We start from the raw sequence: 144179 nt of genomic DNA on the forward strand, positions 1-144179 counted from the left end.
TAGATGTTGGTTGGTGAGTGGTGAGTATGAGATGAGATATGGGCGGTGTTAGTGGTGACGTCTGCCTCGAAGGGAAGTCCTGGGGGTAGTTCGAGAGAGGAACCCGGGCACCGTAGATCGTTTGCATCGTTTAAGGCCGATCATCGGGGTAGTTGGCTTTAGCACTTACCTTACTCACCACATACCGATCTAATGGTAAGGCGAGCCAAATACCTTCGTAGATGTGGCTTTGTGGGCCTGAACATTGACGGTGTGAGCGGACGGACTTGTAAGCGGTACTAGTTTGCTCCAGGAGTAGTTCTAGTACCACCGCGCCTAGTGATGCACGATCCACAAGGTTGGGGCTGGTTGGGAAAGGTTGTCATGAGTACCCCCTTGTGTGCACTTCAGTGGGTGGCACAAGTCGTATGATCCTCGTGTCATGTGGGTCCAGGAGTATTCCCCTGCAGGGTGTATAAACAGTTCGAACTGCCGAGCTCTCGGTCAGAGCATGCTATTGTTTCATTTGCACACGGTCGTAGAGTTCTCGTATGTGGTTGATGGTTCAGATATGTGGTTGATGGTTTGATTATTATGGTGATGGATGAGTTGGTTCAGTTTTCTTATATGTTCAAATACTTATATTACATTTATGTTACAGTTTTATTTATGTTCGGTTGGTTATTGCAGGGTAGAATGGCATGTTTGGTTAAGTATTGGTGCTCACACATAAATGTCTAGGTTGTTTACCGCATATGTTTTACTTACCCTTATGGCCTGTCCTTGCTAACAGCTCAATTATAATCCTTAGAGTTGGAATATTATATACCCATATTGTGTAAGTCTTGCGAGTACCTTCGTACTCAGGGTGCTACCCTTTAAGTTGATACAGGTATTGCTACTGCCGAGAAAGAGGCTATCTTTGGCTACTTCGTGCCTGCCGATCAGGGTGGCGGGCAAGAGTGGTTCATCCTACTCTAGGAGGTTGTGCTTTTGGGGTGGTGCCTAAGGGCATGTGGCACCGCTCTCTCTTTTGTTGTATAGGTTTCTTCCTCTGCGTAGTTATTGTTTCTATTTTGCTGTAAATTGTTGGAAATCGTTGCATGTTTAAAGAACTTGTAATATAATGTTAATTACTCACTCTTTATTAAGCTATGTTGTGATTTATTATGTTGGAAGGCATGTGTTCCGATCTTAGGCACAAAACATGTGTCGGGACTACCGGAGCGGTATTCGGGTTAATCGTTGAAGTCATGATTAAGTAAATGATCGACTTAATCATTAATTCAAATACTGTTTGGACAGTTCCTCACATACGACTAAAGGGACTCTTCTTTTTCCTCCCTAAACTCTCATCTTCTTTTCTGTCACGTCTCAAATTCTTAATCACGCATTTAAACAAGATCATGCTTCTTAAGCATTATGCTTAATTTTGTGTAATGATAATTTGGAGCGCTAATGCACTTCGTTAAAAATCATTTGGGTGAGAGAAGAAAATTGAGGAGAAAAGAATAGAAATTGCATTGGAAATACCCATCGTCTCTAACATGTGGGCCCCACATGTGGCCCCACACCTCACCCACTCCCTCTCTCAAGTGGGCAGCACCCCACCTGCCCTCTCTCTCTCCTCCCTCACTCCACCACGCCCTCTCCCAGCTGCAGCAACAACAGCTCCTCCCCTCTCTCCCTCTCTCACTCAAGCACTATCTCTTTTCTTCCAAAATCCGAGCTCAAATGGAGGATTCAAGGTATGGATGTGGTACCATTGCATTCTGTAGCTCATGAGCTACTCATCTGTCCAATCTATATCCGTTTTCGTGGAGGAATCGAGTAGTTCTTGAAGTTCTTGAGCTTTTTGGAGCGAAAATTGAGTTTTGGTCAAAAATGAGCTCTAGAGTCATGTTGGTAGTTGATTAGTGAGTTCTAGTACCCTTGGACTGTCACACCCGGTTTTAACGACCAAAACTAGATGTGGCTTATGTGTGCCCAGGATGTTCAACACACATAAGGACATCACAGGTGAAGTAACAAAAGCAATACTTCTATTAAATAAATGTTAAACTCTTACAGCAATTGACATATATTGTCTTCTATGAAGATATCTGCAGCGGAACAGAAGCACTGGTACCCAACAACACCGCATGCAATCGACCGGGAGACACACGCTTAGAACGTCACAACCTCATCTTGATAATCTTCAACATCTTCACTTACTGAGCAGCAGCATACATGTCTCATGGTATAGGGAAAATAGCAAGTGTGAGCACATAGAGTACTCAGTAAGTGGGGGAAAGTAATGATATGCAGGCTTATACCAAGAATAGGCTAACACATGGTATTTTTGCGTAAATGCAAGTAATGAAAACATATTTTGACTCAAAAGCATTAAGCAATTATTAAGTGAATGTAAACCAAACAATCGAACACGCAGCATACAAGGCTCCCCACCTTGCATACCATAACCTTCTAGTACTCCCTGTACTATAACCAAAACCATCTAGTACTCCCTGTACCAGAACCATAACCACAATCATCTAGTACTCCCCATACTAGAACCATAACCACAACCAAACTCATAACCACAACCCATAATCACAACCCACTAATCATGTGAGGATCCAAGTCTCTCATATCCGTGAGCACAGCTGTTATAACAGTTTTACACTCTGCAGAGGTTGTCTAGCTTTCCCCACGAGTTAGTGAATTCCATGTTGTCGTGTTCGTGAAACACTTAACACACGCCAGTGGTGTGCCGCCAAGAATCACTGTATGACACTTTCCACTAACCAGAGGCTAATCCAGTATGTGTTTGCCTACTAGGTTTCACCGCCAAGCTTTACGCAAGCTAAGCTCCTACCCAGAAGCCCCCTTTTGTGCTGACCCAACACACACTGGATAGACTCTAATCAGTATGTCACGCCTTACCCATATTAGCCTCGTGGTTGGTATGTTACTTCTTGGGTTGTCGCTCCACGAACCGGTCCTTACTTAGGTTACTTGAGCAAACACTAAACCAACATCATAACCATGACAGCCATCAAAACTACTTTGCTCAAGGCCTAACATTCCATGTTGCTAGACCATTAAACAGTTAACCAACATTGTTGCATATGTTCATTAGTCAAGATTATGACACTTCTCAACATCCCAAAAGCATGGCTAAGCAATCTACCCACAAAGGACACCTAACCATAAACCATCTAGGTTCCAAGGGATGATAAGGGAAAATCTAGGGAAAACCCTAACATAGGTGACTACCCATCATATTGACAAACATCGCATGCAATTTTGTAAAACAAAACCTTTAAAAACATAGGTTCAATATGATCAAGGACACTTGCCTTTTTCCCAATGCTGCTCAATGTTGTCGAAATCTTGGTCTTGGAGTCCCTCAAACTGCTCCGGAACGTTATCGACTAATCGCGAGAACTACCGACAAACAACACAAAGGAAAACACTAAGAACAACATACCAAACATCATTAAAACACTTTAAAAACACTATGGTTGGATAGGAATGATTTTATAAATATTTAGATGCAAGAATTGCCTAAATCGGAGTTAAGATGAAAAGAGAATAGCTTTCGGGAGATGGATTAGACTGAAAAGGAAAGACTAATTTGCTGGAGTTATCTTTCTATAGGAAAAGAGTTTATTGTGCAATCATTGCGCTAGGCTTGACAACGTCATTGCGCAAGATTCAAGAAGTGTAGGGCAGACTAGACTTCACTGGCTAGGCTAAGGAGAATGATGTGGCGCTGACTTGGCATGCTATGCAAGTACCATCTTAGATTAAAAAAGGAATACACTGAGATCTAGTATCGACCACCTATGATGGATCAAAAATGCCGAAGGTTGCGCTTCTAGGTTTAGGATATTACTGGTGACTCTATGTAGCGGTGATGGTTCGGGTTTCATCGGAGATGGCGGTCGGGCACGTGGCCACAGACATCGATGTCGGCTTCAGTGGTGTTTTAGTGAAACGAGGGAAGCATGGCATAGAACGCAGAAAGACTAACTCAACGGTATGGTTGGTTTTGGAAGGGGTCATTCGAGGTAGCGGCAAAACAACGATGACTGCTGCTAGGTTTGGTGGTGACCGCGAACAGATTCAAGAACAAAGACGCTAGCGTTCCCAGATATTGGCTATGAAATTTATGAAAGCGTTTGAAAAAAGATGTTTATATAACCCGGGAACACAATGCTATGGCATGGGTTTTGGTAGATCATCCATAGAGAGGAAGAACGATCAACGGAGATGAGACGGGTGATGGCTGCGACATGCTGTTGTTGACAATGGCGTCCTGGTCGTGTCGCTGCACAAACGGGGATGGGCTCCTAGGGTAACGTAGAAGACTCCATGGGACATGCCGTGACTTGGTTGGTGCATCCATACGGCTTTCGGATTGACGGGGAACGCGAATGCAAATCCGGTGCACGCGCAGAACGCGTCTAGAAACCGGACAGCGGGTATGTCGACCTTGATTTCGATAGTTTGGCTAATCTACTGGCCGACCTGGTTGGTGAGGGCGTGGGGAACATCCTGGGACATGCACCGGTGAAAGGGCTTGGTGATTTGACCTCTGGTCGGTCGGGAACATCGATGCCAATCGGCTACAGCGTGGCTGTCTCGTGGCTGTCCGCGACGGCGGCGACCGTGGCGGCGTAGATCGGTCTTTGGCCGGGGCTAGGGCTTGGCTAGAGACTTAGTATGATGCTAAAACAGTAGTAAGGGAGGAGAAGAAGGGGTCCTCACCTTGCTTTGATGGTCGAGAAAGGAGGATTCATGGAGAAGACGACGTAGCGCATCACGGGCGGTGGCGGCGGCTCCGGCGAACGGCGTCGCTCCGGTGATGCACGGACAGGGCAGTAGCGACTTCTAGGGCTTGGGGACATGGAATAGAGGTAGGAGAGGGCGTGCAACTCATATATATAGGGCTAGGGGCGGCTGGATGAGGTGGAATCCAAATCGAACACGAATCGGATTCGAGTTCGAGTCGGTTACGATTTCCTTTTTCACAGCTCTGTATTCCGAGGATGATATCTCCATTGTCCGGACTCCAAATTGGATGTTTCTTGATTCTAAATTATAATACTCGAAAAGATCTTGATTTCCAAAAATGCATCATAAGATAAACTGTTTGAACTTGGACTTCTCTGCGCAGTACTGATTTCGGGGGCCATAACTCCTAGCTCCATTATCCAAAAGAGGACTTCTATAGGTTCAAATTGAAGCTCTCGACGAGACCTACAACTTTGGTATTGTCAAGATTTGCATTTGAGGCTATTTTGAACTCCGAAACGTCATGAGAAGATGAGGCTATCCAGGACTCCGCGAAAATTTGCAGATTTCGTGGATCCTTTGTTGGACCATCTAGAAGACTTGGCTAAGGGTTTGGACTTGAGCAAGATTGAGCCCAAATACACTTTAGGTATATCTAGGGTTTAGAAAAGAAACTTTTGCAGAGAAATTTGAATAGGGTTTGAATTTGAATTGAGCCTGGAGTGAATTTAAGAGAAACAAAAAAGATGAGGTTGAACAAGAATAGGGGTAGATAAGGAAATTTGAATTTGGATTTGGGTAGAATTTGAGAAAGATGAGTGATTGGCTTTAAACAAGGATTTGGATAAGATTTGAATTGACCTCGAGAAGGATCCGGTATGATAAATGATTGAATAGATGATGAATTCAAGGACTTTGAATTCCAACCATTAACATCCTTAACTTATTCACTACTGAGTTTTGTAAAAACCTTTTCAAAATCTTTTTCACTCAAAACACCAAAGAGAAAGAAAAGGAAAAAGAACTCTAATACATTTACCTAGCTCCTAACAAAACTCAGCATGCAATGCACAGAAAATAATAACCTATATTGATTGATTGATTAAGAAAATAGGTTTTAAACCTATACTACTAGTGAAGCTATTCAATACTCTTGGAAAATTTTAGAAATTTGAGAAATCTGAAAATCAGGGTGTTACATGGACTATCCCTAACATGTTCCCTTTAGGCTTGGAAAAGATCACAACTCGAATCAACCAAAAATCCACTCGAGAACAGTTTTTCTGGGCTGACTCGGATACTCCGGACTCACGCGGATACTCCGGGTTCAGCAGAAATAGTCCGTTGAATTGTGTTCAAAATTGGTTAGGGTTTACGGTGCGAGTTTGGTTTAGAACCTTTTGGTTAGGGCATATGCACGTCTGTGTAGCACAGATTTGTAAAGTGAGTCAAATCACCCGAGGAGGGAAAAATCTTGAAGAACCCAAGTCTGTATCACTCGGATTATCTGGTCAAACCCGGAGACTCCGAGTAGTTATGTGGTCATGTAGCCGAGAGCTTCGTTTGGAACCTCACTTGGAGTGTTTGGTATATCCCGAATAGTCCGGACCAACCCAAAGGTTCCGAGTCAAGTTAGAATAGTGCTAACCAAGAGCCTTCACTGGAGGATGGCCCGGATACTCCGAAACTCGGATATTCTGGATTCACCCGAATGCTCCGGGCCAGTCAAATAAAAAGCAGTAACCGAGCACCTCTTCCGGAGGGTCACCCGGAGGGTCCGAGCCCGGATACTCCGAACCATTCTGGATACTCCAGATGGCAGTTAATTTCCGGATTTCGTTTAGATCGTTTAGTATTGCGTTGATTCGCATATCTTATACTTCTAGCATGTGTTAAGCTTTGTGGCATACCTTTCTGCACTTCATTCATACTCATTTGCACTGCACGCATTGATCCTTTTTTAGAGATCGCCGATCCGTCGATCCTGGAGGCCGAGGGCGATCCCGAGGCGCCCCACCTATTTGCCGGTGCATCCAGGCAAGCAACTAAGCATATTGATCCCTCTTGTGTAATTGGATAAGTCTAAAATTGATGAAATATGCTTATGTATGTGTGCATGTTTAGTGAGTCAGTGTCGGGTAACAATGGGTAGAACCCATGCCGATTGCATTCTTCTACCTTGAATACCTGTGTATTTACATTCCTCGTAGCCTTGAAATGTTGTCAATGTCTAGGTATGAGTTCGACTTACATGTTTAGCCATGCTTAGGTCATTCAGTAGAAGTCGAACGACGGCGCATCCTGTTTTTCGTGAGCATAGGATCTTCTTATGATTACATACACCTGTTGAGGTTGAGATGGTTGTATGAGTGGTGAGTATGAGACGAGGTGTGGGCGGTGCTAGGATGGTGTTTTGTCCTGTCCGGATGTGGAGTTCCCCTGGGTAGGTCGGTAGAGGAAAACCGGACACCGTAGACCACTTTGCGCCGGTTAAGCACCGATTATCGGTGTTGTTGGCTTTAGCACTTACCTTACTCATCACATGCTAATCTAATAGTAAGGCGAGCCGAATACCTTCGCAGCTGTGGCTTTTTGGGCTTGGATATCGACAGTGTGAGCAGGCGGGCTTGTAGCGGTACTAGTTTGCTCTAGGAATAGTTCTAGTACCGCCGCGCCGAGCGATGCATGATCTAAACGGTTGGGGCTGGTTGGGAAAGGTTGTCACGAGTATCCCCTTGTGTGCACTTTGGCCGGTGGCACAAGCTTTATGGTCCTTGTGTCGTGTGGGTCCAGGAGTATCCCCCTGCAGGGTGTATAAACAGTTCGAACTACCGCGCTCTCGGTCATGAGCATGCTTCTGTCCATCTGCATCGGTCGTAGAGTTCTGAGTATGGTTTGTGGTTCAATATGTGGGAGATGGTGATGTTGGTTCTTGTTACTTTGATATACATGTTGTTTACAGTTATTTTTGTTCAGTTGTTAGTTGCAGGGTAGTTTTCATATATTTTGGTAAAGTTTTCAGTCGCTCACACATATGTCTAGGATGCTTAGTGCTTACGTTTTACCTAACATGTGGTTCATCCTTGCTAATGATCAATGCATAATCCTTGGATTCGAGCTATGTATATGTGGTCTATATAGTTTAAGTCTTGCGAGTACCTTCGTACTCATGCTTGCGCTTTGAGGTACTCCTGTTGTTGGGGAAGAGGCTGTTTTTGGCTACTTCGTGCCTGCTGATCTGGGTGGTGTGCAAAAGTAGTGCATCCTACTCTGAAGGTGGCATGTTGAGACGGTGCATAAGGGCACGTGTCGTCGTTCTCTTTTGTTGTTCATAAGTTTAACTTTCCGCTATGTAGTTCTTTTGTGGTTAGGAGTTGAGGGGTTTTGTTTCCTCCTAGCTCGCTTTTGTTGTAAATTGTTGAAATCAGTTGCGTGCTTAATACTTGTAATATAAATATTTATTACTCGCTCTTTATTAAGCTATGTTGCGATGTACATGTTGGAAGGTATGTGTTCCGATCCTTAGGCACAAAATCCATGCCGGGACTACCGGGATGATATTCTGGTTAATTATCGAGGTTGTGATTATGAATAATGATCCTCCTGGTGATTAATTAGAATATTATTTGGACGATTCTTCACATTTTCCCTCCTATCTCTCATTCATCAACATAGAGCACACGTGGGTAGGAGGGCTTAAGGCCCCCAGCCCCTGCTAGATTCGTGGCATAAATGTGAGAGTTTGGATTTTGCACTTGTTCCTGCATATGTTTAACAAAGATTCCAGATTATAAGTAAAAACGATGGGAGCGAAAAGAAACAAGTCAACCAAACTTATATCCTTTCAGCTGCATGGATCTGCTATTGCTTTTTTCTATTACAAAGGATGATACATGCACACACAAACCATCACATATGCACAATACACTCACATATTCACAAGTGTGCATCTTATCATAGCATACAAATAAAACTATTAAAAATACTTATAAATAAATCATGGACACTAGAATTTAAATACCATTAAGTGAAGTCATGCACTCTTATCTTCACCATCACACCATAAGGTGATTCACCCCAACCGGCTATTAGCATGACCAAGCTGTTGAGTATTGTTCTTTTTTCTCTACTTGGGACCAAAGCTATCAGAATCTGGAGGACTGGAATTAACCAAGCTCGAGTTCATGCATCAACATCACCAGTCATTCATTCATCTACTGCTAAACGAACGAACCTAATTTGCTGGATTTTTCTCATCGTTCCAACCAAGTGCCTAGCAATCCATTCCCTCCTATCGTCGAACTACTACACTACATGCATGTACGCCAATAACTCCAACCGTGTTACTCAAATTATTTTGTGTCATCTTTGTTTTTTCGTGTATGAGATCCGTAAGAACCTGACAAAATGTGATAAATTATTCTGTGTCATCTATGTGTTTTCGTGTTCGTGCTCCATGTGAAACTGACAAAATGCAACGGGAAGTATCCTTTAGACAAACTAGTAAGCATTATTCCACGTGCTACGACAACATAAAAGGATAGCTATAGTTCTATACAAGAAATCTTTTCCAAAGTTAACTTAATTAAAAAATGTTGTAAAAAATAACAATTGACTTTTCTCTACACAAATTTGGAATCAATACATCAATTTTTTATTTGAAAAAGGAACTGAGAGACAACCATCAATGTGTTTAGATATCTCTTTCTCTTTAGATGGCTAACCTTGCTGTTAGTTCTTTTCGAGATGGCTAGCCTTAACTCTACTGCTGTTAGTTTGAACTCAGTACCAGATAAATAGAATGTGGTACCCTACGAAATACACTTTGGATAATGCAATCACATAGAATCAACCATATACATCCATTTGTTTTCTTGATATCAACACTTACATTCATAAGCATGTAACACTCCACCTTGTAACGGTATGATTACCTTGATTCACCACTAGCAGAAAAGTTTGAGCAATAAATCCATTTATTTGCTGCTGTTGAACCAAAGGGAAAAAATGAGGTTAATTGGCTATGCATAGACAAGTTAAATCTATAGTTTGGCTACTGTATTCATATTGAACATCAAAGAAGTAGAAATAAATGTCAAATCATGCCTTGCATCATAGCAGTCTAACATAGCATTGGCGACGGTGATCAAATGACAACAACACATCCTCGTTGTAAAATTATCACGTATCAAATTAAGAGAAATCAACTCGAGCACCTTTTTACATATTCTCATAACTCCATAATTTTCTAAATGCTATTTTAGATGTAAAACTTATCTGCCCTTATGCCTTCATCCTAACCATTGTTTCAGTGATGTTGTGCGGCTTCATTGCATATAGAAATCCTTGATCCATCAAGGCATCAACAATCAGAGCATATAACAAATCCACCAACCATGAACTTAGTAAAGGACGAACATTGATTTCTTGGAAGCTTCATATTTGTTATATATGATGTCTGGAGCTTAATAGGGCTATGATGGCATAATTCCAAAATTAGGTGGTGATAATGCAAGTGCAACAAGAATACATAAAGTACCTTTTTATGTATTTCTATAATTTGTAAGCGGTCTAAACCATTGAGACCATAATTGTCACAAAGAACCACAAGCACAAACACATCAAGAATTGCAATCACGGAACTTACCAAAGCCATGGATGTGAGATTACTCTTAGCAATGTTATTTGTAACAATACATGGCAGTTCATATTGCAAAAAATATAACATATTCTTTTTGTCGAGATAGTAAACAATTGTGTTTTAAATGGGCAGCAATCTAATGGCTAGATTGTCTTTAAGTAAAGGATTGGTCAAAATCATTACCGATTGTTTCTTTAGCATTTAGAGAGATCAATATGTCTTTCACTCTTGGGATAAAAAGAAAAATAGTGAGCTAAATTACAAAGCATGGTAAACAAAAACAAATATAGTCAAATTTGTTTATACGAGAACCCATGATAGCAAGAGCACCAACCAAAATAGTTGAGTCTGCATAAATACCTATGACAACACTAGCAAGAAGAACACGTACTATGGATTCATAGAGGAGGTTTGGAGCTCGACTATAGATCATTGAAGGTCCCTCTGTCTCGGTATAATTTGTAATGGGTCAAACTACAAAGGAGTGTGAATATTGACAAGTACGGTATACCTACTATGGACCTCAAACAAGTCAGATACGGAGACGAATCACTCATACTTGCTAATATTGTGGCACAAGTCTTCTATGTAACGTATGAGGCTGACAAGGAGCGCCACATGGTTCTTCATGAGAAACGAAGGATCGTCGGAGTTGAGAATGTTGTCGATAAGGAAGAGTAGAATCAATTTGACGAGATGACTCCTTTCGGTGATGACATCGACATAAGTCTAATCAAAGATGGTGGCGAAGCTACTTATATATGATGCGATCATCAGAAAGGGCTAATTGTGAAAACAAAGTAGCTCTATTTGTGAGAACAATGTTCGGGTAGCCTTCTATGTAAATCGGATAAAGATTGTAAGTTAAAATAGCTTAATTTGTATTAATTTAGGATATGCTTTCTTTAGTAGCTCAATTACATAAGGATAGGCTTTATAACCGGCATGGATATTATCATTTCTAGTTGGTAATGCTACCCGACCGTGATAGTCCCTCCTCCTTTCGACACAAGCCAAGAAGTTCATACACCGACGTGCTGCCCATTCGACCCTTTCCGGTAGTTCCTACACTGAAGCACTACCACCCCTCATCCTTACCTCACCGCCATCTCACCGATGCTGACACCCTCCTTGAAGCGCCTCCTCTTCACCGTGACACCACCTCCCTGATGTTGATGCCATCTCTAAAGTGCCTCCTCGTCACCGCATCACCACCTCCTCGACACCGATGCCCTCCTCGACGCGCCTCTTGCTCACCATGTTGCCACCTCCCTAACATCGACGCCCTCCCCAAAGCGCCTCCTCCTTACCCCACCTCGATGGTTAGTCTCATTTTTGGCTAGCCTCTAGATCTATATCGACCTATACGCTTGTCTATCAAACTACATACACTTCTTAATTGAAAATTTTTAGGGATGTGACAACCATGTCCTCGCTGTCCATGGACTCACTAGCATCTAGAAGGCACCTTCAAGGAGCTAGATGGAGATGCGACCTCCAGCCAGAGCCATAGCGCGAGCTGCTACCACAACATGAACCAACCTGACAACGAGCACCAACAAAGACGGGTAGTTAACTAAGGATCAAATAAGAAGCCTACAGGGCAATATATCATCATGGGTATCTCGTGTACTGGGGCTCCTCTTGCACCTATGATAGCCATTGCTAAGTACAAGACATGATGCATGTATATTGCTAGTGATCGAGTGACCATCTCCTATAAGAGTTGGACTGGAAAGCAACAAGACCAGACCTTGGTCCCCATAGAGCTCAAGAATGTCATGTGGGACGAGTTGAAACAAATATTCAAGTTCCCAAAGGACAACAAACCCCTGGCGAAGAAGGCTGCGATTTTTGCCATGGACATCTCGTTTAAGAATTGGAAGATGAAGTTGAACAAAGAGTTTGTGAACAAGGGGCTTACGTCGAACTTTGATAAGTTTGCGAAATTGCAACCATATTGGGAAGACTTTGTCTAGTACAAGATTTTGAAATAAGCTTTAAAGTCAAGTAACATAAACAAGGCCAACTCAGAGAAGAACATTTACCCCCAAAGACTCAGCACGGTGGGTACATACTTGAAGAAGATACCACTATGAGAGAGGTAAGAAGAAGAACTCATTAGAAGTGGTGTCACACCTATGATGATTGGGTGGGCCCAATGATCAAAGAACTGGTTGTTTGGGAGGGGGCTACTCTCTCGTTGGATGGTAGATTCCACTTAGCAAGCCCCTGAGAAGAAGAGGTGCCAAAGGATTATAGAGCTCTATATCTAGTCTTCTCAAGGCTCTTTCCAGCCCGATAGGGACAATGACAAACTAATCATCGCCCTAGGAATGAAGGAGCACCCTTGTCACATGCAAGGCATTGGTGTGGTTCCATGGAAAGCCAAATCTACAGAGCATGCTGACTTTTAAAGGAGACGAAAGAGAAGAAAGGCCGAACAAGAAGTACTGATGAGACAAATGGATGCCCACATGAAGGATGTGGTACAACCCTTGGTGAAACAGGTAGAAGCGATGCAGTCATCATGAGCAAAATGCAAGCTGATCAGACTGCTATAATCACCAGCCTTGTTGCTCGTTGGAGTAGTTGCGCATCCATGGCACTTCCCGAAGGGGACATTATCTTGTGGATGTCATCACAGAACGGACACCATGCAAGCTACACATGCCCTTGAAGAACGTTTCCATCGAGGTGGTTGTGGCATGGCTTCGCCATGCAAGGAAGGATAGGTTTTGCACAACTGCCCGATACCGCCAGGCTACACAAAGGTGGAAGTGGAAAAGGTACATCGTAGATACATGGGCATCGAACTGGACATCCCCAGAGAGGAAGGGGTAAAGGCTCTAAGAGATGTCATCCACGATTTCATCACACGGTGCAAACATTACATAATCTTTGACGAAGAGGGTATTGGCAATTCACCCTCTTCGCTTAAAGAGCTCTCGTCGCCACCACCTCCTCCACCAGCAACTGAAAGGAATGCACTCCTACCACCATCTCAGAAGAAAGCACCACCACCATCTGAAAATTCAATACCACCTCAGAAGTCTGCACCACCACCATCTCATAAACAAGCACAACCTCAAAAGTCCACAAAGGAAGTGACTAGTGGTGTAGCATCATTCTTGAATCCAGATGACAGTCATGATAGGAGTGTAGTCTCACCTGACAAGCAGCAGTTTTTCATTGGCCAAGCCAAAAAGACTAATCCTAAGCAAGTGTCAAACTACACGCATGTGACAAGACAGTGCATCAAGAGGGCCACTATGGAGGTGTTACAGGCAGAATCTTACAGAGATGGTAAAAAGAGACAAGTAGATAGTGGTGCATTCTTTAGATGACCATACACTATAGGGAACATGTTGATTGACCCAAATCAGATAGTCCACCTATTAGGTTAATTGTGTTGCTTACATGACTGGTACATGTTGAAGTCCAACTAGGACATACTACCAAAGATGCTCGCCGTCAGATTCAAATAGGAGGATTTTTCGTAGAACAAACGACGTAAGTGTCTTATGTTTAGTTCATGGAATACATTCTTGCACCATGAAATTGCATGGCTAACTTCTTTCTTATGCAGAATGGAGATACATACATTTAGAGCAAAAGACATTAACACAGTCCAACATAGATTGAGGCTATGCTAAAGCTACAATACAAGATATTTATATTTTTACCGTATAAATTTGAGTATGTCTTTCCCTACTTGCTCATTCTACTCAATATGAACAACATTATATCATGACTAATTGGCTATGGTTACATATACGTATAGTTTTCACTAGATCCTCCTTATCATCCAACTAAAGCTTAGCATGATCATTGTCTTTGACTCGCTAAGGAAAATACATAAAAATTCAAAGATGTAATAGAAATGCTAAACAGGTAAACTCAATCATTTGTTACTGCTCTAGTAATCTTCCATTTGATTGTATCAAAGTTTAATTACTATTCATAAGCACACACAGGGCATTCGTGCTATATTGTAAAAAGAGTACTTGATACTTGCCATTCAAGAAGGATTTCAGTGTTTGAACAGACTTCCCATGTGCAAGGTAGGACCAGGTAATAATTTATGCGCATATGATGTATGAAACTTCATGCAAGAATTCTGCGGTGACAAAAATAGTGTCGAGTTAAATGATGCTAAGGTTTACAATTTTACATACCAATTTTCAATTTATGTGCATACTTATCAATTTCTAAACCTATTCACGGATTCATTTTTCTATATTTCTTAATGACAAAGCTTGAAGCTAAGTATAAATCAGCTACCATCGCACGAGATCATAGACGTTCAAGAATACCTAACTGGGATCGTCAATAACCATGTCATCTCTCCAAAGAGTGAGTTCCATGACACTCAAAGCTTTGATGTAGAATACTATAAACATCTTAGTTGTCTGCCTCCTCATACGACACTTTCATGTAAGTAGAAATTTTTATGGAACTTGAACTATTTTGCACCGGTAGAGCGATGAACTTGTTGAAAATGTTAGATGTATATGTGTATTTGTATTTTCCCCATTGTATAAGGGGTTTTCTGCATATTTGCCCCCACCTGTACATGTATATATTTGGACCTAGAGCCCCTATGTTGAATACAAGTGCTATTCATAACATGGTATTAGAGCTAAAAACTAGGGTTAGGGTTCGTTCTCTCTCTCCCTAGCCGATTTTGTTTCCACCGCACGTTGCACTTGCGTGCCTACTGTTCTGCTACTGTTCCGCTACTGGATCCGCTACTGTTCCGCCGGATCCGCTCGCCGTCGTTCCAGCCGTTCGCCGTCGGCGTCCGTCCCGCCGCCACCGAAATCGCGCCGCCGCCGGACTCTACAGTCCCGCCGCCGCCCGATTTGCGCCGCTGCTGGACCTCGCCCCGCCGACAGGGTCCCCCGCCGCCGACATCGCCTCGCCCCGTCCCGCCGCCACCGAAATCGCGTCGCCGCCGGACTCTATAGTCCCGCCGCTGCTGGACCTCCCCCCACCGACGGTGTCCCCCGCCGCCAACCTCGCCTCGCCCCCGTTGGGACCCGCTGCGTCGGGGTCCGTCGGGCTTCAGGTTCCACAGTCGGGGACTCGCCCTCCGCCACTAGGTCGCCGGAATCCATCTCCACCGCCGTCGGGACCGCGCTGGGACCCGCCTCCCCTGTCGACGGGACCGCGCCGTGCCTCTGCTCCTCTCTCTCTCTCTCTCTCTCTCTCTCTCTCTCTCTCTCTCTCTCTCTCTCTCTCTCTCTCTCGCGGTGCCTCTGTTTTACTCTGTTCAACAGAGCTATGAGCACCCAGCACTTCTGGAAGAGCTAGAGTAAAAAAAACAAAAAACAAAAAAAAAGAAAAAAGTGCCGCCGCCGCCGCTTCTATTCTGCTCACTTGCCGTCGACCGCCGCTTTTCACTTGCGCTCTTGCCGTCGACAGGTGTTTTGCTTCAGGATGTCGTCCTCAACTCCTTCGTCAGGTGGTCTCCAGGTTCCGCGATGTCCGGTGCTTTTCAATGGCACTAATTATCGCGACTGGGTGCCACGGATGACGTGGCACATGAAGGGTCTTCGTCTTTGGGATTTTCTTACTGGTGATCTGCCATGTCCACCCAAGCTTGTATGCCCTATTCAGCCAGTGATTCCCGAGAATGTTTCAGAGGATGACAAGGCGAAGCGGCTTGCCTCTTATGATGATAATTTGTCAGCTTATGATACAGATTTTGTTGCATACAGGACTTGGTTGGATGAGGATGCTCGTGCTGCCTCTATTCTTGTTGCTAGTATGGAAGAGCGTCTTGCTGCAGACATTGTTTACTTTGACTTTTCACATCAGATGTGGACTTCTCTTCGTGATCTTTATGAGCCATCTGGTCAGTCATTGTATATTGATGCTTTACGCCAGGAGCAGCTGTTACAGCAGGGTGATGCCACAGTTGAGGAGTTCTATGCACAGATGTCTGCTATATGGCGTCAGCTTGATTCTCTTAGTCCTCAGTTGTCAATTGCCACTTGTGAGTCCTGCAGGGGTCAGAAGAATGCTTTGTTGGTACGGCGTACATATGACTTCTTGACCCGTCTTCGTGCTGAGTTTGAGCCGCTTCGTGCTCAGCTGCTTGCTCGTCAGCCTTGTGTGTCTCTGATGGATGCTCTTGCTGCTATTCGTAATGAAGAGACAAGTCTTCGTACTGCAGGCCTGCTACAGTCTCCTTCTGCCTTGGTTGTTCATTCACCTCCTCCTCCGCCCGCGGTGCCTTCTTCAGTGGCGCCCTCTTCTTGGGCTGGAGGGAGTGGCAGTCTTCATTGCAAGTATTGTGATAAGGATGGACATGTGGAGGATTATTGTTACAGGAAGAAGAAGGCTCAGGATCGTCGTGGTGGTCATACTTCACAGGGTGGGAGTAGTGCTCGTAGTCCTGGTACTGGAGGTTCTCAGAGGGGTTCTGCTAGTTCTGAGACACAGGAGATTCTCATGTTGCTTCGTCGCCTTGCTACCTCTGCACCTCCTGGAGCTGCTGGTTCTGTTACTCCGGCCTCTGCACCGTCAAATCCTGCTGCTGCTACTTCTCAGCCTTCCACTGAGGAACCACTTTCCACTTCCGCTCCAGGTACTTTTCCATGGATTCTTGATTCTGGTGCATCTTTTCATATGACTCATGATCGTACCAATCTTTCTTCCATTAGTACTCCATCTATCCCTATCACTGTTCATACCGCAGATGGATCACCCCTTTTTGTTGCAGGATGAGGCACTCTTTTGTCTGACTCTTTTCATGTTCTTGCTGTTTCTTATGTTCCCAAACTGACCATGCAGCTTATCTCAGCTGGCCAACTCACTGATCATGGTTGTCGTGTCATTCTCGACTCTAACTCTTGTTGTGTTCAGGATCGCAGCACGGGTCTCCTGGTTGGTACTGGCCCTCGTTGACGTGATTCTCAGCGCCTTTGGGAGCTTGACTGGCTTTGTCTTCCTTCCGCTGCCTCTGCCAGTCTCGTGGGCTCTGCTTCTGCTGTTTCGTCTTCATCGTCCTTTGCTCAGTGGCATCATCGTTTGGGCCATCTTTGTGGTTCGCGTCTGTCTACATTAGTTCGTCATGGTCTTTTGGGATCCGTCTCTGGTGATGTATCGTTGGATCAGTGTCAGGGATGTAGGCTAGGTAAGCAGATTCAGCTTCCCTATCATTCTAGTGAGTTAGTGTCAAAGCGTCCTTTTGATCTTGTTCATTCTGATGTATGGGCTCCGGCTCCCTTCGTTTCGAAAGGGGGCCATCGATATTATATATTTTTTATAGATGATTTTTCTCGCCACACATGGGTTTATTTCATGACACATCGTAGGGAGGCTTTATCTATCTATAAGGCTTTTGCCACCATGATTCGTACTCAGTTTGACACTGCCATTAGGATTTTTCGTGCTGACTCTGCTGGGGAGTACCTTTCTGGAGCCCTTCACCAGTTTCTTTCGGAGCAGGGCACTCTTACCCAATTCTCTTGTCCCGGTGCGCATGCTCAGAATGGTGTTGCTGAGCGCAAGCATCGTCATCTACTTGAGACTGCTCGTGCTCTTATGATTGCCTCTTCTGTTCCACCTTATTTTTGGGCTGATGTTGTCTCTACTGCCACTTATTTGACTAACACCCAGCCTTCATCAGCTCTTCATGGTGGGATTCCATATGAGCGTCTTTGTGGGAAGACGCCTGACTACTCCAGCCTTCGTCTTTTTGGTTGTGTGTGCTATGTGCTCCTTGCACCTCGAGAGTGCACCAAGCTGACCGCTCAGTCTGTTGAGCGTGTCTTTCTCGGATATAGTGCTGAACATAAGGGGTATCGTTGTTGGGATCCTATTGGACGTCGGATTAGGATCTCTCGGGATGTTACCTTTGATGAGTCTCGTCCTTTCTATCCTCGTCCTTCTTCAGATGCTTCTCATGCATCTGTAGTTGAGCCACTTTCTTTCCTGACTTTTCCTGATACTCCTATTGTCACTGCTCAGTCCTCACGCTTGGTGCCCTCTTCTTCTGATCCTTCTGTGGTGTCGTCTTTGGAGCCTTCTTCTCAGGCTCCAGTTGGTACTATCTATGATCATAAGCCGCCTGTGACACAGTTCTACACACGTGACCGACGTGTTGCAGATCCATCTTCTGCCATGCCTTCCTCTAATGTGCCACCTTCTCCCAATGCATCTTTGTCTGATGTGTCTTCTTCTGGTGAGTCATCTTCTGTAGAGGATTCTCCTCCTGAGTCTCCCCACTATGCCTTTCGTGATCGTCGGTCGATTCGACCTCCAGACTGGTTTGTTGCTGGCACTATTCTTTCCGAGCCGACCTCTTACCGCGATGCTATTCATCATCAGGAATGGTAGCATGCGATGGCAGAGGAGATTGCTGCTCTTGAGCGCACTAGCATGTGGGATCTTGTTTCCCTTCCTGCACATGTTCGTCCTATCACGTGCAAGTGGGTTTACAAGGTTAAGACCCGATCTGATGGTTCTCTTGAGCGTTACAAGGCTCGCCTTGTGGCGCGTGGTTTTCAGCAGGAGCATGGTCGTGACTATGATGAGACCTTTGCTCCTGTGGCTCACATGACCACTGTTCGCACTCTTCTTGTTGTGGCCTCTGTTCGTTCGTGGTCCATCTCTCAGCTTGATGTCAAGAATGCCTTTCTTAATGGCGAGCTACGTGAGGAGGTGTATATGCAGCCTCCGCCTGGGTATTCCGTCCCTGAGGGTATGGTTTGTCGCCTTCGTCGCTCTCTTTATGGGCTTAAGCAAGCTCCTCGTGCTTGGTTTCAGCGCTTTGCTTCAGTCGTTATTGCTGCTGGTTTTTTTGCCAGTGCTCATGATCCGGCGCTTTTTGTCCACACTTCGTCTCGTGGTCGGACACTTCTCCTTCTTTATGTTGATGATATGATCATTACTAGAGATGATTCGCAGTACATTGCCTTTGTGAAGGCACGCCTCAGTGAGCAGTTTCTCATGTCTGATCTAGGTCCTCTTCGTTACTTCCTTGGAATTGAGGTTTCTTCCATGCCTGAGGGTTTATATCTATCCCAAGAAAAGTACATTCAGGAACTCCTTGATCGTGCTTCTCTCACTGACCAGCGTACTGTTGAGACTCCCATGGAGCTTAATGTTCATCTTCATGCCACCGATGGTGAGCCTCTTTCTGATCCCACACGCTATCGTCACATTGTAGGGAGTCTTGTGTATCTTGGTGTTACTCGTCCTGACATTTTGTACTCTGTACATATCCTCAGTCAGTTTGTTTCAGCTCCCACTCAGCTCCATTATAGTCATCTTCTTCGGGTTCTGCGTTATCTTCATGGGACTATCTCTCGTCGTCTGTTCTTTCCGCGCTCCAGCTCTTTACACCTTCAGGCCTATTCAGATGCCACTTGGGCTAGTGATTCCTCTGATCGTCGTTCTCTTTCTGCCTATTGTGTTTTTCTTGGTGGTTCCCTCATTGCTTGGAAGACTAAGAAGCAGACAACAGTTTCTCGTTTGAGTGCAGAGGCCGAGTTGCGAGCTATGGCTCTTGTGACAGCAGAGGTTACTTGGCTACGGTGGTTGCTTGAGGATTTTGGTGTTTCTGTTACTATACCGACTCCTCTTTTGTCTGACAATACAGGTGCTATCAGTATTGCTCGTGATCCGGTGAAGCATGAGCTCACTAAGCATATTGGTGTTGATGCTTCTTATACACGAGCACAGGTACAGGATGATGTGATTGCTCGTCGGTATGTGCCTTCGGAGCTTCAGTTGGCAGATTTCTTCACGAAGGCACAGACGAGAGCTCAGCACAGGTTTTATCTCTCCAAACTCAGTGTTCTTGATCCACCCCGAGTTTGTGGGGGGGTGTTAGATGTATATGTGTATTTGTATTTTCCCCATTGTATAAGGGGTTTTCTGCATATTTGCCCCCACCTGTACATGTATATATTTTGGCCTAGAGCCCCTATGTTGAATACAAGTGCTATTCATAACAGAAAAATATGTTGTTTGAATGGATTTTGAACTGTATGTGACCATGTTGTGACCAATATAGGAATAATGAACTTTATGTGAATCATATGTGTTGTGTTTTGTTTCAGAGGGTGTGACTAACAATACCTGAGGCTAGCCAGAAATAGAAATATAGTTTATTGCGGTGTGGATCTATCGCTACTGTTTTGAGCCACACAACAACAGTAATAGCATAGCTCGTTTAAATCCCGAATTGGCAATCACAGCTCCACCATCACTACTAGTTTGAGCCACGAACTAGCAGTGACAGCTCCACCACCACTGCCAATTTGAGCCACAAATTGGAAGTCATAGCTCCACCATAACTGTCGATTTGAGCCATGAACCAACATCACTGTCAGTTCATCACTGTTAGTTTGAGCAATGAACTGGTAGTGATAGGTTCACTATCACTATCGGTTTGAGTCATGAACTGATAGTGATATCGCCACCATTACTGTCGGTTTGATCCACAACCGGCAATGATAGTGTCACCATCACTGCCGATTTGAGCCATGAATCAGTAGTGATATAGGGTATCACTGTCAGTTCTACAAAATGACAGTGATAATCCCATACTATCACTGCTGATTGCGTAGTGTTGGTTGAAAAATTGGCACTAATGGTAGTTTCGAACCGGCACTAAAGATAGTTTATATAGTAGTGAAGCTTTGTGCATGGGAGGAGTGGGCCGTGCCGAAGTAGCAAAACTCTACCTTAGTGCATACGATAGTGAGCATCTGAGTGCACCTAGTAGGAAACCCACTGGTGTGTGGGGAAGCTCCAACGGCTAGAGCCACAGAGTTATCCGACTTGGGAGCTTGACCCTTGTGACGAGCTCTAGTGTGGACTAGGGGTGAGCGGCAACTCACCAAAACTACGAGAAAAAATCATCATGCTAAGTTTGCACTCTATAAGTCATTTACATACCACACTTATTTATTACATCATTTAATTTCCTTATTTACCTTTCTTAGAATTATCATGTATAGTTTGTAGGTTTGAAACCTAGGGTGCGAAACTTTGTTACGTTAGAGTAGTCACACTAGATGAAAATATAGCATATTTAGATATAAATTTATTTAGGTTTATCTTGTTGATTTGAGCCGAATACTTTTTAATTCAAGATCCCCTTCTTAGGGCACCACTGGTCCATATAATTAGTATCAGATCGTACTGCTCACATTTGGACTTTTAAGCTTCACCACTTAGTGATAAAATAATGTCCGGGGATGGGATGGATATTGATAGGACTATACAATTCAACAACATGAATTTTCCTCATTGAAAAGTACTCATATCAATGTTATCTCAAGGCAAAAGATTTAGATGTTTAGAGAGTGGTAGAGTTTGGCATGAAACCCATGGGTAGGTCTAACAATCCTACAAAAGCCGACAAAGATGAATTGCAATTCAATGCTATAGCTGGAAGCATTTTATTCTCATCTCTTAGCATTGTTGTCAATCGTGTTTATAGCCTCACTAATGCACATGATATTTGGACGAAGGTCGTTGAAATTCAAGATGATACTAAAGATGTGTATGAAAAAAAACATGTTGTCAAGCTTAAATTTAACAATTTTTTCATACTCACTCATGAAAATGCTAATGACATGTATTCATACTGAAATGTTATTGTCGATGAGCTTGATGGCATAGGCTTGACACAAGTGGAATATAAAGATGTGGTGAGAAATATGCTCCAAGTTCTTCCTCAGTCCTAATATGACACTATCATCACCATTGTTCGCAACTTTGAAGATTTAAGCAAGATGACCCCCACAAGATTGCTAGGAAAGCACACTTCACATGAGCTTTCTTAAATGTGGATGAAGCCCATTCTTTATCAAGCAAAGAGAGCATTAATCTTGCAAGCAAGCGAGAAACAATGAAGATGAAGCAAAAGAAAGAAGAGTCAAGCTCATCTTCAAGTAAGAAGAAGAGGAAGAGGAAGGAAGATGATAATTCAAATTAAGATAAAGTTGATTCAAAATTCATTGAAATTATGAATAAATTGGATGAGAGTTTGAAGAAGATCAACTCCAAAAGCATCCCAATGACTATCAAAGATGATACCTTCATACAAAGAGAAGATACAGATTAGAGATTATCAAAGAGAAGATACATTATTAGAGATATCAATCATGAATAAGTGATTAAGGCATTATGTTGTGGTCTACCTTAAACTGGGACATGGTTAAACCAGTAGCAATACCTTCAAAGATTTGGGGATACTCGTTGGAGTTCTCATTATGAAACTCTCAAAATTTTGGTTGATTTGTTCCCAACAATAATCAAAGTGATAGAATTGTGGAAGAAGATGTCATAGACAACACAAATAAAGATCAAGCATCAGGTCTTCTAGTGTACTTTCATGCATTTTACTTTATCTTTTATTTGCATCTCATGATGATCGTATTAATAATCACAAACACCTTTAGCAATGCAATGAAAAGATGAAATGTGTGAAATCAACTAGATGTTATTTGAATGAGCTTAGATGCTATTTGGGTGGCAACATTTTATTAGATGTGAAAATTTATTAAGTTAGAAATGGAAGAATCATATATTGATCCAAAGAAGTCAAGGAAAAAATCTGAAATTACAAATAAGATCATTACCAAGTGAATTATTTTAATGATTTTATTGATTGGCTACTCCAAGAGCTTGATAGTTGCTTCAATTAAACATCCCCTGAATAGCTTGTTTGCTCGGCTGCTTCAATCCAAGAGAATCATTTCAAGATTTCAATGTGGATAATTTGATGAGCTTAGCAAAAATTTATCCTAGTGATTTTGTAGGGAACCGAGGGATCTTAGCCACCATCTTTACCTCTATATTACTGATGTGCGAGAAAATGATATATTCTCTAACATGCACACCATTGTTGAGTTTTCTTAAAAAAATGGTGAAGACAAAGAAACATCTTTGCTATCATTTGGTTTACAACTTTTTGAAGCTAGTACTATTATTGTTTGTTGTCACTGCTACAATTGAGAGGTATTTTTCAACTACAAAGATTGTGAAAACCTATTTAGCGCAATCACATTGGGGATGATCACTTGAGCAATGGCCTTATTTGCTATGTTGAGAAAGAAGAAATGAAGTTACCAATAAGTATGTGGTTCACCACTTCATGAAGGAGGTAATGCTATAAGAGAATGTAAATAACAAAAGGTAATGCATTCATTTTCAATAGATCATTCTATAGGTTTAGTTGAATATTAAGACGTTTTTGTTCTCTTTTATATGCGACTGAGGTCGAAGGATGTATTTTGCCAATGTGGACCATCTTTTGTGATTTTGATTCATTATCTCATTCTTCATGAAAATATTATTAGGTTTCTTCATTTTGGTAAGCTTTTATTTAATTGCTACTTCTTTATCATTGTACATCACAATCACTAACGTTGAATTATAATGTTATAAATTGCTAGAAATATTTTTATTTAGTACACTAAGGCTTGAAAAATTTATGTACCACTATATGTATGGTAGAGTGGTACACCCCTCGCCTCTTTGCTCTAGCTCTTCCTCTGCCGACAATGATAACCAGACGCGGATTTATGTTTTTGTAATAGTGGGTAAGACCGCATCATGGCAAAATAATGACATGGTGATATTTCATATACGCGTTGTGCTATTTCGGAATACTGGCGTGATGACGGGAGGATGAGCATGACCTTCCTGAAGAAAAAAAAATAGTAAATTTCATTGGTGCCACCAAACTACCCCTGAAACCCAATAATACCATCACTTTGTTCCCCCTTCCATCCATACCACTATCTTTTTAAAATCCTTTCATCCATACCACCAAAATAATCTTCTCCCATCACAGAAAATTATTGGTACGAAACTACCCCTCTCATTGACCGACTCTTTCTTCCCCCGACTCATTCTTTCCACCCAACTTCACCCAATCGGCTCCCAATATAGCCAATGTGGACGCTAACCAGCTCCAACCTGTCACCAACATCGCGAAAACAATGATGGCCTCATCCATGCCCATGTCATGTCAGCATGCTCCATCGAAACCTTAAAAAAATATGAGTAGTGTTGTCTTCTGTCACCACTCACACACCCATCCCTTCCTCCCCGAGGCCTGACATCATCCTCTTCGCCCACGCCACGGTCGAGCTCTTCGCCCGAGCAGGGAAGGCGTGAAGCGGCACAGCTGTGGCATCAACAAAGGAGAAGGGACAGGGATGTGCAGCTAAGGCAGGCACAGCATCAGCGCTGGCACCGGCGAGGATGGTCTACCGTGAGGGCACTTCTGTGTTTTCAATGTTAGCAGGCAATCGGAACACTAGATGGTAGCCAACTTGTGGTACCAGTGAAAGAATTTTGAAACAGTAGTGGCATGTATGGAAGAGATTTGTTTTTTGTGGTATAGACAGAAAGCAAGGTAGGATTGGTGGTATAGCTGCAAATCTCCAACAAAAAAACACTGCACGTGTGCTATAGCAGCTCTGTAGAATTGAACAAAACTTCGAATACGGCTAGGTGCATGCATGCTTGCGTTGTGTGCTATAGCAGCTCTGTAGAATTGAACAAAACTTCGAATACGGCTAGGTGCATGCATGCTTGCGTTTCTCGTTTCAAATCGGCCAGTATGATCGATGGCTAATTAAGGAGCCACAATAGGCGCTAAAAAATTTAAGGAGCCACAGAGATGTATCAAAACTGGAAGTCCAGATTGTAAACGTGATTTGTAAATTTTATGATCAGTCGAATCCTGAGATAAAAGGGGACCCATCGCCTCGCTACCCTACCCAGCATTGCTCCTCCACTAGTCTGGTCTATCTCTTATGGAGCTTCCTTTGAACCTATCGCTGCTGGGAATCTGCCGTCGGAAACCTGAATTCTAACCCCACCGTCTGAAACACTTTTAAAATTTTAGGCATCCGAAATTTAGTAAGTGTAAAGACGATAAAAATGTTTTGTCTTTTTTTGTTATCATGGAATGGGGTGAACGTTCTGCATAGAGGATAAATCACAATTAGGTAAGCCCTCAATTTAGCTTCTTCTGGATTACCAATGGAGTACCCGGTAGGCAATTTCTGAGCCCTACATGCACGATTTTGCTTCGAAGACCAGAGGCGTGTTAATGGGAAGATGCATGCTTGCAGCTACAGGTGAAAGATGACATTTCAACACTGGTGTAAGTTAGAAGTCAGCATCTGACTTGTCTTTGCGAACTGAGGTATAACTTGGTAGGCTTCGGATTGCGGACATTACCTAGCTAATAAGCGAGCGGAATATCAGCTAAATTATTTTTTGCTTTTACCAAGCTAGCTAAAAAATTGTATTACTAGATAGGAAAAAAAGTACTGCAACCATGCATCAATACATTTTACGTGGCATGTCGATGTTTACCACAGGTCCGACCAGAGAGTTTGGTGACAAGGTTCATTGTATCTGGACCCTTTTGACACGCACGTAAGCATAATCTGCAGCTGCATTCATTCCATTAACAGAACAAGTTTGTTAGCTTCAATCCAGTTTGCTGTCGTAAGCTGCCAAAACTTACTAGAACGTACACGGCTAGTTTCGTACTGGTTGTATCCTCCCACAAGGCCACAATCACGGCCATGTTCATGACATGGGGCAGCAAATTAACTTTCCAGAGAAAGCTACCCAAGTATGGTAATTAAGCAACCATAAGTAGTTTAGGGTATGCTTAAAGACAATTTAGGCAACTCTGACACACTTAGTTAATTCACTCTCCGGCCGAACGTGGAAGACCAGCTCAATCTACATGTCAAAGCACAAAGGTTTGACTGTTCAAAATCCCAAGGGATAACTGATAGGTGCACAAGAAACTATGATGAGTATGTATTGTGACGGTGTATAAGCGGCGCACATAGAGAGCATCGTTACAATGAGTTAGAAAATGTTGTTTTTTATTTATTAGAAATTTACAATACTTTTTCACTATATATAGAGATAGATGACACAAACTAGTCACCGTTCAGAAATAGTAGATTAATAGGCGTATTTTTTTAAAAAGTTAAATTTTATGTATTTTGACTAATATTTATTTAAAATATAAGAATATCCAATGTATAAGAATTATACAACTAGATCAAAACTCAAAATGATTTCACTTTTTATAGGTTTTGTAATTATAAATGATATATTTTGTGAGAAAATCTTAGTCAAAATCCAACTTCGAAGACCGAGTCAAAAAATACACTTATTATTTCTGAATGGATGGAGTATTGATGAATTTCATATCGAAGTTGATCAACAAGTATTCTAAGTTATAAGATTCACCGCATATCGATCTCTCAAGGAATGTTTGTCGATGACCTATGATTGAAACCTCACTTCAAGCATCATTAATCTTTTGAGCACACTCTCGACAGCGAGGCGAATGCTATAAAAAGTTGCAAATATGTTAAAGCCAAAACGATGGAAACAAAGAATAAATTATGCCTTTTTAGTTCAAGAAATGACTTAATTAGTTCTTCGTTCGTCCCATTTTAGCAGTATAATTTGCATCAGCGTAGTCTCATGCAAAATTAACATACAATTTTTAAAGTCACATTAATTCAATTTTTTTTTCATATATATCTAATCTGAGGAACCGAAATAAAACAATCCATTTACAAATTTTCCATGGATCACTGTATCCTTTTTGAAACATATCGAAGAACATTACTAAGCATGGGAAATTAAATGGGTAGCCTGGCTCATGTAATATAAAACTTGAAACATCGCTGAAATCAATAAGAGACATCCAATGATCCAATTCAATCAAAACGGCTTAGGAGGCCAGCCTATTAAACCTTTGTAGCTTTGTGCAAGGGAGCCTTGGTAAGTCTAGCAGTTACTACCGAAACTAGTACAAGTAGCAGTCAAAAACGAGCGCGTGTTCCACGGGCCCACCGTTCCTGCCCCACCATCTGGCCCCACCCCCTCATTTCTTATTTCAGCCAATCGGCTTGGACCGAGCAGAGCACCCGCGCCAATCCGTCCTCCCGCCACCGCCATCGCCAATCACCATGGCGCCCCCGGCGCCGACCAAGACTGCCAAGAAGCACAACGCGCGCCTCAACAACCCCTTCCCCCGCGCCGTCCCCGCCGCAGCCATCCGTGACGGTGATGCCGCGCCGCGCCTATCATTCGCCCCAACCTCCAAGCTCTCCCACGCGCACGACTTCCCCGTCGGGACCCGGTTCCGCCTCCGTTGGGACCCTTCCCTCGGCGGCAAGGCATCTCTGTCCAGGATCTCCTCGGGATACGAAGCGCTCCACAGTATGTGGGAGACTGTCCCCGGCGTCGCGTTCCTCTCCGCGGCTTCGGCCGCCACCGAGGCCGACGAGTGCCGCGGATCCTTCGCGCTCCGCGACGGCCACGCGCGCCTCGTCCCCGACGGCCAGCACGTCGACAAGATCAAGGCCTTCTACCGCTGCGACGCCGAGGCGGGCGCCGACCTCCTGGGCGGCGCCGCGTTCCAGGCATCCGAAGCAACGCGGTTCCCGGTGTTGGTGATCACCGGTCTCGTGTCCGCCAAGAAGGCGCCCAAGTCCGCGTCGTGCTGCTGCTGCGGGCTGCGCGCCGGCCGCCGCGCCCGGAGCGCGGCGAGGCCGGCGCTCTCGGCGCGGTACTGGATCCTCCTCGAGGAGAAGAGAGATACGCAGGTCGCGTTCAGCGTCACTATCGGCGACTGCCAATGGACCTGTGCGCACACCAACCCCGCCAAGCCGCCCCCGACGACGGCAACAATACCGAGGCCCCACCGGCCCAACCTGCGCCTGCGGCTCGCAGCGCGCGTCCCGCGACCCAGCAGCAAGAAGACGAGGCTTCCCCCGAGCCGCGACGAGATGTCGGCGCTCCTGCCGCCGCCGGCGGAGAGGGAGGAGGCGCGGCCGGAGGAGTTCAACCGGGTGTTCCTGACGTACGCGAGCAGCCGCGATGAGCGGTTCTACGGATTCGGCGAGCAGTTCAGCCGCATGGAGTTCAAGGGGAGGAGGGTGCCGGTGCTGGTGCAGGAACAGGGGATCGGCAGGGGAGACCAGCCCATCACGTTTGCCGCCAACCTCGTCAGCTACAGGTAATTTCTCTTCCATAATTTTTTAGCTTATCACAACTGACTGCACAATACTTTGAAAAATTACATTACGGCCCTTGGCTTCTTACAGTCGAGCTCCCCTCGAAAAAAAAACGGGAGGATTTGCCGCTCCATTCGTTGGCACTTCAGAATTTGCCGCTAGATGTTCGACATGTTGAACTTTTTGTGTGGTTTGCGAAAAAATAATGTGCGCAATGTCGACGATCCCTTTCGTTTACGCCGTCAAATTTATGCGCCAACAAGGTCATCCCATTTCTCTCGATCTTTACAGTGACCTTCGGCCACAATTCACATACCCAAATTGCTTTCGGTTCTGGTGGGCCATTAAGAACTAAGTATGGGACATCTTTCATTGCTATTCAAAGTGCCAGGACCATCACTGCAATCTTGATCTGGGCATATCTTTGAGCTTATCTTGTTATCTAGGTCTTCGCCACTTATTTCAGGCATTGATGAGCTTGAAACGTGCAACGATGCAAGGTGGAAGATGACAGTAACAGTGAGTGGTCTCAAATCAATAATTTCAATAGTAGTAAGGAACTATGAAGCTTGGAGTGTGAACTGCAAACTCACAGCGACAGTGACTGTGGTGTCTACTTGCGCCACTGTTTCTTGTGCGTGTGTGCTTGGAGTTCTTATCCTAGGAGGAAAAAATATTCACGCCAATAATCTGTCTGACATCTTTTTTCCAAGAATATGGAACAAAAACACCTAGAAGGAACTTCCTTGTAGATATTTTAAATTTGGAAAGAAATGGGCATTCAAATTTGACCGAAGAGGAGTCAGACCGACACCTCCCACCGACTTTGTTAGGCTAAGTTGTCACTTCTTGACATAGCTGCCGTCTCGACTTTTTTTGTTAGTGCTGATATAGGCTTTGACCCTTGAATTTAACCAGTGTCGATTTTTTCGTTCAGCTTTTGAGATGTTCTAGTTTGGTCTTTCTGGTGGTTTCTGTAGGTCAGGAGGAAACTGGTGTACCACATATGCTCCCTCTCCCTTCTACATGACCTCAAAGATGAGATCCTTATACCTCGAAGGATATGATTACTCCATATTTGACCTGACAAAACCTGATAGAGTACAAATTCAGGTAGCCATTGCATCGGCTTACAAATTTGGGTTCATTTCCTTCTACAAATTTTATAGTCAGCCAAAGTATGTGTAAGCAAAGTTAGCTGAAATCAGGATTTTGTTGTGCACACTTAAAGAACAATAATGTTCATATAGAATTGGGTTCTTTGTTCAATAGCATAGCAACAGTATATTTTCAGATATATCATTTTGAACAGAGACACAGAGTACAATTGACCTCAGTGAGTACTTCCATTCTTAATTTGCAGATTTATGGCAATTCAGTTCAGGGACGACTGCTAGCCGGCGATTCGCCAACCGAACTGCTCACGAGCTACACTGAGACGACAGGAAGGCCACCGGTCCTTCCCAGGTGGATCACATCCGGTGCCATCGTCGGCATGCAGGGCGGCACAGACGCCGTCCGCAGCGTGTGGAACCAACTGCAAGACTACGACGTCCCAGTTTCTGCATTCTGGCTGCAGGTCTGAAGAAACGAGCTCATCACAAATATCCTGACAAGCTTATCCTCATTCCGTCTGAAGTCTGAACCGGCTCTGAACTGCTGCACATTGGGTGGTCGTTGCAGGACTGGGCTGGCCAGAGGAAGACGGCGATTGGGTCTCAGGTCTGGTGGAACTGGGAGGTCGATGATGCTCATTACAACGGATGGAAGGATCTAGTGGGCGACTTTCGCCGCCGCGGCATTAGGACGATGACTTACTGCAATCCATGCCTCGTTCCGGTAAGTGCACTGATAATTTCTTAGCTGGAGGCCCGTTTGGAATACAGGATTTTTTTAGTACACGTCTACACGATTCCTGCAGGAGTTGAGCTGTTTGCTGCGAACTTCATGTGTTCCCAAGTCCAAACAGACCCTCAACATGCAGCGTCGTTCGTTTGCCATTCTGAAGTTTCTCTTTGCGTTTGTGTTCCTCAGATGGATCAGAAGCCCAACACGAGGAGGCACCTGTTCGAGGAGGCCAAGAAGCTGGGCATCCTGGTCAGGGACGAGGCCGGCGAGCCGTACATGATGCCCAACACGGCGTTCGACGTCGCGATGCTGGACTTCACCAACCCAGAGGCGCGGGACTGGTTCAAGAAGATCCTGCGGGGGATGGTGGACGACGGCGTCAGCGGCTGGATGGCCGATTTCGGCGAGGGCCTGCCGCTGGACGCGCGGCTGCACGCCGGTGAGGACCCCGTGGCCGCGCACAACCGGTACCCAGAGCTGTGGGCGCGGGTCAATCGGGAGTTCGCCGACGAGTGGAAGTCGCTCAGGCTCCGTCGTGCTGACGTGGGGGAGGAGAAGGACGATGGCGAGGAAGACGACGGGCTGGTGTTCTTCGTGCGGTCGGGGTTCAGGGAGAGCTCCCGGTGGGCGATGCTGTTCTGGGAGGGCGACCAGATGGTGAGCTGGCAGGCGAACGACGGCATCAAGAGCAGCGTTGTCGGGCTGCTCAGCGGCGGCCTCTCGGGGTTCCCGCTCAACCACAGCGACGCCGGCGGCTACTGCACCGTGGACCTGCCGCTCCTGCGCTACCGCCGCAGCGAGGAGCTCCTCCTGCGCTGGATGGAGGTCAACGCCTTCACCGTCGTCTTCCGCACTCACGAGGTACAACACTAGATGCATGCTGTTCAAGAAGCTCCGCCATGCATGGCGATTCAGAGGAAATTATTGAACATGACGAGCGGTCAAACTTGCAGGGGAACAAGCCGGGGTCCAACTGCCAGTTCTACTCCAACAGCAGAACGCTCGCGCACTTCGCGCGCTGCGCCAAGATCTACAAAGCCTGGGAGTTCTACCGGATCCAGCTCGTCAAGGAGGCGTCGGAGACGGGGCTCCCCGTGGCAAGACACCTGTTCCTGCACTACCCGGAGGACGAGCGCGTGCAGACGCTGACGTACCAGCAGTTCCTGGTGGGGACGGAGATGCTGGTAGTGCCGGTCCTGGACAAGGGCAGCAGCGCGGTCACTGCCTACTTCCCGGACGGCGCCGGCGCGTGGAGGCACGTGTGGACCGGTGACGAGTACGGCGGCGCTGGCGGCCACAGGGCGCTGGAGAGGAGGACGGCGCACGGCGGGTTCGAGGCCGAGGTGGAGGCCCGGGTGGGGTACCCGGCCGTGTTCGTCAGGGTTGGGTCGTCCGTCGGGGAAAGATTTGTAAGCAACTTGAGAGATCTCAAGGTATTGTAATTTGCGGTAAGGTAGAAGTAGATTGCCAATTACCATTTGAAGGTTTGTATAGGCTGAAATGCCTAGCTCTGGTCTGTAATTTGCAGCCGGTTGGGTGGTGTATGTGTAGGAACGAGAACGACGATCAGAGGGAGGTGAATAGATACTTAATAAATTTTTTTTGAAATAAATAGTTTTTTTCTATTTCTCACCTAATGCATTTCAAAACGCTCAAGTAGAAGAAAAATAATTAGAGAAACAAAGCAATAAGACTAGTTTCATAGCAACATGACTCTATAGATGGAATATGAACTATATGTTATATTTAAGACTATTCCATATGTCTTTGTGCATAAAAACTCGTAACTTTCAAAGAAACTAGAGAAGATGGACACCGGATAAAGTTATCCTCCAAGATAATAGTCTATTGGCAAGAGGACTCAAGACCCGCTCAAATATATGAGTATGTGAGTGTTTAAGCCACTAGCATCGATAAAAACAACCCTGCAAAGATGAAAAATTGCAGCTCAAAGAAAAAAAATTCGGGCAAGGAACTTCTCCAAGTTGATAATCTAGAGGCAAGGATACTCAAGGCCCATGAGCACACACTCGTATGTGAGTTTTTATGCTTCTAGTAACAAGAAGATTGATCTTACAAAGTGCTGAAATTTCAGCAAAAAAAACGAAAATCAAAACCAAAATCGAAAAACTTGCAAACTTACGAGAGAACCAATAGAGAAAAACTAGAAGAAGAGGGATTCAAGTAAATACAAAAACTTAAACGTAATTATTCAAAGAGGATAGCTAAGCACTCATCATTCTCTCCTATAAAACCCTAGCTCTAAGGCTCTTAAATGGGTAGCACAAATGGGCTCAAGTGGCTGGTTCAAAGTTCTCTCGAGCCCTACCTCTCTATTTATAGGCTTAAGAAATTTGGCCCTTAAGTTTTCTAGCTTTTCCTCAAAATACCCCTCTCTTGTAGTGCACTTCTATCTACCACCGAGAGTATTTTGGTCCATTTTCTTCTCCATTCATCGGATGCCCGCGGCGCCTTCACGACTTAGCTTCGCCTCGACGTAAGCTTCGCAATGGTGCCATATACTCCTCCAATTCTCCCACGGTTTTAAGACCAAACCGCGAAACTGCATGCACGACTCACTGCCTTGCTTACACCTTAAGCAAGCGCTTCGATGTCGACATGTGTACTCCGTCATGCGATCCTGACTGCCGGCAAGTCTTTCCCGCTCCCGATCCCTCGGCCTGCCTTCTCACTTGCATCAGCATCCTCTTCGTTTGACTTTGTCAACACACCGTCTCCATTCGCTTTCAATGCTTTGCTTGACCTACACGTGTTCAGCTAGGATCACCCTTGACTCCGTTCGGCCTCTTTGATCATCTGACATCAAGCACTCTGCTTGGCTCCGATCATCCTGCCATCGACCGCCAAATTGCATCCATCACATGCACACTATGAGACAAGCAAACACATATCTCCAACTCCATTTTCAATTAGTCCATAATCATTATGCTCAAATGAAATCTTAAATCAATTCAAATCACATCAAAGCTCATGCAAAATCGAATATCATTAAACCAAATAAATGACAGTATCAATCACTCATAAAAAAAATCAAGACACATTTAAACTTAATTTCCCAGTATGAAACACCTGTAGGTTGTATAGGACTATAGGTTCAGTGCCCGAATGCATGCAAAGTCTGTAGGCATCTTGCAAGATCTCTCAAAACAAGGGGGCAGCGTGCTGGATTCGGAGCAGTGTGTCTACCCACCCGCAGCATATAATTGGAGGGCCATGAGGATTAAGGAGTCAGTCAAGCTGAGGCATCGTCGCAGCACACACAACCTGAGCTTTTCCCTTCTTGCCAACGCTGCCCTGCGAAGCTGGAGTGACAGGCCTGCGCTTCATCAGCCGCGGTCTCCGCACGAAATGGCAAGGTGGAGCTATTTGAACATCTGCTGCCTGCTTTACTTTCCATTGCAGTCTCCAAGCCTCCAAGCGCCCGATAGATCGACGAACACGCCCGGCCGTCCGCATTTTTTCGACGGCATCTTCAGCCGCGCGCGTCCCGCGAATACAGTCTCCCGGCTCCTGCTAAGCCAGCCTCCGCGGCTGCACGCCGCGCCGCGCCGCCGTTGCTGCCACGTAGTACTGCACGGCGGCGCCGAGTCCGTCGATCGGAGGAGCCATCGAACAGGGCATCGTCGATCTGTGTGGTAGGGGATGTGCCGGGATGGATACGATCGAGTACATACCCCAGTGTGTTCTTGTTTACGTTTCTGAAAGCGTATTGCAGGTCTGCTGTGTTGGGATATGCCTCCAAAAGATGGAATCCTACTCAGATAAACTTCAGAACATGCATCTGTATATATGGGTCAATTTTTTGTACTTGTTTTTCTTTCGCATTGAAGAGTTTTTCCACGTTAAATTTATGTCTCTCGTGTCCATCTATTCCTAACAAGTAGCATCACAATCTCTTCGGGTCCATCCGTCCGTGCGTGTCACCACCAAAGATACATTCACAGTCTTCTTCTAGCACGCCCAATCTCGCGGTTGCTCGGCCTTGTGACAACGCCGCCGCTCATCATCAATCTGCACCCTCGGCCCGCCAGTGTCTCCTCACGCACCTCTGGCTGAATCTCGTCACGTATCATTGCGGTCCCCGTGACACATCGTGTCATTGTCTCGCCACTAACCCCACTCTGCTACCAGGTTTTGCTTAGTTGTTTGCCATCTCATCGTCCGCAGGACTCCCGTCATCGTCCGGAGCCGGTCCACCTGAAAGTGCATCTAGCCTCTATGTGTGGTTTTGGTAATTAATGACAATATCTATGGACTAACAATTGTGTTAAGAATTGTTAGTATGTTGATCCATAGGAGATACATAAATGATAAAACATGAATTCATTGAGAAATATCGTGAGATTAAAGAAATGCATCGAAGTAATTGAGCTCTAGGTGATGCTCATAAGATAAATGAGAAGCCTAAGAAGATTAACTAGAAGTATGAAGACAAAGTCACTTGTGGAGATTAAGTGATTAAAGGTATGAGATTGTCAATTGTATTTTATGGACTAACCTATATATTTTGTGCTTAATAGTGAATTGGGGTTAGATTTCATAAAAAGATATGAGTTAAATTAAGATATTCAATATACTAAGTGGACAACTGATATGCTTGATGATTGTGGTTCGTGCATTGGTGGTGAACCATATGAAGATAATGTAAAAAGAGAAATCTTCCATATTTGGTGCATGGGAAGCTATCAAGAGAGCTTCATTGAGTTTCTGAAGATCGAGTGATGATTAAAATGATAAAGTAAAGAAATGGAAGATGCCGGATATAAAGTGACTTTCTATGACAAGACGATGTTGGCGCCTCTCAAGGTGAAGAAAGAAGATTGCATGAGGGTGTTCCTATTGGTATAGATTTTCTATTTGAATTTGAGTATAGAAATGCCATACTATTAAGAGGGATGCAACGTTGATAGTTTTGTTTGTGTCTCGGTGCTCAAAGTATCCATTTAGCCTAAAGATGAGAGACACAAAATACGCCATGGACACTGAGAAACTCTAGTGTGCTAACTGTACCTGGATGTTCCGGACTGATCCAGATGTTCCGGATAGCTGGAACCTCCGAATTTTCTCTGAAATAGGGTTCTCAGGTGAAAGTTCTTTCTACACCTGGAAGTTCCAAACTGGGTCTAGATTCTAGACATGATATTCGAAAGGTCCAGATTGTTTCCGGTTGGGGTCCTCAGGTTGAACTAAGTTTTGGACCCAGAAGTTGCGAGAGAATCCGAAACCTTCATATTCTATTAATTCATCGAGGTTCTGAGTGAAGCTAACACAGGGCAATCTGGAAGTTTTTGTTGAATCCAGATATTCTAGATTGAGCCAGTTTTCCTTGTAACAACTAGTTTTTTAGGTTGGGTATATACCCCCCCCCCCTCACCCCTCCTTTGGCTGCTGCTGGTGCTCCCCACGAATATACTCAAAGCCAAAAGCTATTTGAGCTCTCCCCTCTCCAATTTAGTGTGAGATTTGAGAAGAGAATTTAGCTAGGTTGAGAGATTGAAATATTGAGTGAAAGTGAGCTAAAATCCATTCTTGAGCACTTGAGTTCATAGCAAGCATCTTCGATTGTGTTTGTTACTCTTGGAGATCAAGGTCTCGTAAACGGCTAGCAGTCACCAGCGAACACCCAAGCTTGTTGTGTACCGCAGGCAGTTTATAAAGGCTCGATTTCGCCTCCGCAAGGGAAGAAATCCAGAGTAAACCCAAGAGGCACGGTGGTGTTGCCTTGGTGAGGAAAAGGGTTGAAAAAGGTCCGGCTCAAGTGTGACTGAGCTTCCTCAACGAAGACGTAAGAACCTCAAATGGAAGTGTCCAAATTTCAGGAAACAAATCACGTGCCTCCTCTCTTGGTTTGATTGTTCTTGAGTTCTTGCTTTCTGTTTGTGCATATTTGCACGATCTACGTGCTTATGTAAAATTGATTGCAGGTGCTCTGTGGATCTGCTTGGAATCATCTTATGGAACACATGACTTCATTTGGTTTGAGCTAGAACTCATTAGGTGTATTTAATTTCAGTTTTGAACTCTATGACTAGAATATCCGGGTTGAGCACGGAACTTCCGAATTAGGTCAAAAGTTCCAGATTAAACCCGGTGGTTCCGGATTCTGTTTAATCAAATGCGAAGTTCAATTTTGCAGGAACGCCTATTCACTCTCCCCCCTCTAGGCAACATCTCATTCCTTTCACTGCCGTTTGCACGCATCTTGTGTGTTGTCGTCCAAATCCAAACTGACACTACACGATATACACACAAAACCGGCCGTAGAAGTTTCAGCATGGGTTCCAGAGGTGCTGACATCACCACAGTTCATAGGCACTGTTCGTCCGTACATTGAAAATTGCTATGCGTACCTGGCACTATGAAAGGACAATGATATCGCCTAGAGGGGGGGTGAATAGGCGTTTTTACAAAAATTTGTCCATTTTTACCGTTGGCCTAAACTTGCAGCGGAATATAAACTAACGGGTTTTTCACAAGTGAGAAACCTAAATATGCTAGGCTCAACTAGTGCACAATCACCCTAAATAAGTGTGAAAATTACAATTCTAAGGTGACAAAAATTACTCTAATCTAGCAAGAGATATGCAATAAAACTTAAATTGAAAAGGGCTGAAAACACTGTTCATATACCTGAAATTACTTTTGGCTCTAAAAATGTGTTCTTTCGTGCCCCTTGCAGCAGCCCCAAATGATAGGGTGAGTGGGGTATAAATAGCCCACTCCAAACAACTAGCCGTTACTGTTTTTGTTATAACTGACCGGAGTATCCGGTGAACACCGGAGTATCCGGCCCTAAATTCAAATACGGCGTCAGAACGGTCACAGAATGTGTCAGAACTAGCCGTTATGCTCTTTTCTGGACTTTTACCGGAGTATCCGGCCTACACCGGAGTCTCCGGTCGGCACTTAACCCAGAAAACAGTCCCGGAGACTTCCCGGAGTCTCCGGCCACTCCAGGTACCGGAGTATCCGGACTTCACCGGAGTCTCCGGCCTTTCCAGGTACCGGAGAATCCGGCCTACACTGGAGAATCCGGCCTACACTGGAGTCTCCGGCCACAGCACAGCTGACCTCCGAAAAACGGCGATAACTTTTGATCCCGGAGTCCGATTTCGACGATTTTAGACTCTATGGAAAGCTTATTCAGAGGGCTACACATCCCAACTGAATTCATGACCTAAAACACATAGGATCAAATTAGGAACACTCCAAAACCCATTTTGGACACTTCCGCACTTTCCGCTCCGGACTTTTAACAACAAACTCTCACTTTGGGTTTGGTTGGGAACTCTTGAGCACTGAGACACGACAATTAGCTCACGTTGCATCCCTCTTAATAGTGCGGCAAACCTAGACTCAATTTCAAAGATAAAACACATTTGAACCAATTTGAGCCTTTTGAATACTTTCAAGTACCGCTTCTTACTTTCAAACCTTTGAGGGTTGCCAACTTTCATAAAATCTTCACTCCATCTATTCTTGATTCTTCATATGATTGATGTGAATCATCCATAGCTTCCCATAGCCTCGCATGGTCCATCGGCGCAAAGCCTTTACTCGCTCTTCACCACCGCCTTGGTCCTTCGGCGCCAAGCCATTTGCTTGCCCTTCACCACGGATGGTCCATCGCAGCCGAGTCTTGCTTTCCCTTCACCGTCTTGCCATAGAAAACTATTTTGTATTCAACATCTTCACTAAATTCATTTTATCAAGTATGGAGTCCACTCTTGTTCTTCACTCTTGGCATATATGATTTCAATTCAACTTATGCCTTCTTATGGATCCTAACCCCAACTCACTCTCAAGCACAAAGCACATGGTTAGTCTATAAAACCTAAATGACAACATTTATACCTTAAGTTACTTGATCTTCACAAGTAACTTATTAGCCTTCACGCATATTGTCAATCTTCATATAGAACCTAACCCCACTCATTCTTAAACACATAGCACACGGGTTAGTCCATAAAACTCTATTAACAAGTCATACCTTTAGTTACTTGATCTCCACAAGTAACTTAGCATTCAAGCTTATTGCTAATCTTATTGAGCTTCTTCTTCTTCTTCTTATGAGCATCACTAAAAGCTCATTCATCTTGATGTACTTTCAATCTTCTCATTCACCTAGAGTTCATGCATGTCTCTTCTCCATGCATTACCTATTGAACAACCTACTAACAATCTCAATAACATTGTTAGTCCATATGTATTGTCATTAATTATCAAAACCACACATAGGGGCTAGATGCACTTTCACACTACACACCAGGAAGTTTTTTCAGAGTCATGTATTGTTCATAGGTAATATTCATCCATAATGCACCAGGAAGTTTTTTTCTCAACCTATTTTATATTTTGATATGCAATTTATTTTTATCTCCAACATGTCATCCACTAAATTTGACAATGAAAAGTTTGATGGCAAGATCAGTTTCTCCGTATGGCAAATTCAGATGAAAGTTGTTCTCACATAAGTTGGCGTTCAAAAGGTATTGGGTGCTAAACCAGCAGGCATGGCAGGAATTTGATAAAAAAAACACTCTCTGTAATTCAACTTAGTTTTTCTACATATGTTCTACATGAAATCATTAACGAGATGATTGTCGCCTCATTGTGAAAAAAGCTAGAGACGTTGTACATGGAGAAAAGTCTTGCTAATAAATGTGCCTCAAAGAACACCTGTACAAGATTCGTATGGCAGAAAGTGCCTCTATTCAGTCTAATCTTAATGAGTTTAATATGTTCATCATTGATCAGAAATTAGATGTGAAAATTAATTATGAGGATAAGGCTATTCTTCTAGTTGTCTCTTTATCTTCTACCTTTAAACACTTCGAGAAAATTATGCTTTTATGGCAATTATGATACTCTTAGTTTTGAGAATGTTAAATCAAACTCGTTGTCTAAGGAGAAATTTCATGTTGATTCTCATTCTAAAGTTAATGTTGAGGGTTTAATTGTTAGAGGTAGATCATCACACGAAAGCAATACTTCTATGTCAAAGTCCAAATTTAAATCAAGAGACCATAAATTCAGACTTTTTTGCCATTACTGTAAGAAAGACAATCGTGATATTTTTCAGTGCTTAAAGTTGAAAAGAGCATTTAGTTTGTCATTTGAAGAAATCTCTTTATGGTCTTAAACAAGCTCCTAGGAAGTGGTATAAAATGTTTGATTCCTTTATGACTGCACAGCAATATTTTCATTGCAATTATGATAATTGTGTTTACTTCAAACAATTTCCCAATGGACCTTTTATTTATTTGATGCTCTATGTTGATGATATGCTCATTGCGTCTCATGACAAGTCATTGATGGATCAGTTGAAGGCTCAACTTAGTCATGAATTTGATATGAAAGCTATGCAAATAAAATTCTTGGCATAGAAATTATGTATGATCGCAAAGATGGTAAATTATTTCTATCTCAGAAAAGTTACATTGAGAAGATACTTGTCATATTTAATCTCGATAATTGCAATCATGTTTCTACACTTTTGCTTCACACTTTAAGTTGTTTTTTAGTCAATGTCCTACTAATGAAGAAGATAAAGGTTATATGTCATGTGTTTCTTATGCCAGTACAGTTGGAAATCTCATGTATGCTATGATTTGCACTTGACCAAATTTAGCTCATGCAGTTAGCGTGGTTAGCAGATTTATGTATAATCCTAGGAAAGAATATTAGAATATTGTTAAGTGGATTCTTTGTTATTTGAAAGGTACTTCTTATTTTGGTTTTATGTTTGATAAGAATAATGTGAAGACAAATAATATTGTTAGGTTTGTTGATTTAGATTATGCTGGTGATCTTGATAAATTAATGTCTATTTCTAGATATATCTTATCTTTGTGTGGTTCAACCGTTAGTTCGAAGGCATCTCTTTATTTTGTTATTGCTCTTTCTACTACTGAAGCATAATATATTTCAACTACTGAAGGTGTCAAGGAAGCTATTTGGTTGTGATGTCTAATATCTTAACTTGGTATTCCATATGATATTAATATTGTTTATTGTGATAGTCAGAGTGTTATTTGTTTGACTAAGCATGATATGTTCCATGCCAAGATCAATCATATTACTATCAAGCGCCACTTTATTCATGATATTGTTTCTCAAGGATAAGTTATTGCGAGAAAGATATGCACTGAAGACAATGCCGCAAATATACTTACCAAGTCACTCTCTAATATTAAGTTAAGCATTGTCTGGATTTAGTTGGTATTCGTGGTGCTTAGCAACCCTTTGGGGTTTCGAAAACAATTTCTTCACGAACATATTTATAAGTATTTTGTTTCAAGAAAAAGTTTATTAGGATATATCTCAAAAAGATAGAGTCATAGTCAGGTACAACTTCAAAACATGCACCTATAAATATGGGTCAACCCTTGTATTTGTACCCTACACTATCATATTAGAGATTTATCTCATGTGGATTCTTTCCTTTGCATTGGAGGGTTTTTTCACGTTACATTCGTACATCTCGCTTTACTACAGAAAAGTTTATCATTGTCGATTCAAAATTGACGTAACTGTCAATTTTTGAACTGGTAGTGAATTAGTGACAGTGATAATCCATGATTATACCATAGTTATAGTAAGCATCACTACTGGTTCTAGCCTTGAACCGGTAGTGATAACCCAATTATCACTGCCGGTTTATATCTTGAACCGACAGTGATAATCATTTCACATGTGCAAAAATACTCTATCGCGAACTCTTCAGCATAGAGATATAAGAATGAATGTTGCGAAGCTGCTGTACCAGGAGCTCTTCTGACATTCCAAGTTAAAGAGCTCCTGATACAGCAGCTGTCGGTGACATGGGAACCAGGAGTCCCCGAGTCCCAAGGCCAGAACAACAGAGTGCCACGTGGCGCCCTCCCTCGGGGGTTATCTCCCCGAGGTCCGAGAAGACCAAGTTCCAGGAGAGGGTGCTCGGGGCTATGAACAGTGGTCCCCGAGTACCCGAGTTCCCCGATGACCCGAGAAGATCAAGTTCCGGGAGAGGGTGCTCGGGGCTATGAACAATGGTCCCCGGGTACCCGAGTTCCCCGATGACCCGAGAAGGCTAAGTTCCGGGAGAGGGTGCTCGGGGCTATGAACAGTGGTCCCCGGGTACCCGAGTTCCCCGATGACCTAAGAAAAGTCAGTTCCGGGAGAGAGTGCTCGGGACCGTAAACAGTGGCCCCTGAGCACTCGAGTTCCCCGAGGACCCGAGCAGTCAAGTTTCGGGAGAGAGTGCTCGGGGCCATGAACAGTGGTCCCCGAGCACTCGGTTCCCCGAGGACCAAGAGAGGGCATATCCGGGAGAGAGCGCTCGGGGCTGTGAACAGTAATCCCCGAGCACTCACAGTTCCCCGAGGGTCTGAGAAGTCCTTTGCCGGTGGTCCCCACAGAGGCTCAGCGGTGAGGTGTCAACTGGTAAGAGGCCCGATGCTGCATTTAAAGAGGACGCATGGCCTGTCACTTTCAACCACTCCCCCCACGCCTGTCGTCAGTCCCTGCCACGGCCTGGCAGGGAGGCGTGGGGATAACGTCGCAGGACTCGAGGCACACTGCCTGCTACCCTGCTGTGTCAGACCTGCTTTGACCGGGCGGGCACGCGGGGCTGCTCGGTGGCTACCCGGTGGGCCCTCCCCGCAGTACTCGCCGAAAAGCAGAATGATGACGAACAAGACTGGAAGGGGGGCGCGTTTTCAACCCTCCCCGTCACCTCGAGCTGCAACCCATGATGGTTGCTTTTCATCTATGGCGCCTTGGAACTTGCACCATCTTTTCTGGACACGCTACCGCCCCGACGGGTATATAAGCGGGGCGGGCTCCCCGGAGAAGAAGACATGGAATACACGAGGCCGGCATCGGACACAAGACAGAGAAGACGGAGACTGAAACTTAGATCGACCGAAGAACAAGGAGCATGAAGCTCTAGACTTAGACAAATATTCTTGTAACAAAGCAGATCCTCAGAGAGACATTCTCAGAGCATTTATAGCATACACACAGGAGTAGGGTGTTACGCTCAGTGCGGCCCGAACCTGTCTAAAAATCCCCTGAGCATTTACTTCCTCCTGCATCCGATCATTCCACCCCACCTGCATCTCATTTACTCCCATTTATTTCACCTACGAAGCGGGTTCAGAATCATCCCCCGGCCGAATCTCAAAGGGGGTCCCTCCGGATCCCCGCTTGAGGAGTTCACCCTCTGACAACAGCCATGCGTCATATGTTATACATCTTGTGCTAGCCGAGTGATAATACTATACGAGTGACAATAGGAAGTCTAAATGAATATCAAAATCATAATATTTAATAGTCAAACTTAGCTTGAAGCGAATGTGCTTTTTAATATTTGTTTAGATCTACCTTTTGCTACAATCATCTTCACACAACATCCGCGCGCGTTGTGGAAATGAGAAGATGAGATGAGGAGATGAGGAAGGCACACGACCACATGTTGGCTCGAGAGACGATGGGCTCGGAGAACGCGACGTGGCTATGGCTCGGAGGACAGCGGACGGCTGCAGTGGAGACAGTGAGAGGAGACGAGAGAGGATATGAGGAGATGAGGAAGGCACACGGCCACATGTTGGCTCGTGAGACAACGGGCTCGACGAACGCGAGGTGGCTACAGCTTAGAGGACGCGTTGAAGTCAGGCACAAGGTGTAGAGGTAGCCACAATGGAGATGGTGACCACCGCTCCACTTTGAACGCTACTACCTCTCTGGAGCGGTTTCAGGAGAGCGAAATGATATAGGGACAGCTGAGGAAGACATATTCTATTTATAGAAGAATTATCACTGTCGGTTTAGAATATAAACCAGTAGTGATAATAATTAGCACTGTCTATTATGAAAGACGCACCTTTTTAAGAACCGGTAATGATAATTTGACTATGACTATTAGTTCTTGGTGACTCAGTTTTTTATACGTGTCTGGAGCTTACGAATCGATAATGATATATTATCACTATTGATTATTATTGAACCGACAATTAAAGAAGATAGAAATGATCTTTTCTCATTAGTGTCGTGACCATCTATTCATAACATGCAGCATATCGTTCTGTCAAATCGAGCACGCTCCATCTAAACAATTACGCTGGTATGATATGATTTGATCTCTCGCATATTACCACGCCAAGTTTCCATGGTCTGCTAGTTCCTATCATTCATATCTTTCAAAACACTGCGGCATACCTTCTTTTTTCTTTTCTGACGGAAATGTTACTGCTCACTAGCACAACCGTATTACTTGTGCATTAGCATCTTACATCAAGAAATTTCCCTCTCCCAAACAAGTAGCATGCATTGTGTCTTTCTATAGCAAGTTCAGCGGTTTAATTAGCCACTCAAAAATTTGGATAAAGCAGCACTTCCAGATTTAATTTAATCTACAGATAAATCATGAACACGAACGGATAAACTAGCATAATCATATAGCAAGTCTATATTCTAGACATATATGTAATATGGCTACACAATATCTCTCTCTAATTTACTAGATGACAAAACAACAAAATACTAAGTATGAAAGACATGAGAAAATAGGAGATTTGATCGCAGTGAACTTATCGATCACTTACAGAGTAGGTAGTAGTAGCAAAAGATGTGGAGGACACCATGATGACAATGTTGTAGGTAATGATGAAGAGGATGATGAATATATAGAGAAAGCAGATAGTGAACAGTTGTGCGAAGCACTTACAAAAACCTTTACGATGCAGGATCCTAAGGGAGATATATCGAATATCTAACTATGCGTATATGTGCATAAAGAATATATCATATAGGAATAGGGTATGTACAACACATATTAAAAAACTTTAGATATCACAAAACCAAATCAGCGGTACCTGATACATCTGGAATCAAGAAAGTACATATCAGGAAGGATTCGATTGGTTATCTAACTCGATACGATAAGTACTCAAAACAGATTTATCTACTTGGACGTCAAAGAAGTCAATTCCCTATCGACCACGGCTGGATAGGAGTCGGTACCTCACCCCTATGTAAGGTGAAAAGGCTAGGGGAGAGGAGAAAAAGACACGACGAAACACAAGAAGAGAGAAGATACTCGACGACTTTAGCTTTAGGTTAGATCAGATCTGATATACTCTCTGTAATAGATTTAGCCTCATTGCTTGTACTCGAGATCATCAATATACAGCACCAACACTTCCACAGGACGTAGGGTATTACTCTAATCGGAGGTTTGAATCTGTATACATCAATTGTCTCGTCTCGTGGTTAATCTCTACACTCGAAGGTATCCAATCAATTTATGGACACATTGTCAGGAACTAATCTTCGACAAGATGGGTTCCAGAGATATGGTCTCTCAATCCCCAATGCACGTCGGTAAAGCGGGATATAGTAGTCTATCTATGATGACGCAATAGAAAAAAAAAACAAAAACCCTAACCCGCGTATGCCTTGAGCCAACATAACAAAAGAATAAAATATCAAAAGAAGGTTGCACTTGCACAAACCAAACCCAACAAGGCATGGTGTGCAAACGCACGCATGTGTTCTTCTTGTCATTCTATCCACATGCGCTAATAAGATAGAAACATAACTATTTTTAAGTTGATTTTTCTCCACTTTCACTAGCAAGATGTGATTACAAACTACACCATCCTTATTACCCTCCCCACGCACCCCAACACACAATCTTACAACCCTCTAGAAATGCTATAGTAGTTAGGCAATTTTGCTAATGGAGCTTCAAGGTGGCCACCTCTGTACTCTCTAATCCATGGTTGGCCCCCTCTAAATCTTAGCCCAAAGCTCTGCCACTTCCCTCCCTTTATATGGATGGCCTTTAAAATTTATTAGAAATTATCCTCAAATATCATAAGTCAAGCCCATATATTTTAATAATTTAAATCCAAATTGCAACATTTGAAGCTGATTCTCCATGCACTGTTGCAAGTTCAGCGGTAAGCTGATAGTAACGTGCCGTCCCATGGATTAGAGGGGAGGTGGCACGAACGATCATGATCTAAAAACTTGGGTACCCAAATAAATAAAAATGCTAAAGAACGCACTTGGTCTAAATCTTGGAAACGCCCATCGAGTATACGCTTCTTGCAGAATTAAACACGGATTGCTTGGCCTCTTCGAACAATATCCTACTAATGGCCATGGAAATGCAAATTGAACACCAAGGAAATTTATTCATTTGACATCTTCATCTAGTGGAGCATTTTCTACAATTTATTTTCTTTAAGCAATCTAGGCTAATCCAATTGTATGTAATATATACAGACACGTACATAGCACATACCAAATATCAAGCTGCTGATTTAATTTGCGTCTAAGTCCTAATGAAGAAGATGGTGAGCTCCGGTCCGGCGGCGCTGCCCTCGGGGTTGTGCATGTAGTACGTCTCGGCGTCCTTGGATCCCACGACGCGGTCGAAGTGCGCGCGCATGTACGTCAGCTCGCCGTCAGCCGGGTGGGCCATGTCGGCCGGCAGCACGCCGGCGCCCATGGACGTGGCATGGAGAAGCTGCATCACACGCTCGTCCTGCTCCGTCGCCTCCCGCCGAGCCGCGTAGCCGACGCTCTCGCCGTTCACCTCCGCCGCCCAGAGCGGCTCGTCCAGCAGTCTCCGCGACGCCTCGGCCGCGTGATGCTGCTGCTTGTCGCACTCGAGGGTGACGCGCACCATCCCGGCCGCGCTCACGTCCTGGATGAACTTGGCCGTGGGCACGGCGATATCTAGCAGCAGCCCCGGCGGGCTGGCCGGGCTGTCGTGGAACGCGATGGTGATGCGCGCGCGCCGGTGGCCGTACAGCGTCCCCGTGGCGCGCGTGGCGCCGTGGAAGTGGTTCCTGACGTATCCGCCGGGGCCGTGGAGCCCCGGGAGGTGGTGCAGCGACGGCATGCCGCGGCAGGACGGCGCCGGGATGATCGGGAACGACCGGAACGCGGCACGCACTGACCGGATGAGGCGTCCCGGGCGCGACCGGTACTTGCCCTGCTTCTGCTTCTGCGGCAGCGGCACCGGTGGTGGAGGCGGAGGCGGCGCGGACGCGTGCAGGAAGGGGATGTCCGGGAGCGGGGTGGCCGGCGAGGGCCGCGGGTCCGGGATGGAGCTGGCGCCGAGGAAGACGGTCTCAGCGGTCGCCGTCGGGGTCGTGGGTCTCCGGGCAGGCTGTGTCATGAGGCGGTCGGCGCTGCCGGGGCAGCGCGGCAGCGGTCGGGCGGGGCAGGGGAGGGGAATGCCGCGGCGCCAGCGGTGGCATGCGGAGGAAAAAGGACGTGCGGTTGGGGAGGGCACGCCTTGGATAGGAAACACACCAGCGTCGGGCGACAACTGATGGCTCTGCATGAAACAAGGAGAGCCGGCACAGCCTGCCTGTTGCAACTAAACAATGGTTTTTGCTTTCAGTTCCAGAGGGAATCTGAAAAACAGAAGAAGTTATAGACGATGAGGAAAAAAATGAGAACCAAAATAGCACCGCTCTCAGTCACCCCCGTCAGTGGTGTTCCTGAGTCCTTCACTTGCACTACTGTCAGCGACGAATCCAGGATTGAACCATGATCGAGGCTGACTTACGACTGACTGAGACACAATCATGCAATCTGGTCAAAACCATGGTACAAATTTAGCAGACATAACAATTGAGCCAATGATGACAACATCAGTAGTAGACCAGCATATTGCATACCTGTATAACTATCAGGTTTTAGTTCGATATTTTAATTAGTTGCAATATGGGATCAACAAGATGAAGGAGTTAGAACTTGCCTCCAATGTCTTTTTCTTCATCCTCCTTGTAGTCCGAGTCTTCATGTCCTTCCTCAAATGCGCCTTTATCTGATATTGAACGCGATATATCGACAAAAAAAGGATAACTAAGGAATAAACAACAACAAAACCAAGTACAAACCAAATAAACTCCAAAGAACTACCAAACTAGGATAGATGGAAAGGTTATGATTTTAGATGAATTTAGATGAAAGAATCATTAAAATCGGAGTTAAAAACGGAGAAGAAATATGCTTTAGAAAATCATCCGGGAGGTTAATTCTAGAAAATGAAAAGGGAAGGAATATTCCTTGGATTTTTATTAGATTTTTTTATTAATAAATTATTTTCAAAAAATAGTGTGGTACAGCACGACAAACTTGTTAGTGACATCCTCGATAATGGTGGTGCCTTCACCAAAGCTACGCAAAAACCATCTCAATAGCAAGGAATCTCAATGGGATATGTGGGTTGTGGTTCTACAAGAGATGTCAAGTTCAACAACGATGACTTTGCCAGAGACAGAGCGTCAGAAAAATGACCACCCAACATTGAAGGTGGCAGCGTTGACAGTCCAAAGCAGGGACTGGGGGCAAGGCTTTGGCACCAAGGAGTTGTGAGGGATGACACCACATGGTGCCACAAACTCAAGGGTGATACCCATCAGCTCAAAGGCAAAACACAAGGTGTTACAAACCTACCCCATTTAAAAATAATCTCATCCCTGAGATTCAGAAGATTCTTCAAAGAGGTAGGGATTACTCTAGAAGATTATTTCTTTAAATCATCTTCCTGTTCCCACGTGGCTTCGCCTTCAGTATGATTACTCCATTGTACTTGGTGAAACCTAAAAGTTGTCCTTCTGGTTTGATGAGTTACCATATCCAAAATCTTGATGGGCCTTTCTTAATATTGGAGATTTGGTTTAGGTCGGTTGTTTCCACCAGAACTTGCTCTCCCAGAACACATTTTGTACATCTGTCGTTTCTGTCAGAAGATCCAATATGTAGGAAATTGCTCCCACTTTTTTTAGTACCTTTTAAGGTCCAACATATTTGGAAGCTAACTTTTCTAGATTTTAAACCTCAGAGTACATTTTATTGGGGAAACCTTCAAGTACACATAATCTCTAACCTCAAAGCGTAGCTCTCTCCCACTGGTGTATGCAGAGCTTTTTTGTCTGCTCTGGGCTACCTTGAGATTCTCTCTTATCCTAGATTCTTGCTCTTCTATGTCTTTGGCTATTGTTGATCTAGAGGAAGAACACTCTCCTATTTCTAACCATATAAGCGGTGGTATACACCTTCTACTGTACAAGGCTTCAAAATGTGACATCTTTAGGCTAGCTTAGTAGTTGTTGTTGTAGGAGAACTATGCATATGCTCTCCCAATATCTTCCATAGGTTAAAATGCAAGCTCTTAGAAAATCTTCTATAATTTGATTTACTCTTTCTATCTGGTCATCCGTCTGTGGATGGTACGTTGTGCTGAAATCTAGTTTGGCCCCATGGCAACATGCAGGCTTTCGAAAAACTTTGTGGTGAGTTGGGTGCCTCAGTCAGAAATAATTCTACTTGAAACTCTATGTAGTTGGACAATGTTCGCAACATATAGTTCTGCCAACTTGGCTGCTCAGGACACCTTCGTTAAGTGGTCCACTATTACCCAGATAAAGTCTTGTCTTTTTTGAGTCCTGGGTAACCTGTTTATGAATTACATACCAATTTCATCTCAGTTCCACTCTAGAATAGGTAGGGGTTGTAATAGATCTGTTGGTCTCTAATGCTCTACCTTAACTTGCTGGCATATATCACAATGAGCAACAAACTCTACTATGTCACTTTTCATTCCTAATCACCAATATTTTTTCTCTGAAGTCCAAGAACATCTTGGTGCTTCATAGGTGGATAGAGTAAGTGAATCGATGAGCTTCGTCCAGGATAGAGTAAGCGAAGCAATGAGCTTCGTCCATGACTAAATTTCTAAGCTCTTCCTGATTTGGTACACAAATCTGATCCTTATATCAAATCTTTACCTTATCATCCACTCGGAATCATGAGGCTTTATTGACTCTGGTATTAACTTTGATCTACTGCAAATCTTTTTCCTTTTCTTTTTCTTGGGCCTTCCGAATTTGGTCTTCCAACGTTGGTTGCACACTCAGGTTGTAGACTTGTCCTTACTCAATGATTTGTATGTTCAGACATTGCACCTCTTCATACAACTTTGGTCGCTGTAATCCTTAGTTTACTATAATAAGCCTCCCTGCTTAAAGCATCTGCCACAATGTTGAGCCTTCTAGGGTGATACTAAATATCCAGGTTGTAATCCTTTATTCATTCCAACCACCTTCTTTGTCTAAGGCTTATATTTAGCTGAGCCAAGGTATACTTTAGACTTTTATGATCTGTATATATTGAGCACTTATTACCGATCAAGTAATGTCTTCAAATTTTAAGTGCATGCACGACTGTAGTGAATTCTAGGTCATGCGTTGGGTAATTCTGTTCATATAGCTTCATCTACCTTAATGTGTAAGCTACAACTTTGCCATCTTTCATAAGAACACTTTCTAAACATAGTCACGAGGTATCACAATAAATCACAAAATCCTTGTGGATATCTGGTAGCACGAGTACTGGGGCTGAAGTTAACCTCTTTTTAAGTTCTTGGAAACTCTTTTCATGAGATTCCTTCCATACAAACTCTTCTCCTTTCTTGAGTAACTTAGTCACATGTCTTGCTATCTTAGAAATTTTTTCAATGAATCTGCGGTAATAACCAGCTAATCCAAGAAACTTCGGACACATTGGATGGTCGCTTCCACTCCACAACCGCTTAGGGTCTACTGCTACTCCTTCTGCTGACAAGATGTGTCTGAGAAAAGTTATTTTTTTTAGCAAAAACTCACATTTACTGAACTTAGCATAAAGCTCATGGGTTCTCAAATTTTCCAAAACTATCATCATATGGTGTCCATGTTATTCGGCACTCTTAGAGTAGATGAGAATGCCATCGATGAATACTACAACAAACTTACCAAGCCCTTCCATGAACACTTTGTTCTTTTGATTCATGAAGTGTGCTGGTGTATTGGTCAGTCCAAAGGACATAACAGTGAACTCATATTATCCATAATGGGTCAAAAGGGGGGGGGGTCTTTGGTACGTCACTGGTTCTAGTCTTCAGCTAATAATATCTTGATCTCAGGTCAATTTTGGAGAGAACTTAACTCCTTTCAATTGATCAAACAAATCAGCAATCATGGGTAGCAGATACTTGTTCTTGAGGGTGACTCCATTAAAGAACGATAATCTATGCACATTCTTAGACTATCAACCTTCTTTACAAACAACATTGATGATCCTTATGGTGATGAACTAGGTTTGTTGTAGACTTTTTATTGTAGTTCTCTAATATGCACTTTTAATTCCGCTAACTCATTAGCTACCATCCGATAAGGTCTCTTGGTTATCGAGGTTATTCTAGGAATGAAATCCATGATGGACTCAATTTCATGATTAGGTGTCATTCCAGGTAAATCTTCAGGAAGACATTTGAGTGTTCTCATACTACTGGCATGTCTTCCAATGTCGCAACAGTCAAGCTATATCAGTTCCAATTTAGGTCCTTGAGGATGAACTTCCACTTTGGTGCCTTAATGGTTGACTAAGGTAGCCGTTTTGGTTGCATATGCTATATTGTTTCCATGTTGGGTTGACCAATCTATTCTAAGCATCATATCAATTCCATCCAATTTCGGGACTACTAGGTTCGATCGGAATACTACCCCACTTAATAAGATTCTAAATTGTTGGCATCTCAAGGTGCACTTGATATTCACTCTACGAGAACAGGTAACTATAGGGTGTTTCATAAAAACAATTGGAATTGCATGCTTGACAACAAACTTTGATAAGACAAACGAGTGTGTAGTTCCAGAATCAAACATAACTGTTGCAAGAATTTATCCAACTAAGAACTTTCCAAGCACAACATTTGGTGCATCCTTAGATTTTAGAGAATCAATGTGGTTGGCATGACCTTTCCCGTATGTCTTTCGGATTCTCTTCTGTAGTCTTAGAGGTTGTTGCCCTATATATCATACTTCTGCTGCAGGAGTCCTAGCTGGAGCTTTTGTTGTATCGACATGAGCCGTTGATGATTTCAATTGCTTACTGGGACAATCTTCCATGTAGTGATTAGGCTCTCTACAGGTGATGTAAACTATGTTTGGGCTTGCCATGATGATAACACTTTCATATTGTTGTTTGGTAAGCTGGTGCTACTTGGTGAGGAGTGGATTATGGAACTCCAAGCTACATAGTCTGCCGGTACTTCAGCTTCGAATGAAGGTTGAATTTGGGCTTCTAGAGCCTTTCCTGTTGCTTACGCTTCCATGCATTGAACTTGTTCTTCCTTTCATTTTCAAAATGAGCTTGAGCCTCTTCCAATAGAATGGTCCGATTCATTAGTGTGTTGAAGATTGGGTAAATGTGTGTAACCAGCTATGTTTGCAGGCGATGTCAAAGATCTTTCCTAAAATGGACATATTTCTTCTTGCCAGTGGATATGTCTTCCGCGGCATAGCAGGATAGCTTGGTGAACTTATGAATGTATTGGCTCACATTCATAATTCCTTGTTTTAGGTTGCAAAACTCATATGCTTTTGTTTCCATAGTAGTATTGGGCACATGATACTTTTGGAATTCCTTAGAATTCTTCCCAAGTTCTGGCATTAGCATTTTCTAATGATTCATAATAGTTTTCCCACCATTCATTTGCTGCTCCAATGAATTGATGTGATGCTAGCACAACTCTTTCTCAGTCTTCACAGTAGATGAAATCCAACTCCCTGGAAATGGTCCTAAGCAAATCATCAGCTTCCAACGGATCTTTTGCACTTTCAAAGGATGGGGGCTTAATCTTCATAAATCCTACCATATTGGATTGTTATCCTTCACTATTACGTCTAATGTTGTTGATTCCTTGGGTGATCGATTCCATCAGTCAGATCTAGTTAGCCAAAATGGCAACCAAGTCACTAGCCAAAATGACTTCGTCTTGCTGTGTGTTCTCATTCTCTTGTCCTCCTTCTTATTCATGCTCAATTTGCACTTCTTCCTCATGATTTTTAGCTTGGGCATTCCTGTTAACTCAATTGTCCATGTTATTCCTTTGGTCATAGCCATCTCAGCCTCCTCTACTCATTCTTGCTACCCTTGGTGGCTGTTTAGCTTGATTCTCAGCTCATGCATCTGCACCATGCGCAGCTTCATCAAGGTTCTACTTGAAATGTTGCCAACTACATTCGGACTTACTTGTAGATGACATCTGAACTCACCGTGACCGTGACCGTGAGTTCAGATGTCATCTACAAGTAAGTCCGAATGTAGTTGGCAACATTTCAAGTAGAACCTTGATGAAGCTGCGCATGGTGCAGATGCATGAGCTGAGAATCAAGCTAAACAGCCACCAAGGGTAGCAAGAATGAGTAGAGGAGGCTGAGATGGCTATGACCAAAGGAATTATAATACAAAATACTTTTGATTGGTAGCAAATGACAAATATGCTTGAACATGGTGAACAAATCAAAAGAGGTGAGGAACAACTCAAAGAATATATTACCCAATATTACAAAGCTCTTTCTGACCTCAAGATAATAGAGGATTTTCTATGATTGAATCTTGAAGGGATGATATCCCTCAACCGTATGATGTTTATAATGAGATGTTGATTGCATTGTTCACTAAGAAAGAAGTAAAGGAGGTAGTATTCCGAATGGAACATAAGAAAGCATCGGGTCCTAATGGATTCCAAGCTGAGTTTTACCAAGTTCTTTGGGAAATCATAAAAGGTGATTTAATGGTACTTTTTTATGAATTCCATAAAGGGACTTCGCTTTTTTTTTTTAGTCTAACTTTGGTATTATCATATCAAGCAAAAGGAAGTGGCACAAATCCAACAATTTTGGCTAATATGTCTTCTTAACATCAGTTTTAAGATATTCACTAAAGTTAGTGTTAATAGGATAATAGGTGTTGCGAAGAATGTAATTAGATCAACACAAACTGTATTTATGTCATCCTACATGAAACTATACATAATATGCACAACGAAAAAATGAATAGAGTAATCCTCAGACTTGATTTTGAGAAGGCATATAACAAGTTGCCTTTTCTTCAAAAAAACTCTAAGAACGAAAGGATTCTTATTAAAATGGTGCAGATGGATTGAACGGTTTGTAGCAGAGGGGGTTTATGAGTAAAGGAAAACAATTATGTAGGACATTTCTTCTAATCTAAGAAAGTACTAAGATAATGTGACCCTTTTTCTTCGGTCTTTTTTAATCTAGTGGTTGATATGCTAGTAATTTTAATTGTGAGGGCGAAAGAACATGAACATACAAAAGGGTTGTTTCACATTTGGTGGATGATGGTTTATCAATCCTATAATATGCATATGACACTAAACTTTTTATGCAACATTATATTGAACAGGCTAAGAACATAATATTGAACAGGCTAAAGATCAATTTCTATAAAAATAAGATATTCTACTATGGGGAAGCAAAGGACTATGAAGAATAATATACACAATTGTTTGGATCTCAAATGAGGGACTACTCTTTTAGATACTTGGGAATTCCTATGCAAGAAAACTAAGCAACAAGGATTGAAAAATAGTGAAAGAAAGATTTCTAAAGAAATTGAGTAGATGGTAGGGAAAAGACTAGTCATACGGTGGCTGGTTAGCCCCAATCAATTTTGTTCTGAACAGTCTAGCTATGTTTGTGCTATCCTCCCTTGAAATCCCGAGAGGGATTCTCAAGAAATTGGATTATTATCGGTCTAGAAATACATACTTGCTAAATGAAATATGTTGTGTGGATCAAAGGATCAAGGTGGTTTGCGAATCCATGACCTTGACATCAGAAATAAATGTCTACTTAGTAAATGACTATTCAAGTTAATTAATATGGATAGAGTATGGTAGACTTTACTTAGAAACAAATACCTAGTAATAAGGCAATTGCTCAGGTTAGAAACAACTAGGTGATTCACATTTCTGATCAAATTTAATGAATGTAAAACCACTCTTTTAAGTTTGGAGAATTTTAGGTTGCAGAGTGGCACATAAATTAGATTCTGGTAGGATAAATGGCTAGATTCAAGTACACTAAACGAGCAATATCGCATCTTATTCAATTTTGTTCATAAGAAACATACCACACCATTAGATGTGTTTAGCTCAGACCCCTTCAATGTCTCCTTTTAGAGAGCTTTGATGGGGAATAAGTTACAACCCTAGCATAATCTAATGGTAAGAATTGCAAATGTTCAACTCAACGACCAACCTAACACATTTAGATGGTTGTTGCATCAAAATGGGCAATTCTCTATCCAATTAGTAATGTATAGGACTGTGACATAATCTAATATCATAAATCATAATCGGTATGTGTGGAACTAAAAATCCCCCTAAAAACAAAGATATTCATGTAGTTCTTTCATAAATGAGTAGTACTTACTAAAGATAACTTAGTTAAAAGAAACTAACAAGGTAATGAAAAATATAGTTTTTTATAGCAATGAGACTATAACATCTTTCTTTATTATAGTTTTGCTAAGTTTATTTGGAGATCTTTACAAATCACTTTGGCTGATAACCTCCTCTTAGTATATCCAATATGTTTGGATTATGGCTAAATGGGATAGAGATAAAGCTTAAAAATAAAATTTGGTTGTGGCACGTCATTTGTTGGGCACTTTGGCTTAGTTGGAATGATGTGATGTTTGATAAAGCAAAAAATCACTCTTTTATGTAGGTAATTTTTTAGGGCACGCATTGAATACATTTTTGGGCATTGTTGCAAAAGGAGGAGGAGCGAGACACAATGCACATCGCATGTCGCCTTTTAAAGACAACTATCATGGACTGGTCATCTTTGCCAAGTATGGGTGAAGGTTTAACAGTAGAATAGATGTTTCATGACAAAAATTATCTATTTGTTAAATCTCACTTTTCTTAGTTGGTGAATTGTGGCTATGTGGTAGATAGAGTCTACATTATAATAAAAACTTATAATAAGTATTGACTTGGTACATCTTCAGATATAGCGGTTGGGATACTTTTTTATTCCATTATCTATTTTTTCCGCTTAGTCTATCCACAAGGTAATGTGGAATAGCCAATTTTGCCCCTCAACTTTCTCTCTAGGCTCAATTCCGTTCCTCAACTATCAAACCAACCACTCCACACCTCTAACTTCCCTTTTGGGCTCAAACAAGTCCATGATCCAATGCGGAGTGCCACAATAGCATTCATAGTCAGTGATAGGCACCCTTTGGTGAGTCATCACACATGAATTGTCTCTTTTGCTCTTGTTTTTCTCCATTAGAAGTCAGGCTCACAACCCATTCATACCCTCAACATCAAGGGAAAATATTGTGTGTAAATGGAATGTCTGGTGCAAAGGTGCAAATATCAAACTTCCATCGTAGATCATGATCCAAAGACTCATGTTCATCCTACCATCCTATTTAGATGCAGTTGTCCATGTTTTGCTGCCATGTGAGGGTTTTGTGTAAAAATACTTCATTGGATGAGGGAATCATGTTCATCTGGACACAAGCCGCTAGATCAGATTCCAACGATTGCAATATATTGTTTGTACTTTTACACTAGATAAGCCATTTGCACTCAATATTTTTTTAACATTGGATCACATACTAGTTTGAGTCCATGATGCAAAGGGAAAGTTATAGAAGACTAGAGCGGTTTGAAAGTTGAGTGAAGAAAATGCCAGTTTCGCCCAAGTATAACTAGTTAATTAAATATAGTTCATGCGGCCTAAAAAAATTAAGTTCGTGTAGCAGCATGACGTCATAATGTCTAAGGTTATGTTTTGTTCTTCGGACGAGGTTCGTACAGCTGTATCGTATAAGTAGGTTGAGGGAAAGTAGGTGAACGGAATCATATTTGTTCAAAAGAAGAGTATTTTTGATTGTATCTGTTTAAACAGGTTGAGTTGAGTTTCTATTTAGTTGACTGAATTTTATTCCGTATGATCGGATGCAAGAGTTGATATTGTGATTGGTTACTCGCACAAAATGATTTTGTGATACTGACAAGTAGTCCCGACTGTATCAGCGGATGTAGAGCCTGCATCTGCTGGACCAGGTTGTAGAGTGAAGCTTGAATTGAGCTTCATTCCTGAGCCAGAATGAGGTCGTATATGCACTCGCCGAGTTAGGCTGCAACAGTGAATGGAAGCAACCAAACGAGTTTCTTTTCGAGATTTTACGCATTCGTTGAAATAGGATGGGGGAGATGTGGAAAACCAAACACACCTGTGGGCAGCTAGCGGAGAGTTCGACCTCCGCAACACCCACAACGCAGCCCATCAACCACCACCGTCTCACAAAACAAAGGCAAATGCTATTTTTCTTACGCTCGTTTTTGCAAAAAAAAAAAAAGGCTGTGAGGCGTTAGATGGACAACCATCTTCAACCTCTCGCATCGCTCACTGCGCCCCCACCTCCTGCAAGCCCCCAGCCGGATCCACGCCCACGCCGCGCTAACCTGGCTGATTCGCGCTCCCCCGCCCCACTGACCCACTGGCCGTCCTCTGCCACCCCGTTGCCTCGCCGCCACGCCTCCTTTGCTGAGCTGATCTGTCTCCCCGGAGCTTTCTCTAAAGCTGATAACGAAGAACCCTGATCAATGTGGTGATTGGTTGGCTGCATGAATGGATCTAGCTCCACGGATACGTATAATCTCAAAGAGAAACATGTTTGATTACCCACATATACTATTCCAGCCTGATCCGGCAGATACAAATGTATGTCCATAACCTTGTTAGGTGGATACAGGCTATTATATCCGCTCATACAAGCGGACCCACTTATCAGTGTCACAAAATCAACTTCATACAAATAACAAATCAGAATCTCTATTCTTGTATTCACTCATACGACGTCAGATTCAATAAAATAAATAGAAATTTAATTCAGCATATCCAGACAGATATAACTAAACCAAACATTATTATCTTTATTACTCTTATATTCACAAACATTATTATCTTTATCACTATTATATTCACTTAATCTACGTATACGAATAGCATAACATACAAGCAACCCATCACATCCCAAACCTCGCCGGCGTCCGTTGAAATCTCACGCGCTGAAATGTAGAAAGTGTGCAAAACAGAACCACGCCACGCTACACCGCACCCGTCTGACCGTCTCCTCCCGGACTCCGTCCGTCCGCCTGCCCGCCGCCCTACGGAAACAACCGCCGTGCCCCCCCCACCCCCTTCCCGTCCGCGCAACGCAACCCCAACAAGCTGACCCGATTGAACGGACGGAAGAGGAGTAGGCGGCCGCGGCGTCTTCTGTCGTCTCCCGACTCCCGAGCGCTCCCGGGACCAGTCCAGCGGCCCCCATCGGACGATGCAGGGCGGCGTCTCCGGATTCCGTAAGCGCCCCCACTCCCTACCCCGAAATCGCCGGAATTTTCAGCTCGCTCTTGTGGAATTTTTCGTTTGGGGCCTGACTGATCGGGACGGCGCCGTCGCCGTTTTGTTGGTTGCAGAGAACGCGCCGGTGACGCGGGCGGTCGCCCTTACCAGCGGCCTCCTCTCCGTCGTCTTCAGCGCGCAGCGCCGCACCCGCGCCCTCGGCATCTCCTACCAGGTCGGCCGCACCCGCCAAATCTTGCCGTCTCTGTTGCCTTCGCGTTTAGGTTTCCCGAATCCGTGCTTCGTCTGAAACTCCTACGCGTTGGGGCTCTTCGGCGACGCGTCGGTTTGGTTGTCGGTGTCTAATTGTCGGAGTTGTAGCTGTTGAGGTGCCTGTGGTGCTTCCAATCGATGTTTAGTTTACTCTGTGGTGTTGGGGAACTGATGAGTAAAGAAGTCTCATGGGATTCAGTTCAAATTGATGTTTAGGGATTCAGGATTTGGGTCTTTGCGAAAGAGAGAGTAGTGGCTTGTGATTATCGTCGGCAGATGTGGGGGAACTGTGTTGGTGGGAGGACTTAGGGTTATGCTGTTAGGAATCATGGACATGGATGATGTGTTGCTCGTGAAGTAGGATAGGCAATTTGGATTGCTCCAGTTAGGACTCAGGAATCTTGGATCGACTCAAATTTGTAGCTGAGCTTAGGAAATGATCTTGTGAGATCTAGGAACTAGATGGTTTGTGATGGTTCATGAGTCTTGTTTTTTCCCTTTTTAGCAACTCTTTCATTATCTGTTTCTTTGTGAGTTTGGAAAATGTCATCTTGTTGCCAGTTAAAGGGATGGGTTACATGATTGATGTAGAAAATGATGAGTGGGTTTACACAGCAATTTACAGAAACAGGCAGTGCCGCCATTACTGTCAATATAAAGTGAGTGATTACCACTCAAGGTGGAGATCCGTGCACAGTTGCTGCTTGAAACCACCTGGCGGCACATAATTGCATTGTGCATCTTAGGCCTGTTAAGATTTAGATTATATGCACTAATTGCACCACAAAGTTTGTTGACCTGATTATCAGTTAAATACCATGTCCATGGTCGAACTATGTATGTCTTTCGCATGGTGTGTCGTCTGAAAGTTGATTTGGAGAACTTAATTTCACAATCCACAGAAGGCAGAAGCTTAGATTAGGCCCTGTTTGTTTGAGCTGTGGCTTTTCCAAAAGCTTCTTTTAAAAGCTGCTAATGAAAAACTGCTTCTGGAAAAGCTGTTTTTGGATTGGCTTCTGTTGTGGATGAAATGTATAATATATGTAATACCCCTTAGAACATCATCCCTCAAAAGCCAAGCTCCTCGCCTCCTCCTGACCAGCTTCTAGTAGCTTCTAATTGTAAAGAAAACATTTGCTTCTCAAAAGCCATTTCCAGAAGCTAGTTGTTTGTTTTAGCTTCTAGCTTCCGAGAAGCAAAAGCCAGCAGAAGTCCAAACAAACAGGGCCTTAATATCACTAGCATTGATTAGGGGATTATGTTGCCAGCATAACAGCATTACATTAGAGGTGACCCCGTGCCACTTTGATATGTTGCACCATATTTGTGCACCTTGCTGTTTAGCGATAGTCTTGTGATTCCAGAAGTTAACTCATGAGAGGTGGCATGTAGGTATCAATGTGTCATGTTGTGGGCCATGTGAATGTCTGTTTGTAGAAATTGATTGGAAATTAACAGATTAGAGGGAACTTGAATTTCGTCTCAGAATTACCTGGGCAATGTGGAACTTCTGTGTAAATATGGTGTTAGGTGTGTTATTCATTTCCTAACTGTTCATGGGTACATCAATAATTCGTACCATGCCTTAGCCTAGAGAACAGTAATTTTCAGCCAGGATTGGCATTAAAAAAATAACTCGATCTATGGGGGGAAGACAGCCCACCATGGCATTGCATTTAAAGGTCGAGAAAAGGCACCGAAGGCCGGCCACCCAGGGGCATCTTTGAAAGCGACTGCACAGCGGCCCAGGACCACGCTGAAAGTGACACATAGCGAGTTGCCTTTTTTTGTGAGAATCAGGGTTCGAGCCCTGGTTGGTAGCACCAACTACTGGGTGACTTACCACCATGCTACTAGCACGTTTCTTTATGAGTGGCATTACATGCTCATTAGTTTGTGCACCCCTGTCATTTGCGTACCTAAATATGTATTTAGAAATGTTAACATCCTGTTATAAGTAAAGTGGAAAGAAAATGAATGTTAACTCTCAGTGATAAGTGGCATGGTGCCGCTGTTTGTATATGCACCCAATTATCTGTCCTTGAGCTCGATCTACTTTAATGCAAAGCATGTGTTGGCTGCATCTGTTTGGTTGCTTGTCTAGTCACTGACTGCTATTTTGGATCTTTCTTAAAAAAATGTCTGATCAATTATTTCTATTTTTATTGCAGGACATTATAAAAAATTTCCGTTTATGGAAGATTTTCTCATCTGTATTTGTGTTTCAGTCAACACCGGAGTTAATGTTTGGACTGTACCTTCTGTATTACTTCCGTGTATTTGAGAGGCAGATAGGTTCTAACAAATACTCGGTAGGTACTTTTCCTTTTGCACTTCTCTCTAGTCTTAAATGAAGATGGATAAACAACATCAATAATATTGTAGGAGTGAATTGCTCATTAATCCCTTAAACTAGCATGGCTTTTCTATCAATAATACTGTGGACATGGAAAATGGTTCATTGCTATGTTCAAAGTGCTCAAGTGCATGTGGCTAGTTTAACTCTTATACGCATGCAATTTCATGGACATATGGTGCAATTTTATTCCCAAAGCAGCTTCAGTCTTTGCAAAAGGTTCCATTGAAATAAGATTACTTATGAACTTAACAAGCAGATAATTATGATATAATACTTCTTCTTTTTCCATCTACTGTGCAGGTTTTTTGTTTGTTTACTATCACAGTGTCATCACTTCTCGAGATCCTATCATTGGTTCTCCTGAAAGGTATGCTAATGAAGTATCGAGACAAACTGCTAAATAGCGTAACGTGGTGGCACTTGAGGAAATCATATATCTTTTAACTTAGTTGATGGTTATTTGCTCTGCTTACTTCCTAAATAACTTCTATCTTGGTCTCTGCCGTCATTGTTATAGTTAGGTTTAGATAATCGGAAAATGTCTGACTGTATTTGTTTGCAAAAAGGAAATATCAAAGCTCAGGTTAACTATGGATAAGATAGCAGCAGATAGGTCAGCGATGCAAAGCATCGTTTTGTACAAATTGCAACCTAGTGTATTCATCTTTGGGAGATCTTATTTCAATAATATTTTTTTATTAAACCTGAGATTTAGGCCTCGTTGGTGTGTGCTGCAGTATGATGTGAATTCATTTTAGTTACAGAGAATCTTTATGAATTCCAAAGAAGTATTTATGTTCATGCTCCAAAAAAGGGTTCTATTAGTTAATATATATCCAAAGATAGTGCATCGAAAGTGCTTTTGAAAAGCTGCTGCAGTGTGAAACACGGCGTTTATGTTCTCTCAAAAACATGTAATTGTGTTCTCTGGAGAAGAACTCTATTCATCTGTTGCAGAACATTGGGGTAAATTGTTTTGTCCCTAATTCTGTAGGGCCTTTGCCATTTTAGAGTAGCTGTATTTCACATTGTTCTAAACTTTAAACTCGATAGTTATGTTAGATAAACTCCTTTCTGGTATCTGTGACATTGTTTTTTTTATGTTTTAATCTTAAGCTTATGTCAATCAGTAGCTTAATTATGTGCACTGGTTTTTCTTGATGTTTCAAAATTTTTATCTTATATGTTAATCAGTGGTATAATTGTGAGCTGTGCACTTGTTGAGTCTCTTCCATTTTTGAATTGTTTTTTATCTTTACTTTCATTCTTTACAGATACAAGCTACATCAGTGCGCTTGCATCAGGACCTTATGGTCTCATATCTGCCTCATTTGTTCCGTTCTTTCTTGACATTCCTGTCACATCACGATTCCGTATTTTTGGCATTAATTTCAGCGACAAATCATTCATATACCTAGCTGGTCTTCAGGTCAGTCTTGTGTCATAAATCATAACTGAACTTCTGTGATTACATCTTTATATTGAGTGATAACATCTTTTCTATTTCTCCTGGCAGCTTCTTTTATCTTCTTGGAAGCGCTCCCTTATTCCTGGTATATTTGGTCTGATTGCTGGTTCTCTCTATCGTCTAAATGTGTTCGGTGTCCGCAAGATGAAGGTTACTAGAGATCTATTTTCCAGTTTGTACTTTCACATACATCTTCACTTTGTGCAAGGACTACATCTTCCACGAGATGTGCTGCACATATTTTTCCATGAAAATAATTTATTTCCAGTAAATTAGAGCGAAAGCAGCCTCGTTTCTTGGACTGAAAGTAATTTAGATAAATGAATGTTAGTGTGTTTATCCATTTACCTTTGTAACTGCAGGAACTTCTCACCTGGAACTGTAGAGTAGTGTGTTAAATTGTAGCACTGTTCTTTTGAAGTTATGAGGGTTAAGTTGTGGGATTAAGTTTATTTATTTTGCCTTCAGGATATTATCTTAGCTTCAAATTTATTGCTATTGCCTTTTGCTATCGACTTTGTGTTCTTGCTACTACTATTGTGCATGCTTCTAATTTTCTTTCCTATTTGGTCTTCGGCCGTGTTTGTTTGAGCTTCTGCTTTTGAGCTTCTTTGAAAAGCAGTGTTTTTGGCTTTTCTGAAAAGCTGCTTTTGGAAATAGGTTGTTGGCTTCTACAATAAATTTTTGGCTTCTCAGCACATAGCTTCTCAGAGAAGCACATCTCAGCGAGCTTCTCAGCTTTAGTTCATTTTCCTCAGAAACAGGCTTCTGTCTTCTCCAGAAGCCACTTCTCCAGAACCTCGTTTGTTCTGGCTTCTGGCTTCTGGCTTCTGGCTTCTGCCAGTAGCAGAAGCAGTTTCAGAAGCAGCAAACAAACACAGCCTTCTTATGAAGTTCCTGCCTTTTGTACAGCTTCCACAGATTATTGCATCGTTTTTTGCAAGATACTTTGCACCTCTGTCAGGAGGTACATCTCGGCCTTCCAGGAGTCTTGTTGGAAACATGCCTTCTCAAACAGCCCATGCTATTCAGGTTAGATTCTGAAGAATTAATTCGGAAATTTAATTTCTGTGTGCATTGATCCTTTTCAACGTAGTTGTCTGTTTATACGAAGTACAGCTGACCACTTAAGCATGTTTAACAGACAACTTTCATTGATAGATTAATTATTTTTTTATGTTGAATAATCATATGTTGCATAATTACTTGTTTACATATATCAACAAGGTTAATAAATGCAAATTTGCTCTGTATGATACATTATACTGGAATCACACTGTTGATAGCTCATACCTAATGGGTTACTATGTCGCATGTCGATGACATTGTTGTGAAAATATTCTAGTTCTACTCTTTGATCTTGGGTTTTGAGGCATGAGACTATTAACGCCGAATTTCTAATCATTCTACAGAAAAAAATGGCAAGGTGTTGTTTAGTTGGACAGTCTGTACTCTGTTGTGCATTATTGACTTTGTTTTCTCTCAAGCAGAATCAGTCGTCTACTGGATTTGCTCCCATCATGGAACCTCCAGAGTCCTCGGTTGCTATGCTGGTTTCAATGGGCTTTGATGGCAATGATGCAAGACAAGCACTCATGCGAGCCAGAAATGACATCAATATGGCGACGAACATCCTACTGGAAGCACAGTCTCGTTGAGCTATAATTTGCTGCTACTTCGCTGGCAAACCATCGAGAGCAGAGCTGGTTGTATTCCAAGATGAACGGACACTTTGACGCGCATTTGGACAACAGATCGGTGGATTAATGGTGCTCTCTTAGTTTATTCACTTGTTTCTACCATGATTTGTAGTTGTTCAACATCCTTCGTCCAAGGTGACAGCTTAGGAAATCAGCAAAAGTTCGCAGCAGTTATTTTGATTTTGATCATGTCAATACTTAGATTGATCCCACCTTATAGACAAAAAAATGTATCATTCCAAATTCAGCTTGTAGGATAGATGATATATAAACTTGGCATTTACAGTGTAAAATTCATCAGGAATTTGCAGCTTGGAGATGATTCCAGCGAGATACATGAAACAGGCTGAATTGCTTTGTATTTTCACCTTTCATGTTGCCCTCTAAAGGAAACGGGGGAATAACATTTAGACGCTTTATGAGCTATGGATACCCAGTACAGCTTAAAAATGGTTTAAACCGAACAAGAAACATATAGGAATTTTAAAACTAAAGTAGTAAAGTTAGCTTAAGTAGTAAGTTTATGGACTAAAGGTGGATTGTTTGCTTGTTGGACTTGCTTTAGGCCCTGCTTGAAATGCAGGAATTTCATAGGAGATAGTTCAGTTCCCATAGCGATAGTTCAGTTCCCATAGCAATACAGGATCAAACATGGAATCAAAGAGTTACCGTTTTGGAATTAGTGAATGCTCACTAGTTCATTAGGAGTTACATTGAAATTACTGTCGCTTTGTTAGCAGCAGTACACCGCATTAACTAACCGCACGCACTCAAGAAGGCTAAAACAAAAGGAAAAGAAACGTCTTCCGCTCTTTTTTTTTACTTTAGTGCTTTGGTGTTCATATCATCAAGATTAGGGCTAGATGTCGGCTCAGCTCGACTCAATCTGGCTCGTTAGCATAACAAGCTGGCTTAGCTCGCTAAGGGAACGAGCAAAATTATTGAGAGCTCAAGCCAACTTATTAAGATCACTAGCCAGCCACAATTTTCAGTTGTATTTTCGTCTATCTGATGGTGCATCCAAACATTTGGGTGTTTACTCCGTTTGGTTTCCATTCTTTACACTATTTAGTACTCCTTCCGCTCACCAATATAAGACATATTTTGACTTGAAAAGTTTTTGAAGTGTAATCTGACCATCAATTTCTCTTATATTACGTTGTCAATTACTACAAAATTAGCATCATATTAAAATTATTTTAAAATACGAATATATTGATGTAACCTTTGTACTTTAAATATATATATACTTTGACTAATTGTTGATCAAAGTTTACAAAATTTGACTTTTTCAAGTTAAAATACGTCTTATAGAGATGGACCAAGGGTATCACTTAAGCTGTAGTATGAAGTCATGGATCTATTATGTTAAAAATTTACCACTTATATACAAGAATGCATATTTGAAAATACAAAAGCATGCATTATATAGTAGATTATATCCTATAAAATAAATCAGGAAATTTGAGCGATCTGTAATGACGACAGGGGAGCAGGCGTAGGCACGAGCATAGCGCATGGCGAGAGAGTGGGAGTGGGCACGCCACACGTGGCAATAGAGATCGATACTAAAACCCTATTCTATGAGTTACGGTAAGAAGTACGATTTAGGTGAGTTTAAGACTAAGACGATAAAAGGCAAGCGATTCAGCTATTAGGTGAGCTTCCGACCACCAAAAATCTTAATTAGGCTTAAAAAAAAAGCCTATTGAGTCTCGGCTCGTTAGATTCATAAACAGCTTGCAAGCTAGGGTAATTTGCCCTAAGTTCTTAATAAAGTCTAATTTTGAGAGAATTGAAATTGCAATTTGAGAAAAAACATAGCAAAAAAACCGAAAATTATGCGAGCAAAAACGCTCGTCCCGTCCGTCTCCTGCTGACGCCTTATCCCCCGCGGCGAAACAAGCAAAACCCGCCCCAGCCTTTCGAATTATGGCAGCCGCGGCCGGAGCTGCATCGGCCGCCGCTGCACCAGCCACCAGTCAAGACCCCATGAACGCGCTCCGAGCTGCCGCCCTCCGCCGCTCCGCGCCGCACTGGTGCGCTGCCGCTGCCGCTGCCGCCTCCTTCTTTTCCCCGCCCTTCCGACCCCGCCGCTGCCGCTTCCGCCGCGCGCCCGCTCCCGTAGCAGCCGCGCGTACCCCGAGGTCCCGCGCGAGTGCCAAGGCCCGGGCGAAGCTCCTGGCGGAGGCGGAGCCTAGGGACCCCTGGCTCGCCTCCCTCTCGCTGCTCCCGACCGACGATGGCGCCGCCGCCGCCGCCGCCGCCGCCGCCGCCCCCACTGGGTGGGCGATTGGGGTGGATCCTGACACTGGAGGCGCTATAGCCGTCCTTTCGCCTGACGGCTCCTCTCAGGTTCGGCCGGCTGCCGTGCTCGGATCGGGCTAGCATTTTGTGTGTACAGCGCAAGCGTGGTTGAGCAAAAGCATTTCAATCCTGCAGGTGTTTGACAACCCGTTTGTGCACATTGTGGTCTCGGAGGTCATCCGGAAGCGCCTGGACACAAAGTCCATCATCCAACTGCTACGCGGCCTCAAAGCGCCTCCTGGTAATTGAACTTAGAAGCACTCGTAATGCCACTATGGTCACTCATATACTCAATAATCAATAGTTATAGTGGATTAATGATCACATTCTTCTTTATACATGTTACTATATGAAAACACAGAGCTGTATTCTGATTATGGTACTTCTCTGCCATTTTGAAGGAACTACGGCATACATTGAGAAGTCAAGTCCATTTCCAACTGATGGAAAGCTGGTCCGTCTCTTGTCCTCCCCAAAGAGCATGTACTCTGCACATAAATGTTCTTGTTTTCAAGATTGTTGTAATTAGTAAATTGATGTTCTCTGAATCAATTCTTGGAGAAGTTATGCCGTTGGTTAACGCCTATGAGAGTAGTTTGAGGATTATTCTGTTCTATTATGTCTTATTACTGTCCTGGTGTATATACTTGGTGCAACAGACTGATAGCTTATAGCACTGTCCTTGGTCTTGCGTATCTCATGTTTCTGGGGTGATTCTTGCATAGTTTTATTGAATATGGAATCTAGTAACGCTGGTGAATACTTAAATTTCATGTGTTGCATGTTGTAACAGAATGTTTGTTAATAAATCATACAGGGATGGTGGAGCACGGGTTTTTCATATGGCTTGTGGATTGCTTCTCTGGTGTCATCTGGGTTTTCAGTTGTTCCAGTTGCATCGCAAACATGGAAGGCTTACTTTGGGCTATCTCGAAGTGAATCACCAAAGGTTTGTGACTCTTGTTACGTGGAACATAAAGTGGCTTTATGCCTCTCATTTACAAATTGTGGTAGAAAGTTCGTTTGTTTTTCTAATTATAACTTGTGATTAATGCCGAAACTCCAACAAGGTATCCTTCCATTGCTATTTTGATTGATGTCAGTAAGGTTGTGCAGTAAATGTCTACTTGAACCAATAAAGATATGTGGTAAATGAATGAATAAACCTGGTTGTGGGATAACTAAAACTTTGAGAAAAAATGAATGGGTTTTATTAATTTTGAATGGTTTAGCATGGAAGAGTTTGGGTTGGAATGGGTTTTAGAAGCCATTGGATTAGATTTGAGGTGTAGGATCCAAGCTGAAGGCAGTAATAAATCAAATTTATGTACAACCCATTGGTTGCTGCAGTGACATACATTGATGTCAGACACAGCAAATAAAATTTTGTAAGTCATTTGACTTTGCTCTACTTAATAATATCTGAGACATTTTTGCCCCTACATCTCAAATGTTTACTTGTTGCCAGCATTGATCTGATGTTCTACTAATTCCAGATCTAACATAGTTCTGTTATGTTTGTACTATATAATTTCTTGCAGGATGATAGCAGGCAAGCTGCATCAATCTTGTTCCCTGACAAGGTTCTATCCCTGAAGTTGAAAAAACATCACGGTATGCATCTTACTAATGTGCAAGAGTAACTGCCTATCTTCCAGTAGTTTTGACACCTGCCAATATAATTTTTAGCTTCTCTCTTTTCTGTTTATGCTAGTTCTACCTGACCAGTTGGAAGAAAGTAAGAAACTTGACATAAACAGGCGGTTTAAATGTTGCCTTTCTGTATGCTGCCTGTCTTGCAAGGTGCACTGACAAAATAAAATCAAACCACAACTGGTCTGATTTGCAGTGCGCATTAGCTAGTATTTGCAGCAAAGTGGTAGGGTTGTGTACTGTGTCAATTTATGCACCACACAGATGAGTTATATAAGCTTTTTACTACTGGCTAGCTTATTTAGCTTGATACATTTTACTCAAGGACTCGTCGACAGAGTAGATGGCAATATACTTGTATAGTTCAACTGAGGTTGGTGATGTGTTTGTCATTCTTATGTAGGCCGAGCTGAGGCCCTTCTGTTAGCGGCCTACGGGAAAGGCCTTATGCTACCATCAGGGAAGTTCAGCAAAACCCCAACTTGACATTGATGGTAGTTGCCGATTGACTTGTCAATTTTATATATTGACGTTACTGCAAATAATTTGGTTCGCGTAGGAGGTTTCATCAAGCACATAATGTATCAAGTCAGCAAAACTGGAACATAGATCATGCCTGCCCCATTTGGCTTTCTTGGAATGCAAGAGATGTACCACTGTGCTTTGAGTGTTATCAGGCTAGTGTAGATGAGACACCAATGTTGTAAACATGTACCAATTCGAAGTGGTCACTTCTCGTTTCGTTAGCTTGATATGGCTGGCAATCTTGCACTTATTTTGCTAGATGAACAAAGGTAGCAATTTGGCACCTTAATGTATGTCACAGTCAGGGTAGCACTTCTCTGCTTATTTGTTGTCATCTTGGTACTGTCATTTTTACAGCTATTATCTGCAATAGGGGATTTAAGAAACATAGAAATTAGATGCTACTATGATGTAGCATCAACTACTCTTTGCCTCAAAGCTTTGAAGCGCTCGCGGTAACCTTGGTCAGAGCCATCGCTGCCTTGGATCCAGACTGGCGTCCCAGGTGCTTGCAGATGAACTCGCCGGCTGCCATCACCTTGCCCAGGTCGACGCCCGTCCTGATTCCCAGCCCGTTCAGCATGTACACAACATCCTCGGTTGCCACATTGCCCGATGCGCCCTTTGCGTATGGGCAGCCGCCAAGGCCGGCGACGGAGGAGTCCACGACGCTAACACCCATCTGATTAAGCAGAGAGCATGTGATCACAGAGTCATTTTTGTTTGTGTAGTGTTTTGCTCGGTGCCTCAGAGCATTGTTACCTGGAGAGAGATGAGGATATTTGAGAGAGATTGGCCGTAGGTATCGTGGAAGTGGACCGCAAGCTTCTCCACAGGAACGACGGAGGTAACGGCCTCGAGCATTGGGACAACAGTGCCTGGATAGATAGAACAAGATAAAATTGCTCAGATCTTCAAAAGGCTACTGTGGGTCTGTGTTAGCTGGAAAAGGGGAATCAAGATAAATAACTAAACATGATTTGACATAAAACCAAGTTTGGTGTCCACATGAAGTTGGTGGTCTCCTTCGATGTTTTTTCAAGTGATGCTGCTCTAGAAATGAATCTATCTTTAAATTATAGTAGGGGCCAGATTTTTCATTTTTTATTTATATAAGGATTCGCTGAAACAGATTAGCATCGTACCAAAAGAAATCGCTGTTTGTCTGACGACAATATGAAAAAGAATTATGCCATTAAGTATCTCGAAACTCCAGACAGGTCTCTTGTGTGTTTGCTCGACAGGTCTGGGCTGCTGTTCTTGCGAAGGTGGGGATGCAATCCATCTCACATCAGCCTGGATTGGCTTCTTTTTCTAATTGGTGGGGCCGGACGCTCAAGTTGGTCGACAAGCAAAAAAGAAAGGGTCTTAATACCCTCATCATCCTTGTTGCTTGGGAGATTTGGAAGCATCGCAATGCTTGTGTTTTCAATGGGGACTCGCCTAATCTGGCAGGGCTTTTGAGGTTGATTGCTGATGAGGGGGTGATGTGGTGCATGGCTGGAGCGGCAGGGCTCCAAAACTTGTTGGCTGGGTAGCCTAGGACCCTTCCTGGGGTTTGTTAGGATCGTTCTTCCTTTGTGAGTGGTGCGTTTATTTGTTTTTGATTGGCTGTTTTGGCTTTGTATTTGTAATTTTATTCTTCTTCTTTAATGAAATGACACGCAGTTTTCCTGCGCGTTCGAGAAAAAAAACAAATGAAGTAGACTAAGTTCTAGAATTTCCTCAGAAACAAAAACACGGTTGTAAAAGTAGAGTTTAACATCACCTGGCGTACCAACTCCAATAGTATCACCAAGTGAAACCTCATAGCAGCCCATGTCATAAAGCTCCTTGGCAACATAAGCTACGTTTGAAGGTGGTACCGGTCCTTCTACTGGGCATCCAACCACACAAGAAACATACCTACACTCTTGCCAAATAGAGCAACATTATATCAACTTCAGCACTAAAGAACTGCACATGTCCAGCAATCACTAACTATTTCAGTGACCTAGTAGCCACGTGAATACTACAAGCTAACGTGTTCAAACTTAACAAATCAAAACATACAGCAATCACTGCTCCTGTAATAAAAAGATGTCATGCAATTCATCAAAATTTCTTATGATACATCAAAATGTATAACATTGGCCAAGAAACTAGCAAAGGTAGCAAAAACAAAACACAGTCAGCAACGGATGAGCATTGCTGACGACAGGTGCATAGTACAGAGGTAGGAGACTGAGTAATGATTGAAATCATGAGTTACATTAGCTAGCGGGACTGAAGGTGATATAGGGACTGCATGTACCACTGCTGAGCATCACCAGTCATGTGATAGGAGGCAAGCCAAACCTTCTCGTTCTGCGGCGTGCGTTGCCCACGAAAGAATTGAGTACAACAGTTCAACCATGGTAGCGGATCATCCTCACCATTGAAGGTGGGAAAAGTGAGCTTATAGAAGTGAGGAGTGCAGCGGTCATCTGAAGGCAAGAATTTGCCTTTGGGGTTGCTTGAAGTGGCTGAAGTAGCCATACCCAAAGTATTGATGCCCTTCTCCCAATCATCCTGGGCTTCAAGAGTGGTCACCTTCTGTAAGATCTATTCCATCATCTTGGTGAGGTCTGCAATGCTGGAGGTGATATCCCTCATGATGTAGGTGCAGATTGGCGACGGGTGGAGCGGCGGCGGTGCGAGGTAGCGGTGGTGGAGCGGCAATGGTGTATGGCGCGGGAAAACAGCAGCGGTGGCAGCGCAGAAACAGAACAAGGGCAGCAAAGGTGGTGGCGGTGCAGAAACAAGCTGAGGAACAAGAGGTCTCTAGATACCAAATATTAGATAACTTGGTCTCCCTGGCTTCCAGGCTCTAACCAAACTTTAGATTAATTTCTGCTTGCAGATTACACCATAAGGCTCTCTTTATATAGATACCCAAATCTAAACCTATACCGAAACTAACTCTAAACCTATTCCAAATCCAACTCTAAACCTACTCCAATTTATACTGGCTTACAGATAGAATAGAACTCTAGTCCTGAAATCAATTATTCCGAATCTTACAAGGAAATTAATTATGCCGAAACCTAATAGGAAACTAATTCTTTTCTTCCCCTAATGCTTTTCTGCGCCTTTGGTTCAACCAGACAACCAGAATGGGTGACACACTAAGCATGGGTCTCCTGCCGGCCAACTAACTGGATACCAATGTCAATGTGTCTCTTCCAAGCAAGTGATAGTTCTATCAGCCAGTTCGACCTCAGGTTAGTATTTGGTTTACATAATGAGTAGCATGCAGTATTTTGCAGTAATCAATTTATTAAAAATCTGGTAATTGTATTACCAGTCAGAAAACAATAAATTGTACGCACTAGCTAGTGAGCCAATCCTAAAAGTAACCAGTATGTTGATTGCAAATTGAATAGAATAAATAAAATCCCTGGAGTTTATTTACCTTATACAAACACATCCTAGATTTTGCAAATGTGGATAATTAAACTTGATGTTGCAAAAGTGAACGAACTCACCCTCGGACAGGAATCTCTTGCTTTTTTGCAGCAAGAGCAACATCATTATAGCGACCAAGGCTCTCTTTGATGGTGCAGTTTATGTTTGACTTGGAAAATCCTTCAGAAGCTGACGCAAATACTGCAATTTCTTTTGCACCTGCTGCAACAGCTGCCTCAAATCCCTGATGAGTGATGACCAATGGAATGAACGAGATATTGAATGAGATAAACGTACAATATGTAATAAAACATACAAATTGTAATAAAAGACCATCTGAATCAACACAGTTCACCTTAAGGTTTGGGGTCAATACAGGAAGGCGTACACCCTCAATATTCCGAACTGCTTCCATGACATCTTTTGCATCAGCTAGCTACAATAACAAACATCATATTGTTGAGAAACTGAATGGTAAAGACATGACAGGCAGTAAATTAACGGATGAGCAAAAGAAAGGTAATTTTAATGAAATAAGGGCCGGGTAGAACTTAGAAGAACTTAAGAAGCTGGCAAGAAAAATACATAAAAAACTACAAAGTTCGAAAATATGAAAAGGATGGTTAACCAAGTCTAGCGGAGTATTATCCAGCAATCCACTTCCATCCTTTTATGTGACATTGGACATGTATCACAAACTAGTATGCCAGAAACTTAACTGCGAGTGTTCTTTTCATAGTGCAGTGAAACTATTTGTTCATTTTCAGAACATATAGTGCCAGAAACTTAATGTCAAACTCAAACTATTCTTATTTTCAGAACAAATACAGAGCTTGTGTCATCTTTGCTACATTTCCTCTATTTAGTTAGTTCCTTGAAAAGTATGCAAGAGTCTGCAAGTCTAACTTACTGGGTGTTGGACACTCAAATTCATCTCAGTGTACTGTGCCCAGACAACAGGAACAATATCCAACAATGCAATATAAACAGAATCAAATCAAACTGGTGAAGTTATTTATCAATGAACCTTTGCAACAGACAATTGTTTGAACAAATGATTACTGTATTAGAGGAATATTTGTTCTGAAGAAACAAAGATCTAGAGGTTCTGTGGATCCACTGCACCAACTGTTTTCCCGGTCATGGCTTACACATTGTTAGGAATAGCAACTTGTATTCACTGGAGGCCCTAAGCTATTATATTTATACATGTACAGGTGGCAATATGTAAGAAACTCTTTATAGACTAAGCGGTGCAATATATATATCTAACATCTCTCTCAAACTCATAGGGGATCAACCACACTGAGTTTGGAGAGATAGAACATATGTTGAGTTGTACTCTGTGCCTTTGTAAAGAAATCAGCGAACTGAAGCTCGAAAAGAACATACTGAAGAGCAATCACCTCATCCTGTACACGTGTCCGTGTGTAAGAAGCATCAATACCAATATGCATAGTGAGCTCATGCTTTACCGGATCTCGAGCAATACTGATAGCACTTGTACTGTCCGAGTAAAGAGGAGTAGATGCAGGAGAAGAAACACCAAAATCCTCAAGTAACCGTCGTAACCAAGCTCTGTTGTCAATAGTGCTATGGCCCGTAACTCAGCCTCTGCACTAGAACGAGAAATTGCAGTCTATTTTTTAGTCTTCTATGCAATGAGAGAACCACTAAGGAAAACACAGTAAACAGAAATATATCGAGGATCAGAAGGATCGCTAGTCCAAGTAGCATCAGAATAAGCACAAAATTGTAGAGAGCTAGAGCGTGGAAAGAAGAGACAACGAGAGATAGTCCCACGAAGATAGCGCAAAACACGTAAGAGATGACTATAGTGGAGCTGAATAGGAGCGGAAACAAACTGATTGATGATGTGCGCTACATGAGAAATGTTAGAACGAGTGACACCAAGGTAAACAAGACTCCCAACTAGATGACAGTAGCGAGTGGGGTCCGCAAGAGGCTCACCATCAGTGGACCGAAGGTTAAGATTAAGCTCCATAGGAGTCTCAACAGTACGTTCATCAATGAGAGAAACACGATGAAGAAGATCCTGAATATACTTCTCTTGGGACAGAAAGAAACCCTTAAAGGTGGAAGAAATCTCAATGCCAAGAAAGTAGCGAAGAGGACTAAAATCGGACATAAGAAACTGGTCATTGAGACGAGTCTTCACAAAGACAATATACTTAGAATCATCTTATGTAATGATCATATCATCAGCATACAAGAGAATAAGAGTCTGACTACGAGCTCCAGGGAAGGCAAACAAGGAACATCGCCACATAGAACACCCCAAAGACGAAGACCGCGCATGCGAACGCGCATATGCTGCACGAAGTCCTGATAGTTGGCACCATCAAAGATCACTAAGCACTGAAGAACTGAAATAGTGCTCGACGACATCTTGAAGAGGTGACGAACGATGGCGAAAACGCAAAGGAGAGCGGCGGTCGACAGCAAGAACGTGAAGGTAGCGGCGAGCAATAGCGAGAGCGTGACAAGCGAAGGTGAGAGCGCAAAGGGGAGTGGCAGTCGACGGCAAGAGAGCAAAGATAGCAGCAAGCTGCTGCAATGTTTTTTTTTTTTTTTTGCTTTTTGCCTTTCGCTTTTCATCGAGTCAAAACCAACTCAACCAAGTCAACCTGAATCGGACTCGGTCCAATGGAGAGGGACGGAGGGAGGGGCGGGCACCAGAGTCCGGACCGGCGGCGCCAGAGACTAGACTGGTGGCATGCAAGACAGGGCGACGCACCGGAGCGCCGTTGGATGGGGCGGTGCCGGGCAGAGGCGGGGCGACGCCGGAAGGAGGCGCTAAATCCAAGCGAGAGGCGGGCGCACCGGCCAGAGCAGGCTCGAATCCGAGCGCAGGCGGGGGGATTTGGCCGAGCAGCGCGTCAGAGAGGTGTCAGCTAGCGACAAACTGAGGCGTCAAGCAGCGGCCGATCGACGAGGAGGAAGCCAACGAGAGGCAGCGGTGAGGTGGGGGAAGAACGCCGACGAGGAGGAAGCTGACGAGTCGGATAAAACCGTCAGGAGGGGTGAATTAGATCTAGGTTGGACGAGTTACTGCGATCTAAAAGAAACCTAGCTCTAATACTATTAGGAATAGCAACTTGTATTTCCTGGAGGCTATGAACCAGTATATATACGCATATACAGATGACAATATGCAAGCAACCCCTTATAGACTAGGAATGTTACATAGTGCAATATATATATCTAACACACATCACACGTTCCACTGAACCTTTAGATAGTGGTACAATCCTGCCAAGGATCCACATATTCCTAGACTTACTATCATATTGCAGCAATCTTCTGGTGAAACTGAAATGACATCAGTTTTGTATTACTAACAAATTTCCATGATGGTCAAGCTCCAATCAAGGAGTAAGGTTATGTGCCCACTCATATCGACAAAGTAAAAGACTCAGAACTTATCCAAATGATTGTTCTGAATGTGCACAATCTCACCATTTTTCCACTTTCAATTCGTAAAATACAAATACTTTACTACTTGTATTTAGGGGGGAAACTTTACTACTATGGAAGAGATATATGAAAGTATTATAATATCTTGGCACAAGAGAATCATGTTGACGATGAACGGGCTAATGAAGCATTTATTGTTTTACAACTATGTAGTACTGTACAACATATCTAGCAACAAATATATCAAAAGGATGACTAAAAAGACTTGGTCCTTCTGTATTCATGGAAATCAATTATATATTGAAGAAAAAAACAAGTTATGAATGGGGATCCTGATCAATTTGTATGTGAGATGCAGAAGAAACAAATGGCTAATTTGTGCAAACCCCAGATCTTGTATAAAGAATTTTACCTGTGGTACCCATTTTGGAGATACAAAACTGGTTGCCTCAACAACAGATAATCCAGAGGTGGCCAGTCTTCGTATGAGCTCGATCTTTACAGGTGTTGGTACAGTGTCTTTTTCATTTTGTAGTCCATCTCGTGGCCCAACCTCCACAATTTTTACACTCCTAGGCAGATCATACATAATCTGGAAACATGGCATTAACATATCAAGTTGACACGCACTTGTATTTTGAATTTCTACAACGATCATTGAAATGTATATGGTAAACATATCAAGTTGTTTCGTAAGTATCTTAAAACATAGTCAAATGATCTCGGTAGTCTATAAGACCGGTAAGCAAACCACTATAGGCACAGATACCTCTACACACCTTGCTTCCACTCCATCTCCTCTCTGGATCAGAAGAAGATGAAAAATATCTGTAACTTTGTTGATTCTGTAAGGAATAACTTGCTCCAAAAACATGACTGCTCACACCACCAGACACGTTGCCCCAATATGGCACCGGCTGCCTTTGATATGCGAGTCTACTCAAGGGATAATCTTCCCTATCATAAACAAAAGGTAAAAGTTTAGCTCAAGGAAATAATTATGAGGGATGAACTGTTTCGATTTCTCAGAAATTACGGTGCATTTCATTCCTGCAGGAAGTGGGTTAGAAATTCAGCAATGATTGGAAAACTGATTCCTCGAAAGGGAACTAATCAATCCAGCTAGTCAGATCAGTTGATAACACTTGAGGCAACTGGTCACGAGATCAATCAATGCCACTATCCCAATCTCAGCTTGCGGGTCTGAATTCTGATGCTCACCTTGAATCGCCGGACGAACTGCAAGGCAGCGCCGCGTCGGTCGCGCCACTCCCCGTCTCGCCGAACCCTGCGCCGGGCCGTGCGTCGCCGCCAGCGGGAGGAGCCCGCATCCCGGAGCCCTTCACGGTGGCGCTTGCCGCCGCCAACGCGGAGGCAGCAGCAGGCGAGCAGGCTTGCGGGGAAGCGGGTGGAGATAGCGACGACGCGAGCCTAGCAGACCAGACCCTGGACGCCGCCAGCATCGTGCCCGTGCCACGCCGCGCGGAGCAGTGCGGGCTCAGCTGAACACTGGGCGCCTCTCTCGCGCGAGTTCGGGTGGAAGAAGCAAGTCTGCACCTTCTCGCTCTCTCCCCCCCAAAAAAAAAGGAAAAAAGAAAAAGCACGTGCCTTCATCCCATGACGTGGAATCTAAATCTAGCTGGACAAGATAAGAAGATATCGAAACCCTTCACAATTTTGTTGCTAGTCCATCCAAATCCAAACCTAGCCTCGTGTTTCTTTATTGGCATCGGCTCTTTAGCTGTTGCTTCTTGTGCTCCGGCAGACCAGCACAGGTGCGGCCGAGCTAGCCAAGAGCTGCCGATTGAGTGGAGTGCTTGCTTAGATTATTTCTGAGAGGATATTTGTATGGATAAAAAAATTCAAATTTGTATGAATAATTGCTATTTATTTATGTATTTTTGTTTTTTAAGTCTGATTCAGTAAAATAAAATATCAAACACGTGAAATACCATTTGAAATAGGGCAAAAGAAATTAAGACTCAGGTGTCCAAATAAAATGCTTGTCGCGGATCCTTCGTAAATTGTAGGTTGCAATTTCTCATAGTAAGTGCCAACTATTACTTTGCTCCTTCCAGCTCTGAAGACTAGTCCTATCGCTCCGCGATTCGCGTTATTGTGGGATTCAATATCTTATTTGGATCCAATTCTCAATACTGTAGCCTCCGGTAAGTAATTGCTTGTGACTGTTGATCGGGACTTGACGAGGTCTTGTACTTTAATCACTATTTTTACTAGAATATATTTAGAAATCTAATAAATTTATAAGATTATGAAATGATTTTTTTTTCAAGTTAAATCTATGCATAAGATTTCATATTTCCAAACTAAATAGTTTGGAAGATTCAAAATTTTGATCGGATCTTGTTCAAAGCAAGTATTCGTGACTACATGGAGTATTTGTCAAATCTCAACAAAGGAGAACGCCGATTGATCCGTCAAGGTATATTCAAGCATCGAACAAAGCGACCAACTGCGCAAGGTGAGGATTCTACAGGCCCCAAAGTTCGTCTGAAAACACCCAAAAAGGAAGGCAATCTGAGAATGTACATCCTATACACCACATCATGAACCTTTCTCGGCAGTTTAACTCCCCTCGGGAAAAAAGAAAATGTATTTTGAATATCCTTTTTCTTTCTCTCAGCATGTGTTCCGTGTTATCCTGTGAACTCTGATCATGTGTACAAGAAGTGTTGCAAGAATCCATACAACTACGGAAGAAGCAACCCATTTGCACCGAGCATGTGGAAAATATGTATCCAAGTATCAAACGCCAAGGACAACTGCATTCCTGCCAGCACCCACCTGGACATTGCAAAAGGGGCACAGCTGCTCAGCAAAGCTCCTTTGTACTCTCAACTTCAAGGTACGCCGTAAGATGGAGGGCGATGTCTTCATGTATCTTCTGTAGCAAAATGCCAAATCCTATCATAACTAGCAAGAAATACTTAGGACACAAAGATATGATTCCTACAAAGAATGCATGCATATTTTGTCAATTCTTAGTTGGAAGCATACAGCCTTTCTTATTTTGCATTGGTGATGGACTTGTTATCAAGAAAATAAACAAAAATTCAAGGCAGCCAAGCCTTTGTCAGTATTGCAGTGCCACTGAATGTATGGTCATTCGGTACATATCCAATATATATGCTTTAAATTTTAAGTAGACGCATCAGCAGCAGACAGGTATGTGTTCCCTGATATTTGGTTCAACTCCTTTTCCATAACAGAGCTTCCCTGGTACTTCCTCTCTCCTCCATTCTTTTTTGTTCATCAATCAAACAGGTGTTCAACAGGAAGAAAATTGTCCAAATATTTAGATTTCACAAATTTAAAGTTGGTGATGATTTCATAAATATCAGCAAACAGCACAAGTTCAGCATGCTAAGATTTTTTATATTTTAATGAGAAATGAGGTAATATGTGCAAAAAATGCAAGATACTGATATTTCCATATGCATTTGCAATGTGTTGCATATGAGCCAACAGTGCGGTCCCATGTGCATAGATTTTGATATTTTTCATACGCAATGAGTTAAAATATGAGCAAATAGTGCAAGTTCCATATGCAAAAATTTTGGTACCTCTAGATAGATGGTTTTACTCCCCAGAATCAGAGTCATCATCAGCATATACAGGAGCAGACTTTCTAGGCAAGAATTCTTCATTAGGACAAATATCTGCAAATAACTGCAATACAAGAACCATAAAACAAATTCATCAGGTGGAGGACTAATTATATTCCATGTGATTTAACATGTCAATATATTATGCTGGCCAAAGCTAGTGATGTAAATGAAGCGTCAACTATTCTAAAGCTATCTCAAACACAGTGTACTAGACTACTAGTGACGCACATTCGGGAGAACAGTTGATCACTTGATGGTTACAATAACGGAAAAAATTTGCACCAGGACTACATGTATACAAAAGTTGCTCCTTCAATGCGAAAGAAGGTAAAAATAAACCATCTGATACTGACACGAACAATTCTGACTTCTGAAAGATCCACAATTAGCTGTTTCTGACCTACTTTCTCATGTACGTGCAGCATTAAAAAGAAAATGCAACATCACAGGATGCAATACCTTTTTTGTTGATTCCAGTATATTTCTGTAGTCCAGATTTTCATCAGGCATGGGGCACGACAATAAAGAACTAGATGTTCCCTGATAGTGCAAGACAGGACAGCGAATGTTTTTAATAAAGAAACTTATATATGTACACTGAACAAGTGAACAGCAAATGTGTTTACCAGTACTGAGACTAACATGAATGCAGTCCATATTGATAATAAAAAGAGAATGCACCTGTGTAATCTCTTGAACATATACACAGCTCCAAATTAGTGTTGGCTTCACATCCTCATTGTTTTCGCTAGTTGTCTCCAGGTGGCCTTCCGAACCATCTGAAGCCTGATGGCTGAAAAGAACATGTATTGCTTTTTCTATGCATTGCTTTCCAGCAGAGGCATCAGCACAGGGAGAAGACAGATATGCCATAAACCTGCAAGTGAGATTGGCTAGTGAGGTAAGTTAATCGCCTACATTATATGGTAATTTCGAACACAATGATTCCTGGGGGTAGACATAGCAAGTGCATGCTAAAACTGCGAGTGTTGCATTATATGATGATAAGATAAATAACTTACATTCCAGGAGGGCATACTGCTAGATTGCTGCTCAACTGAAGAACCCGAACAGCTGCAACCTGCTGCTCTTCTAGTGCTAAATGAGGGCAGAAATTATGTCAAAGAAGAGAACCATAGCACCATAATGGCTACATCAACGAGACCCAGCATAAACACTCGTAAAGGAATAGCAGTTCTTACATTTTGGTGGGAAAACAACCAGAACATTTGATGAATCCTGTTTCACGGACTTGCTAATTATGCATATTCCCCTTGCAACTTTTCTTGGCAAGTTTGAGTCTGAACCATCACATGGCATATCCAAGGTAGGAATTTTGTATGACGGGTCAAGTATCAACTGCTGGCACAAAATATCCTGGCCTGATGCCAATCTGGCACCTACAAAATGCTTCTTGTCCTGATCAAGAGAATATAAACCATTTCAACTTATTAATGTAGAAATTGTAAAAAATAAAGAATTGGTAGCTCAGATCCACAAGTAAAGCATGCATGCATTGCCACAGTAAAATAAATAATGGAAACCACCGCTGATCTATATTAATGTAACATCCGAGTATAGCTCAATTGTTAACGCACACATGGAAATAGAAGCTATCCATGAAAAGATGTCTCAAATAAGGAAGAAATTCAAAAGGATCCAGTGTGTGATTGACTACATCAGACACAAATAGTTGCAGGAACATGGCCAGCATAGAACATAGTTTTTTGTCATACCTCAACCTCATCCATAAGAAGTGCAGCCACTGGCATCCGCAGCACCTGAACAGCAAAAGATATAGCTAAGCCTAAGTATGAAAAAATTGGCACAAGTTATTTAAAAGAAGAAGAAATAAAGAAGGCGCAGCAAGACATTCCAGAAGAGAGATGCCAAACCCATGGCCTATCACATCACTAAAACCAAATGCTTGGGTTGCAATCCGATTGCAAGATATCGATTAAGATCATTGGGATAAAAGATGCTACAATCACATGACTATCAAAGAAATAATAACCAAAGCTAGACGGTAAAAATCATTGCCAAATATACTTGTGAAGATCATCTTACATATAGGGCACCCTTAACAGCAGCACATCGGCAGAAAGCTTGAGGTAGCTCACCATGCCCATACATAGGATAAATGAAAGCACCTTCTGCATTAGCAAACCTGGTTTGATAAAAATACAAGCAGATGTAAAATTTTAGCACCGAGGCAAGGTACTTTCAAAATTTACATGTTAGACTACATATATCTCTAGAGCTAAATGAAAGTCAATGATTATTCAACAAGGCATTTACATCACAGAATATATGGCTTTCCAAAGTGGAGAAGGAAAGGTTCAAGCAAGCTAACTGACCTCCCAATGGATGAAGAGTACAGAGCAATGGTCTGGATTCCCTCTCTCGTCGTCAGCAATTTCTCACAAGAGTCAGCGCCATCTTGGTCATAATCTGCCATCGCAATTGCATATAACACAACCCTGTAAACAAGGCGCAGAGACCACTCTTAGTCACATTACTAAAAATAGAGGTATTAGCTGACAAGTCTAGAACAGACATACGCTCTCATCTTGGGTGAAAGCTGCTGCTTCTTGAGGTACTCGATGAAGGGGAGGTCCAGGTCCTCCTCGGTTATCTTAGCAGAAGCATCGCCCTCTAACGCCTCATCGCCAGAAGATGAGGCAGCAATGTGCGCCTGCACAAGCTTGAAGAACCTGAACAGGACGTTCTTCTCCTTAAGCTTGAGGGTGGCGTCCTTGAAGATGGCCTGCCGCGAGTCCGGCACCGGGTAGAGACAGCCCTCCCAGTAGAGGAGGCTTCCCCCCTCCACGCTCTTGAATTCCACATGGTGGCTGCCCCCCGATCTCAGGAGAAGGTCCACGGCCTCGTCGGCGCAGTATAGCACCCTGGGGCCGACCAGGTCGACCGTAAAGCGCCTCGACCGCTCCGGTGCCGCCCCCGAGGTCTCGACCTCGGAGTAGATGCTGCGGCGGTGGAGATCGACGACGGTGTGCGAACCGGAGGAGGCGGCGGCCGCGGTCGAGGGCGGGGAGGGGGAGAGGAATGAGGGGAGGGAGGGGAGCGGGAGGGAGGAGTAGAGGGAGCCGTAGAACGGGTTGGGGTCTACGTGGAGGACGGTCTTCCCGGCGGCAGCGCAGGCGGCGGCAAGCACGGACTCCGGGAGGCCGGTGCCGCAGATGAGCACGTCGAACGAGGTGGGATCGATGGTGGGGTAGTCGTGCAGGTCTCCGCCGCGGTCCCCGGCGGAGGAGGTGGCGGTGGGATCGTCCGCCATGCTCGCCGGCGAATCTAGGGATCAGCAGAGTGCTGCGCACACGCACCGACGCACACGAGCTCGGACTCAGTCCTATTGAGACGGCCGCTGCCGTGCTCGCTCGCCTGGCAGGACAAGGTGGTCTGCAGAGACCGTGGTGTACTGGACCATACCTATCCGGCCCATCCAGCCCAATAGTCATAAGTCTGTGTCACGTATCGCACACAATGAATGTCACAAGCGTCCAGGCCCACAAATTTTTTATATATTTCTTTTTTTAATTCTGAATTTTGCAAATATATATATACGTCCGTTTTGAAAATTTACACATCTATATACATATTACCATCCAACGGACGATAACATACTTATAGTTTCTACTGTTCATCTCGGGAGCCAACTATACTGGCATAGTTTCTACTGTTCATCTCGCTCCGACACGGAGCCAACAATATGGAATGGCTCTAAAATCCAAGCTGCACAGCTAAAACTGTGCGGGCGCAGTTCGTTCCATCAGAAGAGAATATATGCGACAGGTTCTTGTCGCTGGTTGGACGGACACTAGAAATATAGTTGTGTAAATTTTCAACATGAACGTATATATTTGCAAATTCCAGAATTAAAAAATATATAATTCTCTACAAAGTACAAACCCATCCATCAAGTCGCATATCGGCTTCTGTCTGCGTTCTCTCGACCACGATTGCACAATTGCACGGGCCCATGACTGACCGCTGCTTCGTGCTGATCGTCAGCCTCCGCAAGCCCAAAAGGCCTCCGCAGGTCATTTGCTGTGACCCCTCAGGCCTCAAATTGATGGCAATATGGTATAATAGTCAATAGAGATTGATTTGTTAATTGATTCTTTTCTTTAATGCAATGTCACATTAAAAATATTGTTTCTACAACGTGCTCTGGCGTCAGGAGCTCTGGTATAATAGTCAATAGAGACTTATTTTGCAGTCAATAATTTTCTTTTCTTTAAATTATGTCAGGAGCTCTGGCGTTCACCTAAGAATGGGTTGGTCAGAGTTCGAATACGGACGAGCGTGATGTTTGACAGCACCCTATGGCAACCGAGCAAAAACTCGGTCCCTTTTGCATTCAACAATGTAAGAGTTAATGATTACATCGTGCACACATGTAACTGTGTATGTACATGAGACAAAAGATGCCAATAAGATCAGATAATGCAGTAGAGTCTGCAGAAAAAAAAGTTATATACAAAATATAAGTCTTTTTATACTTCTCCACCATATGCAAAATATAAATCGTTCTATACATTCGAGGCATCTTTTCATACTATTTTCTGTTTTACCTTTACTTAATTGTCCTAGGTAACGAGAAAGAGGGAGAGTGTATAATACTTAAAAGAACTAGTACATCATTAACTGAAAAATAGTATGATTATCTTACTCTTTACTTAATTCTTGTGCCTAAGTCAAAGTGCACTACCCCTCACTCCCTCTCTCTCTCTTAAACGAATGTATGACGGATGCAGTAGCAATCGATCCGCAAATGCATAGGGTCACACGGCTATACCTGCAACCTTCTCTCTCATCTCTTTCTTTATATCCCACTTGCCAACTTCCCTCTTTACGCTTCATCTCGCTCGACACCAACGACGAAGGGATCGAAATCCTCTTACTTTACCATGGTGAAATCATATAGGAATAGTAAAATGTCAGATGGTGAACAACAGCATAACTTCAACTACTGTGGTAAAAGCGTTGCAGCAATTTTGTTAGTTTATTGTACCGATTTTACTGTTCATGGTGCACTGTAGTATAAAATCCGGTTCATCCATTTGCGATCCAACGGTCCACAGCCATTTCGGTGAAGTCAGAGGATCCCGATACACGACGAAGGTGTGTTGTCATATGACAAGCTCCGCTATCAGACCCTGTTTTCTGGTTCCCTTATGCTTCATGTATTAGTCTCTAGATCAGTAGCTGATACTCATAGATTAGAACAGAATAACATCATAGTCATAGTTCAAATAAAACATATTACCTGATTAAAGCCATACATCGGTCTCGAGGCTCAGGATTCCTTACGTCCATGGCCAATCGTTTAATCGAAGGAGAACTCGACAATGAAAAACTCGACAAGCTCAATGCCACTAGCAACTTAAGTGCGGACGTAGCCTTAATCTTCTATGTTTCATCAACATACCCAAAGTCATGCTCAGTTTCTCATCTGAATCCATCAAGCAAGTTTTAGTACGGAAGGTACTTAGCAAGCCCTAATACTACTCAAGAGGTTTAATATATGCTTAAGGGTAAAATCAATGATAAGCTGATAGGGCTTTAGTTTTAAGTAGAAAAAAATAAATATAGTGGGATTAGGTGTAACCCGCAGTTTAAAATCATTGCATAAGAGTCAAATTTAGTCATTAATTAAGGTTGTCGGCCCTGGGGAAGATACGATACATCCCGCCAGTTCCCAAGTTTTAAGCTAGTCAATGAGGGACCAATTTAACGGCTCCATTCTGATGTATATGCAAAAATAGGGCACTTAACCCACCCCGCTAGCACATAGACCAATACATGAGCACATAGCTCAATACTCGGGAACTTAGCCCACTCACGCGTCAAGGAGTACTCACACCATAAAGTTAATCATTGAGTCTGAATTATAGCGGCGTCCTTGACCTTGGCCATAGCTATATGGATAGATTTACACTCTGCAGAGGTTATACAGTTTATCCACAAAATATGCATAGCCTCTCTCCACCATCGTGGTTTAAGTTAGCATAATGAGGTCTCGTACCCACTGATTGTCGCAACGATACCCACCCATGTGACACTAAACTAGGGGCTCATATAAACATGGCTCACTTAGAGTCTCCTAGCCAGATCATGGGACTTCACTTAGATTTCTCGAGTCTTCTTATGGCTTCCATTGCCACTATTAGCCTACAAATGGATATCAAGTTCAGCTAGTGGGGTGTGAGGCTAAGTCATACCACATACAGGGCATGTGGTTGTACGATGGTCTCTAGGTAGGATGTCAAATTATTATACCTATCTTGTGGTGTTTCTATTAGTTAATTGGCTGTGATAAAGGCTACCGGGTTACTTATGTAATGGACACCCTGGTTATATACTACTATGTGAATATGAAATATGATGACTAGGTGTTGTTATCTTGCGAGAACCAGATTAAGTTATTATTCTATACTATTATATAGACTAGAGAGAAAGATTGATAAAGTCATTATACTTATCTTAACATGATTCTCTAGGTTAACTAGTCGTGAAGCGACTACTAAGGTTTCCTGTGTATGCGTGATAACCTTTTACCCTATTACTCTTCCTAATTTATGATTATCTAGCAAGTATACCAAGTCACTAGTCATTTATCCACTAACTACCCTAATTAAGATACTATTCATTCCAACTAAATTTTAAATTTAAGCCTAAAACATGATTATTCACATTTATCTACTTTTGAACTATTTACAGTATGAGCTAAAAGGTTATTTTATCCTTATGACAAAATACAACCAAATTTAAATAAACTCAAACGAAAATCAAAAGAGCTATAGAAATTATGAAATTGGCAGATGGATAAATCTTGAATTTAGATGAATTTTGGTGGAAGAATCGTCGAATTCAGAGTAGAAACGGAGGAGAAATGGACTTTAGAAGATCTTCTGGAAGAATAAATCAGAAAAAGAAAAGGTAGATAATATTCCTTAGAATATTCTCTGGAAAATGATTTTTTGGAATTATTAAATATTTTTGGAAAATCAGAAAATTTGTTTCCAAAGATTTCTCATCACTTGAGACATTTTTGGGTCTTTGTGGATCTCTATCAGTCGTATTATTTTCTTCCTCTTTTATTGTTGTTCATCCCTATGATCATTCACATTAGATCATGATCCATGTGCTCATCATCTACGACCTTCTCCACCTTAAAAAGAAAATTTCATAGAAACCATCATCAACCATGATGTCCATGGCGTCTGGAATGTGTTTAGCATCCGTCACCACCACAAGTATGCAGACCACCTCTGTATTCCTAGTGGTAACCATATCAACCTTCTGCGTGGAGCCCAAACTGGTTCCAACTGCCCATAACGGCAAAAAAGACATGATCTCGAATGCCACTTCCATATACTTTAACCCATACCTTATGTAGATAGTCCTGGGGTTCTATCTTTTGGTCCCATTCCTCAAAAGCTGTGACACCCTCCTCATTGTCCATCTTAATTCACTTTATTGAAATCATCCGTTGTAATTCAACTTTGCATAGAAATGGAACCACATGCATGTTCATTCCATGCTAGTGCACCTGCCGCTGCCACTTAACAGGAATGAGCCGCTCCAACTCTTACCGCACTAAATCACAGTACACATTTCCCTCTGTAATGCAGATCAGAGTCGTCGCAGACTTGCGTTTGGGTGGCTTCACAGCTCCATTGCATGGGATTAGAAAGAAGCCAAGGCTGTCGCCAGGGAACCCACAAAATGTTGCTACTGGTTTTGGCTCCCGAAGTAATGGACACTTTGGAGTAAATTGATCTCCCTCGCATATCTCACAGCATATTATGAACTTCTTCTTCTTCCCCTTGGAAACCTGATCATTGATTTCCTTGATCTTGTTCGAGTCTCGATGCCCAGAACCTTCCCCTTTCTCAAAAGGGGCTTTCTGTCCCATCCCTACCGCTGATGGAGGCTCCATGGACAATCCCGGGGGGGGGGGGGGACTCTCCCTTCTGAGTTGCAAACAAACGCAACTTTAGATGGAATGAGAAGGGTACTCTCCCTTATCTACAGCGATTTGCTTCTTATACCTAAGTGTTTTCCCAGAGGATCATGAGATCAGAAGATGGGCAGCGGAAGGCTTCATCAGTCCAATGCATGGTCTGAGCATGGAAGAGATCGCTTAGAGTTGTTTCGATGGGTTTGTGAGTAGAAGCGTTGTGACTCGTGGACAGCTCGCTAGCAGCAGTGAGGTCAGGAGTTTGAAGGTTCATGACATAATGCTGGAAATCATCACCTCCAAAGCTGTCCAAGAGAACTTGGTTCCATTCCTTTGGAACCCCCAGCACAACACAGTCGTAGGGCATGACGACATTCGGTGGCTTCCATCCAGCCTGGCAAAAAGGACAAGGATTTTCTTCAGGACAAGCTTGCCCCATGTCCGTTCTTTGATAGTACTCCTATTGGGCAGCACAGAGAAACCAGAGAGCATCATTGAAGCTTTTGAGGGGTGCTAGATCTTGAAGGATGCTGCTGGTTAGGAAATCAAGATTCAAAGGGCATCTGCAAACTGTCTCAATTGAGGTATCTAAGCATTAGGGGCACATTTATCTCGTGACTACCAGACATGCCCAGGAGCATCTCGCAGCTCCAAAAGCTGAATCATTTGCATACGTCGGTCCATTACACAAGCACGCACAGTGTGTGTGTGTGTGTGTGTGTGTGTGTGTGTGTGTGTGTGTGTGTGTGTGTGTGTGTGTGTGTGTGTGTGTGTGTGTGTGTGTGTGTGAAGCATTTTGCCTAGGATAGGGCTGTGATATTACCACCTGGCTTGAGCAAGATGGCAGCCCTGAAGAGGATTTCTTTTGTAGATGTCGCAAGCAGCACCCATGGCCCATGCACGATGGAGGTGACTGTAAGGAGACATGACAACTCGACTTCTTGGAGCGCCTAGACCCACCCCATGTCTTGCTTCAGAGCCGGCCTGCATTTGGTGGGGTTCCAGACCTCAACAACTTAGCCATCCTATCACTCCGGCATAGTGATGCTCAAGATAGATGGTGGAGGTGCTAGGGAAGCTTCCGAGCCTTGTCTCTCTCAAGCTATACCACAGGTCATATATGGGTGCTGGATTATTTATGTTTTGCATCGAGAGCTTCAACAATTGGTTATAGATAACCTGCCAGAGCTTAGAGAGTTCTTGGAATCCAGAGCATCAAGAAGCTAAGGGCCCGTTTGGTTGCCCGCATGACCTAGCCTGACTCGTATCTAGTGAGTCAGGCTCATTTGCTATTTGTTTGGTTCGCTGCATGTGCTCAGTTTGACTGAGAAGAGATTGTGTTTGGTTGCAAGCATGAGTATATGTTGCATGAGATTGAAATAAAAAAGCAAGTGCTAACATGATGTTTATTTTACATAAATACATTCTATAATACTTAATTTATCATATTCAGTCTTAATCCAATTTAGAATGTACTGATATGAGTTAATACTCACTAATTATACGCTAATCATGTCATTAGTGTAGCCTGGCTCGAGAGAAACATAGATGAAATCCGTTTCCAGAGAGCCAGACTCAATACTGATTTTGTATCGAATGAGCCTAATCGAGCAAGCAACCAAACACCATGTCCCTGCAGTGAGCCTGGCCGGCCCCATCTAGGCTACCAAACAAGTGCTAACGGAATTGGAGTTCTTCTGAACCTAAAAGTTCATTGCCAGAGATGATGGACCATCTCCTTCTTATTTTTTTTTTCAGATGGCCTTAAATGAAGAGCCAGAGGATGGTTCTCTATAGAGATCAACTGGAAGCACTGAAAGCATCCAATATATAGAATTCCTTTGTTTTTTCAACTTAGAAACTACTTATCATGTGGACTATCCCTCCCTCCTCTGGTGCTCCATCAGCAGAGAGTTGTTGAACACCACCCGTGCCATTGAATAGATTGACAATTTTTTAGTGCTGTATCAGGACCTCGGTACCTTTCAGTGGCAAAAAAGAAAGTTTCTTGCAAAATGCGAACAACAGAAATAACTCGTAGGTTATCATAGTAACATGAAGCGCAAGATTTTAGTTCTCATGTCAAATCACAATCGATCGAACTAACTCTCACGAGCCACAGTTGTCAAATCAGCCAAGCACCTAAAATCTAGTGCAAAACTGAACCGCAAGAAGGATTTCGTGAAACCTCAGGCTCCATTCAGCTACTGTAATGTAAACTAAACATCTAGCCTGCATATGACTTAACTGCCAAACACCTGATCTAAGGCACACTGCAAGGTATTTACAAACCACATTCACTTCTCCTAAGCTATTGCCGACCCTTCAGTGAAAAAACCTTCGTCGACACCGTGCTGATCCCATCTCCTCATACTCTGATCTTGTAATGCACATTGATTCAAAATCAGGGCTGGACACCAAAATAGATCCGCCTCTCCAGACACCAAGAATTGGGCTAGACAAAGTAAAAGGGCATTAATGGCATTCGTATACATGGGCAAGCGAGACTCGAGACAAAGAAGGGGGGGGGGGGACATACTTCGCTTGATGAATTATCTTCACCTTGTAGTTGTTAGGGACAAGAGGCCGAAGTTCCCTCCCCCTGTCAATACAGTTTACGAGATCTCAGTGACCACCTCAAACACACAAAATAACAACGCCCAAAATAGCAGCCTTTCAGTGAATCGGGGGAACAAGGTACTTCCACCTGTCAAGATGATGCTGGAATCAACACAACAAAAGTGAACATTAATAGCATATTCAAATATCAACATAGGTACAGACACATATCCTAATAAATGGTACCTCTCAAAAAGGACAGGTTGAAGATACAGATGGCAGGCTTGTACAACACAAACTATACATTCAGCAAGCCCAGCTTGATTCATACCTACAAACATGCACACTGGATATTAGTATGGCAGCAATGAAGAGCTTAAATGATACACGCACCTAACCCTTGCCCCCATTAAAAGAACAAATGATAAAAGTGAAATTCAACAAGCTGAAGACAAACATAATGCATGGTCAATGGAGATTGCTACTGCTGAGCCAGTCACAACTCACAAGGATTATTATCCTAGTATAGTCATTGAGCTTAGACATGTTACAGGTGTTGCATTTTCATATGTTACAGGGCAAATTATCCTGATCAAAAACAAATTCATGCTTCGTCTGAGTGGAGATAGAAAGGAAATTTTGTTTTCTAACGATCTTTAGAGATTTAATATCTATATATAGCAATATGTTACCAATCCAAATTTGGGAGCACAAATGAGGCAACACTGTAACACAAAAATCTTGATCTTGTGGTACAACTACCCCCACACACCTCTTTTGTTCAAATTGTTAGTCCCTCTCTTTGTTGCATTTTTCTCCACTGAACAAATCATGATTCGCTGGATTACTTCCAAGGATGTAAGACAAAAATGACACAATTGATGTAATGGAGAAGTTGTCATCACTCGAACAACTCCCTAGTCAATAAAGTTAACATTGCTCATTGAATCATTAGTCCATGCAACTCAATCCTACATGTGCATAATCACCCAACAATTTGACAAGTATTCTGGAATGCAGAAAACCATGGTCAGAGAAAAAAACAGGTATACCTAACCAGATTCAGAAAGATAACAATTGATAAGTGCCATTGAGAAAGCAATTTAGCTTCTGATCTTTTCTGGTCACCTAGGACAACATCAGTTGCATGTTCTCACAAATACTAGACAAAAGTATACAGGACACTTGATATTGACACTAACCAAGATCAATCGGATGAAAAAGCATCTATGGGACAAGGAACCTCTCATTGGTCAAGACAAATTCCTGCACAGTTAAAACTCCATTAGATGATACCAACTATAAGACATGCAATTAAAACTTGGTATGCTACATTTTGACTCAATTCTAGCTTTTTTCGATCCTCAAACTTATTTGTATCCATGCCATTGTCTTTTCCATCCGATTCGCCATCCACAGGCAGAGAAGAGTATCTGAGGGCTTCATCCATGTCCTTGACAAATCCCTTCTTGTGTGTTATGCCATCAGGAAGAATGTAAGAACATCTAAAAGGGTTATCCTTAAATGATAAACTGCAAATGCATAGCATGTTGCTAAGAGATTGAGTAATCAAATCAAATAGCACAAATACTGCAAAGGTATTTGGCATGGTATGCACAATAACCTACACTAGACAGCATCATCAGAATTTGAAGTGAAACATAGATGTGTAAGCATCCTCCACCGTATTAAACAAGCAATCCCACTTGAATGAGGTAACGATAACATCAAATCTTTGCCTAATCCAGACCACCTTTTATCCTATAGATATATGCAGTCCAAGTGGTGCATTTCAAGTTACAGCTCTGAAAATTATAATTTGATACAATTGCATACAACATTAATTACTATAGCCAAATATTAAGATCACAGCCTAATACTCAAACCACAAATGACCAACCTTTCATCATCAAATCTTCTCAGTCAAACATAAACAAATATTCTGTACAACAAACTCCTGCTAAGTGTGCTACCATTTTCCATTACAGTAAAGATATTTCTAAGCAACTTTTTAGCAAAGAAATATATCCCTTAGTAACATTTTCTAGCAACATCCCATGGCATCTAACATGTTCTCTTAGCATTGTAAAATTCACTGTGCTTTATGAAGACACTTCTAAAGAACTTTCTGGAGAAAACAGTCAAACATAGGCCTTAGTAATATTCTAGTGAAGTAGTTCATACTTCATACTTCAAGTATAGGACTTAAAGCTCTTATATGCTAAGTTTTTTTGTCTTTCACCAGAGAAAAAGTTTGCATTCTTGAAATTAGCTCAATGTCATGATCTGTGTTTAGCTCTAGAGCAACACTTCATACAATTTATGCTTGTGGTGCCTATATCTAATTGTCAGCTAAAAATGTTAGGTCCCTCTCATGCACACACAAGCAAAATACTGTTTTTTTCTTTTAGCTAAAAATGTCAGCACATCTAGTTAAATTGGCTACACCAGAAAAATCAATCATGAACAAACAAAAACGAGAAGTGAGAATATGATATATCTATGACTGGTGAGGAAGGTAGCAGACCTGGCAAGGTGCAGATCACCAGGGACATCAAGGGAGACAAAGCATAGCTTTTCCTTTGCATCATCAATGAGGAGAGTTTCATCCATGACATTAAGGGAACGATATGAGATAAGCTCCTTGAGATAGTTTGTAAGGGCCTTGCCGCCAAGGTCCATGCACCGCGCACCATAATTCAGTGTGAAGTTCTGAAGCACAGGGGATGCATGGGTGAAGGAGAAGCCACTGTCAATAACAAGGTTGCATTGGGCACGAAAGAGTGTCGGTTGGCGGTTGGCCTCATAGAGATGTACAAGTGAAGGGGCGTCTGCAACGCAAAGAGAGTTGAATCGAAACTCCTCAAACACAAGCTCATCAGTTGCATGCTGCAGTGCTGGAGGATTGAACATGGGCTCCACCAGTAACAAGGATGAGTTGTTAGGATCCACCTGCAACAGGTTTCGCAGAACCCGTTCCCACACCTCCCTCTGCACCTCAGTATTGATAAGATAGCCACGATCAATAGGACGCTTCAACATCATACCAGTCACGTCGACATCTTCGGCCTGCAGCTGGTCAGCCACAAGCCATTCTCTTGGAATTTGTATTGGCACTAGAGGGCTTGGCCATACAGTTGGGGACAATAGCAATTGGATCCTTGTCCCCACCGAAACCAGCCTTCAGAAGACCACCCCAATTGTCTATCACTACCACAGTTGATCCGCCTGTCATTAGATATCCCCCCACTTCTGTCCTCTAGCCTGCACTTATGCCAATGCAAACCCAAATGGTATACTTTAATGTACGATGGATCCTACATACAAAATAAGGGGGTAAAAATGGTGAACTGGTCAAAACTGCACAAAATTCATCCTACATAGATATCAAGGTATGGATAAGTTGTGTGGATAACATGGTTAGTTGCTCGAGTGCAACATGGAAAGAACAATCTAATATAATTTCCTCCACACAACTCTATATTGCAGCATAGCAGAATGGAGCTATTTGAACATAGAGCCGACAATTACCAAAGCATAACATCCAGAAAAAGCGATGATAGATCCTAAAAAGAGCCCGATGCAACCAATATTGTTCCAAGAACAGATTGTACCTCTGGACCAACAGGACTTTACTGAATTATCTAGTTCCAAATGAACTGCCTATAACGCAAAATTCTTAATTTTCACCGCAAAATGGTCAACCGCTTACAATCCACTCTGCATATTCGGTGACACTTGCTCAGGTCGAGGGGAGACTTAGGTGGTGTTTGGTTGTGCGCTGTAAATGCAAACACAAATGGGATTTGAAAGCAGTGCTAATGGTAACAGATTAAGCAAATCACATAGTTTGTTTGGTTGAGCATTGTAAGGGAGGGTGCGGATGGCCACGGCCTATCACCCGAGAAGCCCGAGGGGTTGTCAGTCTGTCACCCGAGAGAGGATGCGACACCGGCGCGCCGGGGCTTGTCAGTCATCACCGGAGTTTGTGGTTGGGCGGCGCGCCGGAGTGGACTTGGCCGGTGGTGTCTCTCTTGCGAAGCTTGCCCCTATCCAGATCTGGAACAAAAGTTTAGAGAAAAAGGTTTGGAAGGAGAGGGAGAGGGAGGAAGCGACAGCGGGTGCTCCTCACCGGTGAGGATGCGGCAGAAGCTTCGCACGAGGAATGAGATCGCGGGTTCAACTCCCACAAATTGCTCGGGCGCATAATTTGCTCGGGTCACAATTAGAAAAGCTGCGGGGTTCGTTTGTCGAGTGAAAAAAAATCAATTCTAAAAACATCGAATTTAAGATCAACTGTCACTGTTAGTTTGTAACATAAAATAACAATAATAACTCTATTATTATCGATTTTAAAATCAACAATAATACTATTACAACCGTTTAATCACTAGAACCGGCGGTGATACAGTTTTTGAACCGGCATTGAGCGGCGGTGCAAGTAATGCGCGAGCGCTGGTACGTAGATGCGGTCTCCGGTCTCAGTTGAGCATGCAGGAGTCTTCCAACAGATTGGATTGGGTTATCGAGCTCTTAACCTCTCATGTCTCGTCGACGAGGCACTCGGAGCCGATGCGCTGACGAATGGACTCAACGAGTTCCTCGGCGTGGTCGCAAGCGACGTGGAGGAGCTCCTAGCACTGCGTCCATGGCCGTCTTCTCGCCGCCCGACTGCACGCATGCCTCCAGCACTGCCCCGCCACAGCCACGAACTCGTCGTACGCCACGCTTAGCTCATCCACCGTTGCATCCATCCTCCTCCGCCCGAGCATCTCCTAGCGCAGCTTCCGACACGGCGGAGCTGGCGCGGTTATGCCCGCCCACGGATTGCGACGGTGGAGCAGCGTGGGGAAGGCCTTCCGTGCTCCGCGGGACGGCTCAGTGAGGTGAAGGCCGGCGATGGGCTCGGCGTGGTGAAGGCCGGCGATCGAGCCTGGCGACAGTGGGGGCCGGCTCGGCTATGACATTTCGATGACCTGAGATGAGATTAAAAATGTAACTTTATTATTAAATATAAATCGTTCAGATCTAATTTTTTCAATTTATTTTTAACCGATATACACAATATTAATATACATATGAAACATTTAAATTTTAATAATCCAAAATGGTCGCACCGCTCGACCCCTCCGGACCGGCCCCTGGTGGGGCGAGCCGGGAGGAGCGGCGCAGTCCATGCTCTGGAGTTATCCATGGAAAGGGCATTTTGGTACTTAGATAACAGCAGTGATAGCTAAAGCTAATGGAATGGTAAATTCTGGAACAGATGCATTTTTTAGTGGCGAGGCATGTTTTTTTTTTTGGTATATTTCGAAACCGGTTATCTTAACGAATCTTCCCTACCAAAATTTGAAATCTGATAGTGTTGATCAGATATACTACCAGATTTTTTGGCAGGAGTCCCTTCTCCGTTGCAATGTTCATTTCCTCGTCAACGATTGGCCAACTCACGGTTTGCCACATTAATAACCAAAATTTGGCAAATCAGAGTAGGGAAAATGTGGTAGCAAACTTATGGCACTTAATTTGTTTCACCCTTTCACAAAAGAAGAGGACGTAACGTATCCGATAATGACATTGCTCTAAGTAACCGGAGCGGTGACTTCTCATATTTCAATATAGGATTTCACATTAACAAGAGCCGTCGCCCACGATTAGCTCTGTAAAGTTACAAGTTCAGACGCTTATAATCGCAACAGCAGCAACGAGGACGAGAGAACACCAATCTTCCAGACCCAGAACAAGGACCAGTATGGAATACATGGTATCCAGATGATATCTAGAGTGAACACGTCCTGTCTTTATTATGGAACACAAACTACATTACTACGGTTCGTTACGTCACAAGTTCACTGACTGCTGGATTCATCATGCTCCGCCGGCTGATGCTGGTTCAACACGAAAGCCCCTTCCAGGTTCTTATGGACCTCAGCTTTGATTTTCTCCTCCTTGGTACCTCTCTTCAGTTTCATCAGAATGCCAAATTTTGCAAAGTCTTCCACAACCTAGTCAAAGGAGTATAAAAAAAAAAACATTCAGCCAAATGTTACAACATTTAAAGAACCTTTAGAATAAAGAAGCAATTTGCAACAGCTGACCTCTGCCTTTGCGCGAAGGATCTCAACAAGTTCATATGGAAACAGGGAGTTTGACCTCTCTTGGATTGGTTTCACAGCATGGTTTGCAGCATCTTTGACTGCAGGATCATGTACAGGCACATCACGCCAACCGGGCTCATGTCCACCTGAAATATCGACCAGTTAAAAACCAACAATACAAGTTACAAACATTATATTCAACATGAGACGTCCCGCCTAGGTTTTGACATACATGTCACATGCATTACCAATCCTTAACAAGATCAAAAGACCAGCATTTGTAATTTAACCACAGGGCACCAGCTTTAGGACCATTTCGCAACAACCAATTTTGCTAAAATGACAATTTACTGGACACGTGTCCATAGCTAATCGCGGTAACAGTCAGGTGATGCTGTATCCAGCTGAAGCGTCAGTTACTCAGTCAGCTGGGTGAATAACATAGTGGCAATTACTAGGAGAACCAGGCAAGCTATGGCTGAACAGTCAATTGCACTGGCAATCCATAATTAACACTTTGTGACTCTGAACTTCAGAATATCAGCATAAAGGTGGATATAAAAGGCAGTATACTGTGTCAGGACTAAGCTTTAGGAGGGCATATTGGCGATGATCAACTTCCCCAAGCAACAATCAATCAAGTGTCCAGTCTCAAAAGGATCTCCCTAGGTAATTTAAACAGCAAACAGGAGTACTCAAAATCTATTAACACTCAAGGTCCCTACCCTACATGCAACCAACCAAACCCATAAGTACTTCTGTAAGGCAAAAAAGCTCGGCCACACTATAAACAACTGTGATATAGTTGGTTCTGCCACCTACCAAGCTATCACTAGTTTGCCACGATATGACAACTGTTGCAATATCGCGAAAAGACTTCACTCAAGCCAGTTGGCAGTTTGAGGTTTCAAACAATGAAGCTCAGCATAGAAATCCCATTTACTCGAGGTAATCTTAGCTGAAATGCACTTAAAAAGATTGCTGCCTGTGTCACCCCAAGGATGATGTTTAAAGGAAGAAATTGACATACAAGCCAAATGTTGCAATTGATTCTTTCCACAGACCAACTGCAGTCGCAGCCATCAAGCCCTCGGACAAAAAGTGAAGTCCCTTGATATGTCAAGGGAGAATTATCGTGCTCTCCCAAGGATGATCTAGATTCGATCTTAAGTATACAGAAATACAGTGAGTCCCGATGCTCGGACGCCTGTTCGTGAAATCTTGACCCCATTATTGCATTCTAAAATACGATGAAACAGGTTTGAGGGATAATTAAATATTCGGGTTGGATTCAACACCATAGCCATTTAGGATCCACCACTGCTAAATAGAGTATGTTATTAGGCACTTAAATTCAGATTGTGAAGGAAAATGAGTATCCATCATTCCAAACTAGATCGAAACACACCCTCCAATATTCCCACGCTTTCTTATATTTTTTCAAAGGAAGTCATAACTCGTATCCAACATTAGGCATTTCTACAAACACCTCGCATTCACCACAAAATCCCCAGTCCCTCCAGTCCCTTTGCAGTCACAGCCAAGCAAGCCACGGCACCGCAGCGGAAACAATAGCAAATCGCAAGGATCTCGTCAGCGGGAGTGAACCTTTCTTGGCGCCAAGGTCAGCGTTGATGAAGGCGGTGGCGTCCCCTTTGTGACGGAACTCCTGAAGCTCCTTGAAGTCGAGCCAGGGCTTGACCCAGACCTTGGCCTCGTAGACCTTCTTGCTGCCCGCTTCGATGGCCTCGAGCGTGAGGTGGTGCAGCGTGCCGGCCACCACCTGCTCCTTGGCCTCCACCACCCTCACGAACTCCAGCAGCGCGTTCTGCACACACGCACACACAAAACCCTCCCCAAATCAGAACCACGTCGCATCAAGGCGAGGGAGGAATCACGGACGCACGAAGGGAGGCGGAATCCGGAAAGGGGAAGGGAAGGGAAGCGCGGAACAGGATTTTCGCGCGCTCTGACAGCGCGAGTCGCATGTCGGAGCGAGACGGCCCACTAATATCTTGATATAAAAATTTTCTCGTTAATTTTTTAATTTTTTTCTCGTTTAATTTTTTCTTAAAAGTTTTAAGCAATTTTTTTTCTTAAAAGTTTAGATAGAATTTTTTTTGAAAATAGAAAGATGCAGAGGAAAAAAAATTTCTAAAAAAAGAGAGGTTATCGGAAGGGGACGTGAGTTTACCTGCTGTAGCGCGCGGGGGTATTAGTAGGGTATGTACAAACCACGCTCGGAAGTTTTCTTAAGCATGTCGGGATGGTAGCCAAGGGGCCCTACGATATACATGAGGACGAGGACGTGCGTGACGAGCTCCCCGCCGGTAGTGAGATGCTGACGATGGAACGCCGCGCCACACCGTGGACCGACGTAGTAGAGCATCTCCAACCACACGGCGGCGATCAGGTCCCAAGGGCTGGCCGCGTGATCTCCTTGCCGGCCCCGGATACTATCCAGCGCCGCGGCCACCTTGAACGCGCGCGGCAGAACCACGTCGCTGAGAATCTCGATGCTGCTGGAGTTGAACGGCGCCGCGTTGGCTGCAGCGAGATCTTGCGAGCTGCGTTCCAACAGGCCCGATCTCAACAAGCACTCCATGGCCTCCTCCTCCTGCTGATGGCCTCTCTTCCCCTCCTCCGGTTCACGATCGCCGTGCTGTTGCCGTTGTTCTTTTCCAGCGTTGATATGATGGAGGACTTCGTCGTGGGCTTTGAGAAGTAGGAATTGGGAGGCACTGGTGCGCATCACGCCGCACTTGAAGACAAGATACATGATGTAATTTGAAAGCTGCCTGCTAATGATCTTCTTCTCCTTATCAGCTGGATTAACATGTGCAGCAGTTGCGGCAGCGGCTTTGAAGAAGCATATGTCGGTGGCGATATGCCAGAGGAGCACGCTGGTCGGGAAATCCACGTCCTTGAGGCTCTCGCGCAGGATCTCAGTCACCCCAGCACGAACCTCCAGGCTCCCCATCCACTTCGTCAGCGCCAGCTCGCCACGGGAGCCGGTGAAGTCTGTGTCCGTTAGCATGGCGTCGGCATCGAGCAGTTTCTCAATGATGAACAGCTTGAGGCCATCGGTGACGGGAACGGGCTTCGTTGCCGCCGTGACCCGCTTAGCGATGCATCGGGGCACCAGCGACCCGCTGGAGGCCTCCTGGGCCGATCGCCCTATTATGCTGTACTGCGCCAGCTTCACCGACCAATGCCGCGGCGGCCTCCACCTCCTCAGCATGGCAGCACAATTCCCGCAGGTCAGGAAGAACACGAACTTGATGATGCGGCGATGCTGGATGCAGGAACAGAGCACTGGGTGGCTCCAGAGATCTTGGCGGGTAAACATGGACAAGATGAAAGACGACATCTCCAGGGTGACGGCGCCTGAGAGCAGCACGTAGGTCACGACGACGTCGGCCGAGCCGTAGGTTTGCCGGGCTTGACCCCCACTCACGGCGAAATAGAAGAGCACCGTGGCGGCGGAGGTCGAGAGGAACGTGACGAGATGGAGAAACGCTCCCAGCGCAGACAGGCGGAACAGGGCCTTGGTGTAGAGGCGCTGGTAGCAGACGAAGAGCCTCTCCTCGGCGAACCTGTACGTCTGGCGGAAGTAGTCTTCCTGCCCGGAACGGTCAAGCCGACTGATCTTGGAGTAGAGGTCCGCGAAGATGTCGCGGGAGACGGACCAGTCGTAGTTGGGCAGGATATCCGTCGACATGACGTCCATGGCGGGGTTCAGCGAGAACTTGGTGAAGGCACGACTGCTCAGGTAGCGCGACGACCCGAGGCCGCCTTCCCTCGCGATAGTCTGCATTTCCTTGATGGAGTTGATCCGGTCTTTGAAGCCGCCGAGAAAGTCATCCATGAGGCGCGACGATCTGGCCGTGGCGAGGCAGACGGTGCGCTCGGCGTATTTGATGCAGCCGGAGAGGAACATGAGCATCACGGTGGCGAGGAGCCGACGGTCCGGCCATGGCGACTTGGTGACGTCGTAGACTGCCAAGGCCACCTGCTGAGCGAAGGTCAGCAGGTGGCGCCTCCACAGCTCGTTGTCTTGCATGGAGAAGGCCGTGATAGTGTCCTGCCCGCCCAGGTGGAGGAGGACGAACGGCGGCCAGAGGAAGACGAGCTGGTGGCTGGGGCCACCCGCGTGGACGGCCAGGTGGCCCAGCACGAATATGGCCACGGCGTCTGCCGATAAGTAGGCCAACCATACGAGCACGCCGACGAGGCGCGAGGAGCTGCGCTGCCGGATGCCTGCGGCGAAGAAGAGGAATACTTGGAGGGCAAAGCTTACGAGTATCAGGCACTGAATCTCCCATTCGTTTAGCAGGTGCTCGACATCTACAAAGCTGATCAGCCCAGCAGTTGAGTACACATGCACCATGCATGCAGCAAAGCACAAAGGTTCAGTCATTGCAGACAAGACAAGGTCGATATCTATCTATGTCACTAATCTATGATCATAAGAAGTAAAATCTAGAAATTATGTTAATCCAAGAAAAACTTTAAGGATTATTACCCAACAAACCAAGCATTCTTAAATAATTAACCATTTAACCTAATCAGAATGATGCAGTAGAGAAAGTTAGGACTAGTTTTAACTCGTACCTCATAACTCTAAGGCCAAGATTTCGGCGTCACATTTCCATGATTCATGTGGTAGGAAATCTTGAAGCGTTAGTCATAGTGATCCGTCTGCTGGAAGACATTTGAGATCCATTCTAGTACAATGGAATTAATATCAAGAGTGAGCGCTTTCTACCCAGTGAATCTCATTTGACGCAATTTAATGCGTGTATAATCATCTATCATCATCCCTTTTTTGGTTTTAGCATATAATAATTGTAAATGAAGTTTTAGATAAGGTCATTTAGCTACCAATCTACTATATATGACTCATATTGCAAGATAGAACCACTACGTAAGTAACACCTTTAGTGGCACAACATTAATAACGACTGAAAAGAACATGCCATTAATGCACTAGTAGTGACGGTTCCAGTAACAACCATCACTAATGTGTGGCCCGGTCAAGACCGTCACTAATAAGAGGTCATTAGTGATGATGAGTAAACGATCTATCACTAAAGATAATAGTGACGGGTCACCTCAAAGCCTGTCACTAATGATCTAGTCATTAATGACGGTTGGAGAGGGCACACGTCACTAAATATAGCCTCAGACGGCTTACTGCCGGGGCCACTCATTCGTGATGGGTTTTCTTATCATCCGTCACTATTGAGTGATTTTAGATTTATTTCTACGCCGAGCAGCTCGACCAGACAATGTTTGCCCGCCAGCTGCTCAGCACAGGGGGTGATTTTTTGACGATTCTATTGAAGGCCAACCAAAATCTTGGTGATTTGAAGTTGGGATTGTCCCTTTGCCTTTGAAGGATTGCCTCCCGCTTTCCTCCTCCTCTTGCTTATATATGGTGGATTCTAGGGTTTGAGTAGGAATCAACGATTTTACTCCTCCTAAATCTTGATACATGTGGATTGTCCCCCTTGGCCTTTGAAGGTTTTCATCCCCCTTTCCTCCTCCCCTTGCTACTATTTGCTTGATTCTAGGGTTTGAGTAGAATCTTGATATGTTATGGTGTAATTATGGTGCTATTATATTTCTAAAAGGGAAATTATGTTGCTATTATGGTGAAATTATGGTGCTATTAGGTGCAAATCTTGATATGTTTATGATGCAATTATGTTAATTATATTCCTAATAGTGAACCCAGTTTGTGTAACCTATGTCTCCCATTCGGGAGTGTTTGATTATAAATATAACTTGTCAACTTGTCATATTTATAAGAATATGCTTCCGAATTGTCCATGAACTTTAGACAATTCGAAGATATGTGGTTCGAGTAGTAGGTTTCTATGCTCTTGTAAGGTTCTAGAGAGAATTTCGGTGGCATCTCTCTGTTGTTCTCCGGAAACACATCCTCTTGGCTCTTTGTCGAGATGTGTATTTGAAAAACAGCGGGGAGATAATGTCGCAATTTTCTCTAGAACCGTACAAGAGCATAAAAACCTACTAGAGCCACATATCCTCGAATAGGATTATGACCTATCTTTGCCTATGTAGAAATTACTTAAGATCCTTCGCCTTAGATAAAAATTGGCTTGAATCTACTCTTAATTTAGTTACATGTAGTAAGAATTTTTATACTTATCCAATTGTATGTACTATGTCATTTCTATTAACAATGAATATTTTTTTCCAATTTGTAGATGGCAGATCGAAGTTGGATGTACCTTGATTACCATACTTGTAACGAGTACATGAGCGGGGTGAAGTCTTTCATGAGTGCTACGGTGGTGGATATGGAAGGTTGGGGTAAAATGGTAATGTGGTGTCCATGCTATGATTGCAAGAATGAGAAGAAGTTCCAAAAACCTGACAATCTGTACGATCACTTGTTAAGGCATGGATTCAAAGAGAGATATCCATTTGGAACAAACACGGCGAGGAAGGCCTTAATGAAGGGGAAATAGATCTGGTTCTCTCAGACGGCAGTTTGGATCAAGGATTCCCGCCAACCAGTGATATGGACAATTATCTCAGGGACGCAGACATATTATGATTCAATGATGACTACGTGGATTTTGTGGAAAATGTAGACCAAATGGTGCGCGATGCTGAGGGGCACGACGAGTATAGTGGTGGTGAGTTTGTCAAATTCCAGAAACTGATGTGAGACTCGAATACACCATTTTATCCTGGCTGTAAAGAGAAATACACATTGTTGTTTGCGGTGCTTACGCTTCTGCAATTGAAGGCAACCCATCGTTGGTCTGATAGGAGTTTCAAAGAATTGTTGTATCTGTTAAGGGACATGCTATCAGAGGGGAACAAGGTGCCTAAGAGCATCTATGACACGAAGAAGATAATTTGTCCATTGGGATTGGAAATAGAAAAAATACATGCATGTAAGGAGGATTGTGTCCTATTTCGCGGAGAGTATGCAGACCTGGATCAATGTCCTGTTTGTAAAATCCATCGATAAAAGCGTATAAATGACAGTGGCAACATGGAGGAAGGCAGCAAGAGAAAAGGGCCTCCTAGGAAGGTGATGTTGTATTTCCTTGTAATTCTCCGTTTGAAGCATTTGTTCGTGAACGCAAATGAGTCACAATTGTTGCGGTGGCGCAAGGAGGGTCATAAGAACGACACATTGATACGACACCTCGCAGATTTCGCTCAGTGGCAAACCATTAATTTCACATTTAGTTGGTTCGCTGAAGAATTAAGAAATATTAGATTTGCTGTGAGCACAAATAGCATAAATCCATTCGGTAACATGAGTATCTCACATAGCATATGGCCTGTTTTACTGTCTATCTACAACCTTCCATATTGGCTTTGTAAAAAGCGGAAATACATTATATTGTTGACCTTAATTCCTGGTCCGAGGCAACCTAATAATGACATTGATGTGTACCTCAGGCCTTTGGTGGATGATCTTAAAAGACTGGTCTGAAAGCGTTGAGGTTTGTGATTAGTACAAGCGATAATACTTCACCCTACATGATATGTTGTTCATCACCATCAATGATCTGCCAGCACTTCTTAACTTGTCAGGGCAGAGTAAAAGAAAAGGTGAAGCTTGCCCCCCAATACTTAGATGACACTAAGAGTATATGGTTGAATGAGTCAAAGAAATTAGTATGGATGCGGCATCGATGTTTCCTTCCCATGAACCACCCATATCAAAAAATGAAGTCTCAGTTTGACGACACATGGGAGAAACCTCCAACGCATTTCAGCGGGCAAAATGTCTATGATTAGGTTAAGAATATCAATGTTGTCCTTAGCAAGTGAAAATGATCCTCCAAGAGTGATGAAAATGGAACGTGGAATAAAAAATCAATTCTCTGGGAGCTTGATTACTAGAAATACTTAGATGTTCGCCACTCTATTGACCTCATGCATGTAGAGAAGAATATTTGCGATAGTCTCCTCGGTACAATGCTCAACATGAATGGGAAAAACAAAGGATCATGAAAATGCACGAGCTGACCTTGAAGAAATGGGCTTAAGACCGGAGCTTCATGCCAAGTATATGGATAAAGGAAAATTCCTACCCCCATCTTGCATCACCCTATTCAAGAAGGATAAAAAAGAATTTTGTGAGTTCTTGCATGGTGTCAAAGTTCCATCCGGTTACTCATCCAACATTAGAAGACTTGTTTCGGTGAAAGAGCTAAAAATGGTTGGCGACATGAAGACTTATGATTGCCATGTGATGTTGACATAGATGATTGCGGTTGGAATTAGGAACATATTGCCAATTGGTGTTCGAGAGGCTATCATGAGCCTGTGTTTTTTTTTCAATGCAATTGGTCAGAAGGTACTCGATCCGAAAGCGCTAACCGAGCTAGAAAAAAAACACTTCAAGACTCTATATCTTCTAGAGATGTATTTCCTACCATCCTTTTTCGATATCATGGTCCATTTCACTGCTCACCTTGTGAAGGAGATTTATTTTTTTGTCCCGTGTTCCTGCATCAGATGTATCCATATGAAAGATTCATGGGCGTTCTCAAGTCGTACGTAAGGAATCGAGCTTTGACTGAGTGTTGCATCGCGCATGGTTACTCTACGGAGGAGGTAGTGGAGTGGTGCGTTGATTACAGGGACCCAAATAACCCAATTGGTGTGCCTCATTCTCGCTACAAGGGCAGGCTCGCAGGTCAAGGTATTCTAGGGAAACATACACTTACTCCTAAGCCAAAGGCATACAACAAAGCTCATTTCCTCATGTTGCAATAAATGAGTGAAGTGTCCCCATATATCAATAAGCACAAGCAGTTGCTTCTTCAAGAGAATCTAGGGTGGACCAAAACTTGGCTTGCGAAGCAACATATGCAAAGGTTCAACACTTGGTTTTGAGATCGAAGCAATCAATCGAGTACTCCTACAAGTGATTTGATTAGGAAACTAGTAGGGACCCTATATACACAATTACAATATATCAAGGGTATGGTATAGATGGTTACACTTTTTACACAGTTGCCCAAGATCAGAAAAGCACATACCAGAACAACCGTGCCCGTATAGATGCTTATGGTAATAACATGCACAGGAGCACATACTATGGTTAGATAGAAGAGATTTGGTTAGATAGAGGAGATTTGTGAGCTGGATTAGTTGGGATTCAAGGTACTCCTGCTTCGGTGCCGTTGGGTGCACGGGACAAATGGCGTTATGAAAGACAAGTATGGATTAATTAGCGTTAATCTCAAACATATCGGATATAAGGACGAACCTTTCGTACTCGCTAAACATGTTGCCTAGGTATTTTATGTGACTGACACAGCAAATAAGAAACTCCATGTGGTTCTCGCTGGGAAATGATGGATCCTCAGAGTTAAAAATGTGGTTAATGTGGACGAGTACAATCAATTTGATGAAATCCCCCTTTTTGCTACTGCAATCATGTCACAAGTTGCACAGAACTAGAAGACTCCATATCTGCGTTCTGACCATAACAAAGGGATCTATGTCAAGAAAGCACGAAAATGGCGAGTATATGCTAAATGATGCATGAATCAATGTAACCTCAAATTTGTAATATTTGTAATATTCAGTTAAGTCTGAATTTCACGTGGATTGACACCCTAAGTTTGAATCTATGACACCCGTCAGTATCTTGTTATCATATTGTGATGAATTTATATTACTTGTAACGAGTTTTCATGAATTTTGATGTATTTTTTTAGAATTTAGATGAATTTTTAGGAATTTAGATGATTTTTTATGAATTTAGATGATTTTTTTAGGAATTTAGATGTTTTTTCATGAATATTGCAATTAAATAGTGCATAATCATAATTTTGCAATTGTAAATAAATTCATAAATGGAAATAATTAAATCAGAAAGAAAAATTTTGAAATTCTATTCTTAAATGAAATTCTATTCATTAGTGACAGGTCGTAAACACATTAGTGACGGGTGACAACTATGACCCGTCACTAATGTGAACCCGTCACGAATGACTTTCAGATCACACCTCCTCACCACATGTCCCGATAACACGTCTCGACCACACCTCTTGGGATCCGGCCAGTCATTAGTGATGGCTGATAGACTCATTAATGACGTATGAATTGTTTTCCCGTCAATAATGTAAAGGTCATTAGTGACGGGTTGAAGCTACGACCCGTTACTATTGACTGCCTATATAAAAGGGGGGCAAAACCCTAGTGTAGGATTTTGCCTAAGTCCCGATGCCTCCTCTCCTGTCCAAGCCCAATGCCTTCTCCTCCACAGCTGCCGCCCCCTCCTCCTCACCTCCCCCCATCCACCGTTGCCAACCCGAGGAAGCCCGTTGCCCCTCCTCCTTGTCACCCCCATTCGCCGTCGCTGACCCGAGGGAGCCCGCCGCCCCAATCCGCCGTCACCAACAAGAGGGAGCCTGTCGCCCTAATCCGCCGTCGCCGACCCAAGGGAGCCTGCCGCCCCCATCTGTCATCGCCGACCCAAGGGAGCCTGCCGCCCCCATCTGTCATCGCTGACTCGAGGGAGCCCGCCGTCGCCGACCCGAGGGAGCCCACCGTGCCCATCCATCGTCGCCGACTTGAGGGAGCCTGCCGCCCCAATCCCCCGTCGCTGACCAGAGGGTGCCTGCCGCCCCCATCCGCTGTCGCCCGCTGCCGCCGCCCCCTCCTCCTCTATGCTCGCCGCATTGCGCTGTGAGTTCTTTCTTTCTTCTGTTGGTCTAGATACATTGGTGATCATCTACTGCTTGAATGCTCGATGATGTTGTGAAGACACTGAAATTGGGCAAGATTCTAGGTACAATTGTGGTTTACTCATGTCTGATGATATTCAGAACTTGCACCTAGTGTGATAATCTGTTGATGAACTGAATGCGGTAGCAAACCTTACAGGTTCTGTAGCTAGTTGAGGTTCTGTGAGTTCTTTCTTTCTTCTCTTGATAATCTGTTGATGAACTGAATGCGGCAGTAGCAGACTTATTTCTAGATAGAATTGGTGCCTTTTCTTCTGTAGAACAACAACTCCATTTGTGCTCTATTTCAGTCTAGAAAACCTTTTAGGTTCTGTAGCTAGTTGAGGTCTTATATTTTGCCCAATTAATGATATGCAAATTGGTACAGTTAGGGCGCAGGGATTTCTTAGCCCTGGGGCCAACTGTAATGATCAAACCGTGAGCCATGATTATATTTAATCCCACTATCCAGATTTGGTTCCATGTTTGTATGGCTCTTTTCCATGATATCGATGTTGTTTTATTCAGTTATGCCATTACTGTCATATTATTATCATATCTCTTAATATATTCTCTGCTTCTATTTAGTGACATTGTTTCTATATTAAAGTTTGCACAATGTTAAAACTAAATTTGTGAGAAAAATCCTAAAAGTGAATTAGTGTATATGCGTAACGTACATCTACTGTTCGGGAGTGTTTGATTATAAATATGACTTGGCAACTCGTCATATTTACAACAAGATGCTCCCGAATTATCCATGAATTTTGGATAGTTCGAGGATATATGGCCCGAGTAGTAGGCTTCTGTGCTCTTGTATGATTCTAGAGAGAATTTTGATGGTATCTCCCTGTTGTTCTCCGGATACACGCCATCTTGGCTCGTTGTCGAGATGTGTATTTGGAGAATAATGGGGAGATGCTGCCAAAATTTTTGGTAGAACCATAGAAACCTACTCGGGTCATATATCCTCGAATGGGATTATGACATACCTTTGCCTATGTAGAAATTAGCTAAGATCCTTCACCATAGATAAGAAATATATCATATTTTTATAGGAAAATCCTAAAAGTGAATATAGTTACTAAAACTAATACAATTGTATCTGCATATTCGTATCTATTAGATGTCTGCCAATGAGTTTTCATCGGGATCCTCTGACGAAGGACAAGCTCCCAATCAAACGTCTACGCAACCAGGTTCCAGTGGATCAACAATATGAAGGCGAAGGACACAAGCAAAGTGACCGATGAGCAAGATTACCATCACGAAAATCGATGATGACGGCATGCCTACGGAGAAGAAGGCCTTGCACAGGTTACGGAAGCTCGCAGGCCTTAATGCTCGGGAGAGGGTGCCATTGACCATTCCGAAGTTTGATGACCTCCTCGACGCCGTCATCCCCTACGCTCTCGTCCACCGCGACACCCCGACACTGAAGAGCCTGCTGCGTCCTCCCCGACACTGAGGAACCCGCACCGCCATCGTCGAGGACAACTTCCCCGATGCCAAGGAGCCCACGCCGCTGTCGCTGAGGACCACCACCTTGAAGCCGAGGAGCCCGATTGAGCACCCCGACACCGAGGATCCCACACTGTCGTGCTCTACGCCGCCATCGTCCTCATCCGTTGAGGTAGGCCTCCCGATTCCTCCCCCCCCCCCCCCCCGACGTTTTCTGCATGTACTGAATTTCTGCAGATTGTGATGTTCTATTCGTCACGTGTTTAGGGCTTCTTAACGGCCTTAAAAAATATCAAACCTTTATATTAGTTGTAGAGGGTTTGCAGAGCTTTCCATAACCGTAAATAACACCTCAATCGGATTTCAGGTCAGGGAGTAATCGTAGTTAGAAATTGGTTATTTTTCAGGGTCGTAATTCTGTGCAGTATCTGTTCATCAGAGTTTTAGGCAATCTTAATGACAGAATTGGACTTTTGGATCTGCTGCAAAGTTGTAGACAGTTTCTTAAGCGTTCCATTTTGGTAAAGTGAATCTTCATGTGCAAACTAGGGCTCCAGTTATAGCTGTTTTAGTAGTACTGTTCTGCAGAGCCTGTCAGATTGTCAGATTAAGGTTCAACTCTAGTTCAGTGCATTTAATGATTTTTCCTCTAGTTTGTGGTCACTAGAAAGTAAAGTTGTAGGTTTTGAAGTTATCTTTAAGATGGAACAAGATGGGAATTTTTAGCCATCAAGATTAAGAGCTATTGTTATTCCAGTGCATTTACGTCAGATTAGTGCAATCTGTCTTCATCAGCAGATTAGGCCATCATAATGACATGATAACCTTGTAGGTTCTTCGCAAAAGTTGTAGATATTTTTCTCTAGTTTCTAGAAATATATATTTTTGCTACTGTTTCTGTTGGAAGTAAAAAAGATATGAAAAAGTTGTAGATAGTTTCTTAAGCGTTCCATTATTCTTGTTTATCTGCTGTTATATATTCTTATTTATATGTATGCATATTGCACAACAAGTTCATGATGGGTAAAACTAAATCTGTAAGAAAACCCTAAAAGTGAACCCAATTTGTGTAACCTATGTCTCCCGTTCGGGAGTGTTTGATTATAAATATGACTTGACAATTCGTCATATTTATAAGAAAATGCTCCCAAATTGTCGACGAACTTTGGACAGTTCAAGGATATGTGGCTCGAGTAGTATGTTTCTGTACTCTTGTATGGTTCTAGAGAGAATTTCGGTGGCATCTCTATGTTGTTCTCCAGATACACATCATCTTGGCTCGTTGTCGAGACGTGTATTTGGAGAACAGTGGGGAGATGCTGCCAAAATTTTCGCTAGAACCATACAAGAGCATAGAAACCTACTCGGGCCACATACCCTCGAATGGGATTAGGACCCACCTTTGCATATGTAGAAATTAGCTAGGATCCTTCGCCTTAGATAAGAAATATATCATATTTTTATAGGAAAATCCTAAAAGTGAATATAGTTAATAAAACTAATACAATTGTATCTACATATTCACATCTATTAGATGTCTGTCAACGAGTCTTCCTCGGGATCCTCTAACGAAGGACAAGCTCCCAGTTAGACGTCTACGAAACCAGATCCCAGTGGAGCAACAGTACGAAGGCAAAGGACACAAGCAAAGTAGCCGACGGACAAGATTACCGTCACAGAAATCGATGATGACGGCATGCCTACGGAGAAGAAGGCCATGCAGAGGTTGCGGAAGCTCGCATGCCTTAATGCTCAGGAGAGGGTGCCATTGACCATTCCGAAGTTCGATGACCTCACTGTGGCTCAAAAGAATGCCATGTTCAATGATAGCGTCAATGCGTTTCTGGAGTTTCCGGAGAACATGAAGGCGAAGGTTTTCAGGGCTGCTATGAAAATGATCGTCAAACTTTGGAAAAACCACAAGAGCAAGCTTGTGAACGGGTACATGGCAAAAAGGTTGGAGCCCTTCATCAAGCACCCATATATGAAAAAGGGAAGATTGGTTTTTGTGGCATTGAAGAGCTCAGAGACGTTCCAAAATGAGAGTTCATAAAAAAAGCAGCTTCGGGCAAAAAACAAGTAGAACCACAATATGGGCACAATTGGATACGTGGGGAAAAGGGAGAAATAATAGGGGGAGGATGAAAAGTTAGGCAATGAAGACCGCGAGAATTCTTGGTTGCAATTCCCGGGACAATCGCAATTGTATTTGTGAGCGAGGGGTAAGCTGTCATATAGTGGAGAAATCACCTTCAAATCTAGCGAAACCCAGGCAGTCGCTGAAAATGTGAAAGAAATAGCAGCCCAATCCTCCGAAGGTTCATTCACCGGGGTCAGGGAACTTGACGAGCTCTCCACTGTGCTGGGAAACCCTGAGCACCCAGATCGCGTACGAGACGTGTCCAGTTCTCAGGGCTGGAAGTTAGGCTTCCCCGAACACGTTGGGATGTATAAGAAGAGGAAGAGGCCGAGTGCAATCGATATGCAAGTATTGACCCAGTCAATCACGGAGAGCGTTTATCAAGACCTCCTGCAAAGGTTTACGACACAGGGAGTCGTAATTCCTAGTGCACTAGCGGGTGATAGCCCCATTGCTGGACTCAAGAGTAGTCAAGCCTCCAGGGAGGTCGAACAACCTATTTTCTCTCCATCTATAAAGTCAGCGATGGGCCCACGCTATGCTCGCTGGTCATAAGACATGGTGGCTACCAAATTGAGGTTGCAAAGGGCCAGGTGCATCCAGAGGTCCAGGTGTTACATACGGTCCCGATACGTCCTGGTTATGCCGCGGTCTTTGTGGATTTTGTACATGCTAATGCCGTGGACACAGATTTGCCCGTCCCCTAATGATGAGAGCCGAAAACTGGATCAAGCTCGTCTTCAAAGGATCCAATGGAAGAGGGGGGGGGGTATCTTGGTGCACAAGGAACCATCTAGGAGCGATCCGTCTGGATGTTCAAGTGCACCGAGTTCTCTATTCTAACCTTAGCCTCGAGATGAGCTAGCTACATCGCCTTTGCCCACTCTGCCATCTCCAGCTAGGAAACCTGAGGGCAGCCTAGAGAAGAAGAAGAAGTCCAAGCCAAGGTTCAAGAAGCAGCTACCGAAGAAATCCAAGTCCTCTAGTAAGGACTCAAGCATCGAGAAGCGCGAGATAGGAGCAGCTTGGACTAAGACTATCCCAAAATCCTCGATGAGTAAGTGTGAACGGGGAGAACATGACTATACTTTGGTCAAACAAATTCTCGACGAGTAAATTCTTCATGACTTATGTTACATATTGAACTTTTTTCAAATGTTGACTAATGGATCCCTCTTTGCTTGTAGGGCTTTTGACACGTATACGAGCTGTGATCCAAAGTACGATCCGAATGAGCCCCGCATACTGACACATAAGACCATCTTCACGGTAAATGCCAGCAGACATGTTTGCAAATACTCTACTACTACTTTTTTTTCGAACTAATGGTTTTTCCCTCTCTAGTGCCACCAAGAACCACCGGGCAACGCCTGCAGTTTCTACATTGCGCGTCACATGGTGCTAACCATGGCAGCAAAGGATATGAAACCCCGAGATGTAAGATAATTGCATAGTCTTTTCATAACTGCTTTCATTCATTACTAATATTCGATGATAAAATAATTTTGCTCACGCTAATTGTATATTTTTTCCATAACTACTTTCATTTAGCAGAAATTCAACTTACCGAATGGCAACATCGAGGAGTCTGGACTCTTCAACATTCGAGGACATATCGCCTCGTTCATAATGACCAAGTTGTCTCTTCGAAAGGTGAGTTCCATTGTAGGGAGATAGCATACTGACTTATGTAATTTATGGTTCTATTTTTGACTTATGCAATTTGTAGTTCCATTCTTGATGTGGACTTGCGCCGTTGTACATTTTGATTATGTATATGTGGATATCTCGTGACTTTGGTCCCTACAATGTGGATATCTTGAATGCATGGTGATTATGGTATGAATGTTATGAGTGATCTCGATATGGATATTTGGATGTGTACTACCTTATTTGCAGGAGAAGACGGTTGCCAAATCCTGACATTGCTTCAGGATACAGCTAGGAAACAGGTAAAATCCTTCAGGGGATGAGCACATTAGTGACGGGTGAAATCGTCACGCGTCACTAAAGAGTGTCATTAGTGATGGTTTGTAGATGACTCAGTCATTAGTGATGGGTGCATTTACCACCCGTCTCTAATGACAGAGTCCCAATGACGGGTGCGGTTACTACCCGTTACTAAGGATCGAGTCCCAGTGACAGGGTGGAAAACTACCCATCACTAATGACCGAGTTATTAGTGACGAGTGGTAAATCTACCTGTCACTAATGACGGTCACCAGTGATGGGCAACAGATCCCACAAGCCATAGGAGATGCACGTTAGTGACAGGTCTCAATTGTGACCTGTCACTAATGATGACACATTAGTGACGCGTTCGGAGTGACGGGTATGAGACCTGTCACTAATGACGGTTATTATCTGTCCCTAATATGCTGTTCTGATGTAGTGCTAGCTAATATTGATTCCTATGTTTCGAAGATTAGTTGGGCTCATCGTTCAAAAAAAGAGATTAGCTAGGCTTAATCCTAATTCTAAACGCTGTATGCACTTGGCAGAATCAACTTTGTTCCCTATCACTCGATCTTAGGGATGTAAAAAACTCGAAACTCGCGAGCTAGCTTAGCTCGTGTCTGGCTCGGCTCGGCTCGTTCCAAAATCTAATGAGCTGAGCCAGAGTTTTAGCTCATTTAGATAACGAGCCAGCTCTCAAGCCAAACGAACCAGGAGGCAGCCCAGCAGGCCATTTACATAATCAAATATATACCCCCGCTGCTAGGAACCCTAACATAGCATCCCATTTCTATTCTCCCGTTGCCGCCGCAACCGGTGCTCGAGGGATGAGGGCTCGACCACTTGAGGCATAGGCGCGAGGGCTGCGAGGACCAGGCGCTGAGCCGCTAGCTGTTGGTGACTCGGTGAGCACTGAATTGGCAACACCATCCTCCGTCCATAGCAGTCCCCAGTCCCCCATCCACAACGTCCGTGCCGTCGGCCACCCAAATCCCCATCCACTTCAGCTGCTCGGCGTCATCGCAGACCTCTGTTCACGTCACCAATAGTCCTTCGTCAGCCAAATGAGCTGGCTCGCGAGCCAAATGAGCCGAGCCGAGCTAGCTCGTCATCTAAATGAGCCAAACGAGCCGAGCCATAACGAGCTGAGCTGGCTCGTTATCTAGCCCTACTCGTTCTGCTAGCTCACGACGCCTGTTATAGCTACCGTTGCCGCCGCCGTCTGTGATTCTGAATGTTGCCACCCCAAACGAATAATCCTCTGAGGCGAACTATAGTAGGCTTGCTACTCCCTCCGATTATAAATACTTGTCGCTTTTGATTTTTCACGATCTTCGATATGTAATTTTGACTATTATTTTCTATTAGAATATAGTTATAATATCTAATAAAAATATAATATTATAAAAATATTTTTAAGATAAATCTACATGTATAATTTTTATGTTTCCAAACTAAATGTTCTAGAAGCTATTGGGGGTCAAAGCTTTAAAAACTTGACTGAATCTTGAACAAAGTGACAAATATTTATGATCGGAAGGAGTATTTGAAAAGCATTCTGTTTTCTATTTCTCTCGGTGCATGCCATTTGAATGTCAAGTGGGCTTCAGTTAAAACAAAAGAAGACATAGTGGGCTTGCTAAAATCCTTTTATTTTCAAAGACATAGTAGGCTTGGTATTTTAAAACCCTTTCTATTTTCAGACACATAGTTGGCTTGGTAGGTGTTCTTGCCGCCGGCGACTCCTTACATGATAAATCCCTGCCGCCGAATCCCGTTGCATGTGGTTCCGCGGCGGAAACCAGAACCACACGGCTGAGACGAGCCGCCTCGCTCCCTGCCGTGAGCCGTGCGGTGCGGCGCCCCGCAGTGGACCAATGGCTCCAATACTGAGTACATAGTAGTTCTACTGTGTCTCTACTAAAAATTCCCAAATTCCAGAACTCAACACCAACTTGTGTGTCTCTACAACTAAATGCGCTTCCGATGCTTAAGGGTGTGTTTGATTCTCTGAATTTCCTCCGTCCTGGCTCAATCCATGCGTACAATCTCAAAAAACAGGTTATTTGTTAGCTGCATTTACTGTTGATGCTTGCATCCGAGATGAAAAATACGGCGGCATCTAGCTCAAGAGCGAAGCCCGAATCGAGCTTCCCTGCTTAGCCTGGCTGGAGCGATGCAACGTCACTGTGCCGCCTCCCAGATTTAGGGCCCCTTTGGATAGCAGGAAAACCGAAGGAAAAACGTAGGATTCGTGATCCTGAGGATTCGCGCACTGCTGCTCGCTCAAGAAGAAGCGCTGTTGTACATGGCCGTCGATGAGGGATGCATGGAGAGCCTCTGTGAAGCACAAAAATGGAATCTCCTCGACGAGTGGAAGACGATGGTGGCAACGATTTGCGCAAAGGAGAAGTACAAAAAATCCTAAAAAAAAGGAAGTACAAGAAACAGAGGAAGAAGAAGAATCTACAGTTGCCCACCGCATGCCCGCCGCGCAGCGCGAGCTCAAGCATGGCGCTCGCTTCCATCGCCCTCCCATCTCGCAGGAGCTTGACCTCCTCGCCGCATGCCTGCCGCGCTCCCCATCAATGGCCTCTTGTTGCGCACGTACTGCCGCCACCACGGCCATCCGCTTGCTGCAGTAGCTTGAAGAGGCATTGGGCTCCTCTCGTTTGTAACGAATGGATAGGAACGAACGTACAGGAGCAAGAAGCAAGGATAAGGAACATAAATAGGACAAGCTAATCACTGACAAGTGGGACCCATAGCTTGGCTGGCCCACTTATCAAACGATTTTCGTACTATTTTTGATGAAACATGCTTGCATTTGCATTGGATGATTAACAATTTTCATTCATTTTACCTCTTATATAATTTTAGATTTAGTCAACTAAATAGAAATTTAGCCCAATCTGTTCAGACAAATACAACTAATCAAATATATTTTTCAATAAATATAACTCCGCTCAAACTGTTTCCTTCAACCTATATATACGATGCAGCTATATAAAATCTTATTCGAAAAATCAAACATACCCTAAGTATAGGGATGCTGTCTAAACCGGTGGCTTAACCATGGCTCCTTTCTTCCATATTTTGTTAAGCAAATTCATGCTACGCTGATCTTGCCATCGTTGTACGTATCCCCACTCCCGGTTAGTCTAACCTATTTTCAACGAGGCTCTACAATGGTGGCATGGTGTTGGCGAGATGTGTTAAATGGAACATGCTAGACATGGGGGAGAGGGAAGCACCTTTTTTTTTCCTGTTTTCACGAGGATGCGCTCCACTGTTTCCTTGTACATGCCTGTCTGCTTGTTGGATCCCCCGTTCCTTCCGGTCGTCTTGCTGGTGCAGCTACTCTCCTCTGCCGGCTCCTGCACCTTCATTCCTTGGCGGGCTGCTGATGGTGGGGTTAACGCACCATCTTGTCTAGGAGAGGTACCAAAGGAGTAACATATATGGTTTGTTCCAAAGATTCCTACTACTTTGCTACCAGAGGAATGTGGTGGCTCTGATGGTTTAATTTCTAACTGTTGAATTGCCTCCACTCTATTTGCTGTAGTGAAACTCTTGTCTACCACATCACCTAGTTTTTATACTACTAGAGCTCCCGCTTGTCTCCCTGTTTTTGTTGGTATGCAAGGCTCTTGCTATAAGCTGTCGAACTGTGATTTGTTTGAAGAGGAAACGATCGAGACTTGTCATTAGTTATCCCACAAACGCGACAATCTCAACAAAATTTAGCCCCGTGCCTTATAGATATGCACCTGCTTAGTTTTGTACAAAAATACTTCCAGTTTTTAGTCTGTCGAAAACGGTAGCAGAACAAATAGTACCTTTGCAAAATGCAAGCAATTGAGGGATAGAAGACAGATTGCGCTAAGGAATAGGCTAATCATAGACCTTCATAGAATAAGATAGAGATTAAAGATTTTCTCACTCCATATCCTAATTGTTAGGAATAAAGCATGACAGGATTGAACACAAGATACGATTTTTACTGAAAAACTCTTGCGAGAAAAAAACCATGGACGTCAATCGGCGATCTTCACTATATCAGGGATGTATACAACGCAGGGGATTACAATGAGCCTCTCTTGCTCTCCTTGCTGCTTACAAGATATATTTATAGGGGTGGACATATACGACTCGAGTCTAATACGGACTGTTCCGGAATATAGGCCGAAGGCGTCTCTTGTATGGCCCAATAAGAATTCGGATCACAATCCAACAAACTCCACCTTAAGACGAATTCCATTTTGTAGCAAATAAAGAATCATCAATGAACTCCCTTCAATAATAAATATCACCGACGCCAAAAGTCTCTAGGACTCAAACTGTAACATCAACTAAACTTGAGCATAGCTCAAATTTAGTAGCAGGAACTGACTTTGTCATCATATCAGCAGGATTATTATGAGTGCTTATCTTACATATTTTAATACCACCTTGAGCAATGACATCTCGAATATAATGATACATCACATCAATGTGCTTTGTTCTTTCATGAAACATCTGATCCTTTGTAAGGCAAATAGCACTCTGACTATCACAGAATATATTAATGCAAGAATTATCTCCACAAAGCTCAGTGTACAAACCTCTCAGCCAAACAGTTTCTTTCCATGCTTCAGAAGTAGCTATATATTCAGCTTCAGTAGTTGATAAAGCAACAGTAGCCTGCAAACATACTTTCCAACTAACAGCACAACCACCAACAGTGAAAACATAACCTGTTAGAGATCTCCTCTTATCCAAATCACCAGCATAATCTGAGTCAACATAACTAACAAGTCCATCTCCAGATTTTCCAAACTGCAAATAAGTATTAAAAGTACCACGCAGATATCTGAAAATCCACTAGACAATTTTTCAATGCTCTTTGCCAGGATTAGCCATGAATCTACTAACAACACTCAGTGCATGAGATAAATCAGGACGAGAGCAGACCATAGCATACATAAGTGAACCAACTACACTAAAATATGGAACTCTAGATATATACTCAATATCATACTCTGATTCAGGACATAGAGCTGAAGATAACTTGAAATGAGCAACTAATGGAGTACTCACTGGTTTTGCATCACGCATATTGAAACGACGAAGGACCTTTTCAATATAATCTTGCTGACTAAGATATAACTTGCTAGCTTTCCTGTCTCTAATGATCTCCATGCCAAGAATTTTCTTTGCTGCACTAAATCCTTCATCTCAAATTCATTACTCAACTATGATTTTAATTTAGCTATTTCTGATTTATCCTTTGCAGCAATCAACATATCATCGATATAGAGAAGCAAATAAATAGCTGAACCATTAACAATCTTCAAATAGACACAACTATCATAATCAGAACGCTTAAAACCATTAGAGAGCATAAAGGAGTCAAACCTCTTGTACCACTATCTAAGAGACTGCTTCAAACCATAAACAGATTTCTTTAATTTACAGACAAAATCTTCTTTTCAGGAATAACAAAACCTTCAGATTGATCCATATAGATGTCTTCATCTAACTCCCCATGTAAAAATGCAGTTTTAACATCTAATTGCTCAAGTTCATAATCATGCATAGCAACAATACTGAGTAAAGTACGAATAGAACTATGCTTCACAACAGAGGAGAAGACATCATTATAATCAATAACTGGAATCTCACTATAGCCTTTTGCAACCAACCTTGTCTTATACTTGCTGCTTCATTAGGAGAAATACTCTCTTTTCTTTTGAAAATCCACTTGCAACGAACAAGCTTCTTCTCTTTTGGTAATTTAACTAAATCCCAAGTACCATTCTTTTCAAGTGATTCTATCTCATCTTGCATTGCAGTCATCCAATTATTACAATTAGCAGAAGTAATAGCTTCATTGTAATTAGAAGGTTCAGGATTACCTTCAATTTCTTCTACACAACTCAGAGCATAAGCAATAATATTACACTCCTCAATTAACCTCTTGGGCGGATTAATTTGTCTTCTAGGCCTATCAACTGCAATAGAATGTTATGTAGGCTACACAACGGATGAAGAATGTGCAGCACTAGATGAATCATGATCAATAAATAAATTTTCAGCAATAGGTGTATCTTGGACAATAGTATTTGGTGTACTTTCTGCATTAATAAAATGCTCCACCTGCACGCTAGAACTCTGCTGACTTTGAACAGGAGCATTTGGCAACATAGCAGATTCATTAAAGATAACATTCCTGCTAATCACCACCTTTTGTGTGCAGGATTCCACAATTTATAACCTTTGACACCAGATTTATAACCAAGAAAGATGCACTTAATAGCTCTAGGCTCCAATTTACCATTATCAATGTGAGCATAAGCAGGACAACCAAAAACTCTCAATTCTGAATAATCAGCTGGAGAACCAGACCATACCTCAATTGGAGTTTTCTTATCAATGACAATGTTGGGTGATCGATTAATAAGATAGCAAGTAGTGGAAGCGGTTTCAGCCCAAAAACGTCTATGCATACCTGCATTAGACAACATGCAACGTGCCCTCGAGATGATAGTTCTGTTCATACGTTCAGCTACACCATTTTGTTGTGGAGTACCAGGAATAATGTAATGCCTCACAATGCCTTCAGACTTACAATATGAATCAAATTCATCAGAACAGAATTCCATCCCATTATTAGTGCGAAGCTTCTTTACCTTCTTTTCGGTTTGCCTTTCAACTATAACCTTCCACTCTTTCAATGCTTTAAATGCTTTAAATGCTTTTGATTTATGCTTCAAGAAATAATGCCAAACTCTTCTCGAGTAATCATCAATAATAGTTAACATATAACGAGAAACACCTAGTGAAGACCTAGGAGATGGTCCCCATAAATCAGAATGCATATAATCAAGAATACCTTCTGTTGTATGAACCGAAGTGTTGAATTTCACCCTCTTATGCTTGCCAAAAATACAATGCTCACAAAATTTTAGTTTGCCGATACTATGTCCATCAAGAAGACCTCTCTTTGCTCAATTCTGCCAAACCAAGTTCACTCATATGCCCAAGACGCATGTACCAAAGATTAGTAGCATCAGAATCTGATAATGAATGTGAACTTACAGCGGCATCACCTGTGATTGTAGTGCCTCGGGGATGATATAAATTGGCAAACTTTAAATCACCTTTCATTACAATAAGAGAACCCTTTTTTACCTTCAAAATACCATCTCCACCTGACTAATTATACCCTTTATTATCAAGAGTACTCAAAGAAATAAGATTTTTTTTCATACCTGGAACGTGCCTCACATCTGTCAAGGTTCTAACAATGCCATCATGCATCTTTATCGTAATCGATCCAATTCCAACAATTGGACGTGGGTTGTCATCACCCATCCTAACAGAACCAGCATCTTGAACAGAATTATAAGTGGTGAACCAATCTCTATGTATGCATATATGAAAAGATGCAGCAGAGTCAATAATCCATTCATCACCACTACTAGCACATCCAGCAAAAGCAACGAGAGTCTCTCCATTAGAACTATTATTGGAAGCAGCAACATATGCTTTACTTTCTTCATTAGATTTACCTTTTCTCTTTTCTTTATTCTTCAACTTGTAACATTTAGATATGCCATGATTATTTTTCTTACAATACCTGCATAATTTTTCTTTGCCTCTGGACTTTGAATGACCTCTGTAACCGTTCGAAGTTTTATCTCTTTGGCTATTATGCGAATTCTTCTCCTTTATCCTACCACGCACAATCAAATCTTCTCCATTGGAAGTAGAGCCATCAGTAGACACCATCTGTTTCATCTTCTCCTTGGCATGCAAGGCCTCGTAAACTTCTTTCAAAGTTAGTGTATCATGACTGTATAATATGGTATCTCTGAAGTTTGCAAAAGAACTAGGTAATGAGCACAAAAGAATAAGACTCAAATCCTCATCATCATATTTTACGTCCATAGACTATAGGTTAGCAATGATCTCGTTAAAGACCAAAAGATGATTCAACACAGAACCACCCTCCTGTAATTTGTGCGTGACCAACTTCATCTTCAGATGCATTTTACTGGTTAGATCCTTGGACATGCAGATCGATTTCAGCTTTAGTCATAAAGCAGCAACGGTTTTCTCCTACAAAACCTCCTGCAAAATATTGTTTGATAAATGAAGATGAATTTGTGACAAAGCCTTACGATCATTTCTCTTTTCTTTATCGGACCAAGACTTTTGATCCTTGTTCCCAAAATTATCAAGCGCATCATCCAGATCAGTATGCGCAAGAATAGCCCGTATCTTTACTTGCCATAGAGAAAACCTTGTATCACGATCTAGCAGCGGAATATCATATTTCATAGAAGTCATGGCGAAGAATAATCAGCACAAAATAATCTACAGTGCCTCTGGTATAGCCTGTGTGCACTAAGTAATAAACTGTAGAAGTTCTGGTACACTTCGTGTACGCTTAGGTAACTTTTCTCATGTGCACTTAGCAAAATAGAAAAAAAGGAGATGTGATCCGCACGACTGGTTGTGTACGGCCAATTGAAAAAATCGATATTGAGGAGAGAAGAAACCTGTCGGGTGGAGTAGGAAGTTTGGTGGAATAAAAAAAATCGACGATTTGACTACTCGCTGACTTCTGTCTCCTCGTCGACTTTCTGTCTCCGGTGAAACTTTTGTCAGCAGCCGAAAAAAAGAAACCGATCTATTTTTTCTTGTAATTTTGTGTAGATTTAATCTGGCTCTGATACCACTTGTTAGGAATAAAGTATGACATGATCGAAAACGAGATACAATATTTATGTGAAAAACCCTTACGGGAAAAAACTACAGGCGCCAATCTATGATCTTCACTATATCAGGGATGTGTACAACGTAGAGGATTACAATGAGCCTCTCTTACTCTCCTTGCAGCTTACAAGATATATTTATAAGGGTGGACATATACGACTCGAGTTTAATACGGACTGTTCCGAAATATAGGTTGAATGCGTCCCTTATATGGCCCAACAAGAATTCGGATCACAATCTCTACTACTTAAAATGTTTCCAGTCAATTCGTTCGTCCGCCCCATCCCTTCGTCCATCCGCCTGCCAGGCCCTTCGTCTGCCCATTCCCTCATGCGCTGAAAGATGGGCCCATGGGATCGATCGTTCTCCCAAGCGTCACGCCCCCACCGCCCATCTGCGCCTCTCTGCTCTCTAGTCTCCCGAGTCGCCACCGCCTCCTTCTTCGTGCCTAAGCCGTGCCAGCGATGCCACTCGCGCTCCCCCCTCGCGCTCCTCACCTCCTCCCCGCAACCTCACGAATCCGTTGCCTCCCCGCCGCCCAGCCGATTCCCCACATGATGCCTTGGTCACACCACCTCCCCGCCACCACCCCTGCAGGCCCGCCACCAGAGACTTCCCCTTCCCTATTGTTAGAAAGAAGGAAGGTCGAGTCATCCTATCGGTGCATTGCGTGTCTCCGTCCTCGCTCCCCCCTCCACTAACCGACCGACCGGGTGGGAGCACGGCGGGCAATCAGGCAGCCTACTAGATCTGATGCTGGAACAGCCTAGATCCGGCGGCCTGATGGAGTGGTCGACAGTGCAGCACCTGGACCTCCGTCACTCCGGCGGCCGCCGTGGCGCCTCGGCCCAACCGATGCAGCCGCCTTCCGCGCCTCGCAGGCCATCATCGCTATCACTATCGGCATCCACGTCGTCGGTGCGTTCTCTCTCACGCCGCTTCTACTCAGTCGCTATAGCCTCGTCGTAGGTACTTGGGTGGTGCTCTTGCCGCGCGTGGGTTGTACCGGTGCTGATCTGAGGTGGAGGGCCACTGGAATTGGGTTCGCTCGGGTGATGGAAATGGAGGGAGTTGGAATTGGGGAGTCGGTCAGTTGCTCGGTGCATTGAGACGATGATCTCCAGTGACTAAACTGTAGGTTTGAAGGGAGCTTATGAGCACCTCTGTTGGATCCCATTTTTAAACAATTGCGTCGCTCAAGTAATGTTCACCTGTCGTATGCAGTATCATGAACTTGCAGTAATGGATTGGTTAGTTTATAGATCAGCTCCATAGTTTGATGTGTGCTTTCGCTGATGATTTTGATAGTTAAACACCTGGGGTTTGGTATGAAGTACCATGTAACAGCATGAGGTCAAGACTTACATTTCACTAGGTTTTATAATTCAGTTGATGTACCGTGTAGCCGTGGCGATTATCTTTGGATAACTAGCAAAGTCTTGGCTTAGGATGATGAAAAACATGGTATCATCAGAATAAGTTGGTCTTAACAACTATGGCGAAATCATATTGGATGTTACAATAAGTAGTGTGTTGGTTCATTTCATCTTTATCCTCTTTTACTGGGGAAATCATTTGGTTGCTGCTTTTTGATAACCAAACCACTTATTCTTATCAAAGATGACTGCCTAAAATAGTGTTAACACATAAGTACTCCTGAAGTTTGTTGAAGAACTCAATGGAGTGCTTTAGTTGCTATTTGGCTTGTGTATGATGCATATGGATCTTCTGAGTTGTCTCAATTTTCTCATCTGTTTGCAGAATTCGATGCTCTGACGGGAAGCAAGGTAGCTTCGATTGACCTTGGCGCTCCTGTTGTTCGTATGGCATATAGCCCTACCACTGGTCATATTGTTTGCTATTCTTGAGGTTTGTCTCAGTGCTTCACTTTTTCCCCCTGAAGAAGTCATTCCATCCATTGCTGGGTGAAGCGCTTTTTGTCACTAACTCCAAAAGAAGGCAAATGCTTATGGTGCTGTGCACAGAAAGTCAGAAAAAGTGAAGATGCTTCATTCTTGTCCTTGGCCGATAAAATATGCCGTTTCAGGTAATTTTTTTTGTCTTTTCAGTGTAGCAATTATTATTAGGACAAAAACACGTAGCCAATATTCTTTATACCATGAGCATTGCTGACTTATTTACACTGGTTCTCGGATTGAGTTATTTGCTTGCATTTTTTGCATTTGCTGGCGGACCTGAAGTGACGTCTCAGTATATGATTTCGGTTGGCTCAAGAGTTATGTTATTCGCTCAAGTTCGCAAGCTATTGGTTAGTTAATCTATCATTTTGCCTCAGCTAAACACAATTAATTATATTATCTTATGAAAAATTTTAGCTCCCGCTGTAATGTACGGACAATTAACTAGTCCAACACTAATTTCAATCCCACACTCGTACAATTTTGCAATAAAAATGGAAGGTGCTAAACTACCTATAAATTATAGGCGACGAATCAGAGCCCTTGATCATGATCTAACGGCCTTCATATAATCCCTCGCCCTCGCCCTATCCGCCTCTCCAATCTCTGGTGGCTTCTGCCATCGGCCACCCCTGCACTGACAAGATATTTTGGTCAGCCCCGCCTTAGCCCTTCCCAACCGGCGGTACTCTAATACACACAAATGGTAGCATCCCGCCACTTGCCACCCTGCCCCCATGTCTGCCACCACCTTCGGACCGGCCTTCCTCCCAGCGACCCCCTCTAAGCCAGGTAGCTGCGAAAACGCCCACCCCGGAAGCTAATCCACACCGCTAATGTCGCCGGAGTTCGTCAGCTGAACGGGTCGCCGTTTTCATATGATGTATAGGTTTTTGACCCAGAACCAGGGCCGAAGCCCTTGGCGTTACGTGCCTAGGCGTCACCCATCGTAATCATTTACGATCGGCCAGATCGCTCTGTTCTAAAATACACAAAAGCAAGATGACTTGACTGGATATTAGCGGCATACACGCCATCGACGAATCGTGACTAGTCTAATGTAATGTGGCCAAACTTGGCCAAACTTTATCACCTTTTAATTTATATTTTACCGACTGAGACGATCCAACGAATATTTCTTGCGTGCATTAAATAATTTGTAGCTTTCAGACCTCATTAGAAATGACACGGTCTGTTTCAAAACTACTTTATACTGTTCATTTGTTTGGTCAATCGCTATGTTTACTTGAGCGCATAGATGCTCTCTCACGCTAGTATCTACTTGAGCAGGCATCACGCCATATTTAATGGACCAAGGATGACTTGACTTAAGAGTAACTTATTTAGCTCATCATGTGTATGGATGCGTTTCATGACAGGCCAATGGACTGAATGGAGCAGGTAGAGCCTATCCAGTAATACTGTTCGCAAACAAGTTTTGTTGCTGATCCGGGACCACCATAAACACGAACAATAATTAAGAGTCCATTTAGTTGCTGCATGAGCCAGATCCTGGTTCGTATGAGTGAGTCAGGTCCATTTGAAGCAGACGGGATGCATGCAGTTCATAATGGTTGTTTGTACCTGTCCAGTCTAGTTTAGAATATGTATTATTTGGTTGATCGTACGAGGACATGTCGTATGAGATAAAATATTAAAAAAAAAAGTTTTATTGTGTTGTTTATTTTGCGTAAGTATATTCTAATAGCTCTTAGTTTACATCATTAATCCTTAATTAACTTTAAAACACATTAATATCACTTAATACGTATTAATCACATACTAATATCATCATTAGTTAGATGCCAGCTTGCAACCAGAGAGCTAGGCCCACGGAAATTTTTGTTTCTCAGGAGCCAGGTTGGGCGGGACCTTTTGCATCCAGCGGGATAGGGCCAGGTCCCAATCCAGACAACTAAACATCTAGAACCTGCACCCCACGGGCCTAGTTAGGCCTCGTACAGGCAACCAAACGGCCCCTAAGACATGGTCCTGGTTCTTTATTCTCTTTGTTCATCCCTAAGATGCTGGTGCGTACAACCTAGAAATCCATCGGTTAGTTATAACTAGAAAATAGTGGGCTGTTGGCGTGCTGTGGTAGCCCGTCGCCAAGCATGACCGGTGAGAGGGGTAATATTACAAAGTTTAGATGCATGAATCTAATTAAGCTAGTTTATAAATATGTAGTGCATAAATTTACTTTGGTTGTTTTAGTGGTAGTGTTGTATCCAAAGTGTAGCATGAAAATATATCCCTGCAAAATAGAGATGGTAGGTTAGTTCATTGGCTTAGAAGACTTAAAAACATGCCAGATCAAAAGACATGTCTGTATATAGCAGATCAAAACACAGTAAGGACATATTGATTGAGAGAGCAAGTTTTGTTGTCTGTATATACCAGATCAAGACAGAGTAAAAGCATATTGATGCACGGAGTAATGATTTATTAGCACAATGTCTACAAGGACATATTGTACTTTCCAGGTCCATATTCAAGAGGGATATATTTATGCTTCTCAATGAACTATTGCTGAACAACTGAAAGAAGTATGATTGCTGGGTATTCTAACAGCAAAAGATTATTTCAGGTGCGACAGGCAAATCTTAATAATCTAAATGCCATTTGAAAAGGAAGAATATAGCTACTTCCATCAATCATCTAAAATGTTTGGCTTCTTTTGGTTGATTGCTGCCATTTGTTCCACAAAATTTGAAGCCGAATTCAAAGCAGCTTGTGTGACCTATATTCATGGTTTCGTAGCGTAAGACTATATGATAGATATTGCAACAGATAACTGTGTAGAGGGAATCATCAAAGGATTAAACATCATATCACAAATTAGATAATCAAATATGAACTACCACTCAGTGTCTTTCACTCCCACTAACAGTACAGCTGTAATCCCTCATCTCCTTTCTGAAGGAACATGCAATCAAATTGTAATCTCCTGAAGGAACCCATTCTCGCAGCTCCAGAGACGGAGTTGGTGCTGCCGGCGGCTAGTGGTGGTCGCAGCTTCAGAGACAGACTTGGTGCTGCCAGCGCCTGCAGCTAGGGCTCACAGACTGGAATCGGTGGCGGCGGCGGTTGAACTTATGGCACCCATTCCCAACAGCTGCTATCATCTACCCTTGAAGGTTCATTAGGTAGGGGCAGAATTAACATGGGGCATGGGGGGATTCATGGAAAATAAACATATTAGCACGCAACAAATATGATTGATTTGGATTTGACTGCTCCCATCAGAGAATAGACGCGAAACAAAGCTCACTCTTAGAACAGTCCATCCAAGCAGGCTAGGGATTATCCACCCACAAAAGAAGAAACTAATTCAAAGTTGGCTTAGGGGGGTGGGGGTTAGAATATGGTAAGCATATACTACATAAAAAACAGACAAATGAGACACGATTTAGTGACGAGTCCTTTTACGATCCATCACTTATGTGGTCTCAGGTCGGGATCAGATCTTGACCCGTCACTGATAACAGATCATCGGTGATGGGTAATAATGTTACCCGTCACTTATCACATTGGTGACGAGTCATAACTACTGGTCATAAGTGACGGGTCTCTCTGCACCAGTTATAAGTGACAGGTCATATTATGACCCGTCACTTATTACCTGTTTATAAGTGATGGGTCTCCCTGTAGCAGTCATAAGTGACGGGTTATATTACGACTCATCACTTATAACTTGGCATAGGTGACGGGTCTCCTTGCGCCAGTCATAAGTGACATGTTGTATTGCGACCCATCACTGATGACTTAGCTTTGTTATAAGAGCTGGTTAGCTACTGTGCGCGCCCAAAAGTTACATAACTCAACAGTATTGCGCGCACAATAGATTTGACAATTTTCTTCGGTTCCACTAGAGACTCTCTAATATCTTGTTGATTTGAAGTTTGAATTGTTACTAGGTCTTTGAAGGTTTGCATCTCTCCTTTTCCTCCTCCTCTAACTCCTATTTGGTAGATTTTTTGTGCTTTGAGTTGTAATCGACCATTTTGCATCTTTATCCAAAATCTTAGTACAAGTGAGTTGTGTTTATGTTAGATTTGATACTAGGTCTGCCCGATCTACCGTAAGATACCATAGATCTAGTGTAATTGTATGAAATTTTTAATCTCATACTTAATCATGCAATTAAGGTAATTGTTAATGAAGAATGAATGTTTTTACATTATAGATGGTGGACAGAAGTTGGATGTACCTTGAGACCTGGACTTGTCCGGAGTACCTGAGCGGGGTGAAGTATTTCATGAGTGCTGCTTTGGCGGATATGAAAGATCATGGTAAAACGACAATGTATTGTCCATATCCTTGCAGGAGTGATAAGAAGTTCCCGAAATCAGACAATGTCCATGCACACTTGGTCATGCGCGGATTTAAAGAGAATTATACATATTGGAACAAAGATGGCGAGGAAGGCCTTAACGAAGGAGAGATGGATCAGGGCCTCCATACCGACAGTGTGGATCAAAGACTTACACCCAGTGATATGGATCATGATCTCAGGGACGAGGACATATTAGGTTTCAATGATAATGATCTCGAGGATTTTGTGGAGAATGTGGACCAGATGGTGCGGGATGTTGAACGGCACAATGAGTATAATAGTGGTGAGTTTGCTAAATTCTAAGAATTTGTGCGTGATTCTGAGGCACCCCTTTGTCCTAACTGTAAGGAGAAGTACACGTGGCTATTTGGGGACCTAAAGCTTCTACAGCTGAAGGCAACCCATGGTTGGACTGACAAGAGTTTCGAAGCATTGCTGGATTTGCTAAGGGACATGCTACCGGAGGGGAACTTGGTGCCCGAGGGCGTCTATGACGCGAAGAAGATAATTTGTTCTTTAGGACTGAAAATAGAAAAAATACATACATGTAAGCAGGATTGTATCTTGTTTCGTAGAGAGTATGCAGAGCTGGATCAATGCCCCATTTGTGAAACCCATCGATGTAAGCGTAGAAATGACGGTGGTGATGGGGATGGAGGCAAGAAAAGTAAAGGGCCTTCTAGGACGGTGGTGTGGTATTTTCCTGTAATTCTCCGTCTGAAGTGTTTGTTTGCTAACAGAAAGGAGGCACAATTGGTGCGTTGGCATAAGGAGGGTCGTAAGAAATACACAATGATATGACATCCGACGGATTTCACTTAGTGGTGAACTATTGATTCCACATTTGGTTGGTTCGCTGAAGAATTGAGAAATATTAGGTTTGCTATGAGCATAGATGGCATGAATCCATTCGGTAATATGAGTACCTCACATAGCACCTAGCTTGTTGTATTGTCGATCTTCAACCTTCCACCCTGGCTTTGTAACAAACAGAAATACATTATGTTCTCGATCTTAATATCAGGACCAAAACAACCTGGCAACGATATCGATGTGTACCTTAGGCCTTTAGTCGATGATCTTAAGAAACTATGGTCGGAAGGCGTCGAGGTTTGAGATCAGTACAAGCAAGAGTACTTTACCTTGCACGCCATATTGTTTGTCACCATCAATGATCTGCCAGCACTTTGTAACTTGTCAGTTTAGAACAAAAGAAAATGTGAAGTTTGCCCCCATTGCTTAGATGACACATGCAGTTTGAGGTTGAACAACTCAAAGAAAATAGTGTACATGTGGCATCGACTTTTCCTTCCTAAGAAGCACCCGTACCGAAACATGGACAAGCAGTTCGATGGCACATGGGAGAAAGCGTTACCTCCAAAGCATTTCAGCGGGGAAGATGTCCACAATCAAGTTAAGAATATCAATGTTGTCCTTAGCAAGCAAAAATGATCCTCCAAGAATGATGAACAAAAAGGAATGTGGAACAAGAAATTAATACTATTCGAGCTAGAGTATTGGGAAAATTTTGACGTTCGCCACTCTATCGACAACATGCATGTAAAGAAGAATATCTGCAATAATTTGATCGGTACATTGCTCCAAATGAAGGAAAAAGGAAAGGATCATGATAACGCACGAGCTAACCTTGAAGAAATGGTCTTAAGGCCAAAGCTCCATGCACATGATACGGAAAAAGGAAAACACCTACCCACATCAGCTATCACTCTCTCCAAGAAGGAGAAAAAAAATTCTGCGAGTCCTTGCACAGTGTGAAGATTTCTGTCAAAGTGATAGGTGACGGGTCATAAGTAAAAGATGATGGGTGATACTCTTCACCGTCACCTATTATAAATAAAAGGTGATGTGTGATACTATGCACCCGCCACCTTTTATAAGTTATAGGTGACAGGTTAAAAGTATCACCCGTCACTTATGATTTATTATAAGTGACGGGTGGTTATCATAGGTGATGGGTGATACTCTTAATCTGTCACCTATTACTTATATGTATATATAGGCTCAGTCCCATCTTCTTCATGTCATTTTGACTAAGTTCTAGCCCGCTCGCCTGCAGCACCCGCTTGCGCTAGGGTTTGTCGCCGCCTCGCTCCACCGTGCCTCTCCAACGCGCCACCGTGCATCCTCCTCGTCCCCAACGCGCCGCTCAGCCTCCTCATCCCAACGCACCTCCCCGGCCTCCTCATCCCAATGCACCGCCCCGGCCTCCTCCTTTCCCACCAGCTGCGCGCCCTGGTCTCCTACTCCCCGGATCCGTGCTCCCTGACGCACAGCGTGCTTCCTCCTCATCCCCGACGCGCTGCCCCAGCCTCCTCCTCCCCACCAGCTGCACACCCCAGTCTCCTCCTCCCCTGATCCGAGCTCCCCGACACGCAACCGTGTTTCCTCCTCGTCCCCGACGCGCCACTCGGCTTCCTCATCCCCGACGTGCCCCCCGGCTTGTTCCTTCCGCACGAGGTGCATAGGGTTTCTGAGACAGCGGTAGAGTTGTTGTGCCTAGTCTCGATCATCAGTTCCTTTCAGCGGGTGACTATGTGAGTACTTTCCTCCTCCTCTATTCTGAGCAGTAAGGTTGTATGTGATGTGATACTTGATGATGAATATATTATCTGAGATTGGGCATGTTTTTCTAAGTACACGTGGTGAGTGAAGCACCTTAGTATGTGCGACCTCGTTGAGGAGTTTATCGTTGTAGGTGTTTGACCACTTATCAAAGGGTGGAACATTCCATTCTTCGGGTGAAGGGGCCAGAAGGACTATACCGACTCCATTTTGATTTTACGGAAAAACCTAGTAGGCACTTCGGTCCAACTTCCATTGGTGTTCAATTTTTACCTTTTGTTATGTGTTTGTTCTCTAAAATAGCTCTGACGGTTGCCGTGGTGGAGGCCAAAGCTCGGCTCCTTCTGGGAAAATTTACCATGGCCAAAGGACAAGCCTGCACCGAACTAGGCCTCGGTCGCCGGCTCAGTAGGATCTTCGAGCCCCGAGGCCTCAATTATGGAGATAGACCGAAGGCATCCGGTCTATCAACCGAAGGTGCCAAAGAGACGAACGATGCCAGAGGCAAGGGAAAAAGGAAGGTTGGTAACCCTTCGGCCCATGGGACCAAGAGGCATAAGACTAGAGTCCCGAAAAAGGTTGCTCACCTTAATGAGGACCTCATCGGCAACGCAGGGGGTGACGAGGATCTTGGGGGCCCCAACGCCATTTTGGCGACGCCCTTCCGGTAGGCACCTCCAGAGGACATACCAGACGTGGCCGTCACCTCCCCAAAACACATCGCACACACTGCGTCGATTACCCTCGTCCCTCTCTTCACTGAGAGAGACGAAGACGATGGTACGATGCAAGAAACGCGGGTCACCATCGAAGCAGCTACATATGAGATTATGCTTCGATACGACAGGAGGGGCGAAGAGATTGTCTCTGACGACACCATATCTGAGGCAGCTAGCTCATCTAGTTCAGACTCCAACTCCTCCCAACGTCGGCAGACCGCAGAAAGTGAGGATGGGGGAATGCTTCACCATGCCCGCGCCTTGGCGGTGGTAAAAAAACTAATGTCACTGTGCACCTCACGTGATGCTAGAGTCATCAATGCCGAAGCACTACATTTGACTTCGTTTGAACCAAGCGCTGGAGAGGCAAAGGATGCGAAGAACGTATTTGGTAGCTTTGTCCTCCCCGAGCTCGAAATTCCACTGGCGCGGAAACCTGCCACTGATCTTCTTGATGCCTTTGACGTGGCAACCGCAAAGGTATTCTTGATTATTATCAAGCTCCCCCTCGCATTACCGTTTTTACAGTTTTTTTATGCTTGTTACAGAGTGTTCTTCTTTCACGTGCTCTTCATCAATACACTGAACAATCCGAAGCTCGCGCCAAAGGGGCAGAGGATTTGAGTCTGCTGTCACTCCAAAGAGCTGAAAAGGTCGAGACCCAACGGCAAGAATTTCTTCGGCGGGTGAAGGATGCCGAGCAAAGGTCGCAAGAGTTAGAAAAAGAGGTGGAAGCCCTTGCTCGAGTACGCAAGGAACGGAGCAAGAGGTGCTCACCCTTCGGCAATGTGCAGAAGTATCTGAAGTGAACGTATCAGAGCTCAAGGATCTCTATGACACCGAGAAAGCTAAGAACCAACGCTTACACGAAGCGTTGCATGAGGCGAAGCAATTTTCTTGTGATGCTATTCGGGAGAAAGTAGATGTTCTGGAGCCGAAGGCGGTTGAAGCTAGTCAAGCTATTTGCCAGACTCTTGAAGAGCTATGCGCTTCGGCCGTGCCCCCAACCCTCGACCAAGTTGATATGGGCGACCTCCTCGAGTGGATCACTGAATCGTCTGGAAGCCTTCATCAAGCAACTCACATGTAGGGTGATTTCTACGCTATGATTTTAGGCTGAAGCCTTATCCAATACTTGGAGCTGACGTGCTGCAACCATCACTAGAGCGCTTCGTTCTGCTATCCGCAGGACATGTCCACTAGGGCGGTGTCAAAGGCATCAAAGGCCTCCGCCGGGTCCTTCACCAGTAACTTCTAGTGCAAACACGGGCGTGCCCTCGCCCTTCAGGAGGCGGAGTACAACTGCTACAAAGTAAGTGACTCTTTGGTATACATTGGCATCTTTTCATTATTTTTTCATTTAAATCTAACTTGTTTTTGTTTAGGCTGTTGAGAAGGCCATGAATGCTTCGGCCATTGCAGGAGCCTCTGCCTAGCCCACTTCGGCGCCTGCCTCTTGTCAAGCGACTGATGGAGCGCAAAATGTAGGTCCGAAGTGAGCGTGAGAGAGGGGTTGTCTAGTTGCACTTGAAACATTCTATGTTTTTTTGTAACGTTTGTAATATATCCTAATTTCTCCTTTAAACATTTTGATAGTCTTCGCTTTCTGCACAGGTCCTCCCCTCGGACTCTGTGCAGGTAGCCAAAGATGTTGCTCCATTAACTATGATGTGGGATAACTTTTATATGTCATGGGCTTGCAGGGAATCGTTCTATCATCGCCATCCTGACATACAATTTGACTAGTATTGGCGAGCGAAGGCCAGAATCTATGACGCAAGGAATGCTGACTCAAATGCATTTTGAGAGTCATTTCGCCCTTCGAACTTAGAGATCTAAAGGGCTAAGAGGGAAATTGGTAGGATAGAGTGCAGAGAATTTGCCCCTCTGATAGGGCTTCTCGAGCCAATTGACGAAGCGTATGACACCACTTCACTCTGGAAATTTTGTTACCGGCAATGACCTCAGCCATCACAAGTGGTTAAATTTGCCGAAGGTGATAGTGATCAGCCTATATCTTCGACCAACCCTTCTTTGGATAGTTATCTTGGGCCCCCACTGGATCTGACAAAACCTTTTTTCGCAGGGCGAGGTATTGCTTTTCAACTTGATTGTAACCAAATGTACAAAGATATTATAGATCCTGACATCGATGAATTCGTAGATTAATCTTTGCTATTCTTCCATTGAGTCTCCGGTCTCCAACATTTGAGTTGTAGGGACCTTCGGCATCATCGTGCACGAAGCGTTGACCGAAAAAATGTCGTCCCCTTGACTTTTAAGCCGTAGGGTCCTTTGACAGCAACATGCGCGAAGTGTCGATAGAAAAAAGCCCCCCCCCCCCGACTTTTAAGATGTAGGGTCCTTTGGCAGCAACATGCGTGAAGCATCGATAAAAAAATGCCCCCTCGACTTTTAAGCCACAGGGACCTTTGGCAACAACGTGCGTGAAACTTCAATGGAAAAAATGCCGTCCCCCTAACTTTTGAGCCCTAGGGACCTTCGGCAGCAACGTGCGTGAAGCGTCGATCAAAAAAATGCCACCCCCCTGACTTTTAAGCTGTAGGGACTTTCAGCAGCAACATGTGCGAACCGTCGATAAAAAAAAGGCTATCCCCCCCCCCCCCTCGATTTTTAAGCTGTAGCGTCCTTCGGCAGAAACATAGTCAAGTGCTGCTTTGATTCTTTATGTCTTCACTCATATGTTTTGATTTGAGGACCAAAATCATACTGGCTGAAGTGTGTATTGAAATATCATTTACATTTTTCGTGTTTGTTACTTGTTTGTTGTTCGAGTATTGCTTTAATTTGTCCCCCACTTGGGTCTATTGACACAAAGTGTTTCTAATTCGAAACCGAAGGCACGTTGCTTTTTATTCGAGGCTTAGCATTGCCTTGGCGTGTATGCATGAAGAATTTGCGCTTGGATGCATTGACCTAGCGCGTGCGTGGAATGAAAAGCTTCGATATGCACGTACAAAGAGTAATCGATTCGATGTTCTTAGCTCTTTCAGTGGGGGTGTTTTGCCTGGCAATGGCAAGCAACACCTCAATTTTTTATTCCGAAGGTCTGTTTTAACTTTGGTGCGGGGCTTTCACTCTTAGCCCCCGTCTTATTTATGATCCGACGATTTAGTTGAGTCTTTGGAGCGAGGGCAGGCACTCTTGGTCCCCGTGTTTTATCTCAAGTCGAGAGGTGTGTTGCCTCTGTTTTAAGGTCAAGAAACACTTAGGCTTTTCTTTTCTTTTTCTTTGAGTTGAGAGATGTGCTGCTTTTGTTTTAAGGTCAAGCAACACTTTGAATTATTTTTTTCTTTTGAGTCGAGAGGTGTGCTGCCTTTGTTCTAAGGTCAAGCAAAACTTCGGCTTCTATTTTTTTCTTTTGAGTCGAGAGGTGTGCTGCTTTTGTTTTAAGGTCAAGCAACACTTCGACTTCTTTTTTTTCCTTTTGAGTCGAGAGGTGTGTTGCCTTTGTTTTAAGGTCAAGCAACACTTCAGCTTCTTTCTTTTCCAAATGCCCGTTTTCACTTCGGTGAGGGCTGGCACTCTTAGCTCCCGCCTTTTTTTGCCCGAAGGATTGATTTACCTTCGGAGCGAGGGCAAACAATTTTAGCCCTCGACTTTTGTGTGCGCTAAATGTATGCGCGCATGGTACAATTGAAGAGTTAATGCTTTGACATAATAATAAATGTGGCAACAAAGGTTAAAATCTTTGGTGAATGCCTTCGCTTAAGAATAAATACAAAGTGACTCAAATACCTAGGCTTTTTCCTGCGATGTGTACCCGTGTTTTAAGTCGAAGGGTGAGGTGTCAAGCACACTTTGATATTCCTAACCTCGACTTTTCTTTGGCTAGCTCCGGCCTGCCTTATTTTGTCGATTGATGTGCATCCTTATGGCGAAGGCTTGCAGCACTTCGATGATGAATTATGCACTAATTCTATCGAAGCATATGCTTTCTTGGGGTAATTTCTTATAAACATAAATGTTTACAAAGGTGGCTGCCTCGTTAAAAACCTCACACCCCGACAAGGGGTTTCTCCTGTGAGGAAAAGAGTACAGCACCTGTACATGAATTGAAATGCTGAAATTAAAAGTACATGAAAGTAAATCTATTACGAGGGCTTCTCTATTACTATGAAAGTCCCTCCTGACGTCTTCGATTAAATATAATACTTGCGAGGGCTGTCAACATTCCAAGTATGCGGAATTTCTTCTCCTTCAAGAGTAGCCAAGTGGTAAGACCTAGGCATCTTTTAACTCTTGACCAAGAAAGGCCCATCCCACTTGCTTCGTAGCTTTCCCACAGTCAAAACATTGGATAGTCTTCGGAGCACAAAGTCCCCTGGAGCAAACTCCTTCATAGATATGTTCTTGTTCCTCCATTTTTTGGTTTCATCTTGGTACTTCGCCAAATTTCCAGTGGCCTACATTCTAATTTCTTCTAGTGCATCCTTGTCTACAAGCTCTTCGCCTTGAGTTGTCTCAAATGTTACCCCGAATGACTTGTATTTATGCTCCTCTGGAGTCATAGCCTCTTCGCCAAAGAGCAAGCGAAATGGCGTGAAACCCGTTGGCCTGGTTGTTGTTGTTCTGATCGACCACAGGACCTTCGGCAACTCTTTGACCCACTTTCCCTTCAACAAAACCTTGCAGGCATCTTGCCACACCAGTCAAGACGATGTCATTCGCTATTTCCACAACCCCATTCAACTGAGGATGGTATACTGAAGCGAAGTGGACCTTAATTCCAATGTATCCGCAAAATTGTTTAAAGTCTTCGCTGTCAAACTGTGTCCCATTATCAACTATCACTTCACGAGGAACACCGAAGCGACAGATGATGTTTTGCCACAAGAATTTTTGTAATTTTTTTTGTTATCTTCGCTAGCGGAATTTCCTCCACCCATTTGGAGAAGTATTCAATAGCCACTACAGTGTAGTGAAGGTTTCTCGGAGCAGCTGGTAACTGTCCAATGATGTCAATCCCCCAGTGAGACAAGGGCCAAATTGGCAGGATGAGTTCTATTGCTGACAAGGGCCTATTTGAGCCCTTAGCCATGTGTTGGCATTTCACACAGCTTCACACAGTGGTCTCCATATCAGAGATGGCCTTCGGCCAATAGAACCCATGTCTGAATGCTTTACCGACAAGCGCTTGAGTGCAGATGTGTGAGCCACACCGCCCTTCATTTATCTCTTTAAGTAAATCTTTCCCTTCTGCTTGGGATATGCAATGAAGCATCTGTGCACAAACTCCCATCTTGTACATGTTAGCCCCCACAATCTTGTAGTTTCTGGCTCTCTGCACCATACGCTTCACCTCCACTTGATTTTAAGGTTGGTAATGACCTCGAAGGTAAGCCATTATAGAAGATTGCCAATCTTCACTTTCGATCGCAATGACACTTCGTGTCACCTGCTAAGGGGCTTCGACAGCTAGTATTTTTAGGCTTTGATAAAAAAACATCTGGAGGAAATGGTAGATTATGTGTCATAGCTTTGGCGAGGTCATCAGCCTCAAAATTATCATTTCTTGATATACTCTTGACAGTGAATCCCAAGAAATGCTTTTCCATGCTTCGCACGACTGCCATATTCTTAGCCAGCTTTGGCTCCTTGGCCTGGAATGTTTTGCCAATCTGGCCTACGACCACCTGGGAGTCTGTCTTAAGCAACACCCTTCAGGCGCTAAGGGCTCGTGCTTTGCGCAGGTCGAGGAGAACTACCTCGTACTATACAATATTATTTGTCGATCAAAAATCAAGTCTGGCGGCGTACCGCAGCTTCATGCCCGATGGTGAAGATACAACTGTCACTGTGCCAGCCCCCCAAGCTCCATCACAATATATGACCCACACTAGGTCTGGTTGTATTTCTTCTCAGCCTTCGTCTTGAGGCGTCCAATCTGCCAAAAATTCTGCTAAGGCCTAAGATTTTATGGCCTTCCGCGCAACGAAGGACAACATAAATGGTGCTATTTCCGCGGCCCATTTTCCAATTCTTCCCGTGGCTTCACAATTTTCAAACATGTCGTGAAGGGGAGAAGTGGTTGACACAGTTATCTTGTGTGCCTTGAAGTAATGCCGAAGCTTTCACGAGGCCATCACCACTGCATACGCCTTCTTTTCCATTTTATAATAGAACCTCTTTGGCCCTGCCAACGCTTCTAAAACATAATACACTAGAAATTGTTGCAACTTTTCACTGACTTGCTTTTTTTTGTACAAGTACAGCACTTACTACCGAAGGAGAAGCTGCTACGTATAGCAATAAACTAGCCTTCGGATCCGGACTGGAGAGGGAAGTGAGCTTCGTCAAATATTCTTTCAGCTCATCAAAAGCATTATGCTGCTCCGCACTCCATCTAAAAGGGTCAGAGCCTTTGAGTGTTTTGAAAAAAAGGAAGGCTTCGCTCAGCAGATCTGGCAATAAACCAGCTCAAGGTTGCCAACTTTCCAGCCAAACGTTGTGCCTCCTTCCTATTTTGCGGAGGCCTCATGCCAAGTATTGCTTGTATCTTCTCTGGGTTTACTTCGATGCCCCTTTTTGACACCAAAAAACCCAACAATTTCCCAGAATGCACACCGAATGCACACTTTTCAGGATTCAATTTTAGTCCAACACTTAGCAGATTGCTGAAGGTCTCCCGAAGGTCATCAAAGTGATTGTCTTATTTGATGCTCTTGACGACTATGTCGTCGACACACACAGATACATTTCTTCCCAACTAGGACTTCAATGACATCTGGACCAATCTGGCGAAGGTAGCTCCAGCATTCCGAAAGCCAAAGGCCATCCTTACAAAACAATATGTTCCGAAGGATGTTCTGAAGCTTGTTTTTTCCTCATCCTCCTTCGCCATCCAAACCAGATGGTATCCGGAATATGCGTCTGGAAAACTCAGCATTTCACAACCAGCTGCTGAGTCTACTAAGGGTCTGTTTGGTTGCTCGAACGCGCTGAGCCTGGCTAGTATGTCTCATGCAGGCTGAGTTGAGACAGGTTAAGAAGATGCAGTAGCATTTGTTTGGTTGGTTGTATGTGTTCAGTCTGGCTGAGAAGAGATTGTGTTTGGTTGCCCGCATGAGTATATGTTGCATGAGATTAAAATAAAAAACAAGTGTTAAACATGATGTTTATTTTGCATAAATGCACTCTATAGTAATTAATTTATCATATTAAACTTTAATATAATTTAAAATGTACTAATGTGAGCTAACATTCACTAATTATTCGTCATTAGTGCTAATCCACTACATCCCGCCAGCCAGCCCCGGGAGAAACGGCCGAATCCGGCGTTTCCCGCCGGCCTGGCTGGGTGGATGCATTTGCACCGGCGGGTGCAGCTTTTCCCACCGGTGCAGGCTTCCAAACGTCAGTCTCTCTCTGTCTGGCTGCACGCGCGCGTCCTGCATGAGTGGAGCAGCCGAACCAAACACGTCCTAACTGATCAATGCGTGGCAATGGAAAGTCATCCTTCGGACAAGCTCTGTTTAGGTCTGTGAAATCAATACATATTCTCCATTTACCATTGTTTTTCTTGACTAACACTGGGTTGACCAGCCACTCAGAGTGTAGTACTTCACGTATAACCCCGGCGTCGAGCAACTTCTGCACCTCGGCCTTGGTTGCATCTTCTCTTTCTTTGGAGGCCTTATGAAGCCTTTGTTTCTTTGGCTTCGCATTTGGATCAACATTCAGAGTATGCTCGATGATATCTCAGTTAACACCTTGCAAGTCCTTCGGTGACCATGCGAAGACATCTTTGTTATTGCGAAGGAATTCTACCATCCACCGCTCAGCTGCTTCTGTCATTTCAGCTCCTATGACCATTCCTCTATCTGGCCTATCCTGACATAGTGGCACTTTCTTGGTCTGGCCTTCGGGCTTAGCCTTTGGCACTCGTTGCATCTTTAGCAAGTCTTCGCCTTCTTGGGGTGAAGATATAGGTTCTGTTACGACATGAATGTTGCGGCAGCCCGGAGTGTGTCCCACTTAAATTTTACGGGCTACTTGCTGATCTCCCAGCACCGATATAACGCCTTAGGGACTAGGCATCTTCATGCACAAATAATTGTGGTGTGGTATCGCGCTGAACTTGTTTAGCACCCCTCTTCCAAAGATAGCATTGTATGGATAGGTTATATCGACAACATTGAAGATAATATCTTCCGTCCGAAAATTTGACCCTTCGGCAAAGGAGACCGGTATCTGTACCGTACCCAAAGCATTGATTGCTTTTCCACCGAAGCCTATCAACGGTGATCCAGCCTGCTATAAGATACTTGGCTGCAGACCCATCCTACCGAAAGTGTCAGCGAAGATGATGTCTGCCGAACTGCCACCATCTATTAGGAACCTGTGGACTTCATTGCCTGAAATGTTAGCCGCAATGATGAAGTCATCTGTATGTGGATATTCCAGAACTCTCATATCTTCTTGAGAGAAGGTGATGGGAACATGAGACCACTTCGAATGGATGAAAGCAGGGCTTACGCCGACATGATTCACCCTTCGAACGTATTCTTTTCGCTTTCTCTTGGACTCTGTTTCCTGATTAGAGCCACTAGTGATTGCTAACACCACGTTCAATCCACGTGTTACTGTGTTTACCGACCTGCTAGTTTCTGTAGGAGCTTTGATTGTAGGTCTTGGCAGAGGAGGTGGAAGCAGTGCTTGAATAGCTGTAGATTGAGCATTGGTTTGATCCAGTGGAGCCAGAGGTGTCAGCACATATGGCTACACCAAAGTTATTAGGCGCCATTGAGGAGCAAAAGTTGAAGGGTTTGGTACATAAGCCTAGCCCTGGCCCTATTGACATTGCCACACATTGTACGACCTATATGGCATGGCGTGATGCACTATTCTTGTAGGGTCGAAGGGTTGCTTCCCCAGGCCTTCCTTCATTGCTACAATATGTGGAAAATGTTTAGTCGTATGATCGGCACCTTCGCCGTGTATCTCACAATACAACGTGCTTGGGTCACGCAGTGCCTGTCCTCCTCAGCCACCTTGGCCTCTGCGATCTCTACTGCTTCGGTTGCCATGTACTCCAGCGCCCTGGGCTTCGATGACCGATTGCGAGAAGTCCTCGGGCCTGGGTTCTATCTGGTTGACTTCTTTTTGCTTTGAAGTATACCCGAGGGACTCGTATTTCTTCAGTTGCTTCTGCCTATCTTTCGGCTGGCCAGCGTTTGCGTCCTTGTTTGAGGGATAAGGCTTCAACGTTTTCGATGCTGCCATTTCATTTTTCCTTTGATGATGGTCCACTTCGGATCTTGCGTATTCCTCCATTTTATTGAAGAGTTCCTGGACACTCTTTGGCCTCTTGCGCGTTAGTTTTCCTACCAGCATCCCTCCCATGTTGCCTTAGATAGCAGCATCGATGATTGCTTCTTCACTCAACCCCTTCGCTTAACAACGTACATGTACAAAGCGATGTATGTAGTCTTTCAATGGCTCCGCCGACTGTTGCTTGACTGTGAAGAGGTCTCCGGTTGTGATTTTCTCCACACAATTGACCTAGAAATTGCAGAATAGGGCATTGCGCAACTGCTCCTAGGAGTAAATCAACCTCGAAGGTAGGGCAGAGTACCAGGATCTTGCTATCCCTTTCACTTCCAACATGAAGGCTTTTGCTAATGTTGTGTCGTCTCCACCAATGAATTTGACTGCCACCTAGAAGCTCAAGACGAACTCCCTCAGATCTGATTCTCCATCAAATATCACCACCCTCGGCATTTTGAAACCCGAAGGCCAACACTGGTTCTGCAAGCCAGAGAAGAGCGGTGAGTCTGGATTGCCTACGTGAGACCTGCGCCGAAGGTCTTGCACGGGTCGGGCCGCAAACGTTGACGAAGGGGGTGATGGTGTGTGTCATCTCCTCGCCCTCGCGTTGCAGTATGTTAATTTTGTCTTGCAACTGTTCCAGCATTCTTCTGGCTTCGTCAGCTCATCAACAGTATTCGGCTGCTTTCTGACTCACTGTTAAGTTTTCTAGCGTTCGCTTCTTTTGTGCTATTTGTTGCTCTAGGTGTTCATCTTCTAGTGTTCGCTTCTTTCGCTTCAGTTTCTTCTTCATCATCGCCTTCAGAGTCTTGAAAATGATTGGAGTCGTCATGCCCTTCAGCCTAAAGGGCCTTTTCCTTCGCAGCTGCTAAAGCTTCAAAACAAGCACAAAGGCCAGACTCTACCCTTCGCATTGAAGCATTTGCATCTTCTTGGTGAGTTGGGTCTTCACAAACTCGACCCTCCCCGTCGGTCAGCATGGCCACATCGTGTTGTTCTTCTTGGACTTCTTCGACTACCTCGGCCGCAGTGATGTTCAGCTCCGCAGTAGCAAAAGGGGTAGTCTTGGTCGCATCCCCCTCCAGAAGTTGTTGCGTCTGCTGCGTTGATGATGCTTCGACGCCCTTCGGCTTCTTCTTGGGTGCCATGGCTTCTTCTTGTTTCTGTGAGGATCCGTCCAAATAATATTCTAATTAATCACCAATAGGATCATTATTCATAATCACAACCTCGATGATTAACTAGAATATCATCCCGGTAGTCTCGACAAGTGTTTTGTGCCCAAGATCGGAACACATGCCTTCCCAACATATACATCACAACAAAGCTTAAGAAAAAGTGAGTAATTAACATTATATTACAAGTTCTTAAGCATGCAACAAGTTATCACAATTTTTAGCAAAAGAGAGCTAGGAGGAGACTAAAACCTACTCAACTCCTAACCAGCAAAAAAACTAAGCAGCGGAAGACTAAAAGCTATGCAACAAAAAAGGGGGGATGGAGCTATATGCCCTTAGGCTCCATCACAGAAGCACGACCACTCAGAGTAGAATGCACTACTCTTGCCCACCACCTGCATCGGTGGGCACGAAGTAGCCAAACACCGCCTCTCCCTCAGCAACAGGAGTACCTGAAAGCGCAGGCATGAGTACGAAGGTACTCACAAGATTTAAACCATATAGAGCACATATACATAGCTCGACTCCAAGGATTATGCATTGATCATTAGCAAGGATGAACCACATGTTAAGTAAACCATATGCACTAAGCACACTAGACATATGTGTGAGCGACTGAAACTTTACCAAAACATATGAAAACTACCCTGCATCTAACAACTGAACAAGTATAACTGTAACAACATGTATATCAACAAGTAACAAGTGCCTATAATCACCATCTCCCACATACCGAACCACAAACTATACTCAAAACTCTACGACCGGGTGCAGATGAAACAATAGCATGCTCATGACCAAGAGCGCGGTAGTTCAAACTGTTTATACACCCTGCAGGGGATACTCCTGGACCCACACGACATGAGGACCATATGGCTTGTGCCACCCGCTAATGTGCACACAAGGGGGTACTCATGACAACCTTTCCCAACCAACCCCAATCGTGTGGGGCATGCATCGCTCAACACGGCGATACTAGAATTACTTCCGGAGCAAACTAGTACCACTTACAAGCCCGGCCGCTCACACCGTCGATGTTCACGCCCACAAAGCTACAGCTGCGAAGGTATTTGGCTCGCCTTACCATTAGATCGGCTTGTGGTGAGTAAGGTAAGTGCTAAAGCCAACAACCCGGATGATCGGCTTTAAACGATGCAAGCGGTCTATGGTGCTCGGGTTTCCTCTCCCGACCTGCCCCCTGGACTTTCCACCGAGGCAGACAACACCCCTAACACCGCCCATATCTCGTCTCATACTCACCACTCATACAACCATGTCAACCTCAACAAGTGTATGTAATCATAAGAAGGTCCTATGCTCGCGAACAACAGGATGCACCGTCGTTCGACTTCTACCGAATGACCTAAGCATGGCTAAGCATATAAGTCGAACTCATACCTAGACATTGACAACACCTCAAGGCTACAAGGAATGTAAATACACAAGTATTCAAAGTAAAAGAATGCAATCGGCATAGGTTCTACCCATTGGTACCCGACACTGACTCACTAAACATGCATACATACATAACCATAATTTATCAATATTTAGACTTCTCCAATTACACAAGAGGAATCAATATGCTTAGTTGTTTGCCTTGATGCACTAGCTCACAAAGGTGGGGTGCCTCCAGATCGCCCTCGCTCGCCGGGATCGTCGATTCGGCGATCTCTAAAAAGAATAACGCGTGCAATGCCATGAGTATGGATGAAATGCAACAAAGCATGCCATAAGCTACGCAAAACATGTTAAAATTGCAAACATGCAAGCTAGAACAAAATTGGAACTCAAACCAATTTGAAAAGTTGTCGAAAGTGCGGAACCTCCGGACATATGCGGACTATCCACAAAATTTTGTAGAACATCCGGACATTGCGCAACTCAGGCAAACTTCGGACCATCTGGAGATTTCTCCAGACCTTCTGCATTTATGCGGACCTTCCGGACATTTTTCGGGACACTCTGAACATTGACAGGAAATGTGTTTTCGCCGATTCGTTAATCGATTCAACTTGATCACTAGACACACTCTACCTAAACATGGTCATACACTATATAAGGGGTTTAGATTCAATTAATTATGAAATGTTAAAGATTGAAACCATTTCAATGACTCATTAAACCTCAGTGCATATTAACTGCGACTTTAATTCTTTTCTCTCCCGAATTTATTTCTCTCATCCAAACGACTTTAAAGAATCACTCTAGAGTCATAAAATGAATTACACAAAATTAAACATAATACTTAAGAAGCATAGTTATGCTTAATTATATGATTATAGAATTTGGGACATGACAGTTTCGATCCTCACGGACGGCACCAACTATTGAAAACTTGCGTAACTGAACAAGGTGGTGGGCCTTCGGAATCCCAAAGAGGCCCGAAGGCTAAGAGGATGAACACACAAGGTGGGGAACTGTGCACTGCTATTAATGTCACTCATCTTTTCGATTACAGTGCCGACCTATTTATAGGTCATACTCACCCACTCCCCATTACAGTTTATGACATTGCCCCTTTAACTGCCACATTCTCAGCATATTCGTGGGTAATTCGATACTTTTCAAAGTACAACCAGCTTATTTACAATTATGCCACTTGTTATCTTTGGTTGTTAGCAACGGTCACTCTTCGCTCGGGCTCCCGAAGGCCCACGAATGGCGATGCCTTCGGCCTCTCTTCATTCGTCCTTCTGGTAGCGCCAAGCGGTGGCCTTCAACTGGCCTCTGAAGGCCCTCGGAGGGCTTCACTTGAGACGACACCTCCGGCGCCCATTTAGTCGATTCCCTCGTGACGTCGGGCGAAGGCCCAGCATAGGCTTTGCCGATTCCATCCAGTAGAGACATTCTTGCAGTTTTGATTCGAAGACTACCTTCAGGGTGTTGAACGATTCCTGCAACATGACAGAGCCACGACAATTGTAAGCTCTACGAGCAAATAATGGCCGCATAGGTCTTCGACCCAAGATCCGAAGGGGGCCTATGAAACCATTCCCCAACACCTTATGTAGGACTAAATAAGTAAAAATGAAAAATAAATACGTTCATACATAAAGTTTCTATATTGAAGCTTGCTAATAAATAAAATATAAAAAATATAATTAAATCTTGCTACATACATAAATATCATGGATAAATTTTCTAATTCATTAAAAATCAAAAATAAATACGATCATAACTAAAGTTTCTATATTGAAGCATAATAATTACTTAAAATATAAAAAATATAATTAGAGCTTGCTAGATACCTAAATATCATAGCTAATTTTTCTAATTCCTTAAGAATAAAAAATAAATATGCTCATACCTAAAGTTTCTATATTGAAACTTACTAATTAATTAAAATAAAAAATAACATTGGAGCTTGCTACATACCTTAATTTCATGGCTTATTTTTCTAATTCATTAAAAATCAAAAATAAATATGCTCATACCCATAAGCCTAATTGAATCTTCCATATCATAAATAAGGTATAATTGTATCTACATTGTCTTAAAACATCATGGCTATAGGTTCATCTCCATTATTTCAAAATCTTGAGCAATTTAGCAAATAAAATCCAACTAGAAATAGATTGGAGATGAAGTTGCATACCTTGGAACACCTAGAGCATGAGGATTTCTCAAAATTTTGAAGCCCCCAAGAGCTAGGTGACAAAAATTGGTCGTCACCGAGTAAAAACAGAGCTCCTCTATATTGTGCTCGGGCTTAGGGAACGAGAGGGCCACTATTTTATATTGTACACATCAATATCGGCTCATACCACCAGCCAGCAATGATGTCTAGCTATCATTGTCGGCCGATGCCCTCAGTCGGTAGTGAAGCTATAGCAGGGCATCACTGCCGACTTGAGCCAAAGGCTGGCAGTGAAACCCCTTTTCACTGTCGGTTCATAAGTCACATTGGCTGATTCTTTCTGCGCGGCTTATGAACTGGCAGTGATGGATCGGTATATATGGTCGGTTCTGTAGTAGTGTTAGAGTGGAATGCCTCTACGATAGTAAGCAATTATAGAGACAATATTTTCAACAATATCTCCCATATTTGTAAAGATGTTTATATTAACCTGATTTTTTGTCATTCTTTGATCTCAGCCATGAGTACTTGTGCAAATTCCTGCACTCTGAAA

The 144179-nt window shown here is 43.4% G+C and overlaps 9 protein-coding genes and 1 pseudogene across 13 annotated transcripts in view; 3 read left to right on the top strand and 7 right to left on the bottom strand.

Annotated features, from left to right (window-relative positions):
* The first annotated feature begins 27325 nt into the window (after nt 1-27325).
* LOC133909731 (uncharacterized) lies at nt 27326-31787 on the top strand. The gene is made up of 6 exons (XM_062352293.1): nt 27326-28448; nt 29427-29559; nt 29810-30025; nt 30130-30285; nt 30481-31155; nt 31248-31787. Exons 1-6 carry the CDS (start codon nt 27397-27399, stop codon nt 31734-31736), a joined length of 2721 nt encoding a protein of 906 aa, XP_062208277.1. The 5' UTR covers nt 27326-27396; the 3' UTR covers nt 31737-31787.
* Nucleotides 31788-45637: 13850 nt separating this feature from the next.
* LOC133931120 (uncharacterized) lies at nt 45638-46657 on the bottom strand. The gene has a single exon (XM_062377933.1). The coding sequence runs from the start codon at nt 46655-46657 to the stop codon at nt 45638-45640; it is 1020 nt and encodes a 339-aa protein (XP_062233917.1).
* Nucleotides 46658-57230: 10573 nt separating this feature from the next.
* Nucleotides 57231-63712, top strand: LOC133909742 (rhomboid-like protein 20). Its single transcript, XM_062352303.1, has 8 exons — nt 57231-57562; nt 57680-57780; nt 59990-60130; nt 60478-60544; nt 61452-61606; nt 61694-61795; nt 62558-62677; nt 63136-63712. Exons 1-8 carry the CDS (start codon nt 57538-57540, stop codon nt 63301-63303), a joined length of 879 nt encoding a protein of 292 aa, XP_062208287.1. The 5' UTR covers nt 57231-57537; the 3' UTR covers nt 63304-63712.
* Nucleotides 63713-65190: 1478 nt separating this feature from the next.
* LOC133909795 (Holliday junction resolvase MOC1, chloroplastic-like) lies at nt 65191-68154 on the top strand. Its single transcript, XM_062352351.1, has 6 exons — nt 65191-65700; nt 65788-65893; nt 66054-66106; nt 66470-66601; nt 67194-67266; nt 67709-68154. Exons 1-6 carry the CDS (start codon nt 65278-65280, stop codon nt 67789-67791), a joined length of 870 nt encoding a protein of 289 aa, XP_062208335.1. The 5' UTR covers nt 65191-65277; the 3' UTR covers nt 67792-68154.
* Nucleotides 68122-76291, bottom strand: LOC133909783 (uncharacterized). The gene is made up of 8 exons (XM_062352343.1): nt 75916-76291; nt 75474-75651; nt 75107-75286; nt 71612-71692; nt 71337-71500; nt 69599-69735; nt 68593-68708; nt 68122-68512 (listed from the first exon to the last, which is right to left on the bottom strand). Exons 1-8 carry the CDS (start codon nt 76155-76157, stop codon nt 68264-68266), a joined length of 1347 nt encoding a protein of 448 aa, XP_062208327.1. The 5' UTR covers nt 76158-76291; the 3' UTR covers nt 68122-68263.
* A 931-nt stretch (nt 76292-77222) lies between these two features.
* LOC133909753 (rab escort protein 1-like) lies at nt 77223-81725 on the bottom strand. Of its 4 annotated transcripts, none has more exons than XM_062352332.1 (10): nt 80885-81725; nt 80681-80803; nt 80391-80490; nt 80060-80104; nt 79526-79742; nt 79346-79421; nt 79005-79200; nt 78783-78863; nt 78279-78384; nt 77223-77596 (listed from the first exon to the last, which is right to left on the bottom strand). In XM_062352332.1, the coding sequence occupies exons 1-9, from the start codon at nt 81616-81618 to the stop codon at nt 78295-78297; spliced, it is 1662 nt and encodes a 553-aa protein (XP_062208316.1). In that variant the 5' UTR covers nt 81619-81725; the 3' UTR covers nt 77223-77596; nt 78279-78294. The 4 variants fall into 4 exon arrangements, with proteins under 4 accessions (XP_062208316.1, XP_062208296.1, XP_062208304.1 ...); XM_062352312.1 differs by having other exon boundaries at nt 77223-77599; XM_062352320.1 differs by having other exon boundaries at nt 77223-77619.
* An 8236-nt stretch (nt 81726-89961) lies between these two features.
* LOC133887718 (actin-related protein 6-like) lies at nt 89962-92531 on the bottom strand (annotated as a pseudogene).
* Nucleotides 92532-94715: 2184 nt separating this feature from the next.
* LOC133931130 (cysteine proteinase inhibitor 12-like) lies at nt 94716-96952 on the bottom strand. Its single transcript, XM_062377940.1, has 4 exons — nt 96863-96952; nt 96573-96792; nt 94965-95110; nt 94716-94871 (listed from the first exon to the last, which is right to left on the bottom strand). The coding sequence occupies exons 1-4, from the start codon at nt 96950-96952 to the stop codon at nt 94716-94718; spliced, it is 612 nt and encodes a 203-aa protein (XP_062233924.1).
* Nucleotides 96666-114652, bottom strand: LOC133909807 (uncharacterized). Of its 2 annotated transcripts, XM_062352359.1 has the most exons (5): nt 114515-114652; nt 102991-103071; nt 99579-99691; nt 97159-99319; nt 96666-96792 (listed from the first exon to the last, which is right to left on the bottom strand). In XM_062352359.1, the coding sequence occupies exons 3-4, from the start codon at nt 99581-99583 to the stop codon at nt 97180-97182; spliced, it is 2145 nt and encodes a 714-aa protein (XP_062208343.1). In that variant the 5' UTR covers nt 99584-99691; nt 102991-103071; nt 114515-114652; the 3' UTR covers nt 96666-96792; nt 97159-97179. The 2 variants fall into 2 exon arrangements, with proteins under 2 accessions (XP_062208343.1, XP_062208349.1); XM_062352365.1 differs by lacking the exon at nt 102991-103071 and having other exon boundaries at nt 114515-114646.
* Nucleotides 114653-144086: 29434 nt separating this feature from the next.
* The window catches only part of LOC133909821 (uncharacterized), a 12298-nt gene continuing 12205 nt past the window's right edge, over nt 144087-144179 (bottom strand). The window contains exon 2 of the mRNA XM_062352374.1: nt 144087-144179. This exon is cut by the window's right edge and continues 1212 nt beyond it. The gene's annotated coding sequence lies outside the window, so the exon portion shown is untranslated.

The sequence above is a fragment of the Phragmites australis genome, chromosome 1 (genome assembly GCF_958298935.1).
Source record: "Phragmites australis chromosome 1, lpPhrAust1.1, whole genome shotgun sequence".
NCBI lineage: Eukaryota > Viridiplantae > Streptophyta > Magnoliopsida > Poales > Poaceae > Phragmites > Phragmites australis.

Coding starts and splice junctions, on each gene's coding strand:
- LOC133909753 (XM_062352332.1), bottom strand. CDS start 81,618: ATGGCGGACGATCCCACCGCCACCTCCTCCGCCGGGGACCGCGGCGGA. Junction 80,491..80,680: donor TACTCTTCATCCATTGGGAG/GTCAGTTAGCTT, acceptor TTATCAAACCAG/GTTTGCTAATGCAGAAGGTG. Junction 78,864..79,004: donor ATGTTCAAGAGATTACACAG/GTGCATTCTCTT, acceptor TTGCACTATCAG/GGAACATCTAGTTCTTTATT.
- LOC133909742 (XM_062352303.1), top strand. CDS start 57,538: ATGCAGGGCGGCGTCTCCGGATTCC. Junction 57,781..59,989: donor CCCTCGGCATCTCCTACCAG/GTCGGCCGCACC, acceptor TTTTTATTGCAG/GACATTATAAAAAATTTCCG. Junction 61,607..61,693: donor TATACCTAGCTGGTCTTCAG/GTCAGTCTTGTG, acceptor TTCTCCTGGCAG/CTTCTTTTATCTTCTTGGAA.
- LOC133931120 (XM_062377933.1), bottom strand. CDS start 46,657: ATGCAGAGCCATCAGTTGTCGCCCGACGCTGGTGTGTTTCCTATCCAA.
- LOC133931130 (XM_062377940.1), bottom strand. CDS start 96,952: ATGCGACTCGCGCTGTCAGAGCGCGCGAAAATCCTGTTCCGCGCTTCC. Junction 96,793..96,862: donor CCGCCTCCCTTCGTGCGTCC/GTGATTCCTCCC, acceptor GCGTGTGTGCAG/AACGCGCTGCTGGAGTTCGT. Junction 95,111..96,572: donor TGACCTTGGCGCCAAGAAAG/GTTCACTCCCGC, acceptor TCGATATTTCAG/GTGGACATGAGCCCGGTTGG.
- LOC133909783 (XM_062352343.1), bottom strand. CDS start 76,157: ATGCTGGCGGCGTCCAGGGTCTGGTCTGCTAGGCTCGCGTCGTCGCTA. Junction 71,693..75,106: donor CTCCAAAATGGGTACCACAG/GTAAAATTCTTT, acceptor TTGTTATTGTAG/CTAGCTGATGCAAAAGATGT. Junction 69,736..71,336: donor CAAGAGATTCCTGTCCGAGG/GTGAGTTCGTTC, acceptor GCAAGAGTGTAG/GTATGTTTCTTGTGTGGTTG.
- LOC133909731 (XM_062352293.1), top strand. CDS start 27,397: ATGGCGCCCCCGGCGCCGACCAAGACTGCCAAGAAGCACAACGCGCGC. Junction 29,560..29,809: donor CTGATAGAGTACAAATTCAG/GTAGCCATTGCA, acceptor CTTAATTTGCAG/ATTTATGGCAATTCAGTTCA. Junction 30,286..30,480: donor GCAATCCATGCCTCGTTCCG/GTAAGTGCACTG, acceptor TGTGTTCCTCAG/ATGGATCAGAAGCCCAACAC.
- LOC133909795 (XM_062352351.1), top strand. CDS start 65,278: ATGGCAGCCGCGGCCGGAGCTGCATCGGCCGCCGCTGCACCAGCCACC. Junction 65,894..66,053: donor CGGCCTCAAAGCGCCTCCTG/GTAATTGAACTT, acceptor GCCATTTTGAAG/GAACTACGGCATACATTGAG. Junction 66,107..66,469: donor TTCCAACTGATGGAAAGCTG/GTCCGTCTCTTG, acceptor TAAATCATACAG/GGATGGTGGAGCACGGGTTT.